The sequence below is a fragment of the Periophthalmus magnuspinnatus genome, chromosome 14 (genome assembly GCF_009829125.3).
Source record: "Periophthalmus magnuspinnatus isolate fPerMag1 chromosome 14, fPerMag1.2.pri, whole genome shotgun sequence".
Taxonomy (NCBI): Eukaryota; Metazoa; Chordata; class Actinopteri; order Gobiiformes; family Gobiidae; genus Periophthalmus; species Periophthalmus magnuspinnatus.
In genome coordinates, this window is record NC_047139.1 from 31683000 (window position 1) to 31827178 (window position 144179).

The window sequence follows — 144179 nt, forward strand, 5'->3', positions numbered from 1 at the left end:
AAGGCAGTGGCATTGGTACACTTTTATTTACAAAGCCATACTTGGATTGCTGCCTCCTTATATTTGTACTTTGATCACAAGGAAAAATAGTGGCTCTTACTCCTTGCGATCAAATGATCAGTTGTTGCTGTCTGTTCCTTTTGCCCGCACAGAGCTGGGGAAGAAAGCCTTTGTTCACTTTGCACCTTTTACTTGGAACTTGCTGCAGAAAGACTGGAAACTGACTGAACTGTTGTCCTTAAATGTTTTTAAAACTAAACTCAAAGCCTTACAGACTGCCTCGATTATGTGCAACTGTTTTTCATGACCTATGCAATTTTAACATTGTTTGTTTGTATGTACTTGTTTTGAAATGTGCTGCCTCTTGGCCAGGACTCCCTTGAAAAAGAGGTTTTTAATCTCAATGGGACCTTCCTGGTTAAATAAAGGTTAAATTAAAAAAAAAATAAAATAAAAAATGTGACAGGGGTTAATGTGAAAAGCATAATAGTATAAAAATTTGATTTTAAAGAAAGACATAACAACTTCATTGAAATAAAAAAAGCTATGTTTATCTGTCGACTGGTATATTTAATTCTGCAATAAAACATTACATTCATGGCTACAACTGTTTAAGCACAAAAATGGAGCATGTTTACTGTTTGACATTTTCATCTTTTTACTGCAGAGTGATATGGTATTTCTTGGTAGATTCCATTTCAGGGACATTCTGTACAAGATCGTGACCATCATTTTGATTTAGCACAATTATAATATATATCCCTGGGATATATTCTTTGACTTGCTTTACCTCAAAGCGTTATCCAATAAGACATGCAAACCTGATGACTTTGGTGATTAAGTTGTTTTTTGTTGCTTGAAAACAGTTCAGAGTGTGAAGAAATTGTGTATAGCCCAGCATCTATAAAGCTTATTCATGTAGAAAAAACAGTTTTAGCTTGGTTGGCCATTCCTCCAACAGTTTAGGCATATCTTGGGTCACCAGTCAGTGACACAGGCTGCAGGTAGGCTGGGGGTTGGTAGCTCCCTCGGGATGTCTCCATGAATATGGTGGAGGAGGTCAGACTTTTTCTGTCCTTTTTGAGGGTGTGTCTGCGCTGCCATCGACAGAGCAGCACCTCCACCTGCTCTCTGAAGAAGCTGGTGGTCAGGGTGTACAGAATGGGGTTCAGGGCACTGTTGATGGGTAAGATGAAGATGACCACCCAACTGGAAATGGTCCCTACGGAGAAAGCAGAAATTCAAATTACAGTATAGTTTTTAATCTCAAAAGATTTATTTTTTTTTTTTTTTTTTGCCTTCTTCTGAAAGCCAGGATCCATTCAAGCATTGCACAATTAAATGTGAACACAAAGCTAAATCTAAAGCTGTTTGAAGAGTGTAGTATAAACGTAAGGTTGTATAGTGTAAATGTAAGTGTCAAGATCCCAGTCTTTCCCGCTCCCTTCCGTGTCGGAGTCTGCAGCTGGATGGTTCTGGCTCCTCCCATACACACCTGCAACCCATCCACAATCAAGCTGCATCTGGGGAGGACAAAGGGACCGAGGACCTGACACTAAGCGCCAGATCGTCTGCGTATCCTCTGTGGTACTACTCTGCTTGGCTCAGTCTAGTTTTTGCATTTATGCCCTCGATACTCAGTTGGCTATTTTTTGTTCTTCGTCAGATCCCGCTCCAGGGAATTACGCAGCGCCTCCTTTATTATTTAGCTTGGTGCTTGCTTGTGTTTAATATCATACTGTGTAACATTCCATGCAAGACAATAGAATCTCTGTTAGGGTGGCTGACCTCCACTAAGAAAGTTTCATAGGGCAAATTTAATGGTTGCTGAACAAATAGTAAATTCTATTTAGTGAAAGACAATAATAAACTGTATTCACACAATTCACACAATAGAGAAATAGAATTGAACTATTCTATTACCATCTTACCAGGAATCTCTACTTCCAGAATAGAAAGGACTTTGACCAAAAATATGGGTATCCAGCAGAGGGCATCAGAGAACACAATGAAGAAAAACCTGTTGGCCACAGCCACATCTTTGTGCAGCCGGCTCCTCAGGTCTGTGGCATTGATGCCTGTTTTATAGATGGAGTAAAACATGCTAGAGTAACAGCACAGGATCATCAGGAAGGCCACCAAGTTAAGACCTGGAAAACAATATATGGAACAACACATTATCTAACTGTGCACAGAAAAAAATAGGACAATTAAAATACATTATTTTATAAATGTAAAATATTCAGCAATATTCAGCTCTCTAGCTTGTAATTTGCTACATGGTCATTTTCACTAACACAAAGTGTGACTTCCCACAATTACGTCTAGAGAATTTTAATGAAACAGGCACTGCTATCAACGTACACTGAGCAAGCATAACATTGTAATCACATGCAAATTCATGAGGGACATGATCACTATACAGCCCCAACACACAACAGACCTTGTTCTTTGCATTTATTAACTATACAGTGTTGACATTTTTGTTTCAGCAACAGTAACTTGTCTAACGTCAAGCCCCATGAGCATCTTTTGTCACTGATTCACCTCTTTCAGTGGATCAATTTTGATAGATATTGACCACTGCAGGAAACACCCAGCAAAATGTTTTTGAATAATCAGCCTTGTCAAATATACTTAGAATCAGCATGTCATTTCCCATTTCCAACAGATCGTTGAGGACAAAATGTTTACTTTTTTGTATGCAAACTTTAAATTTGCATCTTGTTGTAACATTAATAAAACTACTGCTCGTACCTAGAAAAATTCCAGTGGAGTATCCTTTGGCTGTTGGTTTCTCTTGACTCTCAGAGTGCAGAGGGAAGCAGACCCCGTTACGTCCATAGTAATTCCCAAATATCTCCTCGTTCATTAAAGGCACAGCAGCTATTATGAAGCCGGTGAGCCAAATGGATGAGAGGACAACCTGGTGATGGGAAAGAGACAAAGTCAGATTATAAAGGCTTTTCAGCATGTTATGCTTAATTAAGGAGAATTTAAGAGATGCAGGTTTATAGTAAGGTTTCCTATGTTGCCCAGACCAGCGTCACAGGGCCCCCACCCTGGAGCCAGGCCTGAGGTGACTGCTCGAGAGCAAGTTCCTGGTGGCCGGGCCTTTCCCCACTGGGGAAAAACTTGACCTTATGCTTTTATTATTTGAAACAATGATTCAGTAATATCAAACGTTACACTGTGTAGAGGAATATACTATATATGTAGTGGCTTTGTTCCAGATTTGGTGGTCCAATGCTCCTATCATTTGGAACAGAATCTAATTAATTTTACTACACATTTTTTAAATAAGTAGAGCAGTAGTTGTAATTGAAACTCAATTCATTGCACTACATCAAATTACCCATAATTGTAATGATAGAATCATTAGAAGTTACAGCATGTAAACTGCCATTGAGACACAAATGCCTTAAACCGTGAGGATATATGTGGCTCTGTAACAAATGCCCAGTGTTCAACATTGTCAGCAAACATTCACTCAGTCACATGCAACTGTGATGTTACTAGCAGTAGTTTGATTACATTTGTTTGCTTTTGAACACCTTGTTTTTAAAATAATCTTATAATTACTTGCTTTCATGGCTCTGATAACATTTCTTGATTTGCATAAGCCTTAAAATTCAGCTGAAGTAATTTGCACATTAAGCAAGTTTTGTGGCCAAGTCTATTCTGGTTTTATTCACTCAGCAGTCACCCATTTCCAGGCATCAAATCTGGCACCTAAAATTAACATAATCTGATTAAAAATACCAACAAGATAAAATACACAGTGAAAATGTCTCTTACCCCAGTTTGGAGTTTGCCTGGGCGCATATTACTGAAGGGAAAGACAATGACCAAGAATTTCTCCAATGTTAGGTAAGTTAGAAGGAGGACAGACACCTGTGTGAAATATAAACATAAAATGGCCTTTGCATGTAATAATAATATGTAATGATATAAGCCCTGTATTAGTGCATAGATCAGAATAAACTTCACTGGCATTGCAAATTTGTAATCTGCTTTGGTGCAACCGTTTTATAATATAGCAATCATAATATGATCCATGCATACTACAATATAACAAAAACAGTCACCAACTGATAATAAAAAGTCATAAAATGTGTCAAATATACAATATGGACAAAAACCCAACAGCTCATTTTAAGTAGTTTTGAATTAAATTAATTTTGAAAATATTTGAGCCCAGTTTATTGGGTTAGTCAAAAGGAGTTCTGACTTGCAAAAGGTGCAAAAGTTGATATGAGCCAGTGGTAATGAAATGCTGCTTCAGTTTGCAAGAGTTAATACAAGTAAACAGCAGTATCTATCTCTACACACAGGTATTTTTTAATGCTACATATATTAGTTTTATTGTTAAAAACATCTGGATAAACATGCATTCTTACTGTGAGCTGCTTATCTCCTTATAGCTAGGTATGTTTCACAGTATTCTGTAGAACATTATAGGCAAAGCAAAACATTTCCGCTGAACCAAGCACATGGCAGGCCATCCTCTGAGTCTACTTAAATTGCAGTTTTCCCTTGTATTGCTTGCAAAGCCACATTGTGCATAAAGCCTCTATCTATTCCATCTAATCCTAAAATGTGATTACCTCGGACGATAGCATGGCTAAAAATCCAATGGTACGACACTCAATGCTCTCCATCCAGATCAGAGCATTGCGGTTGTATTGTCCCCGAAATTTCACATCGAAAATCCCAACAAAAAACAGGTACACTCCCATAAGACAGTCTGCGCCTGGAAGATAAGAAATACACAAAAATTTATGCATTTAGAGGGAATAGACCAAAGAACTTTCATTAAAATGTACACAAAAGGATAATATTCATGCAGTATTTGAGACTAGCCCAAGTGGGAATGTTACAGTGGAGGAGCATGTAAGAAAAGGTGACTCACTCGGTCTATTTTAAAACTTTGGGAAGCAACAGTAACACAGTTAAAGTGTTTTAGTACTTTTCATGTTTGAAAGTAACAAAGCTGTGACATACAGTGGCTTGCAAAAGTATTCATCCCCTTGGAACTTTTTCACATATTGTCATGTCACAACCACAAATTTAAATACATTTTCTTAGCATTTTATGTGAATGAGCAACACAAAATGGCAAGTGTGAAGTGGAAGGAAATATTTTACAAGATTTCCAATTTTTTTTTAAATAAAAAAACTGTGCAAAACAAGTGCAGTGTGCAAAATAATTCAGCCCCCCTTTTCTTGAATGTAACCAATTGCTTTTAGAAGTTGCCTGATGATTTTGGAAAGATTGAATGTTGACTTAATGACTTACAAGAGTCCACCTCAGAATCAGAATCAGAAGACTTTTATTGCCATCGTCAGTGAACACAGTTCACAAACTAGGAACTTACTGCGGTGATTAAATGTAACATAAAACACACTGAATAAATACAAATACAAATAAGGGCATGCACACACACATGCTTAAAATAAATAAAATTAAATACTTAGACATAGAAAATATATACAACAGCAGCATCAGAACAACAGTGCAAACATCACTTATTAAAGTGACCGGTATTATAAAGTGTCCAGTTTAGTGCAGATATTTTAAAGTGTTCATGAGACGGCAGAGGGGAAGAAACTGTTCTTATGGCGAGAGGTTCTGGTCCCAATGGACCGTAGCCTCCTGCCAGAGGGAAGTGGCTCAAATAGTCCATGTCCAGGGTGAGAAGTGTCAGCTGATATACGGCCTGCTCGCCCCCGTGTCCTGGAAACGTACAGGTCCTGTAGAGATGGAAGACTGCAGCCAATCACCTTCTCAGCAGAGCGCACAATGCGCTGCAGTCTCTGTCTGTCCCTGGCAGTTCCCCAGCGAACCACACAGTGATGGAGCTCTGCTGAGCTTTCTTGATGAGGGAGCTGATGGTCAGCTCCCACTTGAGATCCTGAGTGATGCATGTGCCCAGGAAGCGGAAAGAGTCCACACTGGTGATGGGGGAGTCCGTCAAGGCGAAGGGAGGCAGGGAGGCTGTGACTTTCCTGAACACAATCATCTCCACTGTCTTCTGGGTGTTAAGCTCCAGGTTGTTGCTGCTGCGCCAGGACACCAGCCGGTCCACCTCCCTCTTGTAGGCAGATGGTAGGCAGGTGTTCCAAGATGAGCCAGATGAGGGTGGTGTCATCCGCTGGAGGCAGTTGGTGTACAGGGAAAGGGCAGGGCAGAAAGTACACAGCCCTGGGGAGATCCTGTGCTAATATTCCGAGTGTCCGCGACATTCTTCCCCAGCTGCACGCGCTGCCTCCAGTCCGTAAGGGAGTCAGTGATCCACCTGCAGGTGGAGTCAGGTACGTTGAGCTGAGCGAGCTTGTCCTGGAGCAGAGCAGGGAGGATGTTGAACACAGAGCTGAAGTCCACAAACAGGATCCTGGCATAGGTTCCCGGGGAGTCCAGATGCTGGAGGATGAAGTGAAGAGCCAGGTTAATGGCATCATCTACAGACCGATTGGCTCTGTAGGCAAACTGCAGAGGGTCCAGGAGGGGGGAGATGAAGGACTTGAGGTGGTGCAGGAGCAGGCGCTCAAATGAGGTTGGGACATGACATGACTCCAGGTTGGGACATGACATGACTCCAGGGAGGGCCTGTGTGTAATCTTGTCTCAGTATAAATGCAGCTGTGCTGTGAAGGCTACAGAAGTTTGTGAAGAGAGTGTTGGGGAGCAAACCATAAAATTAAGTCAAAGGAGCACACCAAACAGGTCAGAGAAAAAGTTGTGGTGAAGTTTAAAGCGGGGCTTGGATCTAAAGAGATTTCCCAAGCGTTGAACATCTCAACGAGCATTGTTCAATCCATCATCCAGAAATGGAAAGAGTATGGCACAACTGCAAACCTACCCAGACATGGCTGTACACCAAAACTTACAGAACGAACAAGAAGAGCACTCATCAGAGATGCAGACAGGAGGCCCATGGTGACTCTGGAAGAGCTGCAAAGATCCACAGCTCAGGTGGGGGAATCTGTTCACAGGACAACTATTAGTTGTGCACTACACACATCTGGTCTTTATGGAAGAGTGGCATTAAGAAAGCCATTGCTGAAAAACATCCATAAGAAGTCTTGTTTACAGTTCACTAGAAGTAATTTAGAGGACATAGCAAACTTGTGGCAGAAGGTGCTCTGGTCTGATGAGACCAAAATCGAACTTTTTGGTCTAAAAGCAAAACGCTACATGTGGAGGAAAACTAACCCTGCACATCACTCTGAACACACTATCCCCACAGTGGTGGGGTGATGGCAGCATCATGCTGTGGGGGTGCTTTTCTTCAGCTGGAACAGGGAAGCTGGTCAGAATTGATGGGAATTTTCCCATCAACTCTGACCAGCTTCCCTGTGGATGGAGCAAAAAACAGGGCAATTTTGGAAGAAAACCTGTTGGAGTCTGCAAAAGACTTGAGACTGGGGAGGAGGTTCACCTTCCAGCAGGAAAATTATCCTAAACATAAAGCTAAAGTGACAATGGAATGGTTTAAAGCAAAACATGTGTTAAAAAATCTGACAGAGCTTGAACAGTTTTGCCAGGAAGAATGGGCAAACATTTCAGCCTGTAGGTGTGCAAAGATGGTGGAGACATACCCCAAAAGACTTACAGCTGTAATTGCTGCAAAAGGCGGTTCCTCAAAGTATTGACTTGAGGGGGGCTGAATACTTTTGCATGCTGCACTTTTCAGTTTTGTATTTATTTATTTATTTTTTATTTTTTTTATTTTTTTTTTATCTGAAAATGATGTATAATTTTCTTTCTACTTCACATTTACTTCACCATTTTGTGTTACTTATTCACATAAAATGGAAATATGATATGAAATATGAAAAAATATTTAAATTTGTGGTTGACAAAATTTGAAAAAAAGCCACTGTATTTAAAGACAGAATATCACAAAATATGTGATATCAAACAGATGTGGTGGTTGATGTGTGGTGGAAATGTAAGTATATTCATGTTGTGTCTTTAAATGCATTTGATCTGTGTCTGTCAGACCCAGACCAGACATTAACATGTGTGAAGGTTCTGTCTCCATCCCACAGGAAACTCATATTTGTTCTACCTGTCTAAGTGTAAAAGTTAATTATCATATGGGTGTGAAACAAAAAGTCACTCTGCTTTTAAATGTATGTAGCATTATCATTCTGGTATAAAATTGTCAGAGCTCAGATGCTCAGGGTTGTTTAGACTGAGACTGACTTGGTGGAGACTGGTGGAGAGGCCGGGAGGCTACCAGTCTGTGACCAGGGCAGGCCTGGACCCTGTCCTGACTGTATCTGCTGTAACAAACAATAAACCTTTTTTTCTGTATTTCAAAACTCACTGAGGTTCACAAATGGATCACTTTTCATCTAGAACTGTAATTTTTCCACAACAGATGGTAAGTCTCCTGTTATTCAAATGAAACTGCAAATCCTCTGTTTACAATTTGTTGCTTAATGACTTGGCATATATTTTAAGGTTAAGTTACATTTGAATGTTCCCTGAAGGCAAATTTGTTCCCATGACTCAAAGTCAATGTCAAGGACAACCAGCACCCACAGCATAGGGTTTATAGAAAGTTTTACATGTTAAAAATAGACTAGGGCATTAAACTGCGGTCACAACAAGAACTCAAAGGGCGGATATGGAGTTCTGTCTCAGAATAAAAGTAAACAAACAGTATGCAAGGTCTGTAGAGACACACAACACGCTTCAGTGACATAAAGTCCCTAAAGTTCCTGTTTGCCACATTATTTCCTTCTTTTCTATTGTCTTTGTAGAACAATACAATTCATGTCATAAATAATTGTTTAGATGACCTGGACAACTGTGATATTAAAGAGAAACATTTCATTCATGCACTAAATAAAAACATAAAAAATATTAATAGATTTGCCCAAGGACATTACAAGAGTATGTGATGATTACACTTCCAACCTTTGGGTTATTAAGGGAATATAATCACTATTAAGTTTGTACAGCATTGTACATATGGATGACAGATCTGCCCTAGAACTGATCTGAACTGTAACTATACAATGGAATGTATATCTCCTGTTTAGCCATTCATATTTATCTCCACAATGGAATTAAGGTTTCAAGAGTAAATTTCACATTGTTTTCATACAAAGAAGAGTTAATCAGCTATAAGATAACTCATAAGTCTAAAACATATAATGGCATTATAATAGATGGAACACTTTCTTTATTACCACATGACATCACAAGGTGGAACAGAGTGTTTTCTGTTTAAGAGAAGATCTCAGCCTGAATATGCAGGGTTTGTATGTTAAACATGTGTGCATGAAACAGGCATGTTTTTGTAACGGAAATGACAGTGATCAGATCATAGTCTAATATGAGCTCTGTAACTTAAGACTTGCACTTACAGCAGAGCACTTTGATGCAGGCGGCGTGCAGGTTGTTTTCAGCTCGGATCAGGGACCTCATGCCGATGACGAGGAGGTTTCCGAAGCAGGTGACAAAGGCTATGACCCAAACAGACACCCGTAGGACCATGTTTGCCAAAAGGTTCTCAAAGGAAGATATCCCGTCAGTGTTGGGCTTACAGGAGCGCACGTGGGGAGCATACGAACAATACTGGAACGTCTTGAAGTAACTGCAACAAGACACAAGGTTTGATCTGTACAATCAGTGAAAACAACATGAACTCAGTGGTGCAGTGGTCAAGACTCACCTGGGTTTGAATCACAGACCAGATTTGTGTGTATGGAGTAGTGGCCCATAGCTCGGTAATTTTGCTGTTGTACTTCTTGTGTGTATAGTAAAAAAATAAAGCCCAATTATGGCTAGGCATTCGCTTTTATAATTACTCAGAATAATAAAACAACATTGGGAAAATGTAGCCTACTTTTCCCTGTACATAATATATTTATTTCTGAAATTTATAGTTAGTCATTATAGTCAAGTGTACCAGACTATTTATGTGAATACAGGTTTCATGGGATATTTTAGACTGCTCATAAACAGTACATTTCATAATCTTGTGCAGTCATTTTATAGCTGTATAGTGTCCTGTGGAGGTCTATACTCACATGTGGGAGAGGTTCTTCATTGGCAAAAACATCTTGGTCTGAATATTTTGGATTTCAATTCCCTCCAAGGCCCTTAAACACACCATAATTCAACAGTAACATCCAGTGAAATCAGTTTTTCCAAGAGGTTGTACTTTGTACTTACAGGGACTGAAGATGTGTAAGGTGATTAAAGTGTCCAGAGTTGATGCACAGTAGTGGATTGTGAGAGATATTTCTGCAACAACAAGCACATGCAAGTAAATTTATTGAAAATGAAATAAACAAAACAAATAGTGTGGTGAACAGGACTGATGAGAAAGTTACCTAATCTAACTCATCTGTCTTCAGTTTAGACACAGGTAATGGAGCAACAGTAGCTCAGCTAGTCGTGTTTTTACCATTGTTGACAAAAAACATCATCAGTGGAGAGGTCAGATCCACTGACCCACAGGTTGGCAGTGCAATTCCAGCTCCCACAGATGAATGCTGTCATTGTGTCCTTGGGCAAGACACTTAACGCACCTTGTCTGAATGTGTGTGTGAATGGGTGAGAGGTTTCTTGATGTAAAAGCATTCTGAGAACCTTGAAGGTGGAAAAGTGCTATATAAAATGTGACTAAAATATTACAATAGCTGAAAATATTGGTTTAAATGCATAGTGTTTTGTTTGTTATCACTATTATCTGGGTCATAACATAACCATACAAATTATACTGTAAACACAGTGCCTACCCAAATGTCAAAATTATAATACGAGTCAGTGCAGGTAAGGAAAAGGGTCATTGGTAAAGATGCTATTTAAACCATAAAGAGGCTTCCTTTTTGTATTCTGTCAACAAGCGGGTTTGCACTTTTAAAGCTAAAAGATGCTGAGGAAATAAAGTTGATGTAATATGATTTCAGAATTGCAGTACATGACAGGAGAAAGATGTCCTAAATTGTTGTGTGACTGTGGTGAGCTCTGACAGAAAAGGTTAATGAAGAAAAAAACAGCTGATAATGACTTCATAATAAAACATTACCTCCTGATTCCTTTGCCCTTTAGAGTCAAAAGAGACAAAACCAGGATTGTTATGTCAGACGTGGCCACACTTGTTCAACAAATATTTAGCAAAGGTAAAGGACACACACTATATAGTTTGTTTGCTTGTCTTTTCTCCATTCACATTACATGTTTTTTTTTTTTTTTTTTTTTTTTTTTAATCTTGAACTGTATTTGGAAGACATTCAAAATAAACTAATGGATGTAATATTGTAATGTAATGTTTATTTATATTGTTGACTGAGGCTGGTCCTATTTGTGTTCTTGTCATTTTATATTTGTCTTAGTATTTCAATCTCAAAGCAATGGATCAAGTACTACTTCAATCAGTGCAATTAAATCAAAAAACACACCAAGAGATAAAACAAAAATCTGGTTTATTATAAAAATGTTACTTTTTCACAGAGAAGCTGGACCAACACAAGGTGAATTTACTGAATGCAAACTAATAGTGTCGTTTTGTTTTATAATATTTCGATTGCCAGATGTTTTGCTGTGTGGATATAAAATAACATATGGTTGTTTCTCAAATGCCACATTTGTCTTTAATAGGTCTGTGTGCATTATAGCTGGATAAAGCTTAGTTAATTATGCTCTTGAGAGACATTGTATATTGTTTTGATGAAGGCTATTTCAGTTGAAGAAGTACTCAATTTTGTTACATAAGTAAAAGTACAGATACTGGAGCAAAAATATACCAAAGTAACATTAAAGTATCACATGAACAAATCTGCTTAAGTAAAAGCATTAAAGTACCCGTTTAAAAACGTATTTAAAAGGAGTAAAGTATTTTGCACAGATTTTGAGATCTAATAAAGCTTGCATATGCAGATTTATTGTTGTTGTTTTTGTATACAGTACATGTGGGAGACCAATTTATGACACTAAAGTTTTTCATGCATGTCTGCTGTTTCATTTGAGCCCTGACTGTGTGTGCTTACAGAAAAAAATAGACACAGAAGTAGTAGTTCAAAATTGGTCACTACTATAAATCAATACAAATTCAATTTGTGAGATTTCTAAATGCCAAAAGAATGATAAAATAACAATGAATATACATAAGAAGAACATGATGTGTTTGGATTTGTTAAGCACAGACATAAGTAGTTCAATGTTTCATCTTCACAAAACAGGTGTTACTCACAGTTTGAGCAGGGACCTGGACAGATTCTTAAAGGTGTTTTTGGACAGCTCTCTAATCCGATTACTGGACAAGTTTCTGAGGATGGAAGAGGGATAGAAATTGTACCAAAAATATGGACAAACCTTTGCTTTGGTCAATTAGTCCATGAATACTAAAATACTGACAGTTCAGCAAGTTTCCACAGAGACTGAAAGGTGTTTTCTGGGACACTGTTGATCTTGTTGTCCATCAGTAATCTGGAAGGTGAAAAAAAGCTTAGAATAATTATCAGGTCAAAATAGTGTATTACTGTATATCTTCTTTGAATAACAGTTTGAATTTATCAAAATTTCTGCAGATGTCATGGACTGCCACATGAAGATGCAATACAAAAAAGAATGCAAAAAAGCCAAGTGAAACTTAAGAAAAGCACTAGTTTGTAATGCCCTTCAAACTAAACAGAAAACATGCTGAGGTCTGATCTAACAACACAAAAACAAAGCAGATGACAGAGCATTTCCAGCATCCCATAATTAGTACATTTGAGTTTTAGTACGTTTGAGTTTTGTGCTTCCAAAAGAAGGTGTATGGAGTTTAAAAACCCAGTGGAACACTTCCTGTATTGCCACATGACATCCCAAGGTGGAACAGTGTTTTCTGTTTGAGAAAAAAAACTCAGTCTAAATCTCCAGGGTTTGTGTATTAAAAAAAAAATACAACTGCAGGTCTGTTTGTGATGAGGAAACAACACTATAATAAAGATCAGAAAACAGCACAATATGGACCTTTAATGTGGTGATTGTGCAAGTGTGTGCAACACGCCCTTCATGAATAATGCTTCATTTGATACACAGAGCTCTATGGTTGTAGGTGTAGTAGTAGTATTAGAACTTGTAGTAAGGCATTTTGATCTCAGTGATTGTAAAACTGTTATAACTGTTATCTGGTGAACAAAAAATAATCTCATTTTCTCCTGTTGTAAATGTGACAGTATTCAAGTATGAGTCAGGAAAAAGACTGCCCTGACGATGTTTTGGCGGAAAATGCAACTACCATGGAAATGTCTCCTTGTTAGATAACAAGAGTCAGAAAGATCTTACATTTTTACAGATAAAAATGTTGGAGTGAATCAAAACAAAGGACAAACATAATTCTGTTTGGCTTCAGTTTGTGAATATTTTCCAATGCTGTAATTCAAATTGAGAGCTAAGGGAAAAAAACAAGAACATAGTTGGAATTTCTGTCTAAATTCTTACTCTACTATGATGTTAAATCAATGGCTTATATAATATGTATTGCTACCTCCATATGGTCATAATCTGATGGCTGATCAGTGGCAATAGCATCAAATTCAGTGAAGAAATTAGTTTTGGAGACCAAATTGTTTCGATCAAACCATAATCAGGCAAGTTTTAACTCCTGATTGTGAGGCTGTTGTGGTGAACCAAGCAATCACATGTGGTTGTTATGCAGTTATGCAAAAATCAAGCTTCCTTTGTGAGTAATTTGAAAAGTTCTTGTTGTAAACCTATCCTCTATCAATGCCTTTGGCCCAAACTTTAAAATCTAAAGAAAAGCACCCACAAAAGTTCATTCAGAGCCTCACACTCGCTGCTCACAAACTCGAATCAGAGACATTTTGTGTTTGAGAGTGAAAAGGAAAGATTTAATTTGAATATTTACTTTGTAATTAGATTACAAGTTTATAATGGGACTTATTAAAGAGGAGTCATTTTAAACTGTGCTAAATATGGTCAAATGCTTCTCTACATGTGATGGTTCACAGTCAGTAATAATGGAAACAATTGAAATCATTATTTACCAATCACAGCTCACTTTAAAACTGCAGTGTTGTGGTGATGCTGGAGTATCTGTTTTTTTGTGGTTGTGCTTTATAATAACTTTTTTTTATTTTTTTTTTACTACAGCAATTCTATAATATAATGTATAATCTGTTGTTTTCATGTATAGGTAATGTTCACACTCTAGCATTTGATGCTGTATTTTCAGATGAAGGGCAGGAAACTCTATGGGAGATTTACAGTTTTTGAAAGAAATATTCAAACATATTATCCAGACATGTTGAACTTTTATTTGTTAGGGAGAGGTCATTGTAAATGTGTCATGTTAATCTTTCAGCTAAAATCCTTTCAACTGACAACAATCACATCTTTAGGGTCGAATATTGGCCTCACAGTTTGAAGCTATTGTGAAAAAAGTTCATTTCTGTTTTTTATACTGAACGAAGGCAAGGCAAGGCAAGTTTATTTGTATACCACAATTCATACACAAGGTAATTCAAAGTGCAAAGTGTTTTACAAATTTTTTTTTTTAAATCACACAAATCAAAACACAAATAATCACAAATAATCATCATAAATTTACCATTAAAAGAGAAGAGTGCAGAATAAAAACCTTTCAGTCGTATGCACAGCTAAACAGAACTGTTTTGAGCCTGGATTTAAACATTGTCAAAGTAGAGGCCTGTCTCACATCTTCAGGAAGACTGTTCCAAGTTTTAGCTGCATAAAACTTAAATGCTGCTTCCCTGTGTTTAGTCCTGACTCTGGGCACCAGCAGGAGGCTGGTCCCTGAAGTCCTCAGTGTGCGAGATGGTTCATATGGCACTAACATGTCGGAGATATACTTTGGACCTAGGCCATGGAGAGACTTATACAAAAGCAGAGCTGCTTTAAAGTCTATTTTTTGAGCTACAGGAAGCCAGTGCAGAGACCTGAGCACAGGACTTATGTGCTCGTACTTCCTGGTTCTAGTCAGGACCCGAGCAGCAGCGTTCTGGATGTACTGCAGCTGTGTTAAGACTCGTTTGGAGAGGCCAGTGAGCTGGCCGTTACAGTAGTCTAACCTACTGGAGACAAATGCATGGATAAGTCTCTCTAAGTCTAGCTTTGACAGTATACCTTTGATTTTTGCAATTTTCTTGAGGTGGTAAAAAGCTGCAGGTGTTATTGATTTGATGTGGCTGTTAAAGTTCAAGTCTGAGTACATTATTACCCCTAGATTTCTAGCCTGAGTTGAAGGTTTTAGAGAGACTGGAGGTGACTGCTAACAGTTTCTCTATGTTTCTGTGGGCCAAAGATGATGACTTCAGTCTTGTCTGAGTTTACAGAAGAAAGTTGTTTTGCATCCACACACTGATCTGTTGGATGCAGTGGCAGAGTGAATCCACCGGTCCATATTTACCTTCTGCCAGTGAGACATAGTAGACACAGACATCTGAGTGTCATCTGCAGAGTTGTGGTAGGACACATTATTGCAGCATGTAGAGATTGAACAGCAGAGGTCCCAGGATTGAACCCTGGGCACCCCAGAGGTCAGGGATATTTAATCTAATATACATTTTCCAATTTCAACAAAGTACTCCCAGTTTTCTAAATAGGACTTGAACCAGTTTAGTGCCATACCAGAGATGCCCACCCAGTCCTCTAGTCTCTGTAAGAGGAAGCAGCACTATCTATCTAACAGGATCAAGACTGAGACTTTGCCTGCATCAGTGTTCAGGCGGATGTCATTTGTCACCTTGATAAGAGCAGTCTCAGTGCTGTGGTGGGGTCTAAAACCTGATTGGAAGACATCAAAGGAGTTGTTAATTTCGAGGAAGTTAATAAGCTGTTGGTAAACAACTTTTTCGAGGACTTTGCCTAAAAACGGCAGATTTGAGATTGGTCGGTAATTGTTCAATATTGTGGCATCAAGACTGCTCTTCTTTAGGAGAGGCTTGATAACTGCAGTTTTCAAAGCGCTTGGGAATGTTCCAGATTGAAGTGACATACTAACTATGAGAGTGAGTGGTGATAGCAAACTGTTGAGCACAGACTTTAGAAATTTAGTGGGTAACACATCGAGGCAGCATGCAGATGAACTCAGACTGGTGACAATCTCTTGGACAGTTTTGTCAGTTACAGGTGCAAAGTGAGTCAGCTCTAAGTGTCTAGGTAGCTGCTGAGGTGTTATTTGTGTTGTGGAATTTATGGCATTTTTAATGCCCTGAACCTTATTAAAGAATACTGCAAACTCATTGCACTTAGATGTGGAAATTTGTTCTAACGGCAGTGGAGCTGGGGGGTTTGTTAATCTGTTTACTGTTGCAAACAGGACATGAGAGTTGTTACTATAACTTCCAATAATGTCAGAAATATACCTTTGCCTTGTTCTACATAAACTGTGGTTGTACATGTGCATTTTTTCTCTGTAAATCTCATAATGAACCTGGAGCTTTGACTTGTGCCATTCCCGCTCGGCCCTCCGGCACACCCTTTTCTGTGCCCTGACCGAGTCATCATTCCTCCATGGCGCTTTCTGCTTATCTTTAACCATTTTAACCTTCATTGGGGCAATGGTGTCCAGAACATTCAAAACACTCGAAGTTACAGAGTTCACCAAATCATCAACATTAGAACATGAGGCATTTTCAAAGTGTATCATTTCCATGAACAGTGCACCTGTTTTATCATTTATGTGTCTCCTTCGAACAACTGCAGGACCAGCCGCTGGTTTGGGAATAACAGACAGGTCAAAAAAGACACAAAAATGATCAGACAGAGCAACATCCACCACATTGACATTTGAGATATTTACTCCTTTTGTAATGAGCAGATCCAGAGTGTGTCCTCTGTTGTTGGTGGGCTTGCTGACATGCTGAGTCAGACCAAAGGTTTCAAGGACAGAACGGAGCTCTTTAGCGTTTCTGTCAGACACATTATCCACATGTACAAATCACCTGTAATGACTAAACCATCAAAGTCTGTGCATATGACTGAAAGCATCTCAGTAAAATCATCAATGAAACTCAGGCAGAGCTGAGGAGAGTATGGAGGGGGATTGCTTTAGCTCCATTTTAAATGAAACATACTCAAAAGATGAAAACACCCCAAATGACAATCTGTGAGTAACTAAATTATCTCTAAAAAATGCACACACACCTCCACCTTTTTTGTTTAGTCGTGTTTCAGATTCAAATTTGAAGTTGGGTGGAGTTGATTCAACAAGAATTGCATTACCTGTGTTTTTGTCGAGCCATGTTTCAGTTAAAAACATAAAATCAAGATTAAAAGAGGATATAAAATCATTAATTAAAAAGGACTTGTTACATAAAGATCTGACATTGAGCACAGCGAGTTTCAGATTGGTTTCAGTAGGACTGGATGTTATCTTCTTACAGGGAATGTGAACTAAATGTCTCTGATTGGACAGTCTAACTGTCCTTCTGTTAATCAGTCTACATGGTGTAACTGTAGATATAGCTCCATCACAGGGCCTCAGCATGATATTATTTTCATCATGTCTGTATGTCCTGAGACAGCAGAGGCCCTGTGTGTCCTAGCTCTTGTTGATAACAGCTCTGGGGGAAGGCAGGGAAGGGCAAGCTGGGGGGAGTTTGGTGAGGGACCAGGTGAGTGCCAAAGAGGAGCAGGGGGGAGTTTGGGTGAGGGCCCAGGTGAGGGCCGAGGAGGTGGAGCAGGGGGGAGTTTGGGTGAAAGACGAGGGGGGATAGGTGGGTACGGGGAAGAGTTCAGCATAGTTGATGCCAGAACTCTCGATTGTGCCATATTAGGTGTGAGGGGAGCCATCTTAATTCCTGATCTGATGAGACTTTCTAGATGGTCGGGAAGGGCCATAGGTGAAGGTGGGGAGGAAAAGGAAAGTGAGGAGTCCCTAGAGGGAGTAGATGTAGCAAAGGGAACCCAGGGCTGGTCTGTGGGCAGGGGAGGTGATGGGCGTGCTGCTGGGACTGAAACCTCTGCTGGGGCTGTCATTGACAGGTTCAAGGCCTGTGATGTGGGCCCTGAGGGAAGTGACGCTGGAGATGCATCCTTCACTTTTGAAGGTGGTGGTGATGGTGATTTGTTCTCTTGGGGAGGTGGTGGTGCTGCTGAATCTTTTGCTGGGGGAGATGGTTGTGGTGCTGGTGATGACTCTTTCGCTGGGGGAGATGGTGGTTGTAGTTGTGGTGCTGACACATTGGCTCGGTCTCTGGCTTCTCTCATTCTTCTTTTCTCTCACTGGACCAGGACCCTGTCCAGGTTGGTGCCTCAGAGTGTGGAGGAGGTTATCCGTCAACACTGTCACTCCACCTCTGCTCAGGTGCGGGCCATTTCCCTTGAACAGGTCCTCTTGTTTCCAGAATAGATCAAAGTTCTCAATGTAGTGCAGTCCTCTAGCTACACATTCATTGAACAGCCATGTGTTCAGCTGAAGCAGCCGGGTAAAGTTGTTCACCTTCCTTCTGTCTATGCTAGGAAGAGGTCCACTGATGAATGTCTTAACCTCCACTCTATCAAGCTCCTCAAATAATTCAATGAAATTCTTTTTCAAGATTTCAGTCTGATTCATTCCGGTGTCAACTGCACCCACGTGCACAATCAGCTTTTTAGCTCCTTGATATGTTGACAAACCTTTTGGGAGGAGTTTTGTAATCTCAGAGACAGTGTGACTGGGGTACGAGCAAGTTTGGATTCCTCTGTGAGTCACATCTCTGTTAGCACCGTCTCCTAGCAGCAGCGTATCTCTGATCTTGACGTTTGGCACAGACCATCTGTCTGCCGCCGCTCTTTTGCCAATTTCATTGCTCTTGTTTTGCTACAAAAATCCATTTTCCGTTTGTATATTAACATCAACATCAGTCTGTGACAGTGGTAAAAATCTGTTTGTCAGCTGTATTTTGGGTGATGTAACTATATTAGCATTGTCTCTTATCACTTGTCGCGTTTGCTTGAAATTCTTGTCTTTACAAAGTTTTGGAAAAGACACCATATCACTCAGGTTTAAGCTGAAAGTAGCAGGTTTTTCACTGTCTTCTCTAAAAGTAACTGTAGGCTGCTTACCACTGGAAGTCACAGGGAGCGTTCGGTGAAGTCCTTTTTCAGATTCTAAAACAAATATCCTTGCTTTTAGCTCATTAATTTGTTGTTGGTAGTTCCGCAGCGTTCGCAGAAAGAATTCCTTTCGTCTCTTCCCCCGGACATGTTGGTGGCTTGTCAAAAATTTTGTTAAAAAATGTAAAAATGGTTTAAAAGTCTTGGTTTACTTAAGAGAAAATCATAACTAAACAAATCTCCCAGCAATGGAAGAGGTAAAATGATTAAAAAAGCAAAGTAAGGAGGAAGCAGCAGGAGCAATCAAGGTTTGCGTCTGTACTCTTCAGAAGCAGGGAAGAGACAGTAAACATTGTTATTAGTGTACCTATTGACATGAAACAAGAACTGCAATAGAGATATTAACTATAAACCAAATCTGCCATTATCAAATCGTGACCTGTCTGATCAGCTCAGTTTGAAACTATAGAATTTGCTCTGGGATAAATCAAATCTTTTTTCATATATGAATGTAGATAATTATTCTGTTTTCAGATTTGGATTTGGAGGGTGTGATTTGTTACATTGGAGCCACCTTAGCTAATATATGACTCAACATCAAAAGTGAAGTGAAAACAGAGAAAATGCAAATAGTTTTACAGGCACAGCAGTAAGCCACGACTGTATAAAGATGCTGTAAAATGTGATCTATAGTCATCCAAACGCACTCTTCTCTCTGCAGTCTATTATTTCCAACTGAGTTCATTGATTTTACAAACTCATTTTTTTACAGAGGAGCAGAAAGCTAACACCACGTCCCAGACAGCCATGTTCACAGAGTATACATGTAAAGTACTCACAGCACTTCCAGTTTACTGCATGTCTTCAGGATGGAGTAGTTCAAGGTTTGGATCTGGTTTCCTTCAAGATCCCTGGGAAAAATATGAACGTTTTATTCTAATAGTCACGATAGTCACATTTTTGTAAACATTTTGGTTATATCCTTGCATACAAAAGAAATTTTGTTTGTTGTGTAAAGTTATTTTTATGCTGTGTTTGTTTGTTTGTTTAATTTCAGATTACAGCTTTTATTTTCACACATTTTCACAATAGGCAAAACAATGGATCCTTTTGAGCCAACCCTGCTGGTAAATTATTTTGTATTTATCTTAAAAAGAACATTTTAAATAAGAAAGAAACAAATTTATAAATAAAATTACACTTTTTAGAAATCTCAAAACAAGATGAGAAGTACTGACAAGACTGTATAAAGAAGTGGACTCTGGGAGTGAGGCGTCACCCAGTCAAATGAAACTCATTGAGACAGGTGTAGCGGCCAATCTGGAGCTGAGCCCCATATTAGGAAATCTGACAGCAAGTATCACAGCAGCCAAAGAATCTTGATAAAGGGTCTATAAAATGTACATCAAGGGTGCTGACTGTTTTCTAACCTCTGTATCCTGACCCAACCAAGAACACTAGACAAACTAATCACAAATGGAGTGATCTCTAAAAGTCTCAGTAACTGTCATTTAAATCACTCAACCTAAGATGTTAAAACTAAAAGTCTGTCTGGTTCTTCAAAGTTAAAACTTCAAACAGATCAGCTTTAAAAAGTGGTGAGGGATTCAGGCACTGATTATGGTGGGATTTTTACACAGAAAGTTACAGCGACTTGAAGCTAAAGACCTTAAAGATCCCAGCTCAGGGACAGAGATACACAGATTGCTTTTGTCTCATCAGCTCCAGAACAAAGCCCTGCTCCATCCAAATGTTACACTTAAAGTCCCATTTGATCCTCATGTTCACCTTCAGCAGACTTGTCTAACCTCACTCACAGATGAGTACATTCATGCAGCACATGTCCACAGCTCGATCAGGGGCTCATATATTTAAAGGTCGAACATGTAAGTGTCTAACATGAATATAACAATGCATAGGGAATCTGCAGTATAGTTTTTCTAATCCTGAATTTGTTATTATTAATTGGTTCTGTGCACAATAAGGGAACTGTTAGCATCACTACTTCCCGTCCAGTTGTATCTCTATGAGGTTTTTGCAGACTCATGCTAAAATGAGTAAATATTTAAAAATCAGGCTGTGGACAGGGAGCTGCGGGTGGGTTAGGGGTCAGGGGTCAGAGGTTAGGGGGTTATGGTCAGGCAGTGAACAGGAGCTGGGGGTGGTTGTGACTGATAATATGTTAAAAAAATAAAATGAATACTTCACCGGACTGTGTGACTTATACTCAGACTTATATGTGAAATGATTAAAATATACAATTTCAAATCTTTGTTATTGTCACACTAGCAACTGCGCAAGGGCACTCTAGGCTTGTGTACCAGTATGGCAACTACGCAGACATGGCGCTTCAGCTACTTCCGGAGCGGTGCTTCATCTACCTCTGGAGCAGGTGGAGTTGTTCAGAAGTGACACGGAGGATGAAGAATTCAATGGATTTAGTGCTTTGGAGTGAGATCCAGAGTAAACTTGTTGCTTGTTTTTTATGCTTTAGTTATCTGATTAACTGTTAATATCTTACGTCAACCTACCAGACACGTATTCAGTTCTGTCTATGCTTCATGTTGGTAATACCTATAAGAAAATGTACTTGACTCATTCTCTTTTATACACTTCATATTTAATTTCCCCAAATTTATTTTCTCTTCCTTTATAAGACCATAAAGGTGATATTTTTTTCATTTGGAACAATACTGTAAATGTTTAATTTATCATAAGTCTAGTTTAGGGGACACAAAAACTATTTCCTGTTTTCCAGTTCAGCCTTTTATGCTAATGGAAAGTCTTTACTTAAGTACTTTATTTAAGCACTTTTTAAGAAACAATTGAAAAGTAAAATATAAAGTTTTGGGTTCACCGGTTTGTTTACTAGCAGGCCAAAGTGGTATGTATATTTTCCATGCATTCATATACAGTTTTGTGTGTATATGTAATATGAGCGAGAGCATATGTTATATTTGATGTTTGCTAGTTCTATAGTGTGAACTGTGATGAAGACATAAGACCACAGCAAACATCAGTGAAAAGAACTCTAGTGTCTGTTGTGTTTGTCGACAAGCCAGCATATGTTACATTAGCGTAGAGTATCTGATTAACTGTTAATATACCTGTTATAACTGTTAACATACTAGACATGTATTCAGTTCTTTGTCTATGCGTTACGTTAGCGTGCTGTAAAGCTATTCAGCCTGTTGTTCTCTATTTTATTGTTATTATTATAACTTGCTTTTAAAGATAAAATGTCTGTTCTTGATCTCAGATTTTGTAAAATAAATTTCCCCCAAAAATGCAACTTATAGTCCCGTATGACTTATGTTTTTTTTCTTCATTATTATGCATTTTTTTGCTGGTGCAACTTATACTCCGGAGTGACATATAGTCCAGAAAATATGGTAAATAGGGTGTACTAACCTGTCTTTGTTCTATATGTAAACAACTGAAAAAATATATGAATTATTGAAAGAATAATGAAGGTTTCTTTTCACTTTGTATCCATAAAGATTCAAATACATTTTGGGACAACAGAGTGTACAAGAAGGCTGATGTTATATCACAGTATAAACTTGTTTTTAGACCTCAGGGGGAATCATAGTCTTCTTCTCATATAGGGGACATTACCATATATATGGGTACTCACAGCCAGTCCAGGGAAGGCATGTGCTGACAGAAGCTGGGGTGAGGCAACTGTTTAAGAGACGTGTCCACCATTGACCTATAGAGACCGAAAACATCACACTCATTTACCTACAGACAAAATGAAATGACACAGAACATGTAGGTGAACACAGAACATGCAGGGGAACACAGAACATACAGGTACAGTATAAAAACAAACTTGACTAAATCAGTTTTGATCTGATGGAAATTAGGGATTTTCTTGTTTTACATTTTTATGTTTTATTAAAAGGAATGAAAATCACACATTTAATCACTGTGAAAATATGAATAGGCCTATTAAAACTAAAAAACAGTTGTGTGGAATAATGTGATCTTAGTATAATTTTTTGAAAACTGAAAATGTTGTACTCACAGATAAACGAGAGACCGAAGACCTAAGAATGTGTCCGGGGACAAACTGTTTAAAGGGTTATGGTCCAACATCCTGCAACACCAAAGACACATTTGTAAAGCTACCAAAGTAGTTTTTTATTGTCTTTTTAATAATCTGAACTTCTTGTTTCATATCTCCACAGACCACTTTATTAGATACATCTGTGATAAAGTTCCTGAAGCCAGTATGCTGACATGATCTTATGGTTTGTTCTGGCAAACATTTGCTTTAAAATTTAAGGCTTTTAAAAAAGTTATTCCTGCTTTTATAGTACTTCAAACCTCTCTTGCCATTCTCTTCTGATGTTGTATCAAACAGGCATTTTTGCTCAGATAAATCACTTTTCTCAGAGGCATCTGCATTTTCATGTGGATATTGAGCAGGATGTTCACACTTACTGCCATGTATGCTTATAGAATGCATATTTGTATTTTAAAGTTTGCCTTATGACAAAGATGACCACCAATATGTAAATATTACATAGTATTAGCATTTACAGCCTGGCATATCACACATTCATTACAATATAAAAGATCAGATTTTGATTCAATGCTTCTTTAATTCTGGTTGAGCGATATTTTATATTTGAATTAATCCCAAATGACACAGTGACATTCAATACTGAAATACTATACTATTACTATTCCACGGTTGCATGTTTGGATTCAACTTTCTAAAATAAAACCAGTTGTGCTGAAGACTTGTGGTCCACTTTAGGTCCATCAAATTCCCTAGACTTCATGTCTGAGTTCATGGCAAATACAATGAGAAACTGAACATAGTTATTACATTACAATAGACTTTAAAGCAGCTCTGCTTGTATATAAGTCTCTCCATGGCCTAGGTTCAAAGTATATCTCCGACATGTTAGTGCCATATGAACCATCTCGCAATTTGAGGACTTCAGGGACCGGCCTCCTGGTGCCCAGAGTCAGGACTAAACATAGGGAATCAGCATAACGGGTGAGTGTAGCGGACCAAAGGATGCAGACTCGGGGAATATTTACAGGATTTATTGTAAGAATAGGGACAAGGTACAAACGGTGGGTGATCCGGAGGTGAGCAGGTGAGCAGGAACACAGGAAACACAGGGACCGAGGACATGAAGGGACCCCAGGACGACGGGCAGACCAGACGGGTGTAGGGCAGAGCGGGCAGGAGACATCCAGGACCGGAGCACGACAAGAACACAGGGACGACAGGAATGCAGGCAGGAAAGAAGTGACACGACAATGATCCCGCGCTGAGTCTCTTCTCCCAGCTCCTTTTATGCGCAGCAGGTGTGTTGATTGCACTGATGGGCTGCAGGTGCGCGCAGGAGGAGCCAGGAGCCCAGCCCAGATCTGGCAGGTGAGGGAGGGAAAGAGCAGGACAGGAGTAAAACCAGGAGCGGACAGTGCGGATCATGACAGTACCCTCCCCCTAAGGGCTATCTCCTGGTGGCCCAAAAATTGATACGGGTGGGCGGAGGGGAGCCGGACGGAGGGCAAAAATGTCACTGGTGCGGGCTGGTAGACTGTCCAGTGGGGCAACAACGGTCCGGGAAACGGGCGGACGACACAACGAGGTCCCTGGACGGAAAGCTGAGTCCAGCGGAGCTGCGAGGGTCCCACCGAGGGGGCAGAGGACACGAAGAGGTCCCTGGACGGAGAATGATGTCCAGCGGAGCTACGACTGTCCTGATGAGGGGCAGATGACCCGAGGAGGTCCCTGGACGGGAAACGGTGTCCAGCGGAGCTACCACGGTCCAGGCAAGGTTCAGAAGGCACGAGGAGGTCCCTGGACGGGAAACGGTGTCCAGCGGAGCCACAACGGTCCAGGCGAGGAGAGGACAGGTTGGGAGTGGACCGGTTGGTACAGGACGGCCAATGGGGAACAGGCCCGTGAACCGGAGACAAACAGGTAAGCAGGGTGGGCTGGTAGTCTTGTCCAATGAACCCCGAGTCCGCTTGGTCCATGGTTGGTGGGATCATTCTGTCGTATCACTTCTTTCCTGCCTGCGTTCCTGTCGTCCCTGTGTTCTTGTCGTGCTCCGGTCCTGGATGTCTCCTGCCCGCTCTGCCCTACGCCCGTCTGGTCTGCCCGTCGTCCTGTGGTCCCTTCATGTCCTCGGTCCCTGTGTTTCCTGTGTTCCTGCTCACCTGCTCACCTGCTCACCTCCGGATCACCCACCGTTTGTACCTTGTCCCTATTCTTACAATAAATCCTGTAAATATTCCTATAGTCTGCATCCTTTGGTCCGCTACACTCACCCGTTACGACAGCATATGACTGAAAGGTTTTTATTCTGCACTCTTCTCTTTTAATGTTAATTATATGATGATTATTTGTGATTATTTATGTTTTGATTTGTGTGATTTTAATGTCTTTCTTATTCTGTAAAGCACTTTGAATTACCTTGTGTACGAATTGTGCTATACAAATAAACTTGCCTTGCCTTATATGGACAAATAAAAGCGCCTTTCTCTGCTTGTAAACAACTGATTTAAAGTGCAGCAAGGGATTTGTTCTCAGGAAGGACGAGAAACCACATTTAAAACTGTCAGACTGTTTTGTGAGACTTAGCAGTTTGACCACAGCACAATTTCAATAAAACCAAGCACAACTTGAAACCCCAAAATCTGTTAATGTCAGAGAGTGCTGGATCATTTATGGATTAAAAATGAATGAACTTGAAGCATCCTTTCTAACTCAGTCATACTAAACATATTTTCGCCAGCAATATACAAACAGTACAATGAACGACTGAAACTGTTAGCTCTTCTATCTATTGACCTTATTCGGTTCTGCCGAAAGTAGGTTGATTTGTGTAAAATGTCCAATGATCATGAACAACAAATTTTATTTGCTGTTGAGATTGGCAGCCCCATGCAAAATAATACAACCTGAATGACCATGGCGGCGCCCACGACAACTTCTGCAATAAGGTGACCAATGTGTCGTGTAATGAATTATTCGAATTATTACAACTCAAATGTAACCATATAGGCCTAATGCTACATTAATTGAAGAAAAATGTCCCCACTGGTGCCAAGAAAAGTTACAGGTGATAATACTGAACCTGTAAACTATTGTTCATGCAGCATACGGAACTTTGAACCATAAGTCCATATAGTGATTATCATGACAGGAGTTGTTTACAAAGTGCCCTGAACAGAATCTTACTTTTAAAACATGTACCACAAATCTAACTGCAATAGATGAATCCATTTCAGCTAGGAAAATGACCAGAACAAGTGATACTTTCATATACAGTAGCCTTGCAAGTAAATAATAGTAATTGCATTATCATATATTATATGTAGACTGAATGAATGACTGAAGAGTGTGGTTGGTGCTACTCACAGCCACTCTAACTGATGTAGCTCCTTGAATACACCAGGACTCAGGGATGGAATCAAGTTTTCATTCAGAAACCTGCCATAAAAAACAAAGAATGATAAATATGTGGTAAAGAAGGAGCTGAGCCGGAAGGCGAAGCTCTCGATTTACCAGTCAATCTACGTTCCTACCCTCACCTATGGTCATGAGCTCTGGGTAATGACCGAAAGGACAAGATCGCGGATACAAGCGGCTGAAATGGGCTTCCTCCGCAGAGTGGCTGGGCGCACTCTTAGGGATAGGGTGAGAAGCTCGGTCACACGAGAGGAGCTTGGAGTAGAGCTGCTCCTACACGTTGAGAGGAACCAGCTGAGGTGGCTCGGGCATCTGCTCAGGATGCCTCCTGGACGCCTCCCTAGGGAGGTGTTCTGGGCATGTCCCACCGGGAGGAGGCCTCGGGGAAGACCCAGGACACGCTGGAGGGACTATGTCTCTCGGCTGGCCTGGGAACACCTTGGGGTCCCACCGGAGGAGCTGGAGGACGTGTCCGGGGTGAGGGAAGTCTGGGAGTCCCTGCTCAGACTGCTGCCCCCGCAACCCGGCCCCGGATAAGCGGAAGAAAATGGATGGATGGATGGAAATATGCTAAAGGAGACCAGCGCAAAGACAAGCTCCATACAAGGATGAACGAGAAGAAGACTGTACTCAAGTTTACTGCTGAGGCTGTAAATGTCACTGTTGCTAACGCTTCTGATCATCCAACATGTACAAGAGTCATACTTATTCATTTGATAATTTCAATTAGTCTTACGACACGGTTAGATCACAATAAAATCCGCATCTACATGTATAATCATCTCTACAGTCAACATAACTTACTTTGTCAAAGTAAAGGACTTGAAAAAGTACAGACCCCCACCTTCATAATTATAGGATCAAGTTAGTTAGTTCAGTTTTGTTTTACTATCCATACGTTTCAGAATGGAAAAACAGGCACTGTCATGGCAATTTATAATACAAAATATATCTTTTGAAGTTGATGGGCAGTTGAAACCCATGAATAGTGTATGGCTGTAGCAACAAACACATTATATACAGGCCTATAGTGGAGGATTTAAACAGGCTCACTGCATCTTATTAAAAAAAAACCCAACACATTATTCCCTCTGGGCTACTGTAGTTTTTCACAGTCTTCACACAGTTAAAATGAAAAAGTGTGGTGGCCAAACTTTAACTTTCTGCACCAATCACCACTGGAGAGAACACACGGCTGGGTTTAACCCAACACCTCAAGGAAGTGCAAAAAGAATCCTAATTTCACTGCATACAGATAAGAGGTTCAGAATCAAAATGTATGTGTCCAAGCATGGCAAAAATGGGAAATAGGTTTGCATATTATATACCACAGCACACTATGCCTATACCTAGTGCTATAAATGCTTTACTATATAGTATCCCTTTTCCACTGATAAAGAAAATGCTTAGTAATTTTACTCACAATCTTTTCAAATTGTAAAGGCCACTGAAAGCATTTTTGGAGATGAGCTGCAGACTGTTGTTTTGAAGGAACCTAGAAACAAGAAAACCCATTTATTTTCCATTCAAAAGCTTTAACAGTGGAGGTCAATAAGGAGGATTGAATGGGGAGAGCTGCATGACATTCCTGTATGATCTCTTCACAATGACAAGTTCATGTTGTCCACATCAATACAAACAGTCTAGACTCACATATGCAAATGATGACACCACTGCAACTCAAACAGGACCAAGAAATTATTCTTGTTAACCCTTTGTAAGATTCATACATTTACAAAGGTGTCAAGATAAACATATGAGTAGACAGTTACAGTGCAGTAATTCATTTGCTGGACAGCCACAAAGACAGTAAATAATGAGATGACACAATAGATTCAAGTCACTATTTACAATGTAAAGTTTATAATACAATTCAATAGAAAGTGGAATGTATATTGGCCTTATAACTCAGGCAGGTCGGCATTATGGTAAGGAAGGTGTTGTAGATAAGTCCTGATAGTTGAAACTTTCCATCACTACTGGATGAATGGGGATGACTTTGAAACGTTTAGTTTCATTTAACTCACACACCCTGAAGGAACCCAACCATACAATGTCAAAACCCAGCCTGAGGGTTTTGACAACTCACAAATCTCCAGCTCCCAAATTTATCTTAAAATGCGGAATTTTTTTAAAGTCTCAAAACATGATTTTGTTCTTGTGTCTTAACCTGTGCCCAAATAAACCTCCTTCCCCACCCCAGCACAACACTCTGCTCAACTCAGACCAGTTTACAATGTACAATTTTAAATTATTTCAACTGCTTTCCTTCCACAATCTGCTTATTTTGAAAAGTTTTGATTTATTTTTACTTTGTTCTGCCTTTATGTTTTTCACCTAAGCAACCTCAATACTATTTATTACACATTCAAGTTCAGTGACAGAGCACAAGGCCAGAGTTCCAGACGTACACTTGCAAGCAATTGTTTTGTTTTCTTAAGGGGTTTGCTAATAGAAATTATATATATATATATATATATATATATATATATATATATATATATATATATATATATATATATATATATATATATATATATATATATATATATATATATATATATATATATATATATATATATATATATATATATCCATCCATCCATCCATCCATCCATCCATCCATCCATTTTCTTCCACTTATCCGGAACCGGGTCGCGGGGGCAGCAGTCTAAGCAGGGACTCCCAGACTTCCCTCACCCCGGACACGTCCTCCAGCTCCTCCGGTGGGACCCCAAGGCGTTCCCAGGCCAGAAGAGAGACATAGTCCCTCCAGCGTGTCCTGGGTCTTCCCCGGGGCCTCCTCCCGGTGGGACATGCCCAGAACACCTCCCTAGGGAGGCGTCCAGGAGGCATCCTGAGCAGATGCCCGAGCCACCTCAACTGGTTCCTCTCAACGTGTAGGAGCAGCGGCTCTACTCCGAGCTCCTCCCGTGTGACCGAGCTTCTCACCCTATCCCTAAGGGTGCGCCCGGCCACTCTGCGGAGGAAACCCATTTCAGCCGCTTGTATCCGCGATCTTGTACTTTCGGTCATTACCCAGAGCTCATGACCATAGGTGAGGGTAGGAACGTAGATTGACCGGTAAATCGAGAGCTTCGCCTTCCGGCTCAGCTCCTTCTTTACCACAACGGACCGATACAGCGACCGCATCACTGCAGACGCTGCACCGATCCGCCTGTCAATCTCCCTCTCCATCCTTCCCTCACTCGTGAACAAGACCCCGAGATACTTGAACTCCTCCACTTGGGGCAGAGACTCACCACCCACCCGGAGAGAGCAAACCACCTTTTTCCGGTCGAGAACCATGGCCTCGGATTTGGAGGAGCTGATTCTCATCCCAACCACTTCACACTCGGCTGCAAACCGCCCCAGTGCCTGCTGCAGGTCCTGGCTCGAAGAAGCCATCAGGACAACATCATCCGCAAACAGCAGAGATGAGATCCTGTGGTTCCTGAACCAGACCCCCTCTGCTGCGCCTAGAAATTCTGTCCATAAATATAATGAACAGAACCGGTGACAAAGGGCAGCCCTGGTGGACTCCAACATGCACCGGGAACAGGTCTGACTTACTGCCGGCAATGCGAACACAGCTCCTGCTCCGGTCATACAGGGACCGGACAGCCCTTAGCAAAGAGCCCCGGACCCCATACTCCCAGAGCAATATATATATATATATATATATATATAAAGAAAAACATCTGCCTGCATCCAAAGTACTAGAGATCACTTTGATAGTTGAAATATTGATATCTAATAAGTATTGACTTTCATTTATTCCGGGAACAGCTGTGACAGCTGTGTTTGTTGCAAGAAGTACACATGTTGACAAAATTGTTGGTACCCGTCGGTTAATGAAAGAAAAACTCACAATGGTCACAGAAATAACTTGAATCTGACAAAAGTAATAATACATAAAAATTCTATGAAATTTAACCAATGAAAGTCAGACATTCCTTTTCAACCATGCTTCAACAGAATAATAATAAAAAAAAAAAAAAAAGTCATGAAACAGGCCTGAACAAAAATGGTGGTACCCTTAACTGAATATTTTGTTGCACAACCTTTTGAGGCAATCACCGGTGTTGGGCATCTTACTTCAAAAATGTAAATAGTTATAGTTACAAGTTACTTCTCCCAAAAAGTAACTGAGTTAGTAACTCAGTTACGTTTTGGGAGAAGTAACTAGTTACTAGGCAAAGTAACTATGCCGTTACTTATTATGTTAAAACAATAAAAACACAATAGATATGAACCTTTAACATTTATTTCACTTTAACAGATTGCAATTATATTGTATTTGTCTACAAGTAAATTATAGAATGTATGAAAATAAAAATAATAAATTAATTAATTTAAAAAAAAAGTGCAAATAAATCAACATGTCACACAATTTCAGACAACTGTACTTCAAATATTTTCTTCATTAAAATAAACAATAACAATAAAGTGCTTTCAGTATAATACTGAAAAAAATCATTGCAATGTAATGCAAAACTAAGGCATTCAAATGTAAACCATGTAAAATAATACAAAACCTTTAAGCCTTCTCTGGTCATGCACTGTAACTCTCTGTCCAGTATTCAAATATATATATATATATATATATATATATATATATATATATATATATATATATATATATATATATATATATATATATATATATATATATATATATATATATATACACACACCTTGGATATACACCTTGGATTAAAATGTCCCTTTGGTCACATTATTTTTAGTCTTTTGTAGGGATACCATCATTTTTGTCCAGGCCTATTTCATGAATTTATTTTTTTAAGTAATTCTTTTGAAGTATGGTTGCAAAGCAATGTCTGACTTTCATTGGGTAAATTTTCACGTAATTTTTATTTATTATTACTTTTGTCTGATTCAGGTTATTTCTATGGCCATTGTGAGTTTTTCTTTCATTAAGCGAAGGATACTAACAATTTTGTCCACATGTATATTTGTGACCTATTGACTTCACTGCACACATGTTATTCTCTGATACTCTACTGTCTTAAAAATACATGTTCTTATTATCATTATGTTAACAAAACAAATTACAGAGATTATAGAGCACTTTCTTTGGTATCATTAATTATAACACTAACTCATATGTATATGTTGTAGGTTTAAATATATAAACAAAGATTTCGGATATCACTTTTGTGTTCCCTGTTTGCTCTAGTCTTGATGTAACCTATTGAACTGTGTCTGGTATTTAAGGTATGACTTGTAAAAATATTGGTAAATTAATTTTGAGGATACTAAACTATCTTGGCTAAATTTAGCAATGCCAGGTCAAGATCAGAATGCAGATTTTTTTTAAATTTATATCAGGGGTGTCAAACACATTTTCACCAAGGGCCACATCAGCAAAATGGCTGTTCTCAAAGGTCCAAATGTAAAATAAATCTAACAAATTTTATAACTTGTTAATTAACTGTTTCTGTATTTATTACTTATTCAAGTTAAAAAATATTGCATATGCATTTGCCTAGATGTAAAAATATGGCTGTGTAATTGTGTATCTCCTGATAAATTGAAATTTTAAGACCATCATACCTTTTAATTTACTCTGTCGAGGGCCACATAAAATGATGTGGAGGGTCACATTTGGCCCGTGGGCCTTGAGTTTGACACATGTGATTTAGAGAAATTTGATGAAGAAATAAGATTTGTATGATTAGATACTTACAATCTCTCCAGTTCAGAGTATTCAGAGAAGACATAGTCCGGCAGCCTTCTGATGGTATTACTTCTGAGAGACCTGAAATGGCAAAGTGATTAAAAACATACCACCATATAATCTTTATATATAGAACAGATTTTGTCAAAATGATCATTTATAGCTTTATTGTGCAGCGCTATGGGGCCTCTTTCTTTGTCCTGCATTTATTGTTCAGTGTAATGGCCTGTCTAATGTCAACCCAATTATTCTAGTTCATAGTCTCTTGTCTGTGTAATCCCTCAGTCGTCCAGGTCTGATCCATAGCAAAAGAAAAATTCTATTCTGTCAATTGGACAAAAGTTTTAGAGTGAAGACGTTTGACTGCTCATCCAAGTGGCTTCTTCAATTCTGGTCAGATTACTGGTGCACACTGTTTCATATCTATCTGAAGGGAGGGACTAACTACACTGAAACAAAAGTCGTTTTCAGACTGCCACTAGTTAGGTCGACGTAAAAGAGCATTTCCTCCGAGAGCGGTGCTTGAGCCGGTGTGAACCCAACAGTCACACTCTGAGCCCGAGAGTGCTTCAAACAGGAGGTCTCAGAGCGGTTCCACTCGCACGCTGGAGCAGCTCCACCCACACTCCTGCCTCTGTTTGACTCAGGCTCACCTCTCTGTGCAGGTGAGCGTGGGTCTGTCTGCTCAGGTGAGCGTGGCTTTGTCTGCACAGGTGAGCCTGGCTCTGTTTGTATGTCATTCAAAAAGCTGTTTCTCCTCTGTTCGCAGGGTTTATCTAGCTACAGGTGAAAGAAAAGACCACTGCTATAGAGGAAGCAAGTGTGTGCGCATATTCACGGGGCTCTGTGCCTTGAAGAGTGTCGTCATAGAAATGAGTTCTTTGATCAGCTGATGGTCTGTCATGGCTCATGTTGTTTGGAGTGAATGATACACGGTGTGTGTGAACAAGGTTGACCCAAAAGTGAAGGAAACAGAACTAAATCTAGTAAACCTGTTTGTTTCTGTTGGCCAGATGTATTGAAATACACAAAGTGTGAACTGTGCCTAAGTCATATTTTGCCTAATTCTTCAGGCCCCTAATGGGCACTCTCACACTTATTAGCATACAGGCTATTTGCACACTGGCTATCACTGTTGTTTACCTTGTTTTGATTTAGATCTGAGGATGGAGTTATAGATTGGAGATAAAAGTCTAAATCCTCCATTCCTGTTCATTGATGTTCATTGGATTGTCTTAATAAAAAAATAGCCTCTTTAAGCAGCACAACAAACTATGTTCTTAAAGGTCCTACATTACACAAATGGGGCCAATGTAATTCTATGGAAGATTCTTTTTTTTTTTTTTCTAATGAGCAACCCGGGTGAAAAATGCAAATTCCCTATTCTATTAGTTCTCTCTCTCGCTCCCCTCCACTGTGTCCCTCACAAATGTCATGCGCCCGTTCACGTGACTCGTTGCGGTCAATCAGAGCCCCATATTAGCCGGCAGCTAACGTGAGGAGCATGTGACGCCGGTAGGTTTAAAATTTTTGAGTTCTCATTTACCTTCATTTCGCCATAACAACTCTCCAACTTCATCAAACTTACTTTTTAACCATAGGTACTGATCATTGAGGCAATGCTATATCAGCAATGAAATTTGATTTTGTGATATAAAGAGGAATTGGTGAGTCTGTTTGTTTGCTAACGGTAGCCTAGCTCGCTCCATTCATTCCTAATGAGCGGTTAGCATTGGGTTTTAAACCAGGTTTTCTCCAATAGTTTTTACACAAATACTATGAAACTCATAATGAGTCTTTTTGCTAATTTATGTCATGTCATAGCCTGTGTTGTAATGAATTTCAAGCCTTTCTTTGTAGATATAAATGTTAATGGTCCGAGTGCTCAAACCCACATTCGCACTTTCCATGCACCTTAACTTGCACATGATTAATGTTGTATTGTCATGATTATTCACTGGTGATACAGCTAGTATTGTTATAGATTGTTTACAGTTGCAATTGCTACAGATTTTTACTGAAATTTAGATGATTGTGTACACATTGAACTTTATTGACTGAGGCCATGGTCCTCTGTCCATACAGGCCAGGTTCTCATTCTCGGATGGCAAGCTACAGATTAACCCTCGAGCCTAAATCTGGAGACTTTTTCTACAAGTGGACTGCACCTGCTCTGGTCAGGCTGGGTAGGAGGCTTATCATAGCCAGTATTGTTTGCCTTGCACCTCCACTCTGCCCATAATCTACCTCCGCTCTGCCCCTACTCTACCTCCACTTCGCCTCCACTCCACCTCTACCCACCCCTACTTTACTCTACCTCTACAATCTACCTCTGGCTCAGTGGTTAGAGTGTTGGTCCCCCAACCCGAAGCTTGGAGGATCAAGTCCCGCTCGGACCAAGTTCTGCCTAGTATGAAAGTGGTGTGTGCGTGAATAGGTGGTGGCAGCCTCGCTTCTGTCAGTCTGCCCCAGAGCAGCTGTGGCTACAATAGTAGCTTACCATCACCAAGCGTGGAAATGAATGAATAATGACTATAGTGTAGTGCTTTGAGAGGCTTTGAAAAGCACATTACAAGTGTAAGCCAAATTAATCAAATTGACCCAGCCAGCAATCTACCTCCAACATATATATGAACTGTGAAGGTTCGAACTTCTAAGCTGGTCACAGCATATAGACTGAACTCAGGGGGGTTTGTGGGGCACTGGACTCCCACTAGCCGAAATATACATCTTTGAATTTCTCAGTGATTGTTTTGTGTTATTTGTCGTATAGCCATTGTCTGTCTATTGTGTTTCTATTTTTTCAATACATGGTACCACTAAACTACAACATACTCTGTCTGTCCACTCTCTCCCTGAGTCAATTCCTAGTCTTCTGATTCTAGCCCAATGCACTAGCATTATTACTCGGGTCTCTAGCCCATATACCCGTTACAAATGGCTAAATCAAATGCTTAAACATCTCATCCAGAAACCTGCTATATTATTGCTCAAACTTATTGCTCAAAGTTTCATCTGTCAAAGCTGCATTACCCAATTTTCAAACCACAAAATTAAGTACACATTTTAATCTATCTAACTTGTTCCTATGTCTGACAAACCGCATGGCAGATTGGTTCAGATACATGATTTTTGGGCACATGATCATTTATTATTAGATGCAGACCAGGGCTGCATGATTTGGAAAAAAAAAAATCAAATTAGTTTGTTTTTTTTTTGGTTTGTTTTTTTCTGATAAGCATTGGAATTGCAATGCTAATGTTTTAATAATAGTATTCTGTTCAAAGATTACATGTTTGTACAATTTTAAACTACAGGCTTAGCAATTTTATGCAGAATAAGACAGAATATTTTGTTTGTGGCGTAAATTATGGTACTTTGAAAAACTGCACTTTTGCAAATTGCGTCCATTGAAATTACAACTTCAATTTGATTACAATGAATCTTGCTAATGCAAACAGAAACTGATAATGCCACAAAGTGCAGTGCAGCTATGGGGCGAACAAATGTTTGCTGATATAGTCTCGTGGCTACCCACCATCAATAAGTTTGAATAATGCCACCACCTTTTAAACATATTCTTCACTATAATTACTTAGTTAGTTAGTTAGTTACTTAGTTACTTCTACTTTGTGTGTGTTTGGGCTGTTCTGGCCAGTGTTCTCCAAAATGCATCTTACAGCAAAATGGTCACATGGTAAATGGTATTTTATGTAGCGGTTTCCACCTTCAAAGCTCTCAAAGCACTTTACATCAAGGTACCACTCACCCAATTATACATTCATACACCAGTGTATGTACTCAGGGCAAGGTAGGTTGAGTGTCTTAACCAAGGATACAACTGCAGCATTCACTGGTTGGAGCTGGAATTGCATCGCCAACTTATGGGTCAGTGGATCTGACCGCTCTACCTATGTTTTTATTATGTCAGGAGCAGGATATGAACAAGGAACCAATGAACAAGTGGACAAACACAAGATCAGCTCAAATCTTATGGGAAACCTCACTCTTAGTGCATAAACGTCAGCTAAGATGAGAGAGATACTTACAGCCAGGTGATGTTTGAGGACACTTGTGGGACATCCTGTAGTCCCACCCTCACACACATGACTTCAGTCAGGGTGCACTCACAGCTCTCTGGGTATTCCTGCAGCACTGGGACATGTACACACATTTAATGTGCATTCAGTCCATGATAAAACCAAGCAGGTGAAAGTGGAAGGTGGTTCCCATAAAAACAAATAAAAGTGTATATGGCTATTGCACATTACTAGAATACATTTATTTCTATTTCAACATATTCATGTAAAGCACTTGATTTTTATCTGTGAAAAGCACTGGACAAATGTATTTTACTTATTTACTTACGTCATTTTACTTTTTCATTTTGTTTTGCTTTACTGGTGTGTACAGTGTTGTCAATGGGGAAAATGCTTCACTCACAACACTCAGGGTAATAATCCACTGGACTCGTGTTCTGCACAGTTTGTCCAAATAAGTCCGCCCAGCCTGCATTGTCTCCTGCCAAACAAAGAGTGCATTACATATATGTCGTAACGACTGACAGGGGGACCAAAGATTCAGAACTCGGATGAAAAGTTTAACAATGTTTATTTACTGATAAAGTTATGCAAATTAAGGTTGACGAAGCAGACAATTGAAAGTGGGGTCGAGTGCAGAAGTCTTCGAGCGGGTCGTGGGCAGCGGGGTCAGAGACGAGGGGGTCCATACCGGTCAAGGTGAACAGAGACGGAGAGTGAGAGGTTCGTGCCGGTTGTGGAGAGCTGAGTTGGAGATGGAGGCCCGGTGCAGGTTCAGGGAGCGGGATCAGGCAGAGAAAAATGATATCCAACTGAGTGAAAAAAGACATAAATGCAAAAACGAAACTGAGCCAAGCAGAGCAGTACCACTGAGGACAATCTGGCGCAGAGTGTCAGGTCCTCGGTTCATTTGTCCTCTCCAAGTGCAGCTTGATTAAGGATTAGTTGCAGGTGTGCATGGGAGGAGCCCAAATCTCCGCCCAGGGGGAAAATAGCACAAACCACAGGGCAGACTGGGATCTTGACAGTACCCCCCTCCCTAAGGGACACCTCCTGGTGGACCCCCAGGCTTGTCAGGGTGAGCACGATGAAAGCCTCTGACCATCTCAGGATGCAAAATGCGTGCCCTGGGCACCCAGGAACACTCTTCAGGACCATACTCTGCCCAGTCACACACACCTGGCACACCAACACATAAGCCCTGGTGTCCTTGTCAATTGTGGGTCACCAGAAGTGACGTCTCAAAAGTGTGTGATTGATCCTTGGATGGCAGGGGAACCGTGAACAGTGAACCCATTCAAGTACCTTGGAGCGAACAGGATCTGGAACAAAGAGAGTACCGGGTGGGCCATTACCTGGATCAGGCTGGGTGCATTGAGCCTCCCAGACCAGATCTTCAATCTCTCAGCGAAAAGCAGAGACCACACAGGTGAGGTAGGAGTGTCCTCTTGGGAGAACTGGCGCGAGAGTGCACCTGGCTTGATATTGCGGGATCCTGAACAATACGTGAGGATGAAGTTAAATCTACTGAAAAATAGCAACCAGCGGGTTTGCCGGGAATTCAAACATTTAGCTGACTGTAAGCTAAATTTTTGTGGTCAGTCCAAACCATGAAAGGATTCCCTGCCCCTTCCAACCAGTGGCGGCACTCTTCCATGGTGAGCTTGACAACCAACAGTCCTTGATCCCCCACATCATAGTTTCTCTCAGCTGGTCAAAGGCGATGTGAGAAAAAGCCACAAGAATATAACTGATTGTGTAGGTCAAACCTTTGGGAAAGGACTGCTCCAACACCCGTGTCTGAGGCGTCCACCTCCACAACGAACTGGCGGGAGGGATCACGCTGACATAAGAGCAGGTCCGAGGTGACTAGATCCTTTAGTTTATCAAAGGCAGACTAGGCTTCTGGGATCCGGCAGAACTGTTTGGAGGGAGAGGTGAGTTTAGTGAGGGGAGCAACAACACGGCTAAAGTCTGTGATAAAACGTTTGTAGAAGTTAGCAAACCCAATTAATAATTGTAGCTGTTTCCTGTTTTTGGGTGTAGGCCACTCAGTTACCCACAATATCCCACAATAAACCCCAGAGAACTGACCGTGTCTGCGTGGAACTCACATTTCTCTGCCTTCATGTATAGCTTGTTCTCCAGGAGCCTCTGGAGGACCAGGCGCACATGATGCTGGTGCTCCTGTGGGGTCTTAGAAAAAAATTCAAATATCATCCAGATACACAAACACAAAATGATTGAGAAAATCCCGTAGCACATCGTTTATTAGAGCTTGGAAGACGGCTGGAGCATTGGTTAACTCGAAAGACATAACTAAGTACTCGAAGTGTCCCAGAGGAGTTTTGAAGGCTGTTTTCCATTCATTCCCTTCCCTTATGCGCACCAGATGATGAGCATTTCTAAGGTCTAGCTTGGTAAAGATGGTGGCCCAGTGAAGTAACGTGAAAGCAGAGTCAGTGAGTGGAAATGGATATTTGTTTTTAACAGGGATATTGTTGAGGCCCCTAAAGTGAATACATGGCGTTAATGTTTTGTCCTTCTTGGCAACAAAGAAGAATCCAGCTCCTAAGGGTGAAGAGGATGGGCAGATGATACCAGCAGCAAAAGAGTCCCAGATATATTGCTCCATAGTCTCCCGTTCGGGTTTGAAGAGATTATAGAGACGACTGAAGGGCAAGGGAGCATGGGGCAGGAGGTCGATAGCACAGTCATATGGTCTGTGGGGAGGAAGAGACAGCGCCCGTCTCTTACTAAAAACGTCCCCTAAGTCATGGTACTCGTTTGGCACTGAGGAGGGATCAGTCTTGCCCAGAGGATGACTGGAGTGCAAGTTGGTAGTCCCCACAGGAGACAGAGCAGACTGTAGGCAGTTAGCATGGCAAAAGGGATTCCACTTGGACACCTTCCCCCAGCCCAGTCAATTATGGGGCTGTGAGTTACAAGCCAGAGGTGACCCAGAATGAGTGGCATAGTGGAAACAGAAATGACATAGAACTGCCTGGTTTCATGGTTTTACCGGACATGACTAAGGAAAGAGGCTCGGTGATATGTGTTACCCTGGCCAATAGCCTCTCATTAAGAGCTAGGACTGTGAGTGGTTGCTCCAGTGGCTCCAACCCTCTGCTCCAGAGTCAAGAAGAGCCAAGTCTGGTGAGGTAACAGTTTTAAAGCATGTGGTGTCAAAGTGTAGTCTATTCTATCCCGCTTCTCTGGGATAGACTGCTGGCCTACCAGTAATCTCAGTTTTACTGATGAGCGCCCCCTTTTGGGCGAACTGGGCAAGTTGCGAGGAAATGTCCCTGCCTCCCACAGTATAGGCACTCACCCACCTGGCGGTGTCGCTGGCGCTCCTTTCCAGTGAGGTGTGCTCAGCCCAACTGCATCGGCTCCACTGGCTGGATAGACGGCATGGATGAGCCTGGAGAAAAGGAGATAGGAGGAACCCCTTCTTTGAAGTTCCTGGCTCCGGGCAGAGAGGAGAATTGATGGGGGCGAAGTCATTCCCTTTTGGCCAACCTTTTATCAACCCTGGAGGCCAGAGCAATCAAAGCCTCCAGTTCAGAGGGCAAATCAAGGGGAGTCAGATGGTGTTTAATAGTCTCAGAAAGTCTACTGAAGAAAGTATCCACTAGTGCCAATTGATTCCACCCACTGTCAACTGACAAGGTGCGGAATTCCAGGGTATAATCCAGGACATTACGTCACCCTTGGTGTAGTGTGACTAACGCCTTAGCAGCCTCGCGACCAGGGGAAACAGTTTGAAAAAGCTGGTTGAAAGTCTTAAGGAACAGAGGGAGCGAATTGCAAATAACAGAGTGCCGATCCCACTCCGCTGTTGCTCAGGCTCTACTATGACCAGTCACATGGGAGAGTATACTGTATATGCTATTTTAGCACAATCGGAGGGAAATGAAAAACAAAATTTAACTCAGACTGAGACAGGAATGGTCGAAAGTCCCCTGACTCACCAGAAACTCTGTCTGGGCTGGACAAATGAACGTGAGTGGATCCAGGAGGGGAGAGGGCAGGAAAAGCTTCCATGACTGGAGGTGGGGTAGCTCCCGCTCCCTGGAGGACAGATGTAATCTCCATCTCCTTGAGCCGTTCAACAACAAGTTAATTTGAGTAAAAACCTGGTTTGTGAGCTGTGACTTGTTGGGTCAAGGCTTGTTATTTTCGAGCGGGGCCCAGATACTCTGTTCATGTTGTCCAACAATGATTCCGTGCTGCAAAAATGCCCAACGTAGCATTTGGTCCGGCCTCAAGTCTGATTGGTCCAGATCGTTCTGTCTTAACGACTGACAGGGGGACCAAAGTTTCAGAACTTGTGTGAGAAGTTTAACAATGTTTATTTACAGATAAAGTTATGCAAATGAAGGTTGACGGAGCAGACAGTTGAAAGTGAGGTCGTGTGCAGTAGTCTTCGAGCAGGTCATGAGCAGCGGGGTCAGAGACGAGGGGGTCCATACCGGTCGAGGTGAACAGAGACAGAGGGTGAGAGGTTCGTACTGGTGGAGAGCTGGGTCAAAGAGGGAGCTGCGGTGCAGGTTCAGGGAGCGGGATCAGGCAGAGAAAAAAGATATCCAACTGAGTGAAAAAAGACATAAATGCAAAAACGGGACGGAGCCAAGCAGAGCAGTACTACTGAGGATATGCAGACAATCTGCTGCAGAGTGTCAGGTCCTCGGTCCCTTCTTCTTCTTCTTTTCTTTTTAATGGCGGTTAGCAACTAGTTGAGAGATGCATTTACCGCCTCCTACTGGACTGGAGTGTGGACAGGAGATACAGCAAAAAAAAAAAAAAAAAAAAAAAAAAACTAAGTAAATACTATGTCCTAAACCAAACTATACATTATCAATTAAACCTGTTATTGTTAAGTAATGGACAATGACTTTCCAAAGTTTCTGCGAAGGGTCCCCTAGAAGATTTGTAAGAGTTAATTCTTGTCTGTTGTTCCTACACCATGTTACTAAGTCTGCCCTCTCTCTCTCATATCTGCTGCAGTGGACTATTACATGTTCAACGGTTTCTGGGTTGTGACAGTGGTTGCATAATCCAATGGGGTGCTTGTATATTTTATGGAGGGAATAATTTAATCCAGTGTGGCCTATTCTTAAACAGGTGTAAGCTTTCTCTTCCCTTGGGCTCCTGTCCACAGAACTGCGTGAGCCAACGTGTTGCTGAATTCTGTAAAGGTGCCTTCCCGTGTCTGAGATGTCCCAGTATTCCTGCCAATTTCTCCGTATGTGGCTGTTAATGATGGTTTTAACCTCAGATTTACTTATTGGGACGACTATATCAATTGAGGGTAGCTTCAGCGAGTTCTTAGCCAGCATGTCCACTATCTCATTATCTTCCACTCCAACATGGGCAGGAACCCAAAGAAAGGAGGAGTTCAGCCCTCGGCTATGAAGCACAAGGACTGAACAGAGGACTGAGTGAATGAGATCCTGTCTACAATCAGATTTTCCAGACTTGATGCTCTGTAATGCTGAAAGACTGTCTGAGGCTATTACTATGCTTTGATTTATGTGAACACAATTCATAGTTACTCAGTTTTAGCTTTACATAAAATACTCGACTTATAGGACTTGTACAATACACCTTGCACTGTAGGTTATGTGCAATACACTTTGCACTTTAGAACTTGTGCAATACACCTAGCACTTTAGAACTCGTGCAATACACTTAGCACTTTAGAACTCGTGCAATACACTTAGCACTTTAGAACTCGTGCAATAAACACAGCACTTTAGGACTTGTGCAATACACACAGCACTTTAGGACTTGTGCAATACACACAGCACTTTAAAAGTTGTAGTAACCCTCCTCCTGAGTTTATGTTTTTGACTTGGCTTCTGTCCTTTTTCTGTATTTGACTGTATTTTGTGTATGTGGTATTTTATGTTAAATGTGACCATCAACCTGTCCAGGGACAACAGATGGAAACTAGCCTGCGGCTAAAATCTGGCATATTTACATATGTATCTTATGTTCATTAATATGCACTGTCCCTTTTCTAAATAAATAAATAAAATAAATAAATTTGGTGAGTTTGTTTCTGCTCATTGCAGTGCCAACTGTATTGCCGTTAGTTCTGTTGTGAAGACTGAAAGATGGTCTGCCAGTCTCCTCTTAACTGCTATCTCAAGGTGAGGGATGAAAAAAGCAGCACCAGTGCGCCCACTCTTGGGGTCTTTTGAGCCATCTGTAAATATGAACAGCTTATTAGGAAGCTGATTGATTTGCTCTTGGACAAGAAATTGAGTTTTTAGATTTTCCTTTAAGCTTCGGGTGTAGGCTAGTATCTACTGAAGCCAAAATGAATTTCCACGGGGCAACAGTTGATAAAGGCACAGTGGGGCTTAGATTAAGCTCACACAGGCCAGCGAGCTGTGCTTTTGCATTTGCTACCCAGCCAAAGCTGTGGTAGTCAATTCTGTAATGTTCCCAACATTCTTTGATCATTTCTTATGCAGGGTGCGCCCCACAATGACCTTGTACATTCACCCAGTAGGCCAGTATGAGTTTAAGCCTTCGAAGCCGGAGTGGCATCTCTCCTAATTCAACCTGCATTGCAGAGACAGGAGACGTCCTGAAGGCCCTGCTACAGATACGTAGGGCCTGGGTCTGCTCTACCTCACGATTCTTGAGGTTTGTTTCTGCTGCAGACATGTAAGCGATACAACCGTAATCCAACGTGGCTCTCATAATGCCCCAGTAGATGTTTAGAAGAGACCTTCTGCTAGCTCCCCAGTCCTGCCCTATTAAGCACCGCAGTAAATTATTCACTTTTTTACACTTATTCTGAACTTTTCCTATATGTTGCTTCCAAGTGAGCCTTTCATCAAAAATGACTCCCAGGAACCTAACTTCTTTGACCTGTTCAAGCTCCTGTCTGTAAAGTTTCAGGGATACTTCCTTGTGACGGCTATAAAAGAAAATTGTCTGGGACTTTGCCACAGACAATTTAAATCCCCAATTAAGTGTCCACTGCTCCACTTGCTTTATTGCCCCTTGCATTTTCTTCTGGATAAACTGCAGATTCCTTCCTCTCACCCACAATGCACCATCATTCGCATAGAGTGACCTGCCAATTGACCCATCAACCTCCTCAAAGATATCATTATTCATAACATTGAACAAAATAGGACTACACACACTGTCTTGTGGAATTCCATTTTCTACAGCATATACATCAGAATATTCTGTACCTACCCTTACTTGAATTTGTCGGCCAAACAAAAAGCTCCTCACCCAATTGAACATTTTCCCTCCTACTCCAAGCTTGCGTAATTTAATGAGAAGACCCTCCTTCCAAACCATATCGTAGGCCTTTTCAACGTCAAAGAACACTGCAATAATCATTTCTTTATTAGTTTTGGCTTTTTGGATTTCTGACTCAAGACATAATATAGAATCCATAGTGTTTCTGCCTTTACGGAAGCTGCTTTGGTGAATGGAAAGCAGACTTTTACTTTCTAAAAAATAGTTAAGCCTTTCTGTTACCATGCGTTCCATTGTCTTTCCTAGCTGCGATGTTAATGCTATAGGCCTATAACTCGAGGGGTCTGACGGTGGCTTTCTCGGCTTGAGTACTGGCACTATCACTGCCTGTTTCCAAGATGTCGGGATGCACCCTGTATCCCAGATGCGATTGAAAAGTCTCAGTACTACAGTAAGTGTATGTTCAGACATATGGGCCAGTATATCATAGCACACATCACATCATCCTTTCCTGGAGTTGTTTGTTTAGCCTTCGAAAGCGCTCTCCTTAATTCAAACAGGTTAAACAGGAGATCAAGGTCCCCAGATGCTGGCTGTTGTTCTATTAAACCTGGATGCTGTGCCAAAGTGTTGTCTCTACAATGCCTTGTGAACTGTTGCGAATGTAGAGGCTAAAAGTTTGGCTTTGTCTTCACTACTGATTGCTATTTCATCATTTTTCATTAGCACTGGCATCTCATAGTTCCTTTTAATTCCATTCATGGGTCTAATCATCCCCCAAATCTCTGTTAGTCGAGTTTCCCTCCCAATTTTAGAGCAAAACTGCCTCCAATATACTCGCTTAGCTGTTCTTATTGTTCTGCGAACAACTGCTTGAGCTTTCTTGTACTCAACTAGAGACCCTACATTGTGTTGTGACTTTAATTTCCTAAATGCCTTATTTCTAGTTTTAATGGCTTCAGTACGGTACAGTAAGTATCATTCCACCATGTTACACACTTCCTGCCGCTTTTACCTTTGCTCTTTGGAATGGTTTCCTTTGCTGTTAAGACAATGGCTGAAACAATTGCTGTGTTTAATTCCTCCACATCTGACAACTGTTCTGAAAGTACAGCTTTTGAAAGGTTTCCTAGTCTGCGCTCCTCAATTTCCACCTTTGAATCCTTGTTCCTTTATCCTGGCATATTTCTAAGCCAACTTTGATGCATATTGGATAATGGTCACTTTCTAGCAATGACTGATTAAGAACTTCCCACTGACTGATGCCTGCTGCCTCACTCGAGATAAGTGTGAGCTCTCTTGCACTTTCTGTGTTGTTTGTAGCATTGTACCGAGTACCTTTTCCATTGTTCATACAAACCAGGCCCTTTTGATCCATAAATTCCTCCACCACTAACCCATTATTATCAGTATTTCTACTACCCCATGGTGCATTGTGTGCGTTAAAATCTCCACACCAAATGCACTGTGTGCTCTCATCTACACTATTTAACAAATTACTAGTTAAGTTATTACACGGATTGTAGAAATTGACTATTGTGAGGCTATCATTACCTGACCAAATTTTGACCGAAGCAGCCTCTTGAGTTTTATTTATGCTCACAATAGAGTATTTAATCCCATTCTGTATAAATGCAGCTACGCCTCCACCTTTTCCTTGTTCGCTGTCATTTCTTACAGAAGTGTAGCCTTGGATGATAAAATCCCATTGTGGCTGTAACCACGTCTCCTGTATGCATATGACTTGGGTCTTACTATGTAAAATAGAAATAAATTGCTTGAATTCCTGGCTATTAGCAACAAGGCTTCTGGCATTCCATTGCAGTATAGTTATTGCCATCAGAAGCCTCCAGCACATGACTGCAAAACGGGGGGGGGGGGGGGGTCCCCTACTTAACATTTCCTCTACTGTTTCCCAACAAAGCCCTTTGACTCCTAGGTACTTCTCCGCAGCCTTAATGATGATTTTTATTTTTTCAGTTTTCCCGTCTGTCTGGGCAAAGCAGTTGATAATATCCACCATAAAAAGCACAAAGTCAGTGTGGATTACAACCAGGGTATCTTCTCTGATTTTAGAACTCTTTGGTCCCTTTGCAGCTTGATTAAGGATTAGTTGCAGGTGTGCATGGGAGGAGGCCAATTCTCTGCCCAGCTCCAGGCTCTGACACAGAAGGGAGGGGGAAAACAGCACAAAACACACTGGGATCTTGACAATATAACTATAATTAACCGCTAACACTGATACTTATGGGTGCACTACGTAACATTTCGGGTGAGGAATCTGCTTGCTTGTTCCCATAGAGATGCTATCTATTATGCATTTATTCAATTGCATGTGTTTTTATTTCTAAAAAATACACTACACAAAATACACAATAAAAAACGTGAAGACAAGCACCATCAGAATGTTACATATTTCAACTTTAAAATGTGTTTCAGGAAAGAAATATCTTACTATCAATTTTAAGGGCTAGATTATCACTATATAGAAATCAAAAACTGTTCTTTGAATAACTGCATTAATACTTGAGTATATAACCATCACTGCAGTTCTTAGCCAATTAGTGACTAAATGTGCTCACGGTGAATACAAACCAGTATCAAGTCGTGAACAAAGTTTGGAAAAGAAGTCACACTAAGTGTGGTCATGAAAGATTATTTAACATGCATGAATTGTACAAGCTATTTTTCACCTTGACTTCAGTGAGGACTGTGGACACAGACAGAAGTTTTGAAGCTTCTTCTCCTGTTGCCCTCGCTGCTCCACACTGTTAATTAATCCATGAACTAACAAAGGAGCATATCACAGCAGGAATCATATCTGCCTCACTATTTAGGAGATATTTAAGGCCACTGGACGTAGGTCAAATCCAAAATGAGGCAGAAATACATCCTTCCTGGTCCTTCCTTCTCCTTTTTATTGATCTCTGAGAGCCACGACATGAGGTCAACTATAAAAACCAAGGCGGAGTAAGGATCAGTGAGGCGCACTGAGGAGTAGGAGCTCTCACTGCTTTTGGTGGATCTGAATCCTTCAAACCCAAATACATAGAAAATGGACTACAATAAACATATCATCCTCCACTACTGAGTGTTATGAGAATTATTAAAACCTTTCAATCTTTAATGTCATTAATATTCTTATCACAACAGTACCCTGCTTACATAAAGTGACTTTGGAAACTTTTACTTTGATCTGCATTGTGAATTGTGGGATGCCTCATAGTTTCTTATGCTGTTTAGGAACCTCCCGAGGTTCTTCCTAAAGAAGATATAAAAGGAAGCATACTGTCTCCTTTCCTTACTCCTTCCTAACTTCACGGATCAGTTGGCTGACGATGATGCACACCTGGGTCAACCATAATGAAAGGAGCTTCCTAGGCGCATTTAACCATTTTGGATGGGAGCCTTATTTTCTTCACTAAATCGAAGGCACTGCTGCGCGGCATATAAACAAACTGTTCGGTTGTGCAGGTGTGATTGCGGGCCATAGAACCCTACACAGAGGCCTAGTGTGAATGTCATGTCTGGTCTGTTTATGGCACTTCATCCAAATGTCCAATCTCACCTTGTAAAAACCTTTTATTCACCAACACGGTTTTTTTTTCTTTCTTTTTTTTTTTTTATTAAAGTGGGATGCCCAGCAGTCAAAATCTAGAAGCCAAGACTTTGTGATCAAATAGTTGTAAAATCTTGCTGTTGTATGTTTATCCATTCACAAAAGGTGTTTATTGCTTGTCTCTATGGAGATGTTATTGCTTTGCCTAGAATATTTCACAATATGGCATCACACCTCTCCTTATCTTGCATTTACTCAGCTACAGGAGTAATTTATTGCTAACAAATACCTTGAAAAAACTATCCATGGAAACAAACAGGTGGCCGATCCTCCCATCAGAAAAGTTACATAGTGTAGCTTAAAATACAGCAAATTTCTTAATAAGAACATTAATAGTAAGAATAGCAATACTATATTAAGAACTAGCCTATCACCATAGACTATACAAATATAAAAATAAAAAGTTATACACATTAAATAACTACATGTAAAACCACAATTCCAATAAATGTGGCACGTGTTGTATGTGTTAACGCATTCACAAAAGCAGTTTTAGTTTTAGCCTTGTAGGTTCAAATATATAATCGCAAAAGATTTGTTCAACTTCCCTTTTTTGTTTTTACCCTGAGAAATCCAACTCAGCCATCATTAGAAGACCAAGGACATGGTCTTGGACATGTTACACAGTAAAGCATATAAAAAAAAAAAAATCCAAGCAAGTGGCACCACTATTACGTCAACTTACAAGTCAGATCTGGGGAAAGGCAAGCCCACTCACAGAAAAAAATGTATTTTTTTTCCATTTATAATAAAAACTCCTGCAATGAAAAACATGTTATATACGTTCAGCTTTACTGCAGTACTGCAGCACTTTTCTAGACACTGTTACAACATGTTTACTGAGACAAGCAGGTGCCCAAAAAAGTTACACAGTGCTCCTTTAAAAGTAAAACAAATATATTGGCGGATCATGAGTAGTCCAGAAGTGTAGCAAATTTATAGGTAAAAATATTTGAGATGTACCTGCACCTGGCCCAAAATAAGGTAAATATATATATATATATATATATATATTATTTTTTTTTTGCACTATTGTAAATACATAAATATATACTGTATACTTGGCTTTTATCAAAGTCCTATTTTAATGTAGTAGTTGGAGGCTGCAGTACTGAGACTCACCACAGTGTTGTTCGTCAGCGCTATTGGGACAGTCCTTGTGTCCGTTGCAGTGTAAAGCCTGGGGCAGACACTCGCTCATGTTTCCACAGGGGAACTGACCCAGAGGACACAGGATGTCCACATCCTCCCTCCCCAACGCCAATGCTGCAACAGGACAGAGGAGAGACTGTACAGTGCTGGAGTACTCAATTTCATTACTTAAGTAGATACAGAGGTAAAAAGTTACTCAAGTAAAAGGTATCTATGTAATCCCTCAGTCATCCAGGACATCCATAGTTGTAGGAGTGAAAATGTTTGGAGCCGTGTTCAAAATGTTACTTCAAAAATGTAGTGGAGTAGAAAGTACAGGTAGTGTTCTCAAATGCAGTGAAGTAAAAGTAAAAGATATCCACTATAAAAGTACTTAAAGAAAGTGCAGATACCTGAAAATTTTACTTAAGTACAGTATTTCACTACTTGTATTCCATTTCCGTTACGACCTAAGCAAAGAATTAAGTGAAAATACACCAAAATAAGATTACTCAAGTAGAAGTGCAAAGTAGGACAAAATTTGAAGGACAAAACGCTAAATAATGCGCAAAAAGTACATTACTTATTACTATATTTCTGGTGTAATAATACACTTTTGCAGCACATGCACACATCACAGCACCCACCTCTACTTCACTTAAGTGGGATAGTGGCAGAAGAGTTAGCACGCTGTCTTCTTTTGGGTGTTAAATTGGATTTATTAAAAGTCTGTACAGTTTATGTTCAGGAAATGAATTTTGAAATCCATCAAGAAGAAAACAAAAAGTATGTAACACATTGACCAAACACCACTCAATTGCTTTCGCTTATCAAGGATGAAGTTTCCACTATGCTGTCAACAATATCAATTGCAACATGCAAATAAAGTGATTAAACATTAATTGTCTGTCACAGTTACTGAAGCTGATTGTATTAAACAGAAACAGAGCAGTTTTCTATAGTAAATGATACAGTTATTAATGACAATAATTTTGCAAAAATACTGATGGGGCGAGCAGAAAACCCCTCCCCGAACCGCCACCTTAACGTGGTGGAGGGGTTTGAGCACCCGAATGATCCTGGGAGCTATGTTGTCGGGGGCTTCATGCCCCTGGTTGGGTCACCCATGGCAAACAGGTCCCCGGAGACGGGTCTGACTAAGAGCGGTTCAGAAGCCCATCATGAATAGAGTAACAACGAGGCCAGTTACGTCGCCCGGACTGGCGTTACCGGGGCCCCACCCCTGGAGCCAGGCCTGGGGTGGGTGCTCGGCAGCGAGCGCCTGGTGGCCGGGCCTTTCCCCACGGGGCCCGGTCGGGCCCAGCCCGAAGAAACGACGTGGGGCCGTCCTCCCGTGGACCCACCACCTGCGGGAGGAGCCATGAGGGGCGGGTGCGGAGAGATCCGGGCAGCAGTCGAAGGCGGGGACCTCGATGACCGGATCTCCGGACATGGAGACTAGCTCTGGGGACATGGAATGTCACCTCACTGGGGGGGAAGGAGCCTGAGCTTGTGCGGGAGGTTGAGCGTTACCGGCTAGATATAGTCGGCCTCACCTCCACGCACAGCCTGGGCTCTGGAACCCAACTTCTTGAGAGAGGTTGGACTCTCCATTTCTCTGGCGTTGCCCGCGGGGAGCGGCGGCGAGCTGGTGTGGGCTTGCTCATTGCCCCACAGCTCAGCCGCTGCGTGTTGGGGTTCACTCCGGTGAACGAGAGGGTCGCGTCCCTGCGCCTTCGGGTCGGGGACAGGTCTCTCACTGTTGTGTCGGCCTACGGGCCAAACAGCAGTGCAGAGTACCCGGCCTTCTTGGAGTCCCTGGGAGGGGTACTAGACAGTGCACCAACCGGGGACTCCGTTGTTCTCCTGGGGGACTTCAACGCCCATGTGGGTAACGACAGTGACACTTGGAGGGGCGTGATTGGGAGGAACGGCCTCCCCGATCTGAACCCGAGGGTGTTTTGTTATTGGACTTCTGTGCTAGTCACAGCTTGTCCATAACAAACACCATGTTCGAGCACAAGGGTGTCCATCGGTGCACATGGCACCAGGACACTCTAGGTCGGAGGTCGATGATCGACTTTGTTGTCGTGTCATCTGACCTCCGACCGCGTGTCTTGGACACTCGGGTGAAGAGAGGGGCTGAGCTGTCAACTGATCACCACCTGGTGGTGAGTTGGATCCGCTGGCGGAGGAGGAAGCCGGACAGACCTGGCAGGCCCAAGCGCATTGTGAGGGTCTGCTGGGAATGTCTGGCGGAGCCCTCTGTCAGGGGGGTCTTCAACTCCCACCTCCGGGAGAGCTTCTCCTTGATCCCGGGGGAGGTTGGAGACATGGACTCCGAGTGGGCCATGTTCTCCACCTCTATTGTCGATGCGGCTGCTCGTAGCTGTGGTCGTAAGGTCTGTGGTGCTTGTCGCGGCGGCAATCCCCGAACCCGGTGGTGGACACCGGAAGTAAGGGATGCCGTCAAGCTGAAGAAGGAGTCCTATCGAGCCTTGTTGGCTCGTGGGACTCCTGAGGCAGCTGATGAGTACCGGCGGGCCAAGCGCCCCCCCGGACACCTTTTCCAAAAATGTTCCAATTTCAGAAAAACTACAGTTGCACAATCACTATCCCAGTTGCTTAACCACATCATTTTATTGTCCATTTTTTCCAAAATGCCTCTGTAGCTGCAAACTCTTTAGTTGGCCAAGTCAGAGTACAACTAATGCATACATATAAGTATAGGACACAAAGACACCAGTTTGAAAAGTTTTTTTTTTTTTTTATTAGAAAGTAGCCATTTTATTGGTATAGCACATTTAAAAACATGAGTTGCGCCAAAGTGGGAAAAGCACCTTAATTTAAACACAAGTTGACACAAAATAATGTAAAACAATTTCATAATAAACATAAGTTATAAGAGAATAAAAATAAAATGAAAGTGATAAAATTCATCCAGATAAAAGTCACAGAAAAGGGGAGTGGGGTTTAGAGGAAGGAGGCAAGCGAGGTTCACAAAAGCTTTACGTCACATCCACACAAATGCAATACACAGACAAATCCAGCAGATGTCGCTCTTCTGACTGTGTCAAATGATTCGAAGCAGTGTGTCATTTTCAGTACAGTTGTGTCAAAGTGGTTCAGAGTTTCATGAGGTTTCAGTTTCACCAACACTAAATAGAACTATCCCGGGTTTGTTTTGTTTTGTTTTTCAATCAGTTAAATCACCACACACTAGTTAGTTTAAACATTTTATTTAGTTAAATGTGTCAATTAAGTTTAATACAGCAATCCTCTTACCTGCATCTCCACATGGTCCAAACGAAGAGGGGGTGTGCCCTATGTCAGCCATTTTTATAGGTTTGAGTGGGGTCGAGGACCAGACCATGTGGAGGGGAAAACTGGTTTAAGTTTGTTTATTTTTTTGTGTTAATGTCTTATGTATTTTTGTTTCAATGATATAAGTGTTTATAGTTTATTTTGTTAAACACTTTAGTTAAGGGACTTGGGCCCTGAGATATGGTTTCATATGGAAGATACTGCTCATGTTACACCCACAGCCCTGGAGAAGAGATGGTGTATACCAGGGGGAGGAGCTTCCGGTGCAGGAGGGTATTTTAGCAGGGCTAATTAGACAAACGAGAGACATCAGTTTAGCCAGGGTACATGTGGCTTTTTCCCCTTAGTTGTTTAAGTTCTGTTGCTTAGTTTTGTTTAGCACTGTGTATTTTTGTAAATATGTATTTTTTCTTTTGTTCACGGGGTGCCACAACGTTGACAATAAATTTTGTCTAATGGGACTTTTTTTTTGAGTCTGCCTCCTAATTGATCACTTCGGGCCAGCTTCCCCACACTGTCCAATTTGACACAACCACATTCCTAAATAATCTCAAAGTCATTACATAGCGTCCACACAAAAAATATAAGACTGTTGATAAGGAGTCAGTTAAATTAATGTTAAAGAATTTCTATTGCAGAAAGTACTTTACTCACTGTCCTCAATGTTCTCCATATATTATAAATAACAGCAAAACATTGCCAACACATCAAAAATATAATCTCACACCAAATTTAGAGAGTGACATCAGAAAAGGAATCTGGCATAATGCTCCCTCCCTGACACACTACAGAGGGAGAGGGTCACTGATTTCAGGTTCCTGGGAGTCCAGATCGAGGATGGCCTGACCTGGAGCAAAAACATCTCGGAGCTGCTGAAGAAGGCCCAGCAGAGACTCTTCTTCCTCAGGGTGCTGAGGAAAAATAACATCACACAGAGACTTCTGCTATCCTTCTACCGCTGCTGCATAGAGAGTATCTTGACCTATTGCATCAGTGTGTGGTATACTAGCTGCACGGCGGCTCAGAGGAAAGCTGTCCAGAGGGTCATAAACGCAGCTCAAAAGACCATTGGCTGCCCTCTCAGGACACTGGCGGACTTAGACACTTCCCACTGTCTCAAAAAGGGCCAACACATCCTTGGGGACACCTCACACCCGGGGCACTCTCTGTTTGAACTGTTACCGTCGGGTCGGAGATACAGATCAATCAGAGCAAGGACAAATAGGTTGACATTTTTATCCTATAATCATAACCACACTTAATAAACATACTAAGGGATTAAAAAAAAAAAAAAAAAAAAAAGCTACCCAAATCCCTGGAAAAATAGCCATGGACTAGTTAACGCAGGCTATTTAAAGATGACTCACGATTATGGACAGAGCCGTTTTCCCGTTTTCCCAGGGCGCTTACCTTTGGTGCCAGCGTGCATCAAGTGCATAAGAAGAACCACGATGCACAGGTCCATGGGAAGGGTCAGAACTGTCCCCGCGCTGCTGCTCCTGCCATTAATGTGCCATAAATCCATCGCACACAAAATCACAAACAAAACAAAAACATCCTTAAGATTCCAGTTGAAAGTGAAACAGTTTGACCACTCAGATGAACGTGAACCCCCGCACGTAAGAGCGGCTCATCTAAAAACACCCTGCCCGCTTTACTCTGCTCGTCTCTGGCTCCGGTCACTGACAGAAAGCTGAAGTGAAAGCGCTGGGACTGATCCAACTCCCCTCTGTTTCTCTCTCTCTTTTTCTCTGTCTCTCTCTCCTCTCTCTTTCCCTCTCTCGCTCCTCACTCTCTTCCTTGTCTCTGTCTCCCTCTTCCTCTCTCTCTCCCCTCTCTCTCCCCTCCCTCTCCTCCCTCTTTCTTGCTCTCTCTCTCTCTCTCTCCCTCCCTCTCCTCTCGCTCTCTCTCTCCTCTTTATCTCTTGATATCAGACTCTGTCAGACTGATCCAACTCCCCTCTGTGTCTCTCTCTCTCTTTGTCTCTCTCTCCTCTCTCTCCCTCTTCCTCTCTCTCCTCTCGCTCCTCTCTATCTGTCTCCCTCTCTCTCTCCTCCTCCCTCTTTCCCTCTCTCTGTCTCTCACTCTCTCCCTCTCTCTCCCTCTCCTCTCTCTCTCTTTCCCAATCTCTCTATATCAAACTGTCACATGTGCTTTTAGGATACAACCCTCTCTCTCTTTCTCTCTCTCTCTCTCTCGCCCCCCTCCCCTCTCTTTCACCTCTCTCCCTCTCTCTCTCTCTCCTCTTTTTCTCATGATATCAGACTGTCACTTGTGCTCTCACTCTGTGGTAGGAGACATCTCTCTCCTCTCTCTCTCTCTTTCACCTCTCTCCCTCTCTCTCTCTCCCCCTCTCTCCTCTCTCTCTCCTCTTTTTTCATGATATTAGACAGTCACTTGTGCTCTCACTGTGTGGTAGGATACATTTCTCTCCTCTATGTCTCTCCTCTCTCTCTAGAATTTTAGCTAAAATATGACTGGTTGGAGCCTATAGCAGCCCCTCCTGGTCTGGAATAGACTAAGTACACCCTTGACAGTGGTCGGTTATAATGGAGCTGACACATGCTGGCTGCATCTAGGGCTACTCCTACAAAAGGTGTCATTAAAAACAGAGACAAAACCCACTGTTCTGGATTTGTGAATTGAACATTTTGTTATTTGAACTGAATGTAACAAAAGCTAAGATGTTCTGTATCTGTCAGTGACTGCCTTGCATATTCATGCTACATGTTACAGGCCAAATCTCTAACACACACACACACACACACACACACACACACACACACACACACATATATATATATATATATATATATATATATATATATATATATATATATATATATATATATATATATATATATATATATATATATATATATATATATATATATATATATATATATATATATATATATATATATATATATATATATATATATATATTGAAGGGTATGACAAATAATAAAGCTTCTGAGTTGCATTACAAATACATATATCAAAATTATTGAATGCATATTGATTGAATAAAGCTTCTTAGGTGCATCACATCTACATATATACCTTTTGACACTGAAATCATAGAAGTTTTGAATATTGTCATGTAACCACTATGTGTACACCGAATTCATGTATCCTTTGAATGTTGCACTCTTTTTAAGGTCATCTAACGGGCACCATGTTTATGCTAAAGTTTGAACAAGATGTACTAACACCGAAACTATTCACTCAGTATAATATTCCAATATTAAAGGAGGCATTGTAAGATGTGAGTTATGGGGGGCAGCCAGTTCTTTGTAGAAACTCCTTTCACAGAGATAAGGCAGCCGGACGAGACCCAAGGCCGAAAAACAAACCGGTGCTGCCCGGAGAAGTGAACGAGGCTGGAAGGAGGAACCAAGACGTCAACCTACTCATCACAATATTTGCATATTCATGTTACATGTTACATTTTATCCTTTGGGGCCAGGGAAAAGCAGACAGACCGCCTGCTGCACAAACGAGGGATAGATCATTTTGACCCCGGGTACTGTATTAGATTGTAACTGTCAGGGGAATAAACTTTTGAGATTTGAACTGATCGAATCCAGTCGTCATTTTGATAGAACACGCCTAACAATATATATATATATATACATATATATATATATATATATATATATATATATATATATATATATATATATATATATATATATATATATATATACACGTTAGAGATTTTATATATATATACGTTAGAGATTATATATATATATATAATCTCTAACGTATATATACTATATACTACTACTACTCGCTATATATATATATATATATATATATATATATATATATATATATATATATATATATATATATATATATATATATATATATATATATATATATATATATATATATATATATATATATACATACATATATAGCGACCCATGTGTCAAAAACTTTGCCCACCCCTGGCATAATGCATATAACATGAAAACTAGGACCCATGATGGGACCAAGAGATAAAATCAAGGGATTCCTCTAGTTCAGGGGTAGATGCTCTCTATACTGAATGGAGATGTAGCATTATTACCTTGAGAAGACCCAGTCTCATTTGATCCCAGAAGCTAAGCAGGGTGTGGCCTGGTTGGCACTCGGATGGGAGACTCTTGGGAATGCTAAGTGCTGTAGAGGGCTCAGTCTTTAGAATCTACACTGTTGTGTCCATGGGCAAGACACTTTACGCACCCAGTGGTGAAGTACACTGGTGTAAGAATGAGAGTTCATTATGCATTGTCCCATCCAAATAAACAAATAATAATTATCCTGCAGAAACATAAAAAACAAAACTTAAAAACTTAAACAGTTTTGTTTTTGTTCACTTTTATGTTGCATCATTTGGATCATGATTTGCATTGTAGGCCAGACACACCCAAATAAATGACTTAATGACGCTTGACTAAAAAAATCTTTCAAAGACAGGGAAGAGAGGATTTTCATCTTTTGAGCCAAACAAATTAAAGATTGAACCTTCAATATAGGGTTCAATGTTAAAGATTGATGCTAGATATTGACCTCCAAAGTATTTCAATAATTCATGGTCTACGGTTTACGAGAATCACAGTTGCTTTTTTTGTCCATATCACTTGCCTGTTCAACCAGTCCCTTCTACATTCTGTCTGAATCCAGAAGGGACTAATATCCGACCACTGAGTGTGAAAATCCCCATCTCTTCTCAAAAAATCTCATATCATTCAAAAGAGATCTGCCCTGTTTCTCAGTCCTTTATGTTCAAACACTGAATGTTAGCTCTCATCAATAAACACAAAATGAATAACAGAAAACAGTTCAAATTCAGTATTTTGTTGGTATAGCATTTTTAAAGTCTTTTTGTCAAAATTCCTAATATTTTTCTGTAAGTGTTTCTCCCTGTTAAACTTTTATGGACAGTACTTTCCACTTCAACCATATTATTGTATCAAGTTATTGTATTATTGACTTTTGGTGTCTGCCGTTAGTTTCTTCTGGACAGCTCTTTTGTTTAAACGAACACTACTCTATACCTACTTTGTTTTTTTGTCTTAATCGGTGACACATGCAGGATTCAGCACTGCTGTGTAGTCATTTTGGTACAAATGGAAAAAAAAGAGTGATGTGGGGCAATCCACAGGAGGTGCCGACACTTTATTGTGATGACGTTTACAGCAACGTCAGCTCCCATTGGGCACTACAGTTTTCTAATGCAGAAGTCAGTCGACTTGTTTCTTTTATCAAGTTGTTTCAGACAAATATTGCAATTTTAAATGTCCAAATTATAACATAATGGTCCACCAGCCAATCAATCAATCAATTTTATTTATAGAGCACTTTTCATGCACACAGACAACTCAAAGTACAGAGTTAACATCACAACAATTTGCAAAATATAAAAGTTTACATAGTTAGCAAAAAGATAATTTAAACTGTTGAAACATTCACATCAATGAATATATAAATTCATGGAGCTTAGCCATTAATTAAAATTTTCAGGTTAAATTCATGTGTCATAGATTAGAGCTATATAGCAGACACAAGCACAATATATCTATAATCTTTAGCCTTATTGGTTTCAATTTCAATGTCAATTTATTTTTGTAAAGCCCAAAATCACAACAGCAGTTGCCTCTTGGGGCTGAACGTGAGAATTAATTTAACAAACAGAAAATTAAAAAACAGCACAATCAGTGAGGTTTATATTTAATAGTTTTCCCACTGTGGTCCACAGATACCTTTCAGTCTGTCAGCCTTTGACTGCTGAAAGAAGTGGGACAACTACGGTACTTTTGAACAAATCAAATAAAATCACAGTAAAATCACAATCTTTTGCCTTGTGTAAAATAATTTCCTGTTTGCTGCTTCCAAGAATACACAGGCATGCTTTAAGGGTGTAAAATGTGATTTTAGCCTCAAAACATGACTGGAAGATTTTTGACTTGTATTATGTGGACTGATCAGTTTGTTGCTTACTGGGTCCCCACTCTACAAAAAATGCTGGCTTTTTCATAAGTGTTTCAAAGGGCCCATATTACACTATTTTCTAATGTTGTTTCCTCATCACAAACAGACCTGGAATTGTGTTTTGTTTCATTCACACATGTTTAACACACAAACCCTGCATATTTAAGCTGATTTCTTGTCTCAAACAGAAAACACATGACATCACCTTGTGATGACTCCATTGTGTTTTTAAATTGCATACACCTTCACTACAATCATTTGGATAATTACAGCCTTGGAATTTCCAACAAAATGTAAAAGGTAGCTGTTAACTTGAATACTACCACATTGTGAAATCACAAGGTGGAATATTTTGAGTTTTGGAGATGTAGATTAATAATAAAGGGTTACTCAGACACAAGTGAATGAGGAGGTAACAGCATTAGAAGATGGATTTAAATCTGTCAACTGGACAAATCTTGTAAGAGTGAAGACATTTCGCTGCTCATCCAAGCTGCTTCTTCAATTCTGGTCAAAATGCTGGTGGTCACTGCCTTTAAATCTAACTGAGGGGAGGGGCTAACCACACTGAAACTGTAAACAGCTATTGTCTCCAGTTTCAGCTGAGACTACCCTATTCAGCCCTTAACAACCCTGCTATTGTTCTCATTGTTCTGGGTCTAAGGATGGAGTTATAGATGGGGGAGAGATTAACTCCATCCTCAGACCCAGAACAGACAGCTTCATCAAATGACATTAACTGACCCAGAAAATTAAGCTCTTTCATGTAAATTTTGAGAGCACTACTCAAAACCAATTAAACCAAATTCTTTTTTTTTTTTTTTTTTTATAATATAGTTGAACAGTTCTATGTTCCCTAACACTTGCAGTCTAAAAGTTATTCAATTCAATTCATTTTATTTTTTTAACGCCCAAAATCACAACAACAGTTGTCTCGAAGGGCGTTCATGTTTTGGTTGATGGGGGAAACCGGAGTACCCGGAGGAAACCCATCCAGACACGGGGGGAAACATGCAAAACTCCACACAGAAAGGCCTGGCGACCCGGGGATGAACCAAACCTTCTTGCTGTGAGGCATGAGTGTTGCCACTCAGCTACCGTGCTGCCTACACACAAAAACAAACAGGAAAATCAAACAACAGGAAAAATCAGACAAAACAAGAAAAATCGGCCAGGCGAGGAGGAGGGAGGGGGGCGGAGGAGGGCCAGGCGAGGAGGTGGAAGACCAGGGGAGGAGAAGGAGAGCCGGGTGAGGAGGAGGAGAGCCAGGCAAGGAAGGAGAGGGGGGCGGGTGGAAGAGGGCCAGGCGGGGAGGAGGAGAGGGTCCAGCTGTCATCGGGGAATCTGAAAGAGTTACACTCCACAGGGGGAGTGGGACAGGGGACCACATGTGAATAGCATTGCTGATGAGAAAATAGGAGGAAGCAGAGGATAGTGCTCAGGTTGCCATACTTTCCCCAGCTAGTTATCACCTACTGCAGCCTGTCTTATCCCGGGTTTTAATGTCACTCCCAGCCAATCTGGTCATAGTTAGTTCGGAGTGACATTTAACTAAGTAACCTGGTCATAAGCTATACCGAAGAGGAAGGTTTTAAGCCCGGTCTTAAATACAGAGACTGTGGGGGCCTGTTTAACATCAGCAGGGAGTTGATTCCATAGCACAGGAGCTTGGTAACTGAATGCTCTCCCTCCCACTGTACTTTTGGACACTCTAGGAACCACTAATAGTCCTGCATTCTGAGAGCGGAGTGCTCTGTTTGGCTGGTACGGGACAATAGCATCTTGCAGATAGGATGGGGCCATACCGTTTAGGGTTTTGTATGTCAGGAGGAGGACTTTGAATTTGATTCTAAGCTCGACAGGAAGCCAGTGCAGATATTTTAGTGCAGGACTAATGTGGTCTCTTCTTTTAGTTCCTGTTAGGACTCTGGCCGCTGCATTTTGGACCAACTGGAGGCTCCTTATAGTACTTTTGGGGCAGGCGGCGAGCAGAGAATTACAGTAATCAAGTCTGGAAGTAACAAATGCATGGATGAGTTTTTCAGCATCGTTTTTAGGTAAAATATTTCTAATTATATTTTGCAGGTGAAAGTATGCGGTTTTACAAGCTAGGTTTATATGGGCTGTGAATGAGAGATTTTGATCAAATAGGACTCCAAGATTTTTTACAGTAGGGCTAGAAGCTATACTCACATTGTCGAGTGAGATTATCTGGTCTGACAGAGAATCTCTTTGACCTTTGGGACAAACGACAATGACCTCTGTTTTTTCAGGTTATACTTTGTAAATTTTCTTTCAGTGTTCTGCCACCTGCTTGTCTTCATTGAGATGTTTTTGCTGTGTCTTGGAAGGTTTCACTGTATGGTGTTTAACATATCTATCACCATGGGATCAAGCATGTAGGTCCAAATAATTTACAAGTCAGATCTGTAGAGAGGTAAACCTGCTCACCATAAGAATGAATGTGTGTGTGAGTACGTGTGTGTGTTCCATTTATATAGTGCACCTTTAAACCAGAATCAACAGGGCTTCTGACAAAGAAAGAACAGTTGAATTGGGCCTTTTATTTATTCTGCATATTGCTTTTCTCTGACTCAACAAGCAGCAAATGAAGCCGCCTTATAACGATGAGAGGAATATAAGTCATCCTGTATGAAAGCTACATTCACTCAGTCCTCAGCTCCACAATGACAGTAATGAATTCAGTCAGATTCAAAATGTCAAAGATGGAGCATTACCTTGGTTATATCATTATTAATGAACATTTGTGAGCATCAAAATGATATTTAAAGTTTGCATTATTTTTGGTCTTACTGCAACTAGCCTAAGTGAATGAATGAATGTAACTAAGCATTTAAACCATGCATTTCTTGCAGTGAAAAGAACTGATGCCTTCATAATATAGGTCACTGGAACGAACGGGTTTGAGCTGTGACACATGGAACTTGGGGTGGATGCGGAGGGAAGGAGGGAGTTAAAGTCGTACTGCAGATGGGCTGATAATTTTGATGATTTTAAATGCCCCCAAGAAGGAAGGAGAGAGTCTGTTTTAAGAGGAATCTTTTTATAGGAAAGCCAAGCTGACTGACCTCGCTGTTTTTGAGGAGCAAGGGAACAGTGCTTGTCTGCAGCTGCCTTCACCCTGGCCCCAGATTGAAGAAGGGTTGCCCTGGTTCTTTTGCAAATCCTGCGGCAGCATTGGAGGTGGTGTTGGATGGAAGGCACCACCAGGTCCTTCTCCTCAGACGGGAAGAGTGGAGGCTGGTAACCTAGAGAGGCTTGAAAAGGGGATAGGCCGGTAGCAGAACTCACCAAGGAGTTGTGAGAGTATTCAATCCACGGCAGGAAGAGCATTCTCCAGATCTTGGTTTGCCCGCTCAGTTTGTCTGTTAGGCTGGGTAAGACTCACCGATGTGCCCAATCCCTCACAGATAAAAAGCCAAACTTGTGCCATGAATTGCGTTCCGCGGTTGGAAACTATATCCACTGGAATTACATGGAGTCTGAACACATGGTTAGTTATCTGATCTGCTGTCTCCTTGGCGGTCGGAAATTTCGGTAGGGCAAAGAAAAGGGCTGCTTTAGAGAACAACTACTGTAAGAATGACTATGTTACCTTGAGATGGGGGAAGAACAGTCACAAAGTCGTTTTGGAACAGGCAGAGGTTGGAGCAGACCAGAGATCGTACTGGGAGGACCATTACCTGATCAGGCTGAGTGCGTTGACCTCGGACCAGATCTTCAATCTCCCAGCGAATAGCAGTGACCACTCACGTGGGTGACATGATAGGTTCTGGAGGGGTAGGAGTGTCCTCCTGGGTGAACTGGCATGAAAGTGCATCTGGGTTGATATTGCGGGACTCCGGACGATATGTGAGGATGAAGTTAAACCTACTGAAAAAGAGCGACCAGTGGGCTTGCCAGGAATTCAAAAGTTTAGCTGACTGTATGTAAGCTAAATTTGTATGGCCTGTCCAAACCAGGAAAGGATGCCCAGGCCCCTACAAACAGTGGGGCCACTCCTATGACCGATTGTGTGGGTCAATCCTTTGAGAGAGATTTTCTCCATGGTCTGTGTCCGTGTCTGAGGAATCCACCTCTACAACAAACTGGCACGAGGGATTGGGCTGACGCAGGACTGGAGCAGAGGTGAACAGATCCTTCAGCTTTCTTAAAGCAGACTGGACTTCTGGGGTCCAACAGAACTGTTTGGAGGGAGAGGTGAGTTTAGTGAGGGGAGCAACAACATGGCTAAAGTCTTTGATGAAACATTGGTAGAAGTTAGCAAACCTAATAAACCTTTGCAACTGCTTTCTGCTGTTGCACTTAGTCACCGCCTTTACTTTCTCTGGGTCGGCCTTCACCTGTACACATCCCACAATAAACCCCAGAAAACTGACCTTGCCCACGTGGAACTCACATTTCTCTGCCTTCACATACAGTTTGTTCTCTGAGTTTGAGCCTCTGGAGGACCTGGAGCACATGCTGCTGGTGTCCCTGAAAATCAGAATATCGTCTAGATACACGAACACAAAATGATTAAGAAAATCCTGTAGTACATTGTTGATTAGAGTTTGGAAGACTGTTGCAGCATTGGTTAACCCGAGTATTGAGTATCTAGTAATGCTTTTGCATTACTAGATAGTCGAAGTGTCCCAGAGGAGTTTTGAAGGCTGTTTTCCATTCATCCCCTTCCTTCCTTAGAAAACACCTATAATCCCCACATGATAGGCGTTTCTAAGGTTTAGTTTGGTAAAGATGCTGGCCCCGTGAAGTGGAGTTGAAGCGGAGTCAATGAGTGGCAATGAATATTTGTTTTTAACGGTGATATTGTTGAGATCCCTAAAGTCAATGCATAGCCTTCATGTTTTGTCTTTCTTGTCAAAAAAGAAAAATCCAGCTCCTGAAGGCGAAGAGGATGGGCGGATGATACCAGCGCAAGAGAATCACGGATATATTGCTCCATAGTCTCTCGTTCGGGTTTGGAGAGATTATATAGACGACTGGAGGGCAAGGGAGCGCAGGGCAGGAGGTCGATAACACAGTCATATGGTCTGTGGGGAGGAAGAGACAGCGCCCGACTTTTACTAAAAACGTCCCCTAGGTCATGGTACTTGTGTGGCACTGAGGAGGGATCAGGCTTGTCTGGAGGATGACTAGAGTGCGAGTTGGGTCCGCCTGCTGTAGACAGAGCAGACTGTAGGCAGTTAGCATGGCAAAAAGGGCGACTCGCACATCAATGAAAACTCTTCATATTTTACTGACGAGAACTGAGAAGCCCAAACATGAGCCAAAATCCACTCATTGTGGGTGTAGGTTGACGATACAATCCCAGTTTGGTATGCTTGTTGGCAAGACACTTAAGTGTTAATGAATAATGTATTCATGAGAGCTTTGAGTGTCTAATTAAATGCTGTAATTGTTAATATATCATCAGAGGGAGACGGATTATTATGAAGAAAAGGTTTTATGAAGAAAATACTTTTTTGATGTGTAATGCAATTAAAATGTCATATTTGAAGTAAGAATTGTATACTTCACATCTGAACATGGCCTCTCTGTGTTCTCTGTGCTGATTAACCTCATAGTTCATGAAGCACAGAGAAAGTGCCACACAGCTAGCAACACCGCCAAGAGACTGCAGCAGGACCAATACAAAGACAGCCCTACTTTTCCTCAAGGTTTAACATCCTGGAACAATTCATAAGTGCTGTCATTTTGATGGACAGCTCTACTATTGCTTTGCCTTGGATAAAAACCTCCCATTTAGTTTCTCAATTATAACATTTTATTGTTATAGCTGAAGGCTTAGAAGAGCTGCCAGCTGCTTGTATCCATGCTGTTATTGCTTTGCCTGAATGTTCCTGTAACAAACAGCCCATTTGTTACAAACGTCAGCCAGTCAGCACCTTACACCCTTCACTAAATGATCTTTAAATTGCACTTACACTTTAATAACACACAGCACTTTGAATATTATTTTCACTTTAACAGATAAGACAATTGCACACAAAGGATTTTACATTTTACCCAATTTTAGTTCTGGAGGCCCATCACCACTTTAATTGAAGTTGTGTGTCCTGGAGGGAAAAGGCAACACAAAATGAAGAGCTAATTCACTGAATTGAGTATGTGCAATATTATAGTTATTATAGTGCAATACTTGTTTAAGGATGTTTTTTCAGTGTTTGTCTGTGCGTGTGTGTGTGCATGTGTGTGTGTGTGGGGGGGGGGGGGGGGGGGTGCGGGCATGTGCGTGTGTGTTTGTGTGTCTGCTTGCGTGTGTGCTCTGTCTATGTGTGTGTGTTTGTGTGTGTGCCCACGTGCATCTGCGTGTGTGTACATATGCATGTGTGCATGCGTGCCTGTGTGTGTGGTTTAATTTGCAGTGTTTTAGTGAATAGTGAACTTACCTCTTGTGTTCTTGTGTCCACGTGTCAAAATGTTCCCTGGAGAAACAAGTTTCCTTAAGAAGGTCCTGAGGCAAGACCAAAGGCATGTTGGGCATTTTAAAGGGTTTATGGGTTTTTAAGTATATCTGGTGTTGCTTGTCGGGTTTTATGTATATATTTCTATAAAGTAAATTTGGTTTATGGGTTACTTGGAGGTTTTAGAGTGGCTTTAAAATGCTAATTAGCACTCACATTAATCCAGTTAGTGGGACAGGATAAAAGGCGCCTGAGACCATGACAATGTATTCTGCTGTTGGAGGAGACGCTGCTAATCAAACTTCCATTGTACAATGTACTTGCACGTTTGTAAAGAATTGGGAAAATTGTGAACCACACCAATGCTGCTGTCTCACAGCAACAAGTTACAGTTCCACTCTATGACTTTAAAGTGATCTAATTCCATGATGACAAGAAGATGACACCTCCAAGCCAAGTTATAGTGATCTGAAGCTTGGTGGATCGAATTCTGCTCTCAACATCAGTAGAGCGGTCAGATCCACTGACCCACGGTTGGCGGTACAATTCTATCTCCCACAGTTGTGGGAGATGGAACCTGAATGTTCCACAGAGAACATTCAGGTTTTTAAAAGCAGGCACAAGACCCATCTTTTTAGCATAGCTTTTGATTATTATTTATCACTTTAGTTTACTCCTCTATTTATTTAGGCTTATTTAGGCTGGCTAGTATGTTTATGTTGATATCCATGTTTTACTTATGTTTTATTTACTTGTTTAGCTTTGACTTAGTTTATTACTTTTAATAATTTTAGATTTGCCAGTGTTTCCTCTGAGGAGCCCTCTGCACCGGGAGCTGTGGTTGGCTGTGGCTGCTGGGCCCTGGCTCGTGGGCCCTGGAGGTTTGGTCTTACCTCATCTCTTCTCTGGGCCCTGGGCTGGTGTCATGTGGCTGTGGGTGACCTTGCTCCTGGTGCAGATGGTTCCTCTGGTGGCACTCTCTCATCTGGTTCATCTTTATCCAGCCTATTGCACTTAAACATATTTTAATGAAACCAAAGGTATTTTTTACATGTGTTGGGGTCATGGGTGGGAGTGTGCGTTGGGGCGGGGGGTTGTCTGGTTATGTTTATTGATGTGTTGGGGTTGGGTTGTTTGGCTGTGGGGTGGTTGGTCGGGTTTGGTGGGTAGGACTGTTTTTAATGCACTGTAAAGCACTTTGTGTTACATTTTTTGTATGAAAAGCGCTTTATAAATAAAGTTTGTTGTTATTGTTGTTGTAGTTAAATGTCATCATTGTGTCCTTGGACAGGACACTTAACCCACCTCATCCCCAGTGCCTGTGGGGGGGGGGGGGGGGGTGTGTGAATGGGGGAGTGCCTTGAAGGTGGAAAAGTACTGTATAAAAATGTGACCAGGGCAAAGCATTAATATCTTATTGAGACTGATACAAATGTCACATAATCTTCAAACTCATTGTAATGTCATTTACACCCTTAATATTACACTTTCAATCTTGGATGTGCCTTCTTGGATGTGCCTTATAGAGAAGCTCCCTTAAATCACTATTATTATCATGTTTTTATGGCTGTGTTTTATGGGTTCCTGTTCTATCAATTGATCAAAAGAAGCACAGTCACTTTTAGAACCAAACATGGAGCTGTGTGGACATTAGTGCAAAAAAGGTTAAGGACTTGAATTCAGAATACGCATGTTGATGTCAGTATTTTCTATTTGATTCTCCTTGTGCCCCATATTGTAAGGAGTCAATTTTTTTTATGCTATCTGCAACTATAACTCCATTAGAGATTCTTGACTGGTAGAGCCAAAAATGTGTGAAATCATTTGAAGATCCTTTTGGATCTAGTGTTTTGAAATTGATTGTATGTAGCACAATCACTGTCCTTCAGTTCTGGGATAATGCTCTGAAGATGATGCAACAGTAGTGTAGTGTCCAGCACTCTTTGCAAAACTGCATGTAAGAATCAGATAAATGTCACACTTAAAGTTGAAAGCAAAGCAAAATGTCAAGATTTCCCTCTCCCTAGATATGTCCTCTAGAAATCCTGAAAGTAATAGTTTTAAAATATAATATATAAAACTGTTGAGCATGCCTTTAAATTGAGAGATAGATTTATAAATCCATGCAGCTCATCTTTCAGCATCGTCATATCCAGTACTCTTTTCCTGCCAACTGGAAACCAATGCGAAACACTCTTTTGGCTCAGCTCATCTCCTTCTGGAGTAAACTACATCATCACTGTAATACTTTTACCCTGTGCTGAACTGAGTCTTTAAGCTTTCACTAATACATTTTATCACATGATTCTGCTTTAGGGTTAACTGTGATAATGACGACTCTATTTTCACTTAAGCTCACTTCAAATACTGGGAAGGAGTCCATGATTTACATGCAAATAGCATGTCCCTTCTTTTCACTGCAAGATAGAAATGGACCCAGATTATTTGAAGTTCACATGTATAAATATGAAATAAAGTTACAAATATCTTTTAGCTAAACTTGTTCTAGTTCTTGATATGTTTTTAAAGATGATGTGAAACAAGTCTTATGTGATCAGCAAAAATCATGATTTTTTTTTTTATTTTTTCCTATTTGTACCTAAATGACTATGCAAAGCTGACAAATTCAACATGTATCACATGTATAATTAAGAAAATAAAATTGAAGAACGGAGTAAATACATCACAGTGGGCATATGCCGGTGGTGGTGAAAACAGGGATTGATCTTGAAAATAAGCAATTAAAGACTAATCAAACACAGACACATCACTCCAAAAACAACTTCAAGAGGGTAAATCTGAAGGAAACTATAACATGGTTAAAAGCTCTGCTCTGTTTTAAATGTATCCTCTCCATGAAGACAAGCAGGTGACGCCACCAGGTTTGATCTGTGAAAGTTGACCCTGAAACATGCATAGTTTACAAGCTATTTTTTTAACAATAATAAACACCTGCAGTTCAGTAAATCTGAGAAAGTTTAATGCCTTACCGTAAAACAACAGGCCAAGCAGTACCATCTTTACAGAAATAAGAAATTGGCAAATCTCTGCCTGCTGAACACTGCAGCTCGCCTGCTGACAAAAACCAAGGGACGAGACACAGCAGACCTGTGCTGTCCAGCTGCTCTGGCTCTTATTTTATATTAGGTGCAATTGAGAATGTTCTTATTTGGATGCACTGTATGTGTCCAGTTTGCACTCTATGGGTCCAGTCTGCACTAGCTAAAAGCTAAAAGAGTTTTAGAGATTTTCTCACCCAACTGTGAAACTACAATCTGGCCCTTGTCTCTATACTCCATTTTAATTTTAAGTTCTTGAAGAAATCCCAAACAACATAGTGATCATTGGCAAAGTGGTAATTTCTCAGCCTTAATTAAATGAACAGATCATAAAGTCAGTACACTGTGTACGTCCATGTGGTTTATTTCTTTGGTTTTTCAGATGGACTTTGTACAGGACAGCTTGGGTTTAGAAACAGATGAAGTAGTCACACAGTGAGAATTTTCCTGATTGAAAACAGAAAAAAATATTTTTCAAATCTCTTTTTTACTTTCAGTTCTCATGCACAAGTTGAAGTCCATTACCTAATTCCATTAGCATTAGGTAGTGGCCAAAATGCCAAACATCATGTAATTATGTCTTATGCCATTCTAATGTATTTTTAAATGCATTTTTATCTTTAAATTAAAAAAAAACTTTTTTTCCTTACATGTTTTATAGCCTGTGGTTTTGCTCAAAATTGATTACATTTATAAGATACATTTAATGCAACTGTGGAACATTCCAGCCAAAGCATGTAACAAATCCAGTTTTCTTTTAAAGTTGTTTATAAAAGTATTTTGGATAAATATTTTTTTAAGCATTTCCCAGACTAGCAGAAGATCGACACTACGTGCCCATTGAATGACCATTAAAATCCTTTTGTCAAAATGACAAATGAGCTGAAGTCATTGTATTTTTAAGATGGGCTGATGTTTTACACAGCAGCACAAAAGCATTTAATCCTCTCATTCTCTCAGCAGTCACACTTTGTACTCTTCATGTTTGGCGTTATATCTTTTTTAATTTATGAGACAGATAATTTTGGCAGCATAGATTCTGTTTTAACAAAGCATATGAATAATATCTAACTACAAGTCACAAGCTTCAATTTATGGTACCAAGCCTAGATACATAAATAAAGGACATCATGCAAAATACTGCAATACCAACAATGCCAAGAAAAAAAACTATTCCTCCATGATGTCTGAAAGGCAGAAATAGCCAGAAAAATGACCCAGTGGAAGGATTTGAATGAGTCAGTGTGTTCTTGTTTGAATTACCGTAAATTTCGGACTATAAGCCGCTACTTTTTTTCAAAGGCTTTGAGCCCTGCGGCCTATACAGCAGTGCGGCTTTTTTATGGGATTTTTACTGGATAACGGCCCCTTGGGGGCGCTCTCTAGCTGTAAGCGTAAAAGTGAGACAGACGTGGGGAAAGATTCTGCTCTGAAGAATTCACTAGTTTTGATTTTGAACGATCATTTTGCGCATCATGAAATGGATATGATGCAGTTTTTAAGATAAAGAAGGAAATAGAGCAGGGGTCGGCAACCTGTAACACGCAAAGAGCCATTTGGACCCACTTTCCACGTAAAATAAAACACTGGGAGCCGCAAATACTTTTTGACATCTAAAATGAAGATAACACTGTGTATAATAATAATAATAATAATAATAATAATAATAATAATAATAATAATAATAATAATAATAATAATAATAATAATGTAACGGAATAATGTAACGGAATAATGTAGGTTTTATTTTCACGGACAAGCCTTCTACACGTGGCAGATAAATATGGCAAAAACAGCTTAAGTGCATTAAAAAAATACAACTCACCAAACCGCTGCATCAGTGTGAGCCCTGCGCTGATTATGTGTTTATGTCTACTCTGCTCCGCAGTTTCTTTAAAAAAAAAAAAAAATAAAAAAAAATAAAAACTCTAAAAGCGTATCGTTTAATCCCAGGTGCTTATTCTCCATGTGCCAAAGCAGTTTTGAAGGTTTCATTGCCTCATTTGCTTTTCTCGCATATTACGCAGAGCGGACTCTGCGCGTGAGTCACCTGTAGCGACAAACCCAGATTTTATGTAGGCATTGTCTGTTAAATTTATCTTTCTTTTTCTTGGAGATCGTAGTCTCCTCTTCTGGCTCCTCAGTTGTCCTTTTCCCCTTTGTTAAAAGCTCTCCAAAGACTTTTGTTTTGGCTCATTTTTCACTCGCTTGTGGCTCTACTTTTGTGCGTCGTGTCTGATGTGTTATACATGATACGTCATCGCGGAGACAAGAGCAGATAATATACTTTCTACTACATCAAATGGATTTCTGTGGCGATTTCCAGGAGGATTTTCATGATACATCTACGGACGAGCTTATTAGTGTGTCATTAGGGACGGGCGAAAGTTGCTCCTGACCCCTGTGCGCACAGCGTCTGAAAATCAGGGCTCTTTACGCAGGACTGTGAGCTGTGTCTGTGTCTGTGAGACGTGAGCGGCGTTTGTTTTGAACATTGTTCCGCGAGTGTGACGCTTATTTTGAGCAACGAAAAATAAGAAAATATAATTTTATTTTAAGATCATAATCATCTTCCAATTTAAACTACAACAAAAAAGAGCTAACACAAATAAAATACACTTCAGCCACGCAGAACCGCAGTATAAGGCTGAAAGAGGCGCATGCGGCTCTGGAGCCACGGGTTGCCGACCCCTGAAATAGAGCCACTGCACGTGAGCTCGGCATCAATGAATGCAACTTGGTCAATGTAAAAAGACGACAATAGTTTTCAGAGGAAATAAAAGCAGATTTTCCGTGTTGCTGCAGCTTTATTTTCTAAACCTGCAGGTGTGTTCATCATGTGTTGATGTCGTGTTGGTGCCAATTTTTAGGCACAGTTTTTAAAAAAGCGTGTCGGTGTACCGTCTTTCTGTGTAAATAGCTCATGTTACAATATGAAAACCTGCGGCTTATATTCAGGTGCGCTCTGTAGTCCGAAATTTACGGTAAGTGGTCATTATTTTCCAGAGGTGGTCCAAAGGAAGAACAGTGGTGAAGTGGTGGAGGTGGAGCATGTGGGGAAGAGAGTTTGCCTCTACCTCTCTCTTCTGTCAGGCAAAATGATAACAACACTGTAACAGTATTTTGTCTATAGTAGTTTATTTGTAGATGGGCGGGTGCTTAGATCACTATGTCTGCTGGTGCACATTTGGCACATTGAGCGTTTCCCCAACAGAAGGCAAGTCTTCTTTTTTCTCGATCTTGAACATGTCTTGAATATTTTATTTTATTATTATTTTATTTATTTATTTTTTTACAACTTTTACATTACAATGAGACTGCTTTGGCACCACCAATGGATTTGGTACATTATAATAAACATTTTAACAATGCAACATAAACATGTGCCAACAACAGCCTGAACAAACTTGAATATATTGACCAGAATGCGTTAGCGGATGGTGACATAGGTCATTTGTCGTTTTTGGCAATCTTTTCGCTCCAAGTAGGTTTTGTTTTTGTTGTTTTAAATCAATCAATAAAAAAAAAAAAACAAACAGAAAAATAAAATAAAATAAAAATAATTTTCTGCTCAGTCAGTTCGTCATGTATCCATCCATCCATTTTCTTCTGCTTTATCTGGGGCCGGGTTGCGGAGACAGCAGTTTCAGCAGGGAGGCCCAGACTTCCCTCTCCACACATACTTCCTCCAGCTATGCCTCAGGAAGATCCTGAGGCATTCCCAGGCCCGCCGAGAGACATAATCCCTCCAGTGTGTCCTGGTCTTCCCCGGGGCCTCCTCCAGGTGGGAGGCGTCCAGGAGGCATCCGGAATAGATGCCTGAGCCACCTCAATTGGCTCCTCTCGACGTGGAGGACCAGTGGCTCTACTCCGAGCTCCTCCCGTGTGACTGAGCTCCTCACCCTATCTCTAAGGGAACACCGAGCCACCCTGCGGAGGAAACTCATTTTGGCTGCTTGTATCCGTGATCTTGTTCACCATAGGTGAGGGTAGGAACGTAGATTGACCGATAAATTGAGAGCTTTGCCTTCCGGCTCAGCTCCTTCTTTACCACAATGGTCCGACCACATCACTGCAGACGCTGCACCGATCTGCCTGTCAATCTCACACTCCATCCTTCCCTCACTCGTGAACAAGACCCCGAGATACTTGAACTCCTCCACTTGAGGCAAGGACTCTCCACCAGGAGAGGGCAAACTACTGTCAGCTTTTCCCGGAGGCACACCACAAACAAAAATCCAGTAGGCTCAAGTAGATCCATAAACCAGGTTCTTTATTTCAACACAGGCATCATTCAAACTGATTCGACACAATCTCCTGATTTTACATCTCCAGAATGGGCTCTATATACTAGTAGCACACGTCACATTCTCTTAATGATTAGCTTGGAATATACAGACATGTACATGTTATCTGGGTTCACTGAAGACACAGTGTGCAAAATATATATTCTTATCTGATCTTTCTTGGGAAACTTGCATGTGTTGGTACAAAATGCATATAGCACTTCCACGTCCATGTATGTTCCAAGTACATTATGACATCATCGTGCCATACTGGCACCCACGAAAACATACAGGTCAAAGTATAATATATCAAGTATAATAATATCATGTTACATGAAACATTAATCCCACAATTCCCCCTTTTGATCACATCTCACATGTGAAAACTAAACCAAAATTAAAGACCAAACACTACTTTCACATAATAATGCATTCAACTTAAAGTTCCCCTAATGAGTAAAATATTAGCTTTAGCTGTAGTCACCCCGATTATAACATATCCCATCCCTTAGGCTAACATAGCACATAAATCAACACATGACTCTCGGACAGCAAATAAGAAACAAGGAGCACTTATTGGGACTCAGAATTTGGATTTCATATCTTTTAAAACAAATGATCAATCTGCATAGTTTTGACCAAACTTAGTCATTTGGTTCGGGACATGAGAATTGAGACCTTACGGAGAATAATGAAATTTGTGACGAGGGAGCTTCTTCATTAGGGCAGTGGCCCTGCCCATGTCTTCGATCTCTACCAGCAATCTAAGACATGGCATGACACAACATCCAATTATGACTAAGATAACAAACATTTTGTGGAGCCATTTTGACCAAATGTTTTCAGATGCACCAGAATTTTTAGCAAATTCCATGGACAAAGACTTAAGGTGGTTCAGAGCCTTAGTAATACTCCCATCAGGAGAGGTATTATTTAGTATATAAGTACAGCATTCTGCTTCAAACTTGATACATATTTATGATTTTTTGACAAGTAACATATCTAGGGCAATCTTTTGGGTTTGGGTTTAGATTGATAAGATAATAACCTCTTAAATGCATGATTATTTCTTGAGTTAACTCTGTATGACAATTTAATTTATTTCAAATTTAGTGAATTTGCTGGACCTTATAGTGAATAGAATAATTAACATAATTGATGCACAAACACCCGACCATGTTTTTGATAGAATGGCATATAAACGTAAATTTGCACATTGCGACCACCAAATATCTGCACAAGCAGTAGTGTGTTCAGTTAAAAGCAAATTCTTCATAATTATCAGAAGATAAAGTCTAATAACAGAAATGGTTAGTAAAACTTTCTATTTCATTTCTATCATTACTTCTTGTGTCTATATGTATAACTGCATCTTTAAGGAAACAAGTAGCCATTCCCACAGTCCAAGATGGTACATACACATAGGTACATCTTTTAAAGCTACTACTGGTAATTTATTATGTAAGTGATAGCATTCATCAGTTTTATCAAATGATTTTTAGTGAAGAGGTTAAGTATACAGGTCAGGTCTTGTTCATTAGAATATTGTATTGATGTAGTATTTGAGCAGTATACTGTACCCATTTTAGCCAAGTATTTTCATTCATTTCATATTTCAATTTTGTTTGTTTCAATTTGTTTCAATTTTTATTTCTTTGATTAAATCATTTTCTGGAGCAGGTTTATTAGCTTCAAAATTGTTGTTTAGATGTAGCCTTCAAAATTTTACTTTATTTTTCTATTGCAGGGTACAGAAACTATTTCTGAACACTGGAAACGTACAGAATTTTCCAGAATCATAAAATGTTGGATTTTTAATAGATAATATTAAAGGATTACATCATTAAGTAATTGATTTGCGCCCTCTACAATGTTTTAGGTTCGTTTGATAAGAAGCATAATTTTCCTATTTTTTATTAAAGTAATTCTCTGTTGTAAGTCAATTTCAAAAGTATCTTTCTCTTTATTATATTCCAGTCCATTGGTGCTGGTTATAACTCTGGCGATCTCTATAACTTTATCATCGTAAACATTATTTTTGTCAGACATGTGTCCTTACAGACAATTTGTACATTTAATGCATGATCTATAGCGGGTACATCTCGCATACAGTCTAGCACTTCACATACTGTAGATTGAATAGTATGTTGCAATTTTGTCCCTTATAACAATATTTTACAAGTTTTGGTGTCCCTCTCTTTACTCTTTTCAGTGCCCATTGTCTCTTACCTGTATTGTTGGTTTGCCAACTTGGTTTTATCGAGGCTTGTCGTTTTGATTGTTGGCTGTCCGAGGCCATTCTCAATACTTCAATGAATAAGGGGAATGTACCACACACTAGAACAACAGAAATTAGCATAATTAGCATGATCAAGAATACACATGGAAAATTTTCAAAACATTTTTCAAAAAATATGGCCTATACCCTCCTTTTCCTTCGTCTACGTTCCTTTTCCTTTGTCTACTTTCCTTTTCCTTCGTCTTCTTCTCCCCCTTTTCTCCTCCTTCTCTGGAGCCCTAGTGGTAGCAGGTGGTCGGGGTTGCTCCTCAGGGTCACCGTGTCCAGTGATGTCCGGATTTGGTTGACTTTCTTCATCCTTCACAAGTGTTCTCTTGACAGTGGCATTTATTCGTTCACAACTCCTTGACTTATGACTTGTGGAATCCCAAATTGTGGGAAAACATCAGCAGTTAGGTGTTTGACTGCTTTCTTCTTTAAGTTCAGTTTGGTATTTCTGCAATTGCAACTTCACAGTAGTTAGTCCCAACTTTTTTTCTGTTCTTCAGTCTCCTTTTTTGTGTGAGGTGGTAGTAATGTTTGTTTGGGCTCCTCACTGAAGCAAGGGAGGGGCAGCTCAATCTCTAGGCGGCCATTGCTGGCTTTCACATATCTCTCAGCCTCCTGGGACACTCAAAGACAGGGTTCAGCTGTTCCATATCCAGGGTGGACACTCGGTCTGCAAGGTCCTTCACAGCGGTCCCCACTCATCTGTATGCTGCGTTCACATTGGCCAAAAGACCATCCAGATAGTCAGACTTGATGGAATCGACAAACTCTTGAGTTTTGTCTACAACCGCTTTCAGGGTCTCGCTGATCTTGACCAGCATAGTATCCAGGCTCTCCATGTTGTTCACGAAGTCCACATTTGGTCAGAGATGCCTTTGCCAGTTGTTTTGACATTGTCGATGATTTGACCAAAGGTCATCACATCTCCGATTGGCATGCGCAACTCCACAGTCTTAAAGGTGTCCACAAAAACATTGTAGTAGTACTCCACGCTGTCATAGATGACTTGGATGGTGGTGCGAAGAACTTTAGCAATACTGGTGGTCAGATCCTTCAGAACAACAGGCAGGGTGGTCATCTCCTCAGAGCCAGGAAGACAGAACTGGGTCTCCCTGAGCACTTTAATGGCAGCATCCAGGAAAGCTTGGACATTTTTCTGGAACTCAACAATGAAGTTGCGGAAAAAGATGAAGAGCTGGCTGAGCTGGACGTCATAGTAGTTGATGGCAGCGTTGTAGGCCTCACAATAGTGTCTCTCCACTCCAACACATTGCTTATCAGTAGGTTGTTAACAGTGAAGCTTTACAGAGAGGACAGGACAGCGGGGGACTTGAACTCAAACAGCATAGCTTTGGGGGCCTCCATGTTGTAGGCCACCTGAAGAGTCATCCTATCACTGTCTTTGGGAGTGGAACGCAGTACCAGGATGTCAACATCAGCATCTGTGTTGTCTTTATTCCAGCTTCGTGACCTTTGCTTTTCTTTGATGTTTTACTGCTAGTTATTTCTTCAAGAGTTGGATATATTCCCACAGCAGGTTCTCTCAGAAGTTCTTCCTTTAAGATCACCCCCTTCTCCTTGTAGTAGTAATCATTTCTTGATTATGTCTTGAATGATGGACTGGTTTTCTCGAGCCTTCTTAGGATCTGTTTCTTCGTGAAGTGCCTTATTTTTCCAGAACTCTATTAATTGGTTTAATGTGATTTAATTGGGACATTGTGACATTTTAGTATTTTGTTAAATTACCTTCTCAGCTGCTGTATAATAATTTGGATATTGCTTTGATTGTATTCAAGACGTAGAGTCTATGATTTTTATAGAATAAGTCACTATTTAATAAACAGTTTACTTAGATAGCGTGTGAAATCTATCTAGGAGCCAGCATTGCCTTATTATAGTTCTTAATTGAGATTATTTATTTTAAATTTATTTTAACAATCTTAGTATTTTCTTAATAACAGTTTTATTCACATTTATTAAGTAATTATCTATATCTTCTAATAACATCTAATGATATTAACTGTTTTCTAAATTCTTATGTATTTAGTCAACTCTTTTTAGTTCAATTTAGTCAAATTTTTAGTTCAATTTAGTCAAATTCTTATGTATTTAGTCAACACTTTATAAGAACTATACCCCATCTGGCCACAACAAGATACAGTCACTAATAAATGCCATCCAATTTTATCCTAATTTAATCATTTGAACTCTCTTCTCTATTTTGTGTTTCAACATCCCAACTTGAGCTAGAAGCTGAAACAGGAGGATCTAAGGTCATGACCTTAGCGTTCCTTGCCAAACGCAAACACAACAATATAGCCATGACCAATACGGATCTTAAAGTTTAAAAGATAGCAATAAATGCAGCCAAAGTGTAAATAACACTTCCCTTCTTCTTTTAGATCTTTTAATATTTTTAGTGATATTTGCTCAATTTGACGGACACTGGTTTTTGCTTATATTTCTAGCTTTTTCAATAATTTCTCTCACCATTTCATTTTTTAGTTTTTTAATTATAGCCTCTAATTTTGTTTCTTGTGTGTATTTTTTTTTTTTTTTTTTCGGAAACTGCTCCAATAGTAAGCATAACTTTTTTCAATTTTGTTTTTTTATCAATTGGACGTCAAACAGACTATTTTCACTAGTATTAATTTATGTCATACTGAGGTAAATAGGCTGCGGTTTAGTTAAATCTGTTAAGCCAATTCCATCTATTAATGCTTCTGTGTTACAGGGCTTGTATATAATTCCAATCTGAATTATTGACCCTTGATCAATTTTACAGTGGCAAGATAATTCATGTCCATTCTGGGTGTAATTCATTTGGACAGGTTCGTTTCCTTGAGATCTTATCATGTTGATAAAATTGCTGCTAGCGTTACATATAGTTTTTTGGGTACCACATTTTTATGTAAACTTGATTAAAAGTTTTGTTTTCTTTTTAGTGTAAAGTTTAACCACTAAGTGTATTTTTTATAAAACTTGCTTTTTTTTCTCTCTTCGTGCTAAGTCATAAACACGGAAATGATTAACTTTTTTCTAATTACACTTTACCTGATCAAAGTCTAAACTTGCTACTTATTATTAATTCCAGTGCTTTTTTTCTCTCTTCGTGCTAAGCCATAAACATGGAAATAATTACTAATTTTATATAGTATAAAATTATAACGTAATTAATTTCACACAACGTCCCAAGAACACATCACATTAATTTAGCATTAAACCAATTGACAGAAATACTAAGAAAAAGGCCTCTGTCGTACCGACTTTCTGGAGATCTCGTTTTCGTTTTGCGATGTCTTTCTTAGGTGTTCTGCGGAGGAGATGATTCGCCTGTGCCTCCAGGATTCACAGTATCACGTCGGGGTCACCAAACTGTCAGTTTTTCCCGGAGGCACATCGCAAACAAAAATCCAGTAGGCTCAAGTAGATCCATAAACCAGGTTCTTTATTTCGACACAGGCATCATTCAAACTGATTCGACACAATCTCCTCATTTTACATCTCCAGAGTGGGCTCTATATACTAGTAGCACACGTCACATTCTCTTAATGATTAGCTTGGAATATACAGACATGTACATGTTCACAGGTTCACTGAAGACACAGTGTGCAAAATATATATTCTTATCTAATCTTTCTTGGGAAACTTGCATGTGTTGGTACAAAATGCATATAGCACTTCCACGTCCATGTATGTTCCAAGTACATTATGACATCATCGTGCCATACTGGCACCCACAAAAACATACAGGTCAAAGTATAATATATCAAGTATAATAATATCATGTTACATGAAACATTAATCCCACACTACCTTTTTCCAGTTGGGAACCATGGCCTCGGAGGAGCTTATTTTCATCCCAGCCGCTTCACACTCAGCTGCAAACCGCCCCAGTGCCTGCTGCAGGTCCTGGCTTGATGAAGCCATCAGGACAACATCATCTGCCAACAGCAGAGATGAGATCCTCTGGTTCCCAAACCAGACCCCCTCCGGCCCCTGACTGTGCCTAGAAATTCTGTCCATAAATATAATGAACAGAGCCGGTGACAAAAGGCAGCCCTGGCGGAATCCAACATGCACCGGGAACAGGTCTGACTTACTGCCGGCAATGCGAACACAGCTTCTGCTCCAGTCATACAGGCACCAGACAGCTCTTAGCAAAGGGCCCCGGACCCCATACTCCCGAACCACACTGCTCCTCCTGAATCCGAGGTTCGACTATTGGTCGAATTCTCCTCTCCAGTACCCTGGAATAGACCTTACTGGGAAGGCTGAGGAATGTGATTCCCCTTTTCGTCATGTATCATTTACAACAAAATCAAACTTCTCTCACCTGTTTACTAGCATTTAGTGTTTCACTACTAACATTTCTCTTAGTGCTGAACATGAGAATTGATTTAACCAACAGAAAGTTAGAAAATCAACAATGAAACACAAACAGACAAGCAAATTATTCAACAGAAAACAAGCAAATGGATAACTGTCCCAGAGCGCCCCGTCCTCAGACTGTCCTCCTGCAGGAACCACTGTCCCAGAGCACCCACTGTCCTTAGACCCTCCTTCTCGACAAGGAAAAACTCAAAAAATAAAAATAAAAATAAAAATTGAAACCTTGAGGAAAACCACAGTGAAGGAGAGATCTACTCCCATGCACAGGCAGGCTACAGATATGTACAAGACAAATGCACATCCATCTGCAAAGACATGAGACAGCTGACAGGGCCGTAGGGAACATTCAGATTAATAAACAAATGGATGCATCTTAAGTGGGACATTTAAAACAAAATGATGGCAATACTACAGTATACAAGTACAAGTATACATTAATCACTTTTGTCCACTGTTGACTTAATTACATTTTTGGCTTGTCACTGCACAGAATAGCAGTATAGTATAGACACACTTCATAAAGGTACAATGTAATCCCATCACTCCTCTGTCCTGCTCACTCAACCAAAACCACCTTTGTTCCCCACCTGTTCTACCAAAGCGGACACTGCTAACCTCCTCTTATTTTTTCGAAGGCATTTTTCATCTCATTTAGTTTTGCTCTTAGTGGATATTTAGAACAGACAATTAAATTTACTTTCCTGGCATCAAAGTCATATTAAATAGAACAAATATTAGAGCCAATGGTACATTCAAAGTTCACGATGGAATTTTTCACACTTGAATTTCTTTGTTACATGTTTGGTCTGTGAGTCTCTCCTACATCAACATGTAAGATGTACTATCCCCTCTTTTCTGTAAGGCCTTGAGTCTGCTTAAAAATAGTTACAGATGGGGGCAGTGTCTAATTGTGATTTAGGACAAGAGCAGAGGACAAGACAGAAATACTGATTTGAGGTATTAGTATGGTATTACTGTGGAATTATTGTGGTATTACTATGGTATTATTTATGGTATTACTATGGTATTAGCTGAGAACTGTTGAGAAATTGATATAAAATCATTTGAGACAAATTCATTTTAGAATGAAATTAATTATGATCTTTTGTGGCCAATCGATCAGGCCGTGTCCCAGTAGAGCAGTGGGGGGCTTAGAGGGAAGAGCAAAGGCTCCTGAATCTCTGTGCATCACAGCTCTTAAAATTCTTACGTTTTATTATACTTTATGACAATAAAATAATAAAATGAAGAGATGATTCATCTCTCATAGAGACCAAAACTGCAGTGTTTGGTTTGCAGACAGGATGAACACCAGGAAGGACCAAATTCTGTCACTGTGGCAAAACACACCCAACGCCTAGTGTGAAAGAGGGATGTGTGCGTGAGTGAAAGTGGTGTGTGCTTGAGTGAAAGAGGTTTGTGCGTGAGTGAAAGTCGTGTGTGCATGAGTGAAAGTGGTATGGCATCAACACACACAAGTGGTGTGTGTTGGTGGTCGGAGGGGCTGATGGCTCAGATTGGCAGCCTTGCTTTCATCAGTCTGCCCCAGGACAGCTGTGGCTATAATAGTACCTTATCAGCACTGAATATGGAGTGAATGAATAACACTGGGTTACAAAAAAATTTTTTTTGAAAGTTGCCTGTGTTTTTTCAACTGAATTAGGACCATTTTCCACCACTGAATCCAAAAATGATATCAATTTTTCTCAGTCAGGTCAGGTTTTTATGCTAATTTGATTTTGAAAAATCCAATCTTCTGACTAAATTGATTATAATTTTGTGGCATTATCAGTGGATTTTCTTTAATATTTCTCATCCAAAAAATGTTTTAGGAGATAAAAAATAGTTTTCTAACAGAATGTATTAATTAAATGTTACATTATGTTAATTGATAAAGGTAAGTACATGTAAATTGGAACGTTACGTTATCATTGTGCAAAATTCAGGACATGCACTTCTGTTTTTATGAACCCCTTGAATGCTCAGCAGCAGGGATGTCTCTTCAGAGTCCAACAGTAATCAGCCATCATGACTGCATCCCAGCGTCCGTGATACCTGGTCTCCATCTCTTTTATGTCCTGATGGAATCTCTCCACCTGCTCATCACTCAGTGATCCCAGATTCTCAGGAAACCTGAACATTTAGCTCCTTTTGGGAAAAAGGATGTGGAGCATCATCATTAAAACCACACTGGAGGAATCTTTGTCACTGATGTCAGGAACTTCTACAAAGACAAGTACTGGAATTTCATCACAGTGAGCTACAGGACGACGTGCTGATTCATGGTCAGGATACTTGAGGCTACTTCGGTTCTTTCTGTTGATCCCAGTCACATCAACAGCCCAGAAGTAGCTATTGATGTCGGCTCCCTCCAAACCATGGGAATTCCAAACTTCAGACAACTCTTCTTGCCTTTAGTCCACTGACGTAGATACTCGGTGCATGACTTGCATGCCATGTGTGGCACCCAAGCTTCATCTTGGTCATGAAGGGTATGTCAAGTAATAAAGCTTTTAAGTTGCATTACAAATACATATATCAAAAATATGAAATGCATATTGATTGAATAAAGTTTCTTAGGGCCATCACATATACATATATATCTTTTGATACTGAAATCATATAAGTTTTGAATATTATTATGTAATCACCATTTTTATACTGAATTTATATATTCTTTGAATGTTGTATCTTTTTGGAGGTTGTCTAACAAGCACCATACTAAAAGTTGAATACCATCTATTAACACTGAAATTAGGTTAAAGGTAAAACGTGAATTATGGGAGACAGTTGGTCCCTTGCAGAAACTCCTTTAACCGAGTTAAGGCAACATTGTAGGAGGTGAATCACGTCGCCTGACAGCCACGATGTTTATACTAGAGTGGAGCATCTTGTGATAATACTGAAACTATGCTAAAAGCAATATTGTGTGATATGAATTGGGGAAGGATATTGGGGTGTGTAGACGCTCCTTTACAGGGTGGTCGGATGAGACTCAAGGCCGGAAAAATAGACTGGTGCAGCACACAAGAAAACATAACTTAACAATCTCCCCTTTTTTGCTTTTTTAGAAAAGTGCCATAACAACAAAGCATGCAAACATTACTTAAAGAACTAATAAACAATAAACAACATAAACCATTGCTTCTGTTGTTTATTGCAAAGTTCATTTAGATTTTTAGTTTGCAAACGCCTTCACTGAGGGCCTTCAGAAGACCAAGTGCGGAAGCCCCCTTTTTGGTCAAGCAATTAGCCAACTGCTCTTTGGTGGTCGACCACACAATCTGCTGAATAGTCCCAGTGTGTATGAGCTCCTTCATACTGCTGATCTCAAGGCGCAGTCTTTTCTCTGTGACTGATTTTGTAGATTTAACTGCATCCAGAAGAGAATGATTGTCTGTTACGCAAACAATGGGCACAGCTTTAGATGAGTAGTCCTTAGTGGTGATTTCTGAGTAAAGTGTAGCTAGAAAGACTGCACTATCAATCCCATCTGCAAGCGCCAGAGTCTCTCCTGCTAATGTACTCCGCACAACTCTCCGAATGCGCTTGGACTGCCAGGATATGGGTGAAAATTTTCCATTTTCACCCATGAGCATGATGAAGTGTCCACCCTGTGTACCTCCATCTGTCAGGTTTCCCATGGAGGAGTCACTATACACCACCAGTTTGAGGGAGCTGTTCTCTCCCAGGTGCTGAAACCTCAACATGTCATCATCTGACTTGACTTTTCTAACAAGTTTGTTTGCACAGTGCAGAGTCTGAATAGTAGCATGTTTGGTGTTAGATGCCAAGATTGATATGTCACACATAATGTCTGGTCTACTTTGCCTTGCTACCCACAGTATTTGTCCAATCTTTGACTTAAGCATGTCCATTTCATTGGCTGTCAATGCTAGTTCACACTGTGTTGATCTGGTGGGGTCAATAGGAATAGCCTGCAGATGTTGAATGTATGATCTTTGTTGTACTTGTATCTCACCCTCCACTGAATGAACTTCCATTCCAATGTAGCTGAAGTCATTGTGCTCTTCCCGTCCTACCTGAAAGGCAGCTTTTAACTGTGGGATGACAGTAGTGGAGAATACACCGGTTCCCCCCCAAATAAAATCATTCACGTGAGTCGCAAGGATTCCTTTCACTGTGCCACTCTGATCGAGCCAGTAAAACACTGTGGGGTCCACCTTAGACACTTTAGCTCCCAACTGCTGCATTGTATCTCTGACTCTATGATACCAGTACAAAGAAGCATCTGTGAGACCATAAACACACTTCTTTAACTTCCATACTCTTCCTTTGCTCTGTGCTTCCTGTGGTGGACGAATGAAAATATCTCTATCCAGTGTTTTACCTTGCAAAAAAGCTGCTTTTATGTCTATGGAGTTCAGCTGCCATTTGTTTTGACTTACAACCGCCATAATCATTTTCAGGGATTCCGTGGCACATGTAGGTGAGTCTTTTGGTAAGTCTTGTGTGTTTAGCTCTTCAAAGCCTCTTGCCACTAGTCTAGCTTTTGGCACAACCCCTACAGCTGTTTCTTTAAGTGTGCACACCCACCTTGTTGAGACACATTTCTGACCTTCATCTTTGATGTCTTCAAATACATCATTTTTCTTCCAGTTTGTGAGTTCTGCAAATTTGGCAGGCATAAAGACATCGTCATGGACAACAAAAACATAATCTCTATTGTTGTAAGCACACTCCTTACTGTCTGAGGGGACCACTTGAACACTGTCCATTACTTCAAGGTTGACTGATCCTGATGTGCCTGCTATTTCCTGATGCTGGCTGAACTGCTAGTTGTACCAGTCTTTATGTTTTCCCTTAGCCTTCCCTGCTCGGCTAAGGACTTTTCCAGTACGGCTTTGACCACTTTCATTGTCTATATATGTAATCACCTGGCCAACTTTTAATTGAAGGCTTTCATAGGAAGAAGGGGCTTGTGGTGTTTGAGACTGCCCATGACTGGTTCCTGTAGTTAGCTCTGCTGCATCGGGGGTTCATTGGTCTCAGCATTAAGTGGCTGAGGGTCTTGTGTTGCGTCTTCATCACTTTCAGTGTCAGAAAGATCTGCTGCTGGTGGTGCTATAGGGTTTTCAATAGTTTTCATTTCTGATTTTGTATCACCTGCCTTAGTTTGAGTTTCATTCACCTTTCTTAATCTAGACTGATGTCTCTGATCCTCCATGTCTCACGAATACAACAGCTCCGTCTTGTCCTATCACCACCCCTGGACCTTTCTACTCATTATAGTCCACCCACTTGTAGTAGACTTTATCTCCTGTGACATACCTTTCATCAACTGGCCGTAGTTGTTTCCGAATGGCTCTCCTAAGTCTTTCGGAGCATTCTGCCTCTGTGAATGCCTTTCTCATAGCATGTAGCGTCGCAATGTGTTGAGCTACCCAGGAGCTCACACTGGTTTCCGGGGCAGGGGGTTTGTCCGTAAGCACGGAGGGCAAGTTTGGATTCTGACCAAACACTAGTTGGTAGGGGCTGTACCCGTGTACATTATGCATAGAGTTCTTTGCCATTAGTGCCCAATCTAGTGCTGTTCTCCAGTCACAATTGTTGTCCTTTTTAACTTTGAGCAATATTTCAGTGAGAGTTTGATTATGCCTTTCCAGAAGCCCATTGCTCCATGGGCTGTAGCTGCAGTTGTTTTGATTTCAATATTGTACTTTTCGACCATGTCCTTTATTTCTTCATTATTGAATTCACCACCGTTGTCACTAAACAGTCTGCGCGGGGGACCATGAGCACTGATCCAACAGTGAATAAACTGCTTCACAATTTCTTTGGGGTTCTTGGTTGTGACAATACTTCCTGCACTGAAGCGTGTAAAGTGGTCAATCGCATGCAAATACCACACATTATGGTTGAGCTCATGTAAGTCAACAGCCACTGTTTCATTATAGGTTGTAGCCATCGGCAGACCAACTATTGGCTTATGTTTTGGCTTGCTGTACCTAGCACATGTTTCACAGTTTTTTACAATGCTCTTGAGAATAGTGCTGCTTTCTTTGTCGTGAGCGCCTGAACAGGTGAGTAATTTCTGCAACCTGTCAACTGAGGCGTGTCCAAACTGTCTGTGTAGTTTCCAAAGAATTCTTTTCTTTTCTTCTGTACTCATATTTTCTTTAACAATGAGAATCTCCTCGTCTTCACTTCTTGTCTCCTTTTTATCCTGACTGCTCTTGTCTCTCAAGGTCACACAGTAATGTCCAGAAGATGTCAGTTCAAGTTTAACAGGTTGTTTGAACATAGTCGCTTTGTCATGTTCAATGTCTAACACTGCACTTGCCCTTTTTAGTGAAGCCTTGCTTAGCAACAATGGTATGTTTGCAGGGACAACCTCTGTTTCTATTTTGCATTTGGTCTGACCTATTTTTGCTGGCAAGGTAACTTTTCTTGTGGAATGAACAACTTTACCATCACCAAATCTGAATGGCCTTGCACTGATTTCACCTACTATTTTGTGTAACTCACTTTTTGGCAGTCCACTAATCTTCCAGCCATTTTTCTCCACACACTGTTCTTGTGCAGGCTGTGTCGATTACTGCTGACCCCAAAGCCTCCACCATAAAGATATCTGTGTCAGACAGTCTCTCTTCTGAAAACAATGTGATGTTGCATTCCTCATATTCAGCCTTTTGCTCATCATCTTCTGTCACTTTTACATGTTCTCTCTTGTTTGGACAGTCTTTTGCCCAGTGAAATGTGCTCTGGCAAACTGCAAACCTTGTTCTCCTCCCATGTTTATCAATGGGGTTTGTGCCTTGCACCACCTTTTGGCCTTGTGGACTGTTTGTTTTGCTGTCTCTTTTACCTGTATATCTCGTGTAATAGGCGCACTCACTGTCATTACTCAATGCATCGGACTGCTGCGCTCGCGTGGTAATGTCACGTCTCCAAAAATTCTTTTCAAAGCTGATTTCATATTGGCAGACAGTGGGGCAGGCTGTGAGTGCTAACTGTTTATCTTTTATATTGAGTCCGGCCGTATCTAGTAGTTTAAAGGCTAGCACAGCATCTGGAAGCTCCATTCTGAATTTGCGCATCCTGTTGTATCGGCCTTCAAACTCGACAATGTAATCCACCATGGACACAGCGCTCTCTCTAGTGACACGATCAAACTCCGTGTACGACTCGTATTGGCGATACTTTTCTTCTTTTAAGAACACAGAGTCTAGTTTTTCCAATAGAGCAGCCATACCGGTGTCAGCATTCAAACCATCAGCGGGAATCTCCAGCACACTTTCCCTCGCTAGCTTAAGGTAACTGCTAGCGCTTGCTTCTTTTTGTCCAGATCGGTCACTAATCTCAAGATTTCAATTTCATTTTTTCAAGTTTCATAAGATGTCTTCTCATCAAATGGCGGCGGAATCTTGTAATTTCCAGCAGCAACCATCCTCTGCTACCAATGTTTATTCAATAAAAAAAACATTGTTCTTTCAGATAACTTTTATTCCTTCATCATTAGCATCTCCGTACAACAGTCTACCACTCAAGACGCTCTCGCGTGAACTCCCAGCCCGCGCCAAACACACTGCCACACCCCCCAAACCTCCCACATGGGCACACAAGAAAACATAACTTAACAGTAGGAACATTGGTGTATTCACCGCTGATGTAGCAGAATATGTCAGGCTTATTTTTGCAAGATCTTCTAGTTGAAGCCATTTTATTCGCTTGTAATATAAAAAAAAACAATTAATCATAAGTTGTCACATGCAAAATCTTCAGAATTTGTTTATAGCGAGAAATATAACAGAATTTTGCATCATATGATGTGAAAATACTCATACATGTAAACAAAATCATCCAAAAACAAATATGTAGCTTAGTTCAGAACACTGACCTGATTGAGCAAAACCAATGTGATTTTTGGATTCAGCACGTCAAAATTATCCTAAATCAGCTAAAAAATCTTGGACAATAAATTTAGTGTTGACCAGTGTAATGATTCCAGTGTAGTGCTTTGAGAGACTAGCCTGTAAATTGTATTACCAGTGTAAGTAATAGTAATGGGCAATGGTATAAAACACTGCACTGTCAGGAGAGGGAAAAATCATTTTATTTTATCACAAGCTAAAGAATTAAAATTCATATTAACGATTAGAACTTTTAAAAAATTGTATTTGACATTGCATCTTTTATTAGTTTAAAACCTCAAATATGGGCAGTGAATAAATACTGCAATACAAAAACATGATGAATACTTTTTTTTTCTTCTTTTTTTTCCCTTTTTTTTTTTACCACCTCCATCAACAACTCCACTCCCAGTAATGAAAAAAAGAGACTGCGTATGGCTTCAACACCCAACTCAGGTACTACCCACACAAACAATCCATCTGACCCCTCATGCTGCGCAGACATCACCATCATTCTCAGCTCAATTGACTCCAAACTCACCGCAATGGACAATAGAATAGCACTTATCGAACTTTTGCACCAAGAATTCTCCGCACTCCGACACAGCCTGGAATTCAGTCAGGAACAGATACAAACACTCACCGAAGAAAATAAATCATTGAAAAAATCAGTCAGCACACTCACTACACAGGTTACAACAATAACAACAGAAAATAAAGCAATGAAAGAAACCATACTGGACTTACAGTCGCGCAGCATGAGGGACAACCTGGTATTCACCGGCATCCCGGAGCAACCCACAGAAGACGCAGAGAAACTAGTCAAAGATTTCATCACAACACAACTCAAACTCCCAGCTGCTACAGTAAACGCCATCACATTTCACCGCGTGCACCGCATGGGACCAAAAAACACCACACCGGACAATAAACGACCCCGGCCAATCGTGGCCAAATTCGAGCATTACAAACAAAAACAACACGTACAGAATCAAGGAAGACAACTGAAAGGAACGAATTATGGAAGGAACGAGCAATACCCAAAAGAAATAATGCAGCGCCGCCAAAAACTTTATCCGATCCGCAAGGACATGATTCAACAAGGAAAGAAAGCAATCATTGTTTTGGACAAACTGTATATAAATGGACAACTATACCGGAATGTAGAAATAACCCCTTGGCTTTACTAAACTTTCCAATACTGTAACCTCTCCATAACTCAACAACACACAGAACCTACAGACACACATACATCCCTTCTTTCCCTCACGCATACACAGACACGCGCACACGCATGCACACCCCGACATACGGACACACACGCACGCACGCATGCACACGCGCACTCTCCCTCTCTCTCTTGCTCGCTCTCTCACTCTCTCTCTCATATACAAAACTGATTCATATAACCCAGGTCTCAACTAACTACTTTAGACCTACAGAACTGCACTAGTCTCCCCACCCCCAGTTAACTCTATCCAATGGTTCTGGACTATGACTCTCCCTTTTATCTTTATTCATTCTCTTTCTCTCTCCTACATTTGCACTCACTTGCAGACATACATATACTGCCATGCCTCTTCTTTCTTTTCCTTAACCCCCTATCCAATTTTGTTTATTTTATATCTACTTCTTATTTTCAAGTTTCAACATTTTTTTCTGTTATCAGTTCATTCAAATGATGCATTTACTCTCTGCTCTGTCTTGGTTTTGCACACCTAACACAAACACATGTGCATACAGACACCAAACACATTAACATTTGTCACTTGGAATGTGCGTGGTATTCGCTCACAGGCGAAAAAGAAAAAAATTTTCAGCGAACTTCATAAACTAAAACCAGACATATGCCTTCTACAAGAAACTCACTTATCAAATTCAGATCTTGATCTATTACAATTTAAAGAATTTAAGAGTATATATTCATCTACATACAACAGCAGACAACGAGGAGTATCAATCTTAATACACAACAAACTTTTTACAACATTTAACCATCTCTCGTCAATAACTGACCCTGAGGGACAGTATGTCATCATCAATGGCACAATGTCCAACAATAAATTTACAACAGTTAATATATATGGACCTAACACCGACGACCCCTCATTTTTTCACTGTATATTTTCAAAACTAAACAAAGCTTCAAATATAATCATCGCTGGAGACTTCAACACAGTACTGGATTCAAACCTTGACCGCTCACACATCGCAGGACATAACAGACACTGGCATTCCACGGACACAATAAAACAATACATGACAGAGTTTGGACTTGGCGATAGTTGGAGATTGTCACACCCACACAAAAGACAATACACACACTCCTCTGCGGTACATCATTCTTCCTCACGAATTGACTATATCCTCATAAGCAATATTCTCTTGTCTAATATAAAAGAAACGACAATTCATCCCATCTCAATTAGCGACCATGCACCAGTCAGTCTAACACTACAATTTCATTACTACACCAAACCTTCTTTGAGATGGCGCCTCAATCTTTCACTACACAAAGACTCAGTATTCAATACGATGGTAGAGAGGGAGTGGGCATCCTTTATGGAACTGAATGACTCCCTGGAGACCACTGCAATAACACTCTGGGAAACCAGTAAACCATATTTAAGAGAGAAAATAATTTCATATTCAACCTACAAAAAGAAAAAAACAAATAGAATTAGAACAACAATTACATCAAAAGATAATTACATTGACAGAAAACGGAAATATACTTGAATTGAGAAACACACAACTACAACTAGGCAAAATTTTACAGGAAAAAAACAACTTTATTATGCAACAACTCCAATATGAACTTATTGAAAAACATAATATATCTGGTAAATATCTTGCAAACTTACTTCAAAGAAAAAAAAGACAAATCAATAATTCCATCAATACAGACCTTTGAAAATCAAATCACTCATGATCCACAAGAAATTAATAACACATTCCGTATGTTCTACAAGAACTTATATTCATCAGAAACAGAATCCAATCCAACAGAAATAAAATCATTTTTCCAAAACATAAACCTACCACAATTACCCTCCGATATGGCTGAATTCTTAGATGCACCATTATCATTGCAAGACCCCCCCCCCCCCCCCCCCCGAATTTTATAAGCACTTTTGGACTTTACTATCACCACTTTTCACCTGCACAGTGACTGAAATAAAAAATACATCTCAAATCCCTCTGCATATGAATACAGCAGCTATAACAATGTTACTTAAACCAGACAAAGACCCAACCCAACCCACCAGCTATAGACCTCTTTCATTACTTAATACAGATTTAAAAATCATTACAAAAGCACTTGCCCTCCGACTAGAAAAAGTTACACCACTGTTAATTCACCCTGACCAAACAGGATTTATCAAAAATAGAAACTCTTCAGACAACCTTCGTAGATTATTCAACCTCATCAATATCGCTCAACAATCAAATATCAGGACAATCATAACCTCATTAGATGCAGAAAAAGCTTTTGATAAGGTAAACTGGACATTTCTTTTCCACACACTCCATCAATTTGGCTTCGGGGAGTCATTTATCCACTGGATTAAGACACTCTATACCTCACCTAGAGCCACAGTTACAACTAATGATATCACTTCACCCACGTTCACACTGCACAGGGGCACTAGACAAGGATGCCCGCTCTCTCCCTCGCTGTTCGCCTTATTCATTGAACCGCTTGCAGTAGCAATACGCCAAAATAACAGCATACAAGGAATATACGTCTCGGACACACATCATAAAATCAGCCTATATGCAAATGATATTCTACTGTACCTACAAACACCACAGCAATCATTACACGAAACTTTCAAAATTATAAATACATTCTCATCCATATCAGATTACACTATCAACTGGAACAAATCAACAATACTCCCTCTCTCAGATGAAAGAGGAAGTTCTGCAGCTCAGGATTCATTCCCTGGTATGCACACAGGTAACATTAAGTATTTAGGCATTAACATTTCCCCCAGGCTGTCAGAGTTGTTCTCACTTAATCATAACCCTCTGCTTAAAACAATACAAGACGACTTTGGACGATGGACAAACTTACCACTTTCACTAATAGGACGAATAGCATCAGTAAAAATGAAAATCCTCCCCAAATTGAACTACCTATTTGCGAACATCCCAGCTACACCTCTGGACAAATGGTTTCAGACACTAGACTCATTAATGATACACTTTTATTGGAAGAACAAAAAAGCAAAAATCAAACTCTCAACATTACAAAAAAACAAAGCACAAGGCGGCCTCGAAGCACCAAATTTCATCCACTATCACTTGGCAAATCAACTACAATATCTAGTTAAGTGGACAGGACAAACATACAATAATAACACATGGATTTCTTTGGAGTCATACTTCAAAAATCTTTCTTTGGCAGACATACCCTCAATGAATACTACTCTCAAAAAACATAACATTTCAACAACTCTGACAGCCTGGTGGAAAGCTTTAAAATTAATCAGTTCTTCCACGGCACCTTGTAAATACACCCCCATCTGGCACAACCCTGACTTTCACATGAATAATACCCCACTTCACTATCGCACATGGGAACAAAAAGGCATCACTCACCTTCACCACTTATTCCACAACAATAAATTCATAACATTTAGACAACTTATGGAACAGTTCAAAATCAACAACAATAATCGTTTTCAATATTTACAAATCAAATCCATTATCCAAAGCAAGATTAATATAACTAATAATACCCTGGATCCCCCTCAACTATTAGAAAACATAAAGAATATCAAGAAACCAAAGAAACTAATTTCCAAACTATACAAACTTATCCATTCAGACAATATAATACATGCACCACAACTCAAATGGAACACAGATATAGATACACCATCTACATATGAACTCTGGACAGAAATTTTCAAAAATACGTTCTCAATGACATCCAACACTAATCTACAACTTATCCAATACAAAGTTATCCACAGGACACACATCACCCAATACAAGAAATTCAAAATGGGACTAACAGACACAGACACCTGTTCACAATGCACCATGGGAGTCACAGACACTTATTTACATGCACTCTGGGAATGTTCACCAGTTCAGGGTTTTTGGAACACAGTCACACATAAACTCACAGACATCCTGAGCTGCAGAATTCCTCCCTCCCAATCTCTATGTTTACTTGGCATTATTACAACTTTCACCATACCACCTAAATATAAAAACAGTTTGTTGACATCTCTAACTATCACAAAAAAAAAAAATCTAAAATAATTCTACAAAACTGGAAATCAAAACACTCAATAAACATCAAACACTGGTCTAACTCGCTCATCCATCACATTTCAACCTCTCAAATGACAGCATACTTTGAGGATGACATACCATCTTTCATGGGAACATGGACACCATTCATAAACTACTTTAATATTGTTTTCAATCAGTCATCAATATGAACAACATAAACTCCACCATTAGACTATTATAACACCATTAACACAGTAATTATGAGAATGCCACGCACATTCCTATACACACCCCCATTCCTACAAAGACACACACACACACACACGTCATTATCTAAACTTTATTACAATAATTGCAATCATACCACCACTTGCTGTATACCTTTATTATTGTTGTGTTATTGTTTTCATTGTATGTACACGTTTCTATTGTTGCTGTCACTATTATTATTGTCATTATTATTATTCCCTTATTCATTAACTAATTTATTTATTGAATTAATTTGTGGTTCTGATGGAGATAAATAAATGGATGAATATAAACACACATATTAAATATTAAAATAAATAACATGAATTATTAAATAATAATTTAAATACAAATATATATATATATATATATATATATATATATATATATATATATATATATATATATATATATAATATAACTATAAATACACAATAATAATAATTATTAATAATTATACATTAATTATTAATCAATAATAATAATAATTGACAACAAATACATAAAAAGATTGGGGCTAGCAAGGAATGGGCCCATTGCTAGGGGGTACTGCCCCTTGAGTGCGGGCTCACCAAAACCTTGCCTCTTTTAATGCATTGTACAGGACATGCGCACACACACACATTATACATTTAAATCTAAATAACCAATACCACCATTAGGACCACAAAACTAACACTGAGCAATATTGACCAACCATTGAACACTGAGTATGACAGCAATAATAAAACCTGTTATTGTTATTTTTACTTTTATTATTATTATTAGTATTATTTTATCTCCACACACACACTCACACACATCACCCCCCACCCACCCCCAACACAACTTTCTCTGTAAATAGTAACCTGTAAATATTGTATGTTTTTCTATGTCACTGGGTGTTCTTCAATTTAAAAAAAAATAAATAAAAAAAAAAAAAATATATATATATATATATATATATATATATATATATATATATATATGAATACTTAAAACAGGTTTGTATAATTTTTTCAAATGAAAAAAAAAAAATCATTTAACATTAATGATTAATTGTAAGAGCGGCCTTGTAGTTTGCCCGATTTAATAATGAACTTCCTGAGACAAGTCTCTCTAAATATGCAGAGAAGTGGTCCCAAACAATCTTCAATGGGCAAGCATATTGTGAAATAAGATAAGATAAGATATGCCTTTATTAGTCCCACAGTGGGGAAATTCCAGTATAATACATACCATATAATACCAAAGAAAGTACAGGAAGCTGTCTATTGCCACTCAAAAAAGAAGGGCCCATGAGATGATGAAACAGGAGAGAGAGGGAGAAGGAGAGACAGGTCCTCCTAAACAGAGAACTTGTTTAGAAACAAAAGTTTCAAAATTTGCAAACTGAGTTCAATAATGCACCTTAGGCCAAAGATCAGCCCCATCAGGAGATGCAGCAGGAATGGCCGGAGGAGAGACAGGTCCTCACAGAGAGAGGAAATGTCTGGAGACAGAGTTCAACAAAACCAATGAAGTAGGGGGGTGAAACAGGTGATGTTGTTGTTAAAGCACCAACCAAACACTTTCAGCACACTGATTTAGAAGCTGTTGAAGGCACAGAGACCTGAGAAGATGAGTAGAGATGTCTTCAGACTCAGCAGCAGAGAGCAGTTCATCTGAGACCAAACACACAACAGGGGCTCAGGTTGAATTGAACAAAACTGAAATTCAAACACCACCCAATGCTAAGGATTACTTGACCAACATGGGCAAGTACTCCCAGCTTCAAGTGGTGCAACCAGAGAACCTAGAACAAAGATGTAAGCTGTCACACATTGTCTAGCCTACAGCAGCGCCAGCCCAGCCTATAAGCGGACTAAGCAGCTGCTTAGGGCTCCAGAGGCCACCAGACGGCCCCAAGAGGCTGTACATTTACATTGAAAATAATAGATCAAGTTTTACTGGAAACAGGACTTGTGTGTTTACAGCAGCCTAAATATACCTCACAAACAATCATATGTTGTTTTATATCAATAGTAGCAATACATCTGCAGCTGCTACATTTGTTTTTGAGCCAGGCATAGGTGAGGGCAGCTATGTATTTACATTGGTGCAAGGACCCTTTATAATGTAAATTTAACCCCACTGTCACCAACTGGAACATGTTAAAATCCACCAAAAATGTGTCTAGAATTCTTGGCCCCCTTTATATGGTTGTCTACGGTTCTCATGACTGTGGTAGATGTGACATTCTGGATGTTTTCAGTCTGGTGTTGGTCATATAAATACAAGTATAATTGGTCAAGGTAGTGAGATCAGAGTCATAATGTTGTCAAATGTGAATCACCAATACCTGAGCCAGGAGGCATCCGCTGCCGGGGGCCCCAGAGACAAATTTAGCTTTGGGCCCCCTGAAAGCTAAAGCCGGGCCTGGTCTACAGCAGTTAAGTTCTCATTCTCATTTCAAATACCCACTTCAATTAGGACATCTTTGCTAGTGTGGTTATTTGTCCAGGCGCAACTTTTCTAACTTTTGCATCACAGTTTGTAAAATGTTTAGAAAATACATCTTGTACCTATTACTGTACCTGTTCATTTTTAAGTTAATAATAGTCTTGGTATTTTACAGTAATAACAAAGTACAGTACGTACCGTCAGAAGACAATAAGGAAACAGGGACCCAAAGAGTGCAGTTTCAGGAGTATAATAGCCACTATGAGCTGGTGGTAACACCAAAATAAACTGTGCTCTTTATTGCTATTGGGAACACTACAGGGGACAACGTATGTATTCAAACTTCATTTTAACAGTAACTGTGTAGAAGTGCAAGCTCCTAACAGCACGGGAGACCTCTGCCCCATTACAAGAAGGCCGCCCACTTAACAATTCATTCATAATCAAGCGTATCTGTGTTTGACATGACTTGTTTGGAGCTATACATTGTTAACATATGTTTCAGAGCACATACCAGCTGGTCTGCTTATTAAATGAGTCTGGTTATTTCTAATATGTCCACTGTATACTAAATGCTCTGAGACAAGAAGAAGCTTGTCAGTACTGTCCACATTATCCAAAAATCCATTTACATTCTAACATGCAAATCCAGCCTCAGGTGTACGGGAACATGTCCTGTTTAAATATATTAGATGTTATGAATGAACTGTGAGAAGAACAGACTGAGCCTTTTTGGTCAGATCTACGGAGAGACATTCACAAATGAAAGAGCCACATAATGACAGGAAATTACAGCCACACCTGACGCACTGAGGAGCACACATTAAGATGGAGCAAAGGCCCAAAACAGACCATATAATAAGACATTGGTCTAATGAAATGACGTCTACATTTCTGTCCGAGTTTGAACTAATTGTGTTGCTTTTACCAGTGGTTCTCTCATTGTAAACAATGTATGGATTCCCTATAGCTGGAGGATTAGCTTGTATGTTTTAAGTTAATGTGGGAAACAAGAGCACCTGTAGGATATAAGATCTAGCTGTTTTGTTCTTTCTTTTATCTTCCTGTTTAATATAAAGGTACACTATGTAACTTTTCTTATGTTCAGAGTCCACCACGTGTTTGTTTGTCTCTTTACAGATGCCTGAAATGTATGGTATAAAAAAAGATTATTGCTTGGAGGTAATGACATTCTGTTTCAATGCAGGCAAATCAGGTGGCAGTCCCTCAGAACATGTACATAGTGTAACTTCTGTTTTGTTTCTCAAATAAAGTACAGCAACACAGTGAGACCTGAGGTCCTCACCTTTTTTTGCAAAGCAGACCACAGTGACACCTGTCAGAACAATCTTATGAGTGTCAACATTAATAATCTGCAAACGACAGTACTATAGTTATTACTCCAACCTTGTTTGACAAATTATATTTACTTTTAGGTTTAGCTTGTAGATACTATGACTGATTAACTTACAATCAGATGAGGGACGTTAATCAGCCATAATCTAAATTTAAAAACAATCTCAAATCTGACAAATCTGCACTTAGTGTTAAAACTGGCCAAAAAGGTTTGTGCAAAAAACAAACTTCAAATTCAAGTGTTGTGGTTGCTGTGGAAACAAGCGGTTGCTGTGACAGTGAGAAAATGGCACTTCCTGTGAGGAGAAGATGTAACAACAGCCCATAAACTTAGATCATTTCATATGTTAAATCATTTCTCTGGCCAAATTGAATGAGGCAGCGAATCAAAGCATAAACAAACTCATAAAACATCTGATTAAAGATAGACTTATCAGGAGAAATTTAATCAATATTTCTAATTGTTTTCATGCTGTGGTTAGACGTAAATTATAAAATATTCCTGTAGCAATAAAATACACACATGCACACAAAAGGTAAGGTTTGGGTTTAGATGTAAGACAATCAGAAACATCAATAAACACACAATATATCATGGTAAAAAGAAAATGTACAAAGAGAATACCTATAATTTAAATCATAAATTGAAATAATGATACTAATACATCTGTAATTGATTCACTTGGCAAAAGATGACTGATTGGTCTACATCTTACCTAAAAGACACTAGGGTAATTGAAGTATTCTGGGTCCTCCAGGGCTGCCCTGCTCCTCACTTTGTCCTAGCAACATTGAAGGATGGGACAAATACAGAGGACATATTTCCATGCTATGTGGATCAATAAAATAGGCATATAAAGCGACCTGTAAAAAAAGTATGCCAGAGTAGAAGAGTAAAGGGTCCTGGTTCGGCTGGGCCTAACTGCCTGAGACAGAGCCCCCACCCTGAGTCTCTACCCAGCCTCCACATATATTCATATCTTCAGTAAATATCTTTATCATATACCATTGTTGTGATGTGGTCCTTAATAGTGAAAGGATATTTTCAGATTGGTCAGTTGGGTGAGCTGGTGAGTTGGTGTTGGTCAGCCCTAAGCTGCCATTTATCGCACTGAAAAACACAACGGTCACAAATTTGTTTTTTCAGAGCAACATCCATTTATTACAAAATACTTTCCATTTCATTAAATACCAGGTGGTGACAGTACGATGCTAATTTTTGGAGGGAAAATAACATACACTTTATAATAACTACTTTGAAGGTATACTGTTACGTAAATAAATTATTCCCTCACCTTGAGAGTGTGAAAGAGTCTAATCACAAATGAATATGAAATTAAAAGACATATTTTTGCATAAGGTTTTCACTATTTATCACATTTTCTGTATATTTGAGATATTTTATGTATAAAATATAAAATAAATGGTAAGGCCCCAGGTTTGACTGCATGATATACACATTTAACATCCATTTTTATTTTTGAATGCTTTCCCATCACTTTATGTACAGTATATGTGTATGTATTATGCTATACTATTTTTCAGCTCAAACTGGTATGTTCTTTGATATTTATCCACAATTATCTATTATCTAAGAGAAAACAAATTAAATATTTTTGACTAGTTTCACAGGTCATCAAAGTCCAACAGAGCACTATTTCTATGTGGCAGTATTTCTCTCTGCATTTGTTGGCTTAAAGGCAGAATCATTTGTAATGTAATGACTGGATTTTGTTAACATTTACGGGATGGGGCTGAGTTCGACTAGGAATAAAATGGTGTGAGGGTAGTTTACTATTGTGATATAATAAAAGATATTAGATCTCACATCACTAGTCAACAAATAATTAGGTTTTGTGGATTCTTAATCATTTTTCAGTTTACAGAACAATATAGTGTTTTTAGTCATTGCAAGACAGGGCAAAATATCCTAACTCCAGCCACAAGATATAATCAAAGGCACAAATTATAACATTTCTTTACAATTATGGGATATAAATAATTTCCCCTGAACTAAAACACTCCTAGTTTAAATACTGGTCTTAGCCTATAGCGTTAGCCTTATTGAATGTCTACTCTGCACTGTCTATTAAATGTGCTTACATAATATTGTATAGCTTTTGGTCCAATATTTTAATACTATTTCCATGGCTTTTTGATCAATTCAACTTTAAGGTGCATGAAATTTCTTCACAGCTCGTCTCGCTGGTTGGTGTCCCTTAGCCAGTGGTTGTAAACAGCAACGGGGTCGATGTTCCAGTGTTTGTGAAATGAAATCGCCTCCTTTGAAGACAGAAGTGCCTTTGCGTAGTCATCTGGCCGGGCCTAAATTGACACAAAAATGAAAAAAAAAAGTTCTTGAAGTTCTTTGAAGTTCTGGTAAATTCTGTACCATGTAAGTTTTCTAGTGGAGGATTTGCAACCTGCTTGTCTCCCCACACATGTTATTGCTTTTCCTGGAATGTCCACAGTATGGCATTATATTCTCCATGGTGATAAGAAGATGACAGCACCACAGTCAGAGGTCAGATCTCTGGAGAGTCAAAGTAAGAATGCCTGTTTTTCAAGGTACCGGTATTTCTGAGTAATAATATACCTGTGAGTGAATACATGCAAGATACATTTTTCTAATACAGTGGTTCTCAAATAGTGGGGCGGGTGAGATGCCGGGGGGGGGGGGGGGGGGCATCTACACTATGACACTAAAGTGTCATAGTGTAGATAGCGCGTACGCAGTACGCACACAGCAAACAGCAGGAGAGAGCGAACAGATCGTGACACAGGACAGTGAACAAGAGACACTTTTGCTAAAGAGACACTATGGAAAAGGTTTTCTTCTTCATAGGGGGGGCATGATAGAAAATAATTGAGAAGCACTGGTCTAATCCCATAAAGAGGAACATTCCAAACAAGGCAATAATCTCTATGGAGACTAGAAGGGGGCAGACTGTTGACCAGACAAGTTACACAGCTCTTTCTCAAGGAATACTATGATTAACTTAAGCTGAATAATAACAGTTACACTGTACACTGTAGTGGGCGTCATATAGTAGGAACTAAACAGCCACTCCATAAGAGAATGTACCAACACCGTCGCAAGAGAAGTTTGGGGCCCAAATCGGTTGTGTTTCTCTCCTGTTAGTTTCAGTGTAGTTAGCTCCTCCTTTCTGAAAGATATACAGCAGTGTCCACCAGCAATCTGACCAGAACTAAAGAAGCTGCTTGGATCAGCAAAACAGAATAGATTTTTTGTTTTGTTATGGCTCATACCTGGACAACTCAGGGATTACACAGACATCATATTGTCTAAAAAAGTTGATGTCAAAATCATCATTAAGTTTGAAACAATATCCTTAGTATCAAAGCAGATATTGAATATTTAGTAGTCCTTAGGTTGTCACACCCTGAGTTGCGTGCAGTGGTTACCTGATGGAAGAGTGGGTTGTGCGTGACAGGGATGCCCAGAGTTTTGAGGCACATTCCCAGCTCCATGTCATCAGGAGCATCCAGAGTGTAACAGCTGCAGCCGCTGGACACGATCTCAGACACAGCCACTCGACTCAGCACCATCCTGTAAACAGCAACAGCAGCATAGTTCAATACACTAAAAGCAAATCAAAGTACTATGGAAGTGATTAATATCCATAGGTTACAGAGTTGTGAAAAAGCTGCATTGTCATAGAAATTGAGAATTTCACAACAATACATCTAATGAATGGTGAAAAGTACTCAAAATTGTGCATAAAAAGAGGAATCTGAAACCCATGAATAGATAAGTGCTCAGAGTGGCACAGTGGTACTCAGATTGGTTTGCTAACTGATTGTTATGAAAGACAAAATGTTTGTGTGGATATAAATTGCCATTTCATAATTAAGGGAAATTGCTCCTTATCTGGAAATAATATTTCATTTCAATCTGATTCATGCAACAAAACTATTTCAAATATCAAATATGGGACCATTTGTATTATTAATGTAATGGTAGATTTATTCTTAATAAATCTTAATCTTATAAGAACAAATCTATCCGATATGGTGCAGCATTTCTGTAGAAAAAAACATGTTACTAATGTCCTAAAAGTTATCTGCTATTGTTTAAGTTGTATTTCATATAGCATACCCTGCTCCTCCTGTGGGATAGCTGTATCCGCTTTGGACCAGCCCATAGCCATATCTCTCCCCGAGGCTTACAGCGTCTTGAGGGTCATAGCAGGTCAGCAGACGACGCAGCCTTGGCAAACTAGAGGATCAAAGATATCAAAAATACCAAAAGCAAGAAAAAAAAACCAAAACACAAGTCAAGCTAACCATGTACTTAAAGTTTGGGCAACAAATGTGACATGAAACCCATTCACTGTACCTTATGAGTGTGTCATCATCCACGATCAGTAACCAGTCAGTCTTTGGCACAGCATCACTCAAGAAACGCTTCATAATTGCAAATGTCTTTCCACAGTGGCCTATTGAAAAACATAATATTGAAAGCATTAATCTAAGTATAAATTAATGCTTTCCTATATTTTTCAAATTAATAAAAAAAAAAACTGAGCACAGAAGGGCTTATTACCGCAAGTGTGGTGTGATGGAAATTTAAGTATATTCATGTTATGAAGAAAATATATATCTTTAAATGCCTTTGATCTGTGTCAGTGAGTCAGACCCAGAACAGACATTAACATGTGTAAAGGCTCCTCCAGGAAAGCCTTTGTTGTCTTGTCCTGTCCTCAGGTGTAAAGGTTCATTATCTCATGGGTTTGAAACAAAAGCCACTTTGAAATGTATGTATCAGAATCAGAATCAGAAGACTTTTATTGCCATCGTTTGTGAACACAGTTCACAAACTAGGAACTTACTTTGGTGATAAAGTGCAACATAAAACACACTGAATAAATACAAATACAAATAAGGGCATGCACAAAGTTAAAAAAGATATGCTTCAAAAATAAAATACTTATAGATAGAAAATATATACAACAGCAGCATCAGAACAACAGTGCAAACATGACTTATTAAGGTGACTGGGAAGAAACTGTTCTTATGACGAAAGGTTCTGGTCCCAATGGACCGTAACCTCCTGCCAGAGGGAAGTGGCTCAAATAGTCCATGTCCAGGGTGAGAAGTGTCAGTTGCTATACGGCCTGCTCGCCCCCGAGTCCTGGAGACGTACAGATCCTGTAGAGATGGAGTCCAGATGCTGGAGGATGAAGTGAAGGGCCAGGTTAATGGCGTCGTCCACAGACCGATTGGCTCTGTAGGCAAACTGCAGAGGGTCCAGCAGGGGGGAGGTGAAGGACTTGGGGTGGTGCAGGACCAGGTGCTCAAATGACTTCATGACTACAGACGTCAGCGCCACAGGTCTGTAGTCATTAAGTCCAGTGATCCTGGGCTTCTTGGGGACGGGCACAATGGTGGACAGCTTGAAGCAGGCTGGGACATGACATGACTCCAGGGAGGTGTTAAAGATGTCCGTGAAGACAGGAGCCAGTTCCTCAGCACAGTGTCTAAGGGTGGAAGGAGAGACACCATCTGGACCCGCGGCCTTAGGGGGGTTCTGCTTCCTGAAAAGCTTAGTCACGTCCTGCCCCAAAACTGTGAGGGCAGTGGGGGAGGAGGAGGGGTCTGAGGTGGGTTTGGCTGTAATGTCCATGGTAGTGAGGGAGGAGGGGAAGGGGTGTGAGACTTCAAACCTCGCATAAAAGCCATTTAACTTTTCTGCTAGTTGTTTGTTGTCCACAGCGGGAGGGGCTTTGGGCCTGTAGTTGGTGATTTGCCTAAGCCCTCTCCAGTAGCTTTGTTATTCTGATATAAAATACTCAGAGCTCACTTGGGACACTGAAAGGCGACCAGTCTGTGGCCAGGGCAGGTGTGGGCTCTATCCTGTCTGTATCTGCTGTAATGAAGGAAAAAACTTTTTTGTATTTAAAAACTCACCGGGCTTCAGAAATGGATTACTTTTCATCACTTATCATTTTTTCCACAACAGTGGTAATACAGGCAATGCATAGGACAAGTTGTGGTTTATTCACACACAAAAACGTCCTCTAGATAATTCAGCAAAGTAACAACTTAATTGGGGTGAGTAATGGGCCAAGAGAAAAATGCAAAGACAATCTGTACTGAAAAGAAAAGTTACTAGAATCAACAAAGCTCTCAGTGATTTACAAATAAATTGGAAACGTAAACTTAAACTGCTGTTTTTTGTTGTTGTTGTTTTTTTGTTTTTTGTTTTGTTTTTTACAAAAAATGGATCCTCTGCGGAACTTTTCACATATTTGGATGTACAGACCGTAAGTGATGCCCAAAATCAAAGTTTGACTCCTTAAAGCAGGATCAGCTGTTTCAATTAATTGTTTATATTACAAAAAAGTTCACACAATAGACATTTTATGACAGTTCTAATCTGTAATGAATAATAAAAAGAATGGCATTTGTAATATAATTTGCATGTTCAAAAGCACAGAGAGCGTAATAGAACCATTAAAAGTAAAGTAGGATTTCTTTATATTTGTGAAAATCGTGGTCAGGACAAAGCAGCGTGTAATATGTCCATCAGAGCCCAACGCCGTGTGAGAGATGTGAAAGTACATGACAAGGTGGAACTCAAGACACATCCACAGCACAGAAGAGCCCAGCTCTGGAAAAACTGTTCAGCCCTGGGCTCCGGACATAACAACACTGACACAGCTGTTATGTCTAGGTCACATTTTCCGCCTGACAGGTGAGATGCTTTGTTTTCCTAATGTTAGATGTTGCACTATTTCACTTTATTGTATTCTTGTTTGTTTACTGGTGCACCTATTTCACAAGTATGTACAACTATACTGTAAGACAAACATCTTACTGCCAAAGCCCAGATAAATGCTCAAATAAAGGCACTTAAAGATACACTTTAACAGGGTTTGTTGCATGCCTTCATGAAGATCTTTACCACGAGTATTCCGCATTACATTTATCTCCATGTAGTAGACCTGGCTCATAGTAAGAACACACGATTTTCAATAAGGTACAAGGTAACATCTTATAGGACAGGAAGTCTGCAGCCCACAGTTAAAATAAATGAGATGCCATAGAACCAAATTCACAATGTCTGCAGGTCCTTCAATGAGATTAACCATGTCCAAAAATAAATTTAAAAAAAGTCTCTCAAGCACATTACAATTTTTATATCTTCAAAATATTTCTTTTAGGTTATGTTTAACTTGCACCATTTAATAAAGTGTTGCTCTTGAAGTCAGTTTTTCACCAAATGAATGGCTAATTTAAGTGCACTGAGAGCCTGCAGATTAACTGTCACTTGCAGTGATGTTGTTTCATGGTACCATTAGAGGAGGGTATTCAAGAATGGAGGTTTCACTTAAAGTTCAACTGTTTTTTTAAATGCCCCAGCCTGTAATGGGGAAGCCTAATAAACTTTGCCAATAAGCTCCTCTCACTGAGACGACAAATGCTTAGCAATGTTTTTTTTTTTCTTTTATATAATGAAATAAACATCAATACAACAAACCTATATTTGGTGCCTTCCTGAAGCATGGTATTAGCATTTGATACTTCTATTTACTTTACTTTTTACAGGCCAGATACTTTGTGCTATAATATAAAGTAGATTGGATTGTGTGATTGATCTTCCACAATTTTTGTCTATTATAAGTGACTGAAATTAAGTGTTAATTAATGTCATTTAAAGCAGACCTATTCTGAAAATTGACATCTCAGAGCTGACATTGTATTTTGAGTGATTTGCGCATGTTTAAGCAACCTTTAATTGCTCATTTTCAAGATGCCATATTTCTGATCAGTCCCCATTTTCACCACCACTGGCATACTCCCACTGCTCTCTACTTACTTCATTCTCCAATTTTATTGTCTTAATGAGTGATACACACAGCATTCAGCAGCATCATTGTGGTACAAATGAAAAAAGAATCTGCTGCTCGCTAGCATAATCTGCAGCTATCCATCGGAGGTTTTTGTGATAACGTCGACATCAGCTCCCATCGGGCACCTCAGTTTTTTCAAGTCGTTTTAGATATTGTGATTTAGAATGTCCAAATTACAACATGATGATTCACTGGGTGTCATAGATTACAGCTATATAGCAGACACAAGCACAATATGTCTTCTTTAATTTATATGTTATTTTAATGAGTTTACAAATTTGATGCATAAAATTATTTGACATTTACTGATGTAGAACAAACAGCAGAATGTGGCAATAAAGTGTGATCTGACAGCACACACTAACTTAAGTACATTCTTGACATCTCTCACCTCTGACGGTGTTGGGAACTCCGAGGTTGATGGTGGGAATGGTCTCATCGCTGATGTCACTGTAGAACTCCAGCAACTCTGCATCTTTCTCCCACGTCTTCTTTACTACAGGCACTGCACAGAGAAACCAGTAGAATCAGAGGGATGAAAAGACTTAAATACTTCTGGAACGCTTTACATTGTATTTTTGTTCAAGTTTCACAGAGGGTGGCCACAATTGTTTAGATGTTCGGAAGGTGACGATCTTCCTAAACAGGACTGCTTAATATGTGTTAATGTAGAGGTGGGCTTCTAGGCGACATCTTGGTAATGAAACAAAATACAAAACACAAGTACTTTTTGATGAAGGAACATTAAAATGCATAAGCTAAACAATAGTCCCCTTTTAATAAAATATGCAAGTGTCAACACAAAAAGAAAGATCCGTCAGTAGAGATGGAGCAAAAATACTCAGTCTCACCACTCACACAGCAGTGGCATTGTAGACCGATTTTATTTATTTTACTGGGGATTTTAGCATTTCAAACTTTAAAACTTCAAGAATTCACATGCCAATGCAGAGTGAAGCTCAGGTACATCATGCTAACATTTGTATTTTCATTCTAGAGAAGTGACTAAAGTTAAAAGGCAAAACTGGTTGTGTTCCAAATATTAATAATGAGACATGTAGACTTTAAGGTCATATCATATTTACTGCGTAATAAAGGAATGCCAAAATAACAGCTATATGCCAACATAAACATGTGAAAGCTATACAAATCATTGCTACAGTTGAGACTACCAACTACATTCAATGGTATGCAAAACAATCAGGCCAAACAATCAATCAAATATTTCAACAAAGGTGCACATTCTAGGAAAAGCAATGACATGGAGACAAGCAGGTGACAGACTCTCCAGCATTAAAGTTACAGAGTGCACCTTTAAGAGTACAGTTTTAGTTACATATCAGTTTGTTACATTTCAGCTTGCTTCTATTGTACCATGGCTGAGTAATGAAATACTTAGTTGTCATAAAATCACTGCCAAGTTTATATTTATACAAATCTATTCCACTTTTGATTAAATTCATGCTTTTCAAACATCTAGAATTATTCTCTCTTTCTAGTTCTGGTGTAAACACTCCCTATTTTGGATAATTACACAAACTGATGCAATTTTAACAATTGAGATGAGATTTAAAATTTCAATGGGAAGCTTTCGGCTGACAGGTTAACTGAGAGTGAGCAACCAGAAAACAGCTAAACATGTGACAATGTAGAATGACAGTATAATGAAGGAAAGTGGCAACAAAAACAGACAAAATAATGAAATAAGACTTTTGATTAGATTTACATTTTGTTATGTAAAGTCACTGCATTTTATCTATCCCATATTGATTTTGCAGCATGTGGAGATTTGATGCAATTTTAAAAGAAGGTATGAAACAGTTGTGTAACTAAATTATGTACCTCGCTCTGAATGAAATTTCTGCCACGTCTTCACAGCAACAAATAGGTCCTTCTTTGACACAGGAGGTCCCTAAAAGTAAAAAGAGAACATTTTACAAAATTATAAAATCTGAGTGTTTTGGTGTCGCAATTTGCTGGTGCATGAAAAACACTACCGCAAAAGTAGATCTGCAAATGGTTTCTAATAGTGTCTCTGGCCCTAGACCTTTCTCAAAGAGTTTCTGAAAGATGTGTGTGGGTATTCCTTTAAGAACAGAAAATGTAGCTCCTATCCTTGTTTCAATGTGTCTTTTATTTCTAGCTCAAAATTTTCAAGCCCAGTTTGGGGTAGTGAGAAATCGTAGAGTGTTGAAAAAAGTGGAGAATAAGTACATTGTGGAGATTTGAATGTCTCACGATACTCTGTTCTAGAGTGCACACATTTACATTCACTGATTGTCTTAACAGCTTTAACAAAGAATCGTCAAACCTTGACATCACATTTAGAAGCTTGGTTTATGGAACTCAATGACTGCATAATACATTTCCCACTAATTTTTCCCATAGACTTAAATACTAATAATATTATGTTACAATATAACAATATTCAAAGTTTGAAAGCTTGCTAGAGGCCGATAAGCTATGTGGTAATTAACAAAAGCATTTTTTTTAATTTCGTAAACTTTAAAAATTGTTTTGCTGAATTATAGTAAAAGAAAAAAGACTGGTTGTCTAGACTTGACTTTTGCACAACCTCAGCACAGAGTACTTATCTTATTAATTTCTTCTTATTCAATATTAAATGATTAAATAAAACTATAATTATGTAAAATTATTGTTTATTTGTTTTCTCTTGTCACAGTGGTGGTGGTAAAGGATGTCTTCTACTTTGGGGAAAACTGATGTGCATTTGTAATGTAATTAATAGCCACACTAAGAAAATTAATCAGATGGAAAGAACCTACAATGTTTTTTTCATACAACAGACTTTTAAATCAGCACAAAACTATTATTCTAGTTGCTCCCCGCTGCTCTTTTGTGTGACTACAGAAGTGAGGCTGTCCCCATCTCATCTCAGCAGGGCTAAAAAAAATACCACCTTAAACTTAAACACTACATGAGAATATTCCTTCATGCCTGTTAAGTCACGTTTGGACCTCTCAGTTACACCTACACTGATCTGTGTTCTCTTTGTCTCTCTTAAAAGGTCCAATCAAGATGACGGCCTTGTGAAAAACTAGTGAAAAAAATAAGAGAAATGGATGCATATAAGGATTGGTGATTCAGTACAAGGTGCCAAGACTACTTTTGTGTGCTTGTGTGCAGTATTAATACTATGGGGGCATTGTGGGAGAAAATTAACAACGGTATGAACAGCTGAAGAGTTGACTTCCTATTATTGGAGAGCTCATTGCTCTCTTTATAATTAAATTATGCATCTGCACTTTAAATTGCCATACAGGTTACTGGACTTTTCTGTGAGATCTTTTAAATTTTAACATTTTTCACAACATGAATTTTTTAGAGCAAAAACAATTTGTTAAGTTTTTTTCATTGTTACTCAAACATTATGGACACTCAAACATTAGTTAGTAAAATGCTTTTGTAGCTACACCTTTGACTTTTCTGTTATGCTCGTTATGCTACGTTATGCTAACTGCTGCACACTGCTGGTATATTTTTTTTTCTGGAAATGGTTTTGGTGCTGCTTTGGTCACTTGTTTACCTCAGGCCTTCTGTCACACTGGACATATCTCCATAAACAAGTTTTTGGGTTGGAGTTACAGACACAGAAATCTTAAGCTCACAAAATGAGAAAAACATGGTGAACAATGCACAAAGTATTTTGTTTCTTACAAAAGAACAGCAATGTGTAAAATGATGGAAAGTGTAATGCTAGTGTAGCACAGGATATGTCTATTTTTCCTCCCAGGTTTTTTACTGTGCTTTTTGTTTTGATGAATCAGCTCGTTCCATCCTATGTCCCAACAGAGAGCTTAAATTGTAAAGCAGCACAACACGCCACAGCAGTCTCAAAATGCTTAATGTCTCTACAACAAGTTGAAAATAATGAGGCATGACAGCTTCAAAATGTGACTTGAAGTGATGCATTATGGGTTTGGACAGGCTGATTGCTTGCAGTTAATTATGACAGAATAAAACACAGTGCATTACAGAAGTCAGTCAAGTCATTAATACATAATACAAAACACAACCACTACAGAAGCATTTCACAATGGCATATTTATTCTCTGATCGCATTATAAACACATTATATATCGCATTATAATTGGTTATAAAATTGTAACTTTTCTGGTGAGAGATATTATTGTTATCTCATTCTGGTCTCCATGGAGATATTACCTTGTCTGGAATGTTCCATAGTATGGCTTTAAACTTAAACCTGGCATATTTCTATTAAATATGTTTTATTGCTAAAAAATGCCTTGACAAACATGCATCCTTATCATGCATCTTGCCACAGATGACCTATAACTTGGCCTGGTGGCGTCAACTGCTAGCCTGCTAGTTTTCTACAAAATGTTAATTCCATACTTTAGAAGTAATAACGTGGAGACAAGGAGACGACAACCCCAGAAAAGTTACACAGTTCACCTTTAAAGTGGTGTGTGTGTAAATATTATTGTACGTACACAGTTTGGGAGATATGAGGTGAAGGTGGTCACACAGTGTTCCTTGGCATCTCTGCAAAACTCTGGTACAGGAGTCAGTTTTGGTCCCTTCCCTTCGTTCCAGATAAACAAGGCAATCTGAAAGAGCCAAGACAAGATTCAAAATGTTGATAGGCCTGTGATATAGACATTTACTTTCATCTAATATTTTAATTTGTATTTTTGGCAAGATGGAAAGTGAACTATTACCATGCAGTGTAAGAGATCCAGAAAAAAAACAAAAAACAAAACAACACTACACATTTAGGTTCATCTCTTTCTAGTTATATTTACTTTTTAAATCTTACAATTAAATAGTGGCCTGAATAATCAGGATTATAATTTTGGCATTCCTACCCAGAAATAATCATTAAAATAATATATAATAGTAATGATGTATAAACAAAAACATGGCTGCCAATCTGCACATTAGCAGGCAACTCTTTCACCACACTGATATAGCAACAAGGGTTTAGTGGCAAGCCCAAAAGCACAACACTAGTATGGGTTGAGGGTGAGCTTTTTATTTGGCTCAGAATAGCAGAGTAAAGCCAAGATAATTCAACTCTTTTTTGCTCAACAGTCTTAGTAAGTGCATTTTCTTTGCAGTGAGGCAGGTAATAGTTGCTTTATATTCGGTTCCATTGTGTCCTGCCCTGAACACTGTAGGTATAGCTCCCATCACATTTAAAGTGTTGAGTTCATTCATAGTCAACATTGTTTGAGTTAACAAGCCTTGAAAACTTGGTGCTGCCTGTTCATTTCTTCCCTCACAGTTGGACAGACAGCAGTGCACAGTACAATGAGTTTAGAAATATGGTACCTCGTGTTTCAGGTCAATGGTAAAATCTGATTTCAAGTGTTCATGGTGTATCCTTTCAACAAGTCTGCAAAAAAAACAAGAAAATTTTGAAAAATAGATTAAAGAGGGGGTATTATACAAAATTGACGTTTTGGAGCCAACTACCATGTTATAACTATTTGTCCTTATCAAAAACATGCCTACAGAGGTTTGAAGGGGTCATCATTGCATGTTTCAGTCATTTAGCAATCTCACACGGGGCCTAATTGAACTTTGAACCCTCCTTACTGTTAGCAATACGATCTCATCCACAGCTCTACCCACAAGCCTAAATCACCCATTTTCACACACAACAATTTACAAGTATACAAAAGCAGGGTGCGGTGTGTAGTAGGTTATTTAGCAAGATGCATGCTGATTGTGATAGCGCTCTGAAGGGAGAGTAATGTTGCATGGGTAGCAAGCGGGGAGGACTCAAAAACAATAGTGAAACTTATTAAAAATGCTACTATCATTTGGGTGAATATAGCATTTTCAAAACAATAAAAGGTAACTTGGTAATCTAAATATGTTATGCGTTAACAGTTACTACACAACAGAAGTGCAACATCTCCTCTTTAAATACTCAAAATCTAAGGGTATTGGATTTACTTCCATCCATCCATCCATTTTCTTCCGCTTATCCGAGGCCGGGTCGCGGGGGCAGCAGTCTAAGCAGGGACTCCCAGACTTCCCTCACCCCGGACACGTCCTCCAGCTCCTCCGGTGGGACCCCAAGGCGTTCCCAGGCCAGCCGAGAGACATAGTCCCTCCAGCGTGTCCTGGGTCTTCCCCGGGGCCTCCTCCCGGTGGGACATGCCCAGAACACCTCCCTAGGGAGGCGTCCAGGAGGCATCCTGAGCAGATGCCCGAGCCACCTCAGGATTTACTTGGGGTTCTTAAATGAGTGCTATCCCTCACCTGTGGATTAGGGCAGAGCTAAGGGCCCATCCTGCCGCTGGGTCGGGGTAACCGAAGACACTGGGGTCCTCAGCAAAGGCGTAGTGATGAATGATGGAGGCCTCACTGTCATGGAGACGCCTGCCTAGAAACCACTCCTAAGAAGAGCAGTGAAGAGAGGAGATTTAGAGTTTATACTTGGCTTTTTTTATATAAAACAGAAGGAGCTTAGAAATACTTAATGCATGTTTTGTTACTTTTCTTTTGAAAGGAAAGGGTTAAAAGGGAAGAAGTGATTCAAGAGTGAACACAGCAACTCAAAGTGAATAGTTTAGGGTTACATTCAATGCCCCGTACATTTACCTAGTCTTCAATCAATCAAATCAGTCCTATAACAACCCCCTTTCTGTGGTTCTAATTTTTTTCAATACAGTGGCTACAATTATGAATTTGTTGTTGTTATTAATGACCTAGACGTTATGGTCCAGGGTGCACCTGGGCCTTGTGTCCCTGAAAAAAAAAGTGGCCAGTTACTCGGACATACTCTTACAAGTTTTTTGTTTTCTTAATATGTAAAGACATACACAAGATAAAAGTATAGGTCTTCTCACCTCAGTGGCTGGATATCTCTTGAGCACAGTGAGCAGTGGATTCAGTGACACCTGAGTCTCTTCCTCAATGAACAAAAACCAGGAAACCGAACTGAAAGATGCAGAGAAGCTGCAGGAGACAATTAACATAACTGATCAGAACCTGTGTCCTGGTTTGACCACAACACCCGGAAAGGAAGGAAATTATAAAACAGAGATGTGTGATTCATATGATCCACTCACAGAGGAAGAGCAGGCAGGATGCTCCAGACACCTTCATAATCAGAAAATTCATGAAGAAGAATTATGTGAAGAGGTCCCTACAATAAAAAGAGACGGGAAATAATACACATGTGGACAAACTTGTTGGTACCCTTCAGTTAATGAAAGAAAAACTCACAATGGTCACAGAAATAACTTGAATCTGACAAAAGTAATAATAAATCAAAATTCTATGAAATTTAACCAATGAAAGTCAGACATTGCTTTTCAACCACGCTTAAAATAAACTCATGAAACAGGCCTGGACAAAAACGATGGTACCCTTAACTTAATATTTTGTTGCACAACCTTTTTATGCAAAAATCAAGTATAATACATTTTAAAATGCTGTACAAAAACAGCTGACTAAAAATTTTGATGGAAAAAACATAGGCTATAAACATCCAAATAAGGGTATAGTGATATGTGGTTACATTTAATTTTAAACCTTAACAAACACATTAAAAGACAGGTTTAACACATTTCTGTTGGCTTGACATAATAGCATGTGAATATTGTTATTAGGATACTACTACTACTACTATTACTACTACTACTACTACTACAAAAAATAAAATAAAAAATTGACAGAGGGCACCCTTGAGGCAAAATCAAAATCGTAAGGAATTGGGATCTTGAAAACACTTTTTAAACAAATCTGTGTTCATTTCATTCCTTGTAATTAGAGCTTTTCTCAAAGGTTAGATCAGTCTTCATATTTAGAACAGAAAGGCCACTCCACTTAAACACAAAACATAATTTCCAAAGATAGGAAACTAATGACAGACAAACAGAAAGATCAGTGTTTTTGCAATGGCTTTAATGTAATTAGCAAATTAGGAGTGCCAGTTAGTTAAGTTACCTAGAGTCAATGTATGGAAGAACTGAGAAAAATGTATGTAAAACTAAAGTCTTTGCTGCTGACACTTTAAATGATCAATGGTGAATTGGTAACTTAAATCACATGTGAGAAAGTCTGTAACAGATTTCCCATTCCAAGCATCACAGGCTAACAGCAACTGCCAGAGCATGCACCCAATAAATCAAGACAGAAAAAAACAAGGGCTCTCTGATATCATGCTGATTTCCATCCCAGCTGCTTCACATTCGGCTGCAAACCACCCCAGTATCTGTTGCAGTTCCAGGACCTATTCCAGGGTACTAGAGAGGAGAATCCGACCGATAGTTGTAGTAGGGTCCAGAGTCCTGGCTCGATGAAGCCATCAGGACAACATCATCTGCAAACAGCAGATGAGATCCTATGGTTCCCGAACCAGACGCCCTCAAGCCCCTGACTGCGCCTAGAAATCCATAAATATAATGAACACAACCGATGAAAAAGGGCAGCCCTGGCGGAGTCCAACATGCACTGGGAACAGGTCTGACTTACTGTTGGCAATGCGAACACAGCTCCTGCTCCGGTCATGCAGGGACCGGACAGCCCTTAGCAAAGGGACTCGGACCCCATACTCCCAGAGCATCCCCTAAAGGACATCACGAGTGACACGGACGAATGCTTTTTCCTGGTCCACAAAAGACATATGGACTGGTTGGGCAAACTCCCATGAGCCCTCGAGCACCCGATGGAGAGCAGAGAGCTGGTCCAGTATTTCGCGACTGGGACGAAAACCACACTGCTCCTCCTGGATCCGAGGTTCAACTATCGGTTGGATTCTCCTCTCCAGTACCCTGGAATAGACCTTACTGGGAAGGCTGAGGAGTGTGGTTCCCCTGTAGTTGAAACACACCCTCCTGTCCCCCTTCTTAAACAGAGGGACCACCACCTCGGTCTGCCCCCACCTGGAGCTTGCCAACCACCTCAGTGACTTCATCCAGGGTGATGGATGAGTCCGCTTTTGAGTGGACTCATCCATCCATGGTGTTTGTTATGGACAAACTGTGACTAGCACAGAAGTCCAATAACAAAACACCACTCGGGTTCAGGTCAGGGAGGCCAATTCTTTCCGATCACGCCCCTTCCAAATTATTATGCAAATTATATTTTCTGTTTTTGCCAAATTGTCCATATAAATAACACTCATCATAATTTTCAAGTCATCAACCTTTAGAGTACAATTTGAATGTTACTGAAAAAACCTCCTAATGATAACAGTACTTTTAACAGTACAAGAATAAAAACTTAAAATGCACTGTTCCAAATGATTGTATTATTATTATTATTATTATTATTATTATTATTATTATTATTATTATTATTATTATTATTCCCCTCCCTGAACCGCCACCTTAACATTGTGGAGGGGTTTGAGTGCCCGAATGACCCTGGGAGCTATGTTGTCGGGGGCTTCATGCCCCTGGTAGGGTCACCCATGGCAAACAGGTCCAGGGAGACGGGACAGACGAAGAGCGGTTCAGAAGCCCCTTATGAAGAAAATTAAATCAAGGCCAGTTGGCTCTAGCAAGTCCAATCGCACATCTAATTAATTTATCTGTGAAACATTCCATTGTACCACAGACCTGGAAGATGGCTATTGTAACACCAATTTTTAAAGCTGGTGATAAAAATAATATAAATAATTATAGGCCAATCAGTATATTGCCAGTGTTTTCCAAAGTACTTGAAAAATGGGTTGCAAAGCAGTTAATTGAACATCTCAACAGTGGCTCAACTCCTTTGCATCCCATGCAATTCGGCTTTCGTCAACATCATTCTACTGAGTCTGCAATAATAACGTTTCAAGAAAAAGTCAAAAGTAAATTGGATAAAAATAATTACGTAGGAGCAGTATTTTTAGACCTGAGAAAAGCATTTGATGTTGTGAATCATACTGTACTTCTGTCAAAGTTGTACTATTTTAATTTTTCTGACTCTGCCATAAAATGGATGGCTTCATACTTGTCTAATAGGAAACAGTGTACTGTGGTCAATGAAGTGAAATCGTCTTTTGTAGACTGTCCACTAGGGGTCCCCCAGGGATCGATTCTGGGGCCCATTTTATTTTCTCTTTTCATTAATGATTTGCCAGATGTTTGTGAGGATGTGGACATACAGTTATATGCTGATGATTGCAGTGATTTATACAAGTGCAAAATCACCAGAAGAAGCAGCTCAAACTCTCTCATCAGCACTAAGACATATTCAGAGTTGGCTTACCAGATCCTGCCTTCTCCTAAATACGCAGAAAACAGTCTGCATCATCTTTTCCAAAAAAGTTATGAACATCAGTCGTTCTAATGTTTTTTTTGGAGATCATGAACTTAAACTACTAACAGAATTTAAATATCTTGGTGTGCTGTTGGATTCCACACTGTCCTTTAAAAAACATGTTAAAATGATATCTCAAAGACTTAATTTTAACATCTCTAATTTTAATCAAATAAGAAGAGCTCTGACTGATGAAGCTGCTATGATGTTTCTGCACTGTATGATCTTTTCCCATGTAAGCTATTGCATAACAAGCTGGTCTCTTACAGGTGTGACAATCCTAAAAACAATAGAAGCTTTATATAAAAAAAGCTTTGAAAATTCTCGACAAAAAACCTTTCACCTACCATCATTGTAATATCCTTTCAAAGTATAACTTGTTGAACTTTGAAAATTTTATTCAATTTAAAAATGCCTGTCTAATATACAAGTGCTTACATGGGCTGGCACCACCGCCTCTAAAAGAACACATTAAATACAAAACTGCATCACGAACAACCAGAGCCACAAGCAGGGATGACTGTGAGGTTCCTGTGAGAAAAACTACTTTTGGTCAAAATGTTCTGTCATTTAAAGGTTGTGTGCAGTGGAACAGTCTTTCCACTTTTGTAAGGGAGGCACCCACTTTTACTACATTTAAAAGGTATTTAAAGGAGTGGCTTAGATCAACACAAACATGTGAACACAATTCATAGTTACTCAGTTTTAGCTTTAAATAAAATACTCGACCTATAGGACTTGTACAATACACCTTGCACTTTAGGTTATGTGCAATACACTTTGCACTTTAGAATTTGTGCAATACAATTAGCACTTTAGAACTCGTGCAATACACTTAGCACTTTAGAACTCGTGCAATACACTTAGCACTTTAGAACTTATGCAATACACACAGCACTTTAGGACTTGTGCAATACACACAGCACTTTAAAAGTTGTAGTAACCCTCCTGAGTTTATGTTTTTGAATTGGCTTCTGTCCTGCCCTGTATGTATTTGACTGTATTTTGTGTATGTGGTATTTTATGTTAAATATGACCATCAACCTGTCCAGGGACAACAGATGGAAACTAGCCTGTGGCTAAAATCTGGCATATTTACATATGTATCTTATGTTCATTAATATGCACTGTCCCTTTTCTAAATAAATAAATAAATAAATAAATAAAAAAAATAAAAGTTACGTCGCCCGGACTGGCGTTACCGGGGCCCCACCCTGGAGCCAGGCCTGGGGTGGGTGCTCGACAGCGAGCGCCTGGCGGCCAGGCCTTTCCCCATGGGGCCCGGCCAGGCTCAGCCCGAAGGAGTGACGTGGGGCCGTCCTCATGTGGACCCACCACCCGCAAGAGGATCCGTAAGGGGCTGGTGCATGAAGATCTGGGCAGCAGTCGAAGGCGGGGGCCTCAACGACCGGATCTCTGGACATGGAGACTGGCTCTGGGGACATGGAATGTCACCTCGCCGGGGGGAAGGAGCCGGAGCTTGTGCGGGAGGTTGAGCGTTACCGACTCGCCTCGCCTCCACGGACAGTTTGGGCTCTGGAACTCAACTTCTTGAGAGGGGCTGGACTCTCCATTTCTCTGGCGTTGCCCGCGGGGAGAGGCGGCGAGCTGGTGTGGGCTTGCTCATTGCCCCACAGCTCAGCCGCTTCGTGTTGGGGTTCACTCCGGTGAATGAGAGGGTCGCGTCCCTGCGCCTTCGGGTCGGGGACAGGTCTCTCACTGTTGTGTCGGCCTACGGGCCAAACAGCAGTGTAGAGTACCCGGCCTTCTTGGAGTCCCTGGGAGGGGTACTAGACAGTGCACCGACTGGGGACTCCATTGTTCTCCTGGGGGACTTCAACGCCCATGTGGGTAACGACAGTGACACCTGGAGGGGCGTGATTGGGAAGAACGGCCTCCCTGATCTGAACACGAGTGGTGTTTTGTTATTGGACTTCTGTGCTAGTCACAGTTTGTCCATAACAAAACACCATGTTCGAGCACAAGGGTGTCCATCGGTGCACGTGGCACCAGGACACTCTAGGTCGGAGGTGGATGATCGACTTTGTTGTCGTGTCATCTGACCTCCGACCGCGTGTCTTGGACACTCGGGTGAAGAGAGGGGCTGAGCTGTCAACCGATCACCACCTGGTGGTGAGTTGGATCCGCTGGCGGAGGAGGAAGCCGGACAGACCTGGCAGACCCAAGCGTATTGTAAGGGTCTGTTGGGAACGCCTGGCAGAGCCTTCTGTCAGGGGGGTCTTCAACTCACACCTCTGGGAGAACTTCTCCCTGATCCCGGGGGAGGTTGGAGACATGGGCTCCGAGTGGGCCATGTTCTTCACCTCTATTGTCAATGCGGCCGCTCGTAGCTGTGGTCGTAAGGTCTGCGATGCTTGTCGCGGCGGCAATCCCCGAACCCGGTGGTGGACACCGGAAGTAAGGGATGCCATCAAGCTGAAGAAGGAGTCCTATCGAGCCTTGTTGGCTCGTGGGACTCCTGAGGCAGCCGATGAGTACAGGCGGGCCAAGCGTGCTGCGGCTCATGCGGTTGCAGAGGCAAAAACTCGGGGTTGGGAGGAGTTCGGGGAGGCCATGGAGGAGGACTATCAGACGGCCTCAAAGAAATTCTGGCAAACTGTCCGACGCCTCAGGAGGGGGAAGCAGTGCTTCACCAACACTGTTTACAGTGCGGGTGGAGAGCTGCTGACCTCGGCTGGGGATGTTGTCGGGCGGTGGAAGGAATACTTTGAGGATCTCCTCAATCCCCCCGTCATGTCTTCCGAGGAGGAAGCAGACACTGGGGACCCGGAGCGGACTCGTCCATCACCCTGGCTGAAGTCACCGAGGTGGTTGGCAAGCTCCTCGGTGGCAAGGCTCCGGGGGTGGATGAGATCTGTCCTGAGTACCTCAAGTCTCTGGATGTTGTGGGACTGTTTTGGCTGACACGTCTCTGCAATATCGCGTGGCGGTCGGGGACAGTACCACTGGAATGGCAGACCGGGGTGGTGGTCCCTCTGTATAAGAAGGGGGACCGGAGGGTGTGTTCCAATTACAGGGGAATCACACCCCTCAGCCTTCCCAGTAAGGTCTATTCCAGGGTACTGGAGAGGAGAATCCGACCGATAGTCGAACCTCGGATTCAGGAGGAGCAGTGTGGTTTTCGTCCTGGTCGTGGAACACTGGACCAGCTCTATACTCTCCATCGGGTCCTCGAGGGTTCATGGGAGTATGCCTAACCAGTCCACATGTGTTTTGCGGATCTGGAGAAGGCATTCGACCGTGTCCCTCGTGGTGTCCTTTGGGGGGTGCTCTGGGAGTATGGGGTCCGGGGCCCTTTGCTAAGGGCTGTCCGGTCCCTGTATGACCGGAGCAGGAGCTGTGTTCGCATTGCCGGCAGTAAGTCAGACCTGTTCCCGGTGCATGTTGGACTCCGCCAGGGCTGCCCTTTGTCACCGGTTCTGTTCATTATATTTATGGACAGAATTTCTAGGCGCAGCCAGGGGCCGGAGGGGGTCTGGTTTGGGAACCACAGGATTTCATCTCTGCTATTTGCGGATGATGTTGTCCTGATGGCTTCATCGAGCCAGGACCTGCAGCAGGCACTGGGGCAGTTTGCAGCCGAGTGTGAAGCGGCTGGGATGAGAATCAGCTCCTCCAAATCCGAGGCCATGGTTCTCGACCGGAAAAAGGTGGTTTGCCCTCTCCGGGTGGGTGGTGAGTCTCTGCCCCAAGTGGAGGAGTTCAAGTATCTCAGGGTCTTGTTCACGAGTGAGGGAAGGATGGAGCGTGAGATTGACAGGCAGATCGGTGCAGCGTCTGCAGTGATGCGGTCACTGTATCGGTCCGTTGTGGTGAAGAAGGAGCTGAGCCGGAAGGCGAAGCTCTTGATTTACCGGTCAATCTACGTTCCTACTCTCACCTATGGTCATGAGCTCTGGGTAATGACCGAAAGGACAAGATTGCAAATACAAGCGGCCGAAATGGGTTTCCTCCACAGAGTGGCTGGGCGCACCCTTAGGGATAGGGTGAGGAGCTCAGTCACACAGGAGGAGCTCGGAGTAGAGCCGCTGCTCCTACACGTTGAGAGGAACCAGTTGAGGTGGCTCGGGCATCTGCTCAGGATGCCTCCTGGACGCCTCCCTATGGAGGTGTTCTGGGCATGTCCCACCGGGAGGAGGCCCCGGGGAAGACCCTGGACACGCTGGAGGGACTATGTCTCTCAGCTGGCCTGGGAACGCCTTGGGATCCCACCAGAGGAGCTGGAGGACGTGTCTGGGGTGAGGGAAGTTTGGGAGTCCCTGCTTAGACTGCTGCCCCCGCGACCCGGCCCCGGATAAGTGGAAGAAAATGGATGGATGGATTATTATTATTATTATTACTACTACTACTACCATTGTTATTGTTGTAAAGAACTGAAAATGGTCATTGTTTATTTTTCATTTAGAAGCATTAGCATATTACTGAAATCAAAAGCTATTTCAATCATCTTAACAGGTTAAGTTACATTTTAACATAGGACCTTTAATTGATAGGAGGTTCAGAATTCTTGCATCCACTGAACTTTTGAGTTTGTGGAGAGTTCCTCTTGAATTCTTTGTAGGATGTCAGAATAGCTTCCCAGAGCTGCAGTTTGGATGCCCCCCACCATCACAGATCTTTCACTTGAGGATGCTCCAAAGGTTCTCAATTGGGGTGAGGTCAGGGGAGGATGAGGGCCACACCCTGAGTTTCTCTTGCGGTGCATTGTCATGCATGAAGATGATTTTGCTATGGAAAGAACAGTTCTTCTTTTTGTACCATGAAAGAACGTGGTCAGTCAGAAACTCCACATACTGCACAGAGGTCATTTTCACACCTTCAAGGACCCTAAAGGGGCCGACCAGCACTCTCCTCATGATTCTGTCTCAGAACATGACTCCGCCCCCTTCTCCCTGACGTTGCAGCCTTGTTGGGACATGGTGGCCGTCCACCAACCATCCACCACTCCATCCATCTGGACCATCCGGGGTTGCACGGCACTGAACAATACTGTGAGTCTTTATGTATTCCTGGGCCCACAGGAGCCATTTCTGCTCATTGGTTAAGGGTGGCCCAATAGAAGGTTTATGCATAACTGCAAGCCTCCGAAGGATCCTACACCTTGATGTTCGAGTGGCTCCAGAGGCACCAGCAGCTTCAAATATCTGTTTGCTGCTTTGTAATAGTATTTTAGCAGCTGCTCTCTTAATCTGATGCATTTGTCTGCCAGAAACCTTCCACATTGTGCTCTGAATCAGCTACAAATCTCTTAATAGTATGATGATCACACTTAAGTTTTCATGAAATATAAATATAAATATGTTTTCATACCTTGTCCAAGGTATTCAACTATTTCACACTTTTTGGCACTAGAGAGATCCTTTTTCTTTCCCATATTGCTTGAATATGGTGGTCTGCTTAATAATGTGGAAAGTCCTTCTTAAGTAGTTTTTCCTTTAATTGGACTTACCTGGCAAACTAATTGGCTTAAGTGTCTGAGATTGATTTCACTCACCCAAAGAGCCCTCAGACACAATACCAACGATGAGTTTCACAGGAAAATAAAAGATGTTACCTTTATGACACTTATACAAATTCAAAAAGGCCCTTTTCTGCATTTTACACCGCGTTCCAAATTATTATACAAATTGTGTTTGACACATTAGCCAAATCAGTCAACAGAAACAGCAGACATCAATTTTAGAGCCAGCTGTAATTAATTTGTGTGAGCAATTGCTCTATGGGTTTGAATATGTAAACAAATCAGTAATAAGGGGTTTATTTACTCCAATTACAAATTGGAGTAAATAAATAAATAAATACATTTAAAGTAGCTGTTTCGCAGCTCAAGTACAACAGAGTTATCAGAGAATACGTCTCTAATAATGCTATGATTGCCCGATTTTGTGGCAATAGTAATTGGGCAATTTTCATGGTAATCTGCTGTACTGGCGATAAAAAAATATCAGACATTACAAAATAGCAGTCTTGAGTTTATGAGTGGGACAAATTGGCCCTTTTAGCATCTAAAGCGCCTGTTCATATATGGGTCAAAAGCCCATTGACAAGCAGCCTGTTCTCAAGCTAAATAAATCTACAATCGCTATCTGGCTCAAGAGAGAGAAGAAAACTGCAGATCTTTGGTTTAACAAGCTCAGATCAGTGTCACCGAAACATGTCACAAAAGAGCTGTTGGGTGTGAATTATTTAGTCAGTCTACCATTATAACAATCATTCACAAGCAAGATGTCACTAAGACCAATTCACAACAAAATGAAAGATCCTCAAAATTGTACCTATAACAAGAAACTGCATGATTATAAAATGCAGTGCACAGTGCAGCAGACTTTCAATCAAAGAGTTCACTCGTGATATGTCAAATTGTCAGCTTTGACAGCTCACTTGCATCAGCTGTTTACAATACACCACTGCTTCTTCCTTTGACCTCTGTACATTAAGAAAACATATAGATAATGACTACTACATCAAATGCATATAATCTACAGGTACAGCAATGCTCTGGGAGATAGGAAAAAAGTTATGTACCTTAATTTCATAACATAAACACAGACTTAAGTGTATAAAATACAAAAAAATATTCTTCCAAAGTCTGAACTCTTCTCCAAACCAAATGCCTTTGCTGATAGGAATTGGCTGTAGACCTCTCAATAAAAAAGCAAGCCCCAGCCTCCCATGGCAGTGAGGCTAAAGTTAAACTTCACAGTTCCTTTTCCTGCTTCTCCCTAGTGCACCAAAAATATGGAAATCTTGGCACAAATACTAATATCTTGACTTGAGGGTTAAAAATGTGGATAAGCACTGAATTTTATTGAGCAATGGCTAGTGTTTGTATTCATACTGAACATATTTTTATAGAGTTGAAAATATGGCTTTACAATTTAACAACTACTTGTTAGTATACTTTGAAGTCTATAAATAACTATGTGTAACCATTGATTTAACAACATGCGTAGGAAATATTATGGAAGACGTTGTGTCATTCATTCATTGTCAAGTTAATTCAGTCCATCTGCTAGGCTATTGCTCAAAGTCTCTGACTCCAGACACTTCTAATATATATTTATGGGATGTGTACCTCCGGCTTCAGCCTTCAACTATTCTATTTAAAATGTATTTGGTAAGATCCAAATATGATAATTGATGGTTATGGACTTGATATTTTCAGAAATCATTAAGATATAGCACATCCAAGTCAATATCTGTGAATGTGTGAAGAGAATGCATTATCTCACATTTCATAGTGGCTCTAGGGTGAGGAGGACATCTGTTGGTCAATGGACAGAATAGCAAAGAGCAATGCCATTTTATTTTTCTGTTAATATAAAAAATGACCATCTGAATTTATCTTTTCTTGATCAGACTGATTTTAAAATTATATTTTGTTTAGCTTGAAAGTATATGTTTAATATACAAACACTATTTCAAAGGTTGCTGTTACCTGTCCCAAATCAGCGGCCTGCTTCAGTAGTTCCTTCTTTTTGATTTCTCCTCGTCGAGCGTGGAAGGGATTTTGTTGACTCTGGATCACAATAACCACTTCCTGTAAGCCTGGAAGAAAATAGAGAGAAGATCTGACTGTCTCAGAAGAAGCCTGAGGGACACCAAGCTCATTTGTCTAACTGCTCACATCATGTCTGTCACTTCAGGTGTATCACATAAAGATAGAAGAAATGTTGGAGATGACAATGATGTTAACAAGACCTCACTCAATTTCACACCACAAGCAAAAGTCAAAGTAGCAATCTACCGTTATGAATTGTTAAAGAAATTAATACTGTATAAAATTCAAAAAACAATGGCCTTTGTAAGTAATCTCAATCGATCATAATAACTACTTATCTCTGAGGGACAATTTAATCACATAATGTAATATGTCAAGTGATTTAACAGTGTCAGATAGACTCCAATATAGTCTACAATCCACAACAGAGATAAGTTGTACAGATTGGATAAATACAACTTATATAACTGCAGCAAATGAGCATTGCAATAAAGTTACAATAGATTTCATTCTGTCCTCCTTACCAGGGATGGGACTATAAACAAGAATATCATTTATCATGATAAAAAGGGTCGACGATAATCGTTTCTGGGACATTTTATATAATCGTGATAATCGCCATTATCATTATCAATGTGCAAAAAAACGACTTATCCACAGGGGAGTCGAAAGAGAGGGACAAAGGGGTCAGTTGTCCTGGGCTCAGGGTCTTAAGGGCCCAGAATTGGACACTCTTCCTATTAATTTGTATTAGAGCGGGGCCCCGGTGAGGCTGATTGCCCCAGGCCCTAAAATTTCAATCAATAATATTCTCTGCTTTCATAAAAGTACAATACTATAACAGTTGTTTAAACCTGGACCTTTTTCATAATATTAAAGTTATAATCCGTAACATTTTAAAAGCAACTTCATTAATCATTAATGTAATGTAAACGTTTATCACAATCATTTTGGTCATAATAATCATCACACAAAATTTCAATATCGCCCAATGCCTAATCCTGACTATAGCTGTAAGAACATGCGAAAGTATATCTACAGTCAGAATAGTTTTTTTTGTTTTGTTTGCATGCTGTCAATAATCACACGTACTTAAATGTAACTTTTCTGACGTTGGGTCCGCCACCTGCTTGTCTCCATGTAGATGGTATTGCTTTGTGCGGAATATTCCACAGTATGGTATTAAGCAGATTTATCCATAGTGCCATCAGTTACAGGTCAGAGTTATGGAGAGGCAACCCAACTAAAGGTTTTTCAATGTATTCTTAGCAACAACAAAAAATCAGTTTGTAAAAGATCACGAGCTCCTTGACAGAAAAGTTGTGAAGTGCACCTTTAATACCGCAATGTTTTTTCCCCACAAAAAAAAAAAAAATCATAATTTACACTTTCACACTGTAACATCCATATGATACAGATGCAGAGATGAACTAGTCTCTGTGATTGAGTTGTGACTATAACAACAGTACAGTACTCTGTCCAAGACAAGTCTCCTCTGTGGGCCAACAAAGTCTGATTCATGTTCACGTCCGTCTGTATAGTCAATGACTCACCGAGAGCTGTGTGCCTTTGGGCTTCTGCTGTCTGTGAGCAAACACATACAAAGAGATTTAGTATCTGAAAAATGAAACATAAAGACACAAAACAACTAACCTGAGTCTCCCCCCTGTCTGCAGCTGCGGAACCTAGACAGAGTGAGGGATACTGAGGTTAGACTTCATAATGAGATGCAATAGTATCATTTCAAACCATGTGGGTATATTTACATGGCCAATAAAAAGAACTGGAATAATCTGTTAACCCAGTAATTAGATTTGATGTTTGTTTATATTTACAAAAATTAATTATCAAAAGCACCTGGAAACAAATGAATTTTATCATTATTAACTGTCTTTAAGATTTTCTATTTCATTTTTCTGCCTCATTATAGTTAGCAATTTTTTGCCGTAATTTCAAAATCTGCACAGAGGTGAACAATCAGAAAAAAAATCGGATTACTCACATTTAACACAGGTCTAACTACGTGACAATTCAATAATCTGACAATTCCAGAAATCAGATAATGATTGTACAGTTTGCATGAATTGGTCATAAAATGTGCTCTGAACTTCATCTAAGTCACAACAATAGTCTGCTTAAAATAATACTACACAAACATATGCTTTTGTGTTTTTATTGAACATAATTTTTCCACCCTGCACTGTGAATGTTATGTGAACCTTTGGAGTTCATAACTGGTTGACCCTCCTTTGGAAGCAATAATCTCAACCAAACGTTTCCTGTAGTTGCAGATCAGACCTGCACAACGATCTGGTGTACTTTTGGACCACTCCTCTTTACAAAACTCTTTCAGTGTAGCAATATTCTTGGGATGTCTGGTGTGAATCACTCTCTTAAGGTCATGCCACAACATTTCAATCGGGTTGAGGTCAGCACTCTGCCTGGGTCACTCCAGAAGGTGTATTTTGTTCTGTTGAAGCCATTCTTTTGTGGAATTACTTGTATGCTTTAGGTCGTTGCCCTGTTGCATCATCCATCCTCTGTAGAGGTTCAGTTGGCAGACAGATGGTCTTGTTTTCCTGCAAAATGTCTTGATAAACTCTAGAATTCATTTTTCCATCAATGACAACAATCCGTCCAGGCCCTGAGGCAGCCCCAAACCATGATGCTCCCACTGTCATGTTTTACAGTGGGGATGAGGTTTTAATGTTGGTGTGATGTGTGTTTTTTCCAAACAACTCAATTTTGGTTTCATCTGTCCACAGAATATTTTGCCAATAGTGCTGTGGAACATCCAGATGCTCTTTTGCTGCAATATTTTTTTTTGGACAGCAATGGCTTCCTCCGTGGTCTCCTCCCATGTTCTCCATTCTTGTTTAAAGTTTTCCTTATTGTAGATGTGTCAACAAAAATGTTAGCATGTGCCAGCGATTTCTGTAAGTCTTTAGCTGACACTCTAGGATTCTTCTTTACCTCATTAAGCATTCTGCGCTGTGCTCTTGTCTTACCGTGGACACATGAACATTAAGCCTTTTGGAGATACTTTTGTAACCCTTTCCAGCTTCATGCAAGTCAACAATTCTTGATCATAGGACTTCTGAGAGCTCTTTTCTGCGAGGCATGGTTCACATCAGGCAGTGCTTCATGAAACCAGCAAACCCAAAACTGGTGTGTGTTTTTAAAGGGCAGGACAGTTTTCAGCAACACATTGAATATCGTCACACTGATTTGACTCAAGGTTCGCTCACTCCTGGCTCCAATTAGCTCTTGGAGAAGTCATTAGGTTAGGGGTTCACATACTTTTTCCATCCTGCACAGTGAATGTTTACATGTTATGTTCAATAAAAACACAAAAACATATACCAGTAATGTTTGTGTAGTATTATTTTAAGCAGACTGGGTTTTTCTATTGTTGTGACTTAGATGAAGTTCAGAGCACAGTTTATGACCAATTCATGCAAAACTCCACATAATCCCAAAGGGTTCACATACTTTTTCTTGCAACTGTTTAGTAATATGACTGCATACACAAACATAGCCAATGTCCAGGCCCGACAAGTATAAATAGGACTATTCCTATGGTATAAAATTTTACATTACATAAAAGATGAGAAGAGTTTGATCACAATTTGTACTACTTATATTTAAATTATATAACTACAATATATTTTTGGTCCTCTTGTCTACTCAACTCTGGGAAACGTTAAAACCCACTGAACAGAAGCACGAAGACCATTGCACAGCTCCATCTCAGGCCTTCATTGAGACAGAAGCACAGCAGACCCTCTCTGATCTCAATCAGACTCATCTGCCATCTGCCAAAAGGCACCAAGCAACTGCAGTTACCAAGACAAGGAATCACGCAACTTGTGTGTGATCGACAAGAAAGAAGTACAAGTTCATACTGGATTTCTAGTTTATGTAGCATGTGTCTGTTTGAATAAAACTCTATAGATATTCTTGTGTTAGAATTATTTTAGGTAAGGCTACTTGACAAATAACAGGGTACTTTAAAATAAATTCTTAATGTATTTACTGAACATATATCGTGTTGTGTTTTTATGTAATATCATCCCTCCAATCATCACTGAGTGAGAAAAATTGTGAATGAAATTCTGTTTTATTAAGATAAAGCTGAAATGCATTGGATAAAATATGAAATTACTGACAAGTCAAACACTAAATCACAAACATCCTAATTAGCTTTTCATAATAATTGAATTAAGCTCTATTAACTATTTTGTACTTCACACAATTAAATGAAAATATGACAACAAGTTTGAATTGGTAATATAACATTTTCTGTTACGATGAACAACACAAAATTGCTATTAACGACTGACGAAATTTGATTTCCGGCGCTCTTCAGTTTTATTTTGAAAATCCACTACTGTAAACTTCCTTGGATTAGACAAAAATTATTTCGCTTAACAGTAGCAGATTAGCCTTTAGCTGTCGATGTTGCTGGCTATCATTACCTTAAACCAAACTTACCAAGCACAGCAAGGCCCTGCAACAGGAGTATGTATCCGTAAAACTCCATTATAGATTGTCATCTCTGCACAAACTGCGATGTTTGTCCATTTTTCATGGTGAACTGACAAAAAAAGTAGCAAACATTCCGCACCACCGCTGTGTCAGGGCGTGAAGGCGGGGCTGTTGCGCCCTCCTGTGGACGAAGTGTGAATCATGGTTTCATAATTAGGGCTCTCTGTTGGCAAACCATAAACTAAACACTGTATAGAAAGACATATATTTTTTTCTTAGATTTTTTTGTTCTTGGGTTTTCAGGACTCCCTAGACTTAGTTAGCTAGATGTTATTGTTTTTGTTTTTAGGTTTTAGAAGATTTTGCCAGTAAAAACAAATTACATTTCAACAAGTACATAACCATTTCAGGACTGATGATGGTTCTGCATATCCCAACATTTACTAACTGGATACCATTTTGAAATTTCTCTGAGAAGCAACAGTCCATCAATAATTAAAAAATTATGGAAAATATCTGAAAAGAAATGTGTGACCTCTTGGTATCATTTATTTTTTTAATGTAAATTCCTTGTATAGTTTCCTTGTAACATGTGTCTTATCATCCAAGGACATCAGCCAACCTGAACAGACTTCAGTGTCTTATTAATGCCCCAGGAAAGACATCAAAGTCAAAACAAAGGGACTCGGGCTTTCTGAGGTAAATGCACATGACCTCACATTTTCAGTGACTTGTTGAGAGTTGTATAAAATCACTTTGTTTTTGTAAAGCAACAGCAATCATTTGAAACAAGAGTTTCAATTTATTTTTATTTTTTTTCTGCAAATAAACAAAGTAACATTTTAATAGAAACAGTGATTGAAATCTCAAGTTCTCAATCTAAAAACAGAAAGTAAAGAAATGTGTTTTTATATTTGAATATTTCTTTTGTTAATGCACCAATGTCAACTTTAGAACCATTTGCAAAAGCAACATTGTTTTCACTGTTTTCTCGGAGAAACAATATTTCGTTTCTCAGATACCAGAAGCCATGGGGTCAAACTGGAGGTTATGCTTGGAGGATACAACTATTACAGTTTTTTGTTTTTTTTGTTTTTTGTGTTGTGTTTTTTTTTTTTTTTTGTCCATTATCCCTTTATAGAGTAATGGTTGATTAAAGACATTTTTGGTCTAAACCAGGGGTCCCCAACCTTTTTTGCACCACGGACCGGAATAATGTAAGTTTTATCTTCACAGACCGGCCATCTATAGCAGGTAAATATGGCAAAAAAAAATAAGTTAAGTGCGTAAAAAATACAACTCACTATACCGCTGAATCAGTAGGAGCCCTGCGCTTGTTTCTTCTTTCCTTCTTGTTCACATTTGTTTCTTTCAAAAAACTGTAAAGGCTTATCTTTTAATCCAAGGTGCTTAGTCTCAATGTGCCAAAGCAGTTTTGGAGGTTCCATTGCCTCGTTCCCTTTCCCTGCATATTAGGCAGAGCGGACTCTGCGCGTGAGAGTGCGAGACTTACCTGTAGTGACAAACCCATATTTAAAGTAGGAGTCCTGGTATTGTCTGCGGATGACACCACCCTCATCGGACTCATCTCGGACGGCGATAAGTCTATCTACAGGAGGGAGGTGGACCGGCTGGTGTCCTGGTGCAGCAGCAACAACCTGGAGCTCAACGCCCAGAAGACAGTGGAGATGATTGTGGACTTCAGGAAAGTCACAGCCCCCCTGCCTCCCCTCACCCTGACGAACTCCCCCATCACCACTGTGGACTCTTTCCGCTTCCTGGGCACCTGCATTACCCAGGATCTCAAGTGGGAGCCGACCATCAGCTCCCTCATCAAGAAAGCCCAGCAGAGGATGTTCCACCTGCGGCAGCTGAGGAAACTCAAGCTGCCAGTCCAGATGATGGTGCAGTTTTACACTTCCATCATTGAGTCCATCCTCACCTCCTCCATCACTGTGTGGTTCGCTGGGGCCACTGCCAGGGACAGACAGAGACTGCAGCGCATTGTGCGCTCTGCTGAGAAGGTGATTGGCTGCAGCCTTCCATCTCTACAGGACCTGTACGTCTCCAGGACTTGGGGGTGAGCAGGCCGTATCGCAGCTAACACTTCTCACCCTGGACATGGACTATTTGAGCCACTTCCCTCTGGCAGGAGGCTACGGTCCACTGGGACCAGAACCTCTCGCCATAAGAACAGTTTCTTCCCCTCTGCTGTTTGTCTCATGAACACTTTATAATATCTGCACAAAACTGGACACTTTATAATATCGGTCACTTTAATAAGCAATGTTTGCACTGTTGTTCTGATGCTGCTGTTGTATATATTTTCTCCCTTTAAGTATTTCATTTGATTTTTTTAAGCATATATTTTTAACTTTGTGCATGCCCTTATTTGTATTTGTATTGTCTTCTGATTCTGATTCTGATTTTGTGATGTGTTACTCCATGTCCAATTAATCTGGGGGAGAAATAAACAGAAATTAAATTGGTAAATAATGAAGTTGCATTGATAAAATTGTTTGCATTTTAGGAAAGTGAAAGTGCATAACCTTAAGCAGTATACCAGTGAGGAACAGTCTGCTGTCCAAGAGGATTTAACTGCTCTCAACTGCATGGGAACAAACTGCATAAGATAGCACTAAAGGTAACACCATAATGATTTTGTGATTTTTGCGTCATATCTAAATTGTGGATGTCCTGGAGTTTTTATTTATTTATTTATTTTTGTGAAGGATGCAGTGAAGAATGATTATCTTTGTTTGTAAGTGATTTGTTAAGCAATCTTGATTCAGTACATTGGTCATGTTCTTTTATTATTAAATATTGACAGTGTTATAAAATTATTAGAAAATGGAAGAAGCTAAACATGACTGTCAATCTTCCTCGGACTGGGGCTCCATGCAAGATCTCACCTTGAGCGGTCTCAATGATCCTAAGGTGAGGAATCAATCCAGAACTACACAGGAGGAGCTGGTCCATGACCTGAAAAGAGCTGGGACCACCGTTTCCAAGGTTACTGTTAGTAATACACTAAGACATCATGGTTTGAAATCACGGAAGGTTCCCCTGCTTAGTTTAGTTTAGTTTAGTCTTTATTTAAGGGACCATGTACAGAGACATTAAGCATAAAACAGAGATGTTCTGCACCAGATTATAGCTAAGTAGCTAATTTCCATCTGCAGTCCCTGGTTTACATGTGCTTAAACAGCACATGTCCAGGCCCATCTTAAGTTTGCCAATGACCATTTGGATGATCCAGAGGAGTCATGGGTCATGTGGTCAGATGAGAACAAAATAGAACTTTCTTAATGTCTTAATTCCACTCACTGTGTTTGGAGGAAGAAGAATGATGTACAAAATATTAACATTGATTTTCTCAGGTGTTCAAATACTTATTTGCAGCAGTAACATACAAATAAATTATTTTAAAAATCATACAATGTGATTTCCAGATTTTTTTTAGACTGTCTCTCACAGTGGACATGCACCTAAGATGAAAATTTCAGACCCCTCCATCATTTCTAAGTGGGAGAACTTGCAAAATCACAGGGTGTTCAAATACTTATTTGCCTTACTGTAAGTAATGTAAAACGTACTAACTTTTTTGTAGAATTTTGAGCATTTTGACTAATAAAGATTTTTTTTTCCATCATTATTCTATAGACGACACCATTAACCTGGCCCTTCACTTCATCCTCCAGCATCTCGACTCCCCGGGAACCTATGCCAGGATCCTGTTTGTGGACTTCAGCTCTGCATTCAAAACCATCCTCCCTGTTCTCCTCCAGGACAAGCTCGCTCAGCTCAACGTGCCTGACTCCACCTGTAGGTGGATCACTGACTTCCTGACGGACCGGAGACAGCGCGTGTGGCTGGGGAAGAATGTCTCGGACACTTGGACTATCAGCACAGGATCTCCACAGGGCCGTGTACTTTCTCCCCTGCTCTTCTCCCTGTACACCAACTGCTGCACCTCCAGCCACGACGCCGTCAAACTGGTTAAGTTTGTGGATGACACCACCCTCATCGGACTCATCTCAGACAGCGATGAGTCTGCCTACAGGAGGGAGGTGGACCGGCTGGTGTCGTGGTGCAGCAGCAACAACCTGGAGCTCAACGCCCAGAAGACAGTGGAGATGATTGTGGACTTCAGGAAAGTCACAGCCCCCCCTGCCTCCCCTCACCCTGACGGACTCCCCCATCATCACTGTGGACTCTTTCCGCTTTCCGCTGCTGGTCCAGATGATGGTGCAGTTTTACACGGCCATCATTGAGTCCATCCTCACCTCCTCCATCACTGTGTGGTTCGCTGGGGCCACTGCCAGGGACAGACAGAGACTGCAGAGCATTGTACGCTCTGCTGAGAAGGTGATTGGCTGCAGCCTTCCATCTATACAGGACCTGTACGTCTCCAGGACTCGGGGGTGAGCAGGCCGTATAGCAGCTGACACTTCTCACCCTGGACATGGACTATTTGAGCAACTTCCCTCTGGCAGGAGGCTACGGTCCATTGGGACCAGAACCTCTCATCATAACAACAGTTTCTTCCCCTCTACCGTTTCTCTCATGAACACTTTATAATATTTGTACAAAACTGGACACTTTAATAAGTCATGTTTGCACTGTTGTTCTGATGCTGCTGTTGTATATATTTTCTATCTATAAGTATTTTATTTTATTATTTATTTTTTAAGCATATCTTTTTTAACTTTGTGCATGCCCTTATTTGTATTTGTATTTATTCAGTGTGTTTTATGTTGCACTTTATCACCGAAGTAAGTTCCTAGTTTGTGAACTGTGTTCACAAACGATGGCAATAAAAGTCTTCTGATTCTGATTCTGATATGAATTTGCCTGTGTACTTACTGGAATTTTTTGGGATATGTATGTTATATTTAGTGAATACAACAAACCCTGAATACAACAAACAGGCAAACCATCAGCAAACCTCTGGTGTGGAGAGAAGCCTTCTTTACTCTCAAGTACTACACTGACGCCATGTTTGACTTCCTGCACTGGTTTGGCTTCAGTAAAAGAACATTTAAGGAAGATACTTTTTATTATTTCAAACTTAATGCACTGGTTCAAACTTAACAAATGTAATTTTCTATGTTCTCATTTTAGCTGAAGATAACTTGAAAGATGAATGCAACATTTGGAGCTCTGTTTGCTGCAAAACTTAAACAACATTTTAGACTACATTTTTGATTGAGGAGGACTACAATTTTAAGGGACAGTTCGAGGTATTTAATATGATCTTAAATACTGTGTATAGTTTTGTGAGTGTATTACCTGATGATTTGCAGTTTTAGATAAGCACTCATACCTTTAAAGGTAACTAATTTTATTCATGGATAGGCACACTAGACTGATCTGATATATGTAACTAGGAGGAGTAAGATGTTCAAACTAAATGTTTTTAGTTTTTGTTATAGGTGCAATATTTTATAATAATCAAACTGTGATTGTGATTTGTGAAAAGTGATTTTAAAATGTATTTTTCTCAGAATAAAATCAATCTTATTCCACATGGCTCATTTCATGAGTTTCCACATGTCATGTGATAGTAATGTGTCTCATTAGACAGGTGCTTCCTCCTATGGGATGAGGAGCAGAGTGGAGGCGGCACTGGTGAAGGTCTCCACTGTCTCTCTGTAGTCGCTCCCAAAGTAGCGCGTGAGCAGATAGTTCAGGATCCCAATCAGGCACATCAACACCAGGAAGAAGAGGATGCGCTTCCCAAACAGGTAGCCAGGGGTGCTATAGGGTAAGCAGAGACAGGCCAGTGAATGAAATGTGACTAAAAAATACTAAGGATAACTTATCAATATCCATTTACCTTTGGGAGGTTTGTCCCATGTAGCCAATAAAGTACTTATGTCGCACAACAAGGTATAGGAGACCCGCAAAGGCAGCTGGAGCTATGGAAAAAAAACAAAGATTTTACATTTATATATATATATATATATATATATATATATATATATATATATATATATATATATATATATATATATATATATATATATATATATATATATATATATATATATATATATATATATATATATAAAACACTGCAATGTTATCATAAGATACATTTCACCCAATTTCCTGGGAGATTACTAAGTTCACTGTCACATTTTCAATACATGGTCTGGAAATGTATCTTCAAACATACTCCCACACCATGATGTGTCCTTAAGTGAATGTAGTGGAACCTTGTTAATTTATTGTTGCCTTAGGAAAGCAAGCCTAAATGCATTATTCTGTGGGCTTTTGGCACGGCTCAGAGCAAATTGGAAAGTTCTGATTCATCGTTACCTTGGTTGAGGCAGACTCCAGCGCACCACATCACTGCCATAAATGTCGGGTAGGAGTCCACGCAGTTTCGACTGAGGAAGTATAAATAGGAACATAAATTACAACATACAAGAATGGCATTGCCACAAGAAACTATGAAGCAATCACCTGCTAACAAAGTGAGACACTTAAGGCTTTTAGAAGGTATTCTAAAACAGTAGAAAACACCACCAAGACTAAATCAAATTGTGGTGTCTGGATGGACTGGAAAGCTAAATGTGAAAGCCAGGAAAAGCTGAGCCACCTCTGATTCACATGAACCCACTATTGAAACGACAAGCTTCTTTGACAACATGCACAATCTATGTTGGAGCTTTTATACTGTAATATTTGGGACTTCTGGCACTACAAATAGCTTTACAAACCATAAATTATGAATGTCATTCAATCTTGAATATTCTTGCAGCACAGTGGATGAAAATACTTCATGTTGGAATAGTGGGAGTGTAGTATTTTTAGTTTAGTAATAAGTACTTTCATAACATCGTTGCTTATGCTTATTTGATTGGTAGAATCTTGTCATGTAGTTGTAATTAGCTACATTTAAAAGGCGCAATTAAGTAGGGTAACCAATGGTCCTAATGCATGGCTGTTTCATTGCAGTCTTTCCACCACTGCTGGTTAGCTCCAACCTCTGGAATTCAAATGAGTCCCATATTTGCCCATCAGCCCAACATGTGTAAAGTCCATTGTAAAGAATTCCATTCAGAGCATTATATTATGTAAATCCTATGGTTTGAGCTCGAATCCCATGTCTGATATACAAATAACAAAACAGACACTTTATTGTTTTTGAGTTGCACAGGCAGTATTGGAGACAGGTGGAAAATAGATGGAAATATGCATGGGTTTTCAATACTTTCACAGTTAACAGTAGTGCTGTTTTGGAGACTACAATGTTTGTATTCTGTTTTGAATTCATAATCCAAACAAATCAGCATGCTTATGTGATGTCATGATATTCTATCCATTTCTTTTGAATGGTGAAAAGTGCACAAAATGGCACCTATAAACAGGAAGCTGAAACCCATTATATTCTGTTTAAAATTTAGTTGGAGGGCAAATGAGCTGAATTAATTTGAAGCAAAATGTAAATTGCCATGGTTTACGGTTTAGATATCTGTAATAAGGAGCTTAGTCACATTGGCTAAATAAAAAAAAACTGACAAGTCTGAAGTCTTTTCTGACAGCACAAAGATGAAATGACGTTAAATCATACATGCTCGATAGTACAAGTTTGTATATTAAATACAGTAAAGTAGGCTGGATCCATTAACTACTATAATTTTAAGTTCAAATGCTGGTACTCACTCCACCTCTGTAATAAAAACGCACACTTACTTTGCACAGCACACTCTTTGAACTGCAGTTGCATGAGCATTGTGAGATGTACATTCCTTGTCCACTTTAAGGGCAAAGAAGACTAAAAACAGCCAAAAACATAAGAATGTCAGCTTATATCCTGCAAAATTTCAACTTTAAAACTCACAAATTTAAGGTTTTACCATTTTGCAGTACGCTCAATGCTGTGATGATAGCCAATAGGTAGATGTTTTCTACAATGTTACAGGTGTCCATGATGGTGAGGCACAGGCAGAGAGGGCAGACTTAGTGCATCCAAATGACTGCTTAGTTCGTTGCAAAAGTCTCTTACAGTTGAACCCCACCTCTAGCCAATGGTTGTGGTTTTTTTCATGCAAATCATCAGTGGCCAAATACAAAGTTAGGTGACTGTCTGCAAGATCAGGAACTTCCTCTTCATTTAATAGGCCTGTAGACTACTGATCTATTCTGTTGGTTACTAAATATTATGTTAAATTTTAAGCTAAGTCAATGATTCCCAAAATGGGGTCCGTGGGGGCCTTCAGACACTGCAGGAGGGGGGGCCCTATAGAATCTTTGGAAGGGGCAGTTCAGACTTTGGGTAGGGCTAAATGAAAGTAGCATTTGTGCAATAGCCTTAGTAATTCCACAGGAGACCGACCCCACAGGAGAAACTCTTTCTAAAAGTTCAATGTCCAGCCTCAAAAAGATAATATAAATACACAACTGTAAAACATGTTCCATCACCGTCATCCCTCTGTCAGTCTGCAGCGGCCTAACAGCGCCTACACATGCACACATGCAGCTACAAAAAACAAACAAACACGCACGCACACAAAAACAAACAAAAAACACACAGAAGCAAACAAAAACGCACACAAGCAAACAAAAACAAACAAAAAACACACACAAGCAGCAACAAAAAACAACAGATGCAGCTACAAAAAAATAAAAAAAATAAAATAAGCACACACACGCGCGCGCGGGCGCAGCTCTATAAAAAAAACAAAAAAAAAAAAAAACAAACATGCAGCTGATTATTTACACGTGTAACAAGTTATCAGCGCAGCTCCATGGCTACAACTAGTTGGCTTATCTAACACAATAAGATATTTGTTTTAGTACATACACATTACATAATATCACATAACATGCAAATTGCTACAATGATAAACGCTACAATGATAAACGCTAAACAATTACAAAATACCCCCGGAACAAAAAAATGAGACGGAACAGTGTCGTCCAACAATTAAGTCCTCCGGACCTTAGAGCTCGAAGACATGTTATAAATGCGCTCATAATACTTACTTCCGGTTTCACTCCCATCACGTCTAAAACAGTACGGTCGTGCGAAACACAGCAGCGTCCCATATGGTCTAGCGGTTAGGATTCCTGGTTTTCACCCAGGCGGCCCGGGTTCGACTCCCGGTATGGGAATGGCTCTTTTTCTGATCCGTAAACGTGTGTATAAACAATTTGCAAAAATAAATGCATATTGTACATACATAAAGAGAGGTTATTCAAGTTTAAAATGTACAAAATTAAATAATGTGTAGGATTGTAAATCCTAAAACCTACATTCTTACTATGTTTACATTTTATCTCACTTCAGTTTGGTGATACAATTTTAAATGATTAGAATAATCTTTATTTCAATTATTGTTAAATAAGAAACTAACTTTGGCAGTTTGATACAAATAGAGCTTTCATCAAACTGTATATAGGCTGCTACATGAGGAATTTGCAGTGTAGGTGGACAACGCAAGTTATCAGTCGTTCAGATTGTAATAGAAAAAATATCATTTATTTTAGCCATATTTAAATTTACAAAACACAACACCAAACATTTTGTACAACTAATGCCAACAAAATATGGCATTCTTCAAGTAACACCTAAAAGATAACAAACCAACAGCTACAACTGTAAACATAGAATGAAAGTGCAAAATAATGCGTACAAGGAGAAAATAAGAGTACAAATAAATGAAGGAACTGTCTGCTGCTGGTGTAACACTCTTGCATGATTCTTGAAATATTTCAATTGTGGATAATGTGCAAGATCTCTTTATTTCACAGTCTTCAACTAAAAGCTATGAAAACTATGGAGTTGTGTTAATTGCAATAATTTGACAAAATTGGTTTGAACTTACATTTAGTGGCTTTATTAATAAATAACTTTGCTTAATGTCTGGCCAAATAAGCATAAGTGCTTTTTAATGGTTTGAAAGGATTATTTTGGGAAATGGATTGGAAGGACCAACTGGCCAGGCTCACTTCGCACTCAGTTTTCTTAATTATGCTCTGGTTTGCATGTTTACCTTCAAAGGCTTCAACATTTTTTTACTCAAAATAACCCCCATATTACCCAAGTTTACACATTATTATTACACATTTTTTGCTTGTGAGTGGCAGATCAGTGGTTCTAAAACTATGGCCACCAGTGGCAGATTTAGGTGGTACCCGACTCATGGTTCAGTATATAGCGTAACACCCTTGCTTTAAAATTTTGTAAAAGTTCTTTTTGGACTTGACTTATAGAAATTTATACCTACTGCTGCATTTGAATAAAAATCCATTTTAAAGGAACAAATCTAACGCACTAAGCGCATCTTCTACTTGGTCTTTCCACTACAGCTTGAGACATAAATTCATCCAAAAAGTCTGCCGTCTCTGCCCCTGTAGATGGCTGTACCAGTGTATCTGCTGACATCTCTGCCCCCACAGTGGCTTCTTGCCCATTAGCTAACATCTCCAGGAAGTCCGTGCTGTCCGGTGACAAGTTACTGGTTATAGTGGTAGCTGGAGAGAGGAGATCTGAGAAAAACTCGTAATCCAAAGTGCTGGAGGTAACTGTGTTTGGTGAAAGATTAGTGCTATCTGGTTTGAAGCTGTCACCTCCTGATTGTCCCAACATTTCATTCAACTTTGCTAGTTTTTTCTTCTTTGCTTTTAGTTTTTTAAAGAGTTTGTACCTAAGCATTTCAGTCTCGCTTAGTCCTGAAGGCATTTTTGATGATTTGGTTTTCTTACAGGACGTTATGTTATTGGCAAGCCCTGCAACTGATGTACTCAATGAATCGTCCATGACTGTGTTATATGTTACAGCTTTTTGAACAGGTGGCTCAAGAGGCATTTTATTTATATTTACAACTGTAGAATTGAGTTTTGCGTTCTTGCATCCAAATGCTCCATACATTTCGGCTGCCTTCAACGGCAGACCTCCGCTGTCCTCTGTCCTCAGCATTGGTTTAGGTGTCACTTTAATCGTAACAGCGCCCCTCTGTTGTGGAGCCAAGGGGATAGGAAAAACTTTCTTCGATTGCATGGCTGGTTTTCGGTTTGTATTTATTTTGGATGTGTTCTGTATGTGCCCCAGTGAGCGTTCAAGCAGGTGGCACCAACCTTTTTGCTCTGGTTGGATCACAGAAGTTTTAGGGACGATTAGAAGTGTAGGAACAGTAGAGGAAACTGGAGACATGGGCTTTGAGGTTACAGTAGGAGAAGATTTGCACTGAACAGGAGTAGTGGATATAGTTTTAGCAAGTTTTCCTTTAGGAGTGGCCACTTTTAGTCTTTTAACTTGTGCAGTAACTTCTGTTCTTCTCCTCTTTTGTCCTCTTTTAGGTTGTGGCTCAAAAGTTGGGTCATGAGCCATGTTGTCTTCTTGTTCAGACACTTCTGGTTCTGACACAGAATGGTCACAGTCATTCTCCTTAGGTTTTTCTATTGTTTCAATGGTCAATGAGCTGTCTGGAGCAAAGACAGTAGCATTTTTGAATGAATCCTGCATTTCACTGTTAACATTCTGACTTTTGAAATCTTTAGCTTGTTCAATTTCGTCATCAGTTGCATTGGAAGGTGGCTGTTGGGAATCTTTGTTAATTTCAACTAAAGTAAGCGTGATAATGTCATTGTGTGTTAGTCCTTCAAAGGCGTCTAGTAGCGTAGTGGAACCAATAGTAGTATCAACCTCTGCTGTGATTGCAGTATCCTGTTCAGAGATGTCGTCCATAATATCAGAACTGTTTTGGGGATTAAGAAGCAGCTGGTCAGGTGAGCACTGCAACCAGTCATTTGTGATCAAATCCAAGTCTCTTGAACTGTGGTTGATGTGCTTTGAGGAGGGGAGACATTCAGTGAAGGTGGTGGATGGAGAACAAGCCCGGGACTCCTCGTGCTGCTCTTCCTCCCAAAATACAACATGGATTTCCTGAGCTGGAACTGGGAGAATCTTGAACGATTTACACTGAGGGTATTTCAAATCGTCAAACTCCACCCATGACCCTGCAACACATTAAACACATTGTTTAATTTAAGGGCAGTTAAATAGTATATAAAGCATTTCTACTTAAGCTGAACACATCCTGGTTATAAAACAGAAACCAAAACTATTATTGGGAAATCTGTTGTTGCACAAGTTGACTTTATAAAGAGCAGAAATTAACACTATCTGGACAATAAAATGGGTGATCACTGCTTAAGTGTCTTGTCTTTGTTAAGGAGGTCATCAAAAAGAGCAGCCGAAGATCAGTTTAGGACAATTAGCCTTTTAAACCCCTTAAAAGCAATTAATTAGACTTTAAAAGGTCAATTAGTTAATGTCATATTACCATCCACTGCACCAAGCAAGTAATTTCATTTTTATCTTGAGCAATAAAATGGTTTTCCACATATTAATTGCCCATGTTGGTTCCATGAAGGGCTTGAAGTACAGCTGGCAAATAACTGAACAATACATAAACATTACTGAGTGACCTTGATGGAGATTCTAACAAATTTAAAAACACAGAAACAATGCCAGCCCGCCAGGTCACAATTAACTTATAATTTATAACTAGTATTTGAAAGGGCATAAGCAAGTATGGGAGGGCAAATTCAAGTTCAGGTTAAAATAGCGTAGGACAATTGCAGGAAAAGCCAACACATAATGAAAACATTTACACTTACCATCAGATTTATGAATCCAGGTGACAAAGTGCTTGAGTGAACTGCTGTACTGAATGATAGCAGTGACTGAGTAGAACTTTTTCTTGAAGCTGAAGTTATAGACTTGTATGTTGTTGTCAGGAAGTCCCTCAACAAAGTGCAGGGCAAATACAGGAGGAACTCTGAGAAAAAAAAAAGGCCAACTTATTTTTTTTCCTGGTTCATTAAAGCACAAATATGTCACAAATGGTCAAAACTCACTCCTGTAGCACCATTCTCCGCCTCTGTTTTTTCCTGTGGCAGTTGTTGCATGGGGCCAGATGAACTGCTCTGAGTGGATGCCAATCAGGAACAATGCTTGTGAAAGTGGGAAGCGTCTTCACAACACTGCAATGACAAAAAAAAAAAAAAAGATATTTATCATATCAGACCAACATGTTGACCCCTGTCCCACTCCCCCTGTGGAGTGTATCTCTTTCAGATGCCCCGATGACAGCTGGACCCTCTCCTTCTCCCTGCCTGGCCCTCCTCCACCCGCCTCCCTCTCCTCCTCGCCCGGCTCTCCTTCTCCTCGCCTGGTCTTCCTCCTCACCCGGCTCTCCTCCTCCTCGCCTGGTCTTCCTCCTCGCCCGGCTCTCCTCCTCCTCGTCTGGTCTTCCTCCTCGCCCGGCTCTCCTCCTCCTCGTCTGGTCTTCCTCCTCCTCGCCTGGCCGATTTTTCTTGTTTTGTCAGATTTTTCCTGTTTTTTTGTTTTTGTGTGTTGGCGGCACGGTGGCTGAGTGGCAACACTCATGCCTCACAGCAAGAAGGTTTGGTTCGATCCCCGGGTCGCCAGGCCTTTCTGTGTGGAGTTTTTCATGTTTCTCCCCGTGCCTGGATGGGTTTCCTCCGGGTACTCCGGTTTCCCCCATCAACCAAAACATGAACGCCCTTCGAGACAACTGTTGTTGTGATTTTGGGCGTTACAAAAATAAATTGAATTGAACATGTAGGTTGAGATTAGAAGTTATTCTCTTATATATATAAAATAAAGTACACACACTCACTTCTCTTTTGTGTTGCTTTTGCATTCAGTGCATCTAAAATCCCAGTAAAATGTGGATTGAAAAAGTGACTCCAACCAGGAATCCAGCTTCACCAAGAGAGGTAGAGCAAAGACTGGAGTTTCATTCTGACCTGGAAACAATATATCCATTATACATAAACATACTGGAAACATCAACACATTCACTTTGAACTAAATTAAAAACAGATTAACAATAAAAACTTGTGCTCTTAAAGACTGAGTTGTACCAAGTTTGCAGTGAAGCTTTGGCTGCAAGAGATTGAAGACCGACATCCGGAGAGATTCAAGGTCGGTGTTGATTTTGTGCAGCAAGTGGTTTGGGACCTTCAAGAAGCCATCTACATAATTGAAAAGTGGCAAATAGTTAAGCTCTGTATAAACTACATAATATAGGAAGAGAAAGCAACCAGTACAAAATAACATAAGACTAAAATATTATATATATATATATATATATATATATGAACGTAACATATTAATTAATGTACAACGGCTCTTTAAAGCTATCAACACTTTCAAGGCTTAATCCATATAGATTTCAATTTCCAATAAAAGGCCACTCACTGAACACCAGCTCTGCCATTACACATTCAAGTGAAGGAAGTGCACCATCTATTGTTTAAGCTGCAAATATGGTTGATACACTTGATAATTGAAAAAATACTATATTCTATGATGGGAGTAAGGAGTTTCTTAAAGTAAATAGTGCAAGCACAAGTGTTTGTATTGCTCCCTCTAACCTTTGTCAGTCTGTTGTTGACTCTGAATGGTTGCATATGCATCATCATAACCTGCCAGAAGTGTCCACATTGGCGACTGTCTGGGCTCATCTTTAGGTTTTAGATTTCTTATGCTCCTTAAATTAGCTAATGCCACAAGCAGAGAGTCCAGCCAGCAGAGGTTATCCTTATTTTGCCAAAAAATTTCAACTGGAGCAGACACAAGCTCCTCCTCAAGGTTTGTTTCTGTAAATGGCATGTCTTCCGTTTCTGAATGGGCAACTTCAATATCCGACAGCATTAAAGTGTTCTCAACTAACATGGGTTTGGCATTTCCCATAGCTTCACACTGCATAGTCAATGGAGTATTTTTAATAGAAGATACATCCCCATTTGGTAAACTGCAATCTCTATCCAGTGGTACTGTGTTTGCAAAGCTATGGTCTTCTCCATTTATTCTGTTGTCTGTGCAGGAAAGCTCTTCTTGATTGTTAATAGTTTGTAAGGTTTTTAGCACATTTTCTTTGTCTTCAGTTGTTTTTAGGGAAACATTTTGATTATCTGTACAAGAATCCCAGTCTTTATCAAAAATACAGTCTTTTTGTTGTAACCATTCCAACTGCTTTGTTTCTGAGCCATCAAAATGACCTACATGTGCTTCCACATCAAAAGGTGTTCTACTGGAAGTACCAACTGTATTGTGCACTTTGTCATCATTTGAGCTTTCAAGTTCTTTTAATTGCGGGCCTTTTGGTGAAGTGGTTCTGAGTCCATCATCGGCCACAAGTGTTTTGGGACTTTTCCTTTTGGTTCCAGTAGCTGGCTCCACAGGCACCAAGCTGACCAAAACATCTTCCAAAGGCCGGCTGACCAATGGGAACAGGCACTGAAAAGGAACAGAAAAATTTTAATCCAACAGAGACAAAAAAAACAACAACCATACAATTATTGTATTGTGGGGTTACCTGTGGATTTGTGCAGAGCATTATTTTCTCCTCGAAGTTTAAGTGACAGGAGTGCAAAGCATAAGTCTGACCCTTTGCCTGGCACCATGGACAGTTGTCCAGGGAAGTAGCCCTTTCCTGAACCTAAAAGACGTGACAATTATTTAAACATTACTAAGACATTTCTGAATAGTCTGTACAAAGAAATATAAGAAAACATTGTACAAATTTTTGCAACAACAACTACGGGATTTGAAGCCCAAACATTTCGCCTTTTACTAAAGATTTCCATTTTTCTGTTGTGATAATTTTGATTGGTACTGCCTGTTTACAGTATTTTTCAAATATAATTCAGCTTTGCGCAAGTGACAACAAGAGAGGATTGCTTGAGTTGTACTGACTTTTCCCAAATACCCCACCATCGGTGAGGCTACAGCCTCCAAACCAGTGTCTTCACCAGCCATTGGCAAACCACAGGCGCTTCTTGAGATCACAGGCGACCGAAACCAATCCGTGAATACTACCATGTCACCACCACCTGGCTCACCACCCACAGAGCTGTGAAAGAAGCATGAAAGAAGATATTAGGAAATAATATCAATTTATACCGCGTTCTTTCACCAGAGATTCCATGGAATACCCTACGCAAATAAAAGTCTGCATCATAGTGTAGTGATGGTTTGAGATCAGTGCAGCATGGGGTCCAGCTGATCAAAACAATACAAACTATCAATGGATGAGAATTTGAGACTAAAGGAAGGATCCATTCCCCTGGCTGGATAAAATATATTTTTCTTAAATATAGCATATGGGTACTTTCGGAACGCGAGTATTAAACAACCTAACTTGTATGTGAATTTCAGACAGCTTTAGCTTTAGCTCGGTATATCTTACACGTGTGGACTCTCACTTCGTGCTGTTTGGGCGGTTCAGATAAAGCACTACTTACCAAAATCTAATAATTACATAATCCTTACTACATCCTTGTATTCTATAATATACAACATATATTCGCTGATGCCGTGTAGGTCGCGGTTAGATCCATGTGCACTTTATTCTCCTTTCGTGTGACAATCGTCCTTTTTCCGCTGAGTGCCGGCGTCGGTGCCACAGCTTTTAGTGTCCCTTAGAACAACATGCCGCGGTGAAAAACCGTTCCGCAGCTGCTGCCTCCTCTCGGTCTGTCAGTGAAGTGGAGAAGGCTGCTTTTGTCCATGTAGGTGGTACCAGCCATGATGGTCAGATGTCTTAACATAAATTGAATATACAAGCTATGTTACTCGTTCTTGCTAATTGTGGATTTTTCATTTTATATATATATATATATATATATATATATATATATATATATATATATATATATATATATATATATATATATATATATATATATATATATATATATATATATATATATATATATATATATACACACAAAAGAACTTGCATAGTTGCATAAACTTGATGTCGAAATTGAATGAGCAATTTACACATATTAAAAACTAAGTATCTACAATTTACAATTAAAATATTAATAATGTTTAAACAAATGAGCTAGAAGATGACAATAGTGTAATAATGAGATAGGTAATATTCACCATGACATAAAAATGTAAAATGAAAAGTGTATTAATTTGGCAGCAGTTCATTCATTTAAGCCTTTCCAGTTATTTTTGAACCCCAGTATTAGGGTGGAGCTGTAGGAGGGGGAGGGATTGGGGTTACATATGTCACTCACATTCATACTACACACAGCTTTCACACCTCCCGTCTTTGTACACCCCCACCCAGCCATACACATATTCACAGAAGTGCGTGCACATGTCTGCTTTTCTCTGCCACTCGTCCCGCCTTCCGCGTGTGCCCTCCTCCCAGAAGCCCCTCCTTATCTGCTCCTCTCCTGTCCTCTATTTTCCTCCTGATGACAAAATGAATTTGCATATTTTTCCCAGGGAGCACTCATTAGAATGCATAAACTGGCCGTCTGCGAGCCTCACAAGCAGCTATGGCTTTTTGCTGTGGCATCTCCTGATGCAAAAGACACAACAGGATCAGACTGTGGCCTGTGTCTGGCTGTGATTGGCATTTGGATCACTTCACCCAGCCCATTTTTAATCAGGGTTAGGAAGAAACTCTGTCAGCCATATTCCTTTGTTTCCATTTTAGCATACGACTACTAATAGCTACTTTTATTACATATGTATATTTAATTGGAAGTACTGGATATTGCAGGTCATTCCTCTAGGACATATGCACCACTCTAGAATACATTAGATTACATTTTGCAAATGAGCTTCATGCAACTTTCCTTGCACACATCAAGCAGTCAAGCAAGACTTTTAAATTAGTTAAAACTTGGTGTTGCCTTCAATTGCCTTTTAAATAAGCCAGGACTCAGTACAGTAAGTTTTGTTTTTTGTTTTTTTTCTCCTTGACTGCTATTCTAAAAAAAAAAAAAAAGATACCAATGACTTCATTGTAGTACCCAGACCAATCTGGTGGTGGCGCTATATGTGGCATACTTACATAGCGGAGGCTTGATTTGAACACTTTGACCTTCCCCGGCTAATATAGGGTAACAGTTACAAACTGTAGTAAATGTCTAATAACATATTATCTACAGCTGTCACAGTGCAAGTTTTCCTTGACCCACACTGAGGAGTTCTGCACATACAGAATGTACTCATGTACTCACAAAACGTCATGAAGAGCCTCCTCCTCTGAGACCATGACAATGAAGTGATGCACATATCCTTCAGCCCTCATCTGCAACCATATGCACCAACAAATACTTCCAAATAGACACCTATTTGTAGAAACAAAGAGTTAGTGTTTGTTATATGTTTATATGGGCAGGCTAAGGATGCCAAATGCTAGTCCTACCTTTTTGTTTTTAAAAGAATCATTGTGAATATCAATCATAACAATTTTTCACCCCATCATGAAAGGATATACTAAATTCACTTAAACTGAAAATATGCAATTGATTACAGGTCTACATAGTCTGTATAATACTATAATTTGACTGTTTCAATGTTAACCTCATTTATTGATTGACCCAATGTATCTGTCTTCATCAGACCCTGCGCCCCATTTAAATACACAACCTGAACTTTAGGAGCAAAGATCAGTTAATTTATTGATACAGCTACTGTCTCAAGCAGTTTGGTACAACACTTACTGTGTGTTTTATATCAAAGCTGAACTGTTAAAACATCTTAAGGTGGATAACACAGGGTGTACAGTGTGGATGGGCTCATACTAGGTTACTACTATTTATGTGCAATATATGGCCCTGGCTGAGAGGTGCAATACATAATTAATTTTAACAATAGATATGAGTATGTATGTATATGTATACACACTCACACACACACACACACACACGCTGTGTTTGTGTAGTGAATGTTTTAGGAGCATGTAAAGTTTATTTATTCGATATAAGACGTTGTATAGCCTGTACAGGTCTATTGGCATAAGATCAGTGTTACAGCATTAGAATAGATGGATAAACTTGAAAATGACTGTAAGTGCTAATTGTTACCATTACTTGTACTCCAGAGGGTCAAATAAGATTTATT

General features: G+C 40.0%; 4 protein-coding genes, 1 non-coding gene and 1 pseudogene across 6 annotated transcripts; 1 reads left to right on the forward strand and 5 right to left on the reverse strand.

Annotated features, from left to right (window-relative positions):
• Positions 1-549: 549 nt before the first annotated feature.
• On the reverse strand, positions 550-53197 carry rxfp2a (relaxin family peptide receptor 2a). The gene is made up of 20 exons (XM_055226420.1): positions 52937-53197; positions 48194-48337; positions 36623-36700; positions 36229-36334; positions 32189-32260; positions 27902-27973; positions 26428-26499; positions 23062-23133; positions 22669-22743; positions 19871-19942; positions 12381-12452; positions 12217-12291; positions 10194-10265; positions 10049-10120; positions 9383-9612; positions 4608-4753; positions 3799-3894; positions 2758-2926; positions 1932-2150; positions 550-1222 (listed from the first exon to the last, which is right to left on the reverse strand). Exons 1-20 carry the CDS (start codon positions 53049-53051, stop codon positions 963-965), a joined length of 2289 nt encoding a protein of 762 aa, XP_055082395.1. The 5' UTR covers positions 53052-53197; the 3' UTR covers positions 550-962.
• Positions 53198-74167: 20970 nt separating this feature from the next.
• Positions 74168-74960, reverse strand: LOC129456819 (uncharacterized; annotated as a pseudogene).
• A 21300-nt stretch (positions 74961-96260) lies between these two features.
• Positions 96261-125439, reverse strand: LOC117381718 (beta-1,3-glucosyltransferase). Of its 2 annotated transcripts, XM_033978722.2 has the most exons (15): positions 125261-125439; positions 122420-122451; positions 122320-122350; positions 120704-120813; positions 110061-110137; positions 109839-109947; positions 109249-109385; positions 108310-108373; positions 107469-107585; positions 104836-104905; positions 103385-103498; positions 99477-99576; positions 99237-99356; positions 98543-98687; positions 96261-97441 (listed from the first exon to the last, which is right to left on the reverse strand). In XM_033978722.2, exons 1-15 carry the CDS (start codon positions 125307-125309, stop codon positions 97307-97309), a joined length of 1410 nt encoding a protein of 469 aa, XP_033834613.1. In that variant the 5' UTR covers positions 125310-125439; the 3' UTR covers positions 96261-97306. The 2 variants fall into 2 exon arrangements, with proteins under 2 accessions (XP_033834613.1, XP_055082727.1); XM_055226752.1 differs by lacking the exons at positions 122320-122350; positions 122420-122451 and having other exon boundaries at positions 96275-97441; positions 125261-125420.
• A 4892-nt stretch (positions 125440-130331) lies between these two features.
• Positions 130332-133243, reverse strand: alox5ap (arachidonate 5-lipoxygenase-activating protein). The gene is made up of 5 exons (XM_033978737.2): positions 133123-133243; positions 132959-133040; positions 131579-131649; positions 131094-131175; positions 130332-131014 (listed from the first exon to the last, which is right to left on the reverse strand). Exons 1-5 carry the CDS (start codon positions 133193-133195, stop codon positions 130852-130854), a joined length of 471 nt encoding a protein of 156 aa, XP_033834628.1. The 5' UTR covers positions 133196-133243; the 3' UTR covers positions 130332-130851.
• A 1065-nt stretch (positions 133244-134308) lies between these two features.
• trnae-uuc (transfer RNA glutamic acid (anticodon UUC)) lies at positions 134309-134380 on the forward strand. Its single transcript has one exon. It is a non-coding gene; the product is annotated as a tRNA-Glu (tRNA).
• Positions 134381-135520: 1140 nt separating this feature from the next.
• Positions 135521-141724, reverse strand: uspl1 (ubiquitin specific peptidase like 1). The gene is given in 10 exon segments (XM_033977852.2): positions 135521-135557; positions 135559-137227; positions 137891-138051; positions 138131-138256; positions 138916-139045; positions 139163-139273; positions 139676-140540; positions 140620-140742; positions 141000-141156; positions 141548-141724. Coding segments are annotated over 9 exon segments (3348 nt in total). The 5' UTR covers positions 141126-141156; positions 141548-141724.
• Positions 141725-144179: the final 2455 nt, after the last annotated feature.

Coding starts and splice junctions, on each gene's coding strand:
- rxfp2a (XM_055226420.1), bottom strand. CDS start 53,051: ATGGATTTATGGCACATTAATGGCAGGAGCAGCAGCGCGGGGACAGTT. Junction 10,266..12,216: donor TCCAGGTCCCTGCTCAAACT/GTGAGTAACACC, acceptor TTGTTGTTGCAG/AAATATCTCTCACAATCCAC. Junction 1,223..1,931: donor TCTGGAAGTAGAGATTCCTG/GTAAGATGGTAA, acceptor CTTTCTCCGTAG/GGACCATTTCCAGTTGGGTG.
- LOC117381718 (XM_033978722.2), bottom strand. CDS start 125,309: ATGGAGTTTTACGGATACATACTCCTGTTGCAGGGCCTTGCTGTGCTT. Junction 99,577..103,384: donor AGTTCCCAACACCGTCAGAG/GTGAGAGATGTC, acceptor GTTTTTCAATAG/GCCACTGTGGAAAGACATTT. Junction 97,442..98,542: donor ACAACCCACTCTTCCATCAG/GTAACCACTGCA, acceptor GTGTCAATTTAG/GCCCGGCCAGATGACTACGC.
- alox5ap (XM_033978737.2), bottom strand. CDS start 133,195: ATGGACACCTGTAACATTGTAGAAAACATCTACCTATTGGCTATCATC. Junction 131,176..131,578: donor TGGAGTCTGCCTCAACCAAG/GTAACGATGAAT, acceptor TTTTTTCCATAG/CTCCAGCTGCCTTTGCGGGT. Junction 131,015..131,093: donor ATGGGACAAACCTCCCAAAG/GTAAATGGATAT, acceptor CTTACCCTATAG/CACCCCTGGCTACCTGTTTG.